Raw genomic sequence first — 122277 nt, 5'->3', positions numbered from 1 at the left:
GGGACTCGAACCCCAGGCCCACCGGAGAGCAGGACCCGGTCAAACCCGCTGCGCCACCGCATCCCCCTAATAGAAACATACATTTAAAAATAAAATAAATCAACTGGCTGTCTCTACTGGCATCTGCACTTTAACACAGGTGTACGAAGTTGGACGACAAGCCACAGAATGCCGTTTTGGCGTTGATCGTGTTACTTTGCTTGTGCAAATTTCCTTTTCCGAAACCTTCGCCTCTGTCGGCGTTCTCTGGATCTCCGTTAGGCAGACGTTCTTTCAGAGAAATGAGGGCCACCTTGAAAACGGCAAAGTACTCATACAGCAACAGATGTGACTGAACAGTTGGATAAAACTAAGTAAAAAAACCAAAAAAGGGAGAAATAATTAAAAAAAAAAAAATCAGCTACGTGACGAACAAAAGAGCAGCATTCTAGAATTATCTCACTGTCTTGTAGGCAGTAATGGCTCAGGAATGTATAAGGAAGTGTGTCTTACAGCAACAACAGTCCGTCTTTATCGCGCCCTGGACCGGAGAGCCTCGCCCTGGTTTGTCACAACCGGAACACCTGGGTAAAAGAAGCGAGGAACGGGGCCAGCTGTGCCTCAGAGCACTAGACAACGCAGAACCTACTGGCTGTATAAATAGTTTTCTCAATCCATGATAATGTCATCACACACACACTTTCTGAACCGCTTGTCCCATACGGGGTCGCGGGGAACCGGAGCCAACCCGGTAACACAGGGCGTAAGGCCGGAGGGGGAGGGGACACACCCAGGACGGGACGCCAGTCCGTCGCAAGGTACCCCAAGCGGGACTCGAACCCCAGACCCACCGGAGAGCAGGAACCAGTCCAACCCACTGTGCCACCACACCCCCCTATAATGTCATCATCTTTACCAGAAAAAAACAAACACCGTCATGGTGACGCTATTACCATGTGTAGTCACACCTTTACCTTGTATCACACAGTAAAACACATCTCTGATTGTAAACCTGCTCTAATAAGTAGGACACACGGGCCTAGACCTGGATGAGAGGTGTTGCACGGCAAAGGGTCCAGCTCCATCAGCCTTCCGGGGCAGCGGCCTACAGGAGGAACCAGGAGAGAGCTTCTGTGGGGGTCATGTTGGCCGGAAGAGCCTGGCGTACAAACCTGCGCTTTAAGGACCGACATATATCTACATTTATTTATTTAGCGGACACTTTTCTCCAAAGTGACTTCCGATGAACTCTATGCAGTGTCATGAGCCCACACACCTTATTCACCAAGGTGACTTGGGTATAATACTTGGAAATAGAGTATGTATGCATATTTCCAGAAACGCTCCCGTTCGCTTTTATTGTAATTTATGAAAAAACCTGATCATTCAAGCAGTTTGGGAAGATATCTGCGCTAATGTTTTTGAAGTGCAGCAGGTGTACCAGCTGCGTGCCAGGGTTAGGCAAAAAGAACACGCCGCAAGTCTCGATCCGTAGGACAGATCTATTTCTGTCATTACGGAACAAAAAGAACATTTTCCACAGATTAACGGACTGATTGGGATGTCAGAGCAACTTCCCCCCCCCCAAGTAAAATTAAAGATTTATACGAGCAAACTCAGCATTACTGCTGAACATGGTGCGTACACTCTTATTTTAAACATTTGTCTGTCTCTTTGTGCTTGAGCACTTTGTTCCTGTAGTCCTGCAGCTGGTTTGAGCAAAAGAACGGGCTGCCGGAGGGACCAACGCTGACACGCTGGCCAGGGAAACAACCTGTCATTTCCATAACGGAACATATAGTGTATATGCAATGTTAAAAAGTGTATTACGTACATAGATAGATACCTAAAGAACTTCATTGATCCCAAAGGAAAATTACGAACACAAGTTCTGCAGTTGAATTTTATCTAAGTATTTGTAAAATAAAAGGTAAAAATCACACATTTGCTAACTGTGTTGGCCTTCAAAATACAGACACAGTTGCAATTAAAATTAAATTTCTACTATACGCTGGTTTCTCAACTTGCAAACAACCGAGACATCCGTTCATTACTAAATTTGTTCATAACTCCAAATCAGTTTTTGCCAAAAAGTCACTAGCTTCTGTAAAAGCTACATAATACAGAGGTACCTTCATTTAATCAAAGGCTGGGTACTGTAAAAACTTCAGCTAAAGCTACAGTAAATAAATAAACGTTTCTTAATACGCCCTCCATCAGTGCAGGGTCAGCAGTCCTAGTTCTGTTCTGAATTCGCTTTACTGTGAACCATGGCCTGGATCCAGAAACACAGGTTGTGTCCAATCAGAAATACACTAAACACATACAGGGGAAAATGTTTGTCTCCGTTGAGTCAGCATACTACAGGGTTCAAAATTGCCCGAGTGTTTAAAGTATGTTAAAGATCAATTAATCTTAGTTTGCGAAGGTATGGAACTGCAATTAATCAACCAAACACGTTACTTTTTAATGACGCAAGAATCTGTGATTGTCTGAGTTACAGGCCTTGGTGCAGAAGCATTTTTTAGGAAAATGGGTTCTAGAGGAGCCAAAGTCTGCATGTCTGACGTGCTTGAGAATGAAAAGTACTCTATGGGGTAAATTAAAGCGTAATCTTAAAACACAGGGACCCGGGGTTGGACACACCTTAAAACAACAACGTTTTCCCACCTCAGCCCATCGAACGCCACACCACACATGGGGTCAGAGACATTATAATTAAAAAAAAATAAATAAATGGAACCAGCAGGCTAGGGTCAAAGAGGATCTTATCAATAATGTAAGGGACTGTTACTGTGAGTTCGGGCGGGAAAATGGGTTTATTGTAAAAAGTTGAATTGTGGGTAAAAATGGAATTGTGTTCAACCGCTGTGGGGACTCACAGGGACCATAAGTGGGTTGGCCAGTGAAAGATATGGAAAGGCTGAGAGGTGCTAAGCAGATTTTTCCTCAGGTGTACGAACTTGAGAAAAAGTAGTCCTTAGACAGAAAGCAGTATTTCCTTGTGATCCAATAGATGTTTGTAAATAAACGTTGTTTCTACGTCCTTTTTCGCTCCATCCGAACCCAGAGCGCTACACGCTGAATATCGTCATAATTTTGTTTTTTTTTTTTTTTAAAAAAAAAAAAAAAAAAAGTTTATTTTTTAAGGCTGTCGCCGCTACCTCGCCCAGTTGTATGGTACATAAATTCCGGAAGTAGTATACACACACACATACACCCAGAGGCTGAAACCACTTGTCCTGAGCAGGGTCGCGGCGAACTGGCGCCTAACCCGGCAACACAGGGCATAAGGCCAGAGGGGGAGGGGACACACCCAGGACGGGACGCCAGTCCATCGCAAGGCACCCCAAGCGGGGCTCGAACCCCAGACCCACCAGAGAGCGGGACCCGGCCAAGCCCGCTGCGCCATCGCGGAAGAAGCATCTTAACTTAGTGTGTTAAATGAGGCGGCAGCAGCCCAGCTGTTCCTCCCAGGAGCCCATCTGGCCCTAAACATATATAGAAGTTGGCGCACAAGAGCAGTAACGAGCGTGTAACGACAGCGCAGAGCAGTCGAGTCTCAAACTTCCGTTCCTATCCGAGCCAAGGTTTTTCGTTCACCGCCCGACGATGACGACCTCCGCAATCGCGCGACCTGACCGCGCGCTCGTACGCGCGCGTGGGTGGGCGAGCGGGCGTCACGCTCTCGGAAGACGCAGTGTGTGCGCGCGTGGTCCCCGCGGCCGAGCTGCCGGAAGGAAAAAAAAGGCGGCGGCGGCGGCGGCGGCGTCGTCGTCGTCGTCCCGGTCACGTAACGCACGTCCTCGGGCGAGGAGGCGGGAAGTGTGAGTAACGAACGGAACGCCGCACGGACCGCCGCACGGACCGCGAGTACAAGTCGTGACAGCAGCTGTGTGGGGCGCCGAGCCGCCTCGTTGTTCTCCTCGCACCTCGCGGCTCTCAGTTCTCTGCTGCAGTTTTCAGTCTCGTTTTTCTTTCTTTCTTTGTCTGTTGGCGGCGGCGAACACACACGACGCGGTGAGCCCGCTCGCCCGCTCCCACCCAGCAGCTCCTCCAGCTGTGTACTGACTGACTGACTGACTGACACTGACACTGACAGCCATGCCTTCCGCTCTGAAAGCGCTACTCCTGCTCGCCGTTTCCCCGCTCCTGGCGTCCCAGGTCCCGGGTTCGAGCTCTGCGGCGCACAGGTGCTTCTGTCAGGTAAGCGGAACACGGCGATCATCCGACATCCCCGCTACGGGGCGCGAACGACGTGGACGGGAAAACTGCGTCCTGTAGCGAAATGACGTAAATCGGGGTCGTGTCTCGCGTGGGAAATAATCATTATAATCATGGACCTCGCTCAACGGCGTTATCGATCGGTCCACACACGTGTTTGAAATAAAATCCTAGGCTACAGCTGTTTTTATACAGTCTCGGAGTCGCGCAGGGTGCAGATCCCATGTCCCTGTGGTGCCTTGAACAAGCCGGTACTTCCCCTGAACTTCTCTAGTAAAAAAAAAAAAAAAAAAAAAAAAAAAAAGAAAATTGTGCAGCTATATATAAATTTGTGAATAACTGTAAGGAGATTAAAGTGTCAGTTCAAAGAATTGGTACGTGTCAAAGTACCGCAGGCGTCACGGAAGGGAGGGGGGGGGGGCGTGTCTCCGGTGTTGAGGCAGCCCACGTGCGTCTCCATGAGTACTAGTCATATATATTTTTTACTCCAAATATTTGAAAACTTGACACCCGTGATTTTACGGTGGGAAAAGCACATCTAGGGTGCTCTATGTACATTTCCACAGCAGGACAAATGGAATTGAAATTTTTTGATTTTGTAGATGCTTTTTCTCCACAGCAACTTCCAATGAACTCTATGTAGTGTTATGAGCCCAGACACCTTATTGACCAAGGTGACTTACACTGCTAGATACACTACTTACGCTGGGTCACTCATCCATGCATCAGTGGAACACACACTGCGGAGGAACCTGAACAGCATGTCTTTGGACTGTGAGAGGAAACCAGAGCACCCATAGGAAACCCACAGGAAGAACATGCAAACTCCACACAGACTCGAACTCGCAGACTCAAACCCACATCCTCTCGCACCACCCAGGCGCTGTGAGACAGCAGCGCTACTCGCTGTGCTGCCCAGTAATAGCAGGAGGCGGAACTAGACAGGCAACATGTACAGTGGTGCTTGACAGTATGTGGACCCCTTTTGTGCTTTAGTTTTACTACTCAAATCATTATTTAATGAGAAGCAGTCTTTCTCATCTGACGTAAGTGTGTAATGACCAGTTCCACATGTTGCTCTAGAGGAACTCGTGTGTGTGTAGTAGAAAAATGGAAGTAGTGCAGATGCAGAAGTAAGTGAACCACAAGTTGCACTGGTTAAACCAAGTAGGTAAGTAGAATCAGGTGTGTAAATCATAATCATGCATTCATTTCACAAGTTTATTGTAAGAGTTAAGATTTCTGGTTTGATGAATCTTAATATTTTCTGGAAGAACGATGAAATTGTCTATAGGGTTCACGTACTTTAAAGCAGCAATGTACGGTATTGTTGAGCCTAAAATACAGAAAATTTTAAACAGAAATACAGAAAATTTTTGTAATGTTTGATTTGAAGTTAAAGTGCACCCCATGTAAGACCTTGTGCAGTGTGTGTGTGTGTGTGTGTGTGTGTGTGTGTGTGTGTGTGTGTGTGTGTTCGTTCTCCGACACTGATCTAAAACCGTTTCATTTTGAAGGTAACGGGGCACATAGACGACTGCACGTGTGACGTCGAGACCATCGATGCTTTTAACAACCAGAAACTGTTCCCCAAACTGCAGAAGTTACTGCAGTCGGATTACTTCAGGTTTTATAAGGTAAAACCGCAAACGCTGCAGCTGTTGTAACGTGCATCATATTGAGGTTACCACGTCTCAAACTGCTGTTCAGGGAAGCAATAGTTTGTCTTTGACAGGTCAATCTGAATAAACCGTGCCCATTTTGGACAGACCAGAGCCACTGCGGCCTGAGGGACTGTGCTGTAAAACCGTGCGAGCCGGTGAGCGTTGTTCTTGTAACCCTCATGCATCTTAACGTACGTGCTGTATCGGGTGTATTGATCAGTTATATCTTTTTGCAGGATGACGTACCAGAAGGAATCCGAGCGGACGGCCTTAGGGTATGACGCGTGTTGCGAATTGCTGTGCTACCCTCCAGGGCGTTAACGCACCCGCGGCTCTACTGACCCGGTTCTCCCTCCGCAGCACTCGGAAGCACCGGGTACCGACCTGCAGGAGTGCGACGAAGCCGAGAAACTGGGAGCTGTGGACAGTTCGCTCAGGTACCCTTAACTAGCATTAGTTACATTCAGCGATGTAACTTATTAAATAAAATGATGTTAGTGTAAGTGCAACATTTCTTGGCTGCTTTTGATATTTAGTTATGGAGAAATCCTCTGGAGCCCGTTCTCCATATTCTGCATGAACTTTAATTGGGCTCAATTAATCCAGCAAGTGGCATCGTTCCTGAGCATGAGCAATCCGGTGCCGAAATACACATACACACATTGACTGAACCTGCTTGTGCCATACGGGGTCACGGCGAGCCGGAGCCTAACTCGGCAACGCAGGGTGCGAGGCTGGAGGGGGAGGGGACGCACCCAGGACGGGGACGCCAGTCCGCCGCAAGCAACCCAAGCGGGACTCGAACCCCAGACCCACCGGAGAGCAGGCACAGGCCAAACCCGCTGCGCCACCGCCCCCCCAGTGCCAAAATAATTTTTTGATATTTTTTTAAACCATTAAATTTATGAAAAAGAGCTACGCAAGGCCATACGCCTATGTCCCTTTGCACTGTGCTTGCCTTGATTTTTAGTCATACTAAATCTATAGTTTTATCAGGTTTTGCTTTCTTCATTAAAAACCTTTGTCTCACAATTTGATCTTCTTCATCCTCAACGTAGGTTTCCGTTGTCTGGCTTAAGTACTTTGACGGCTAACGTTTCATTTTACTTATTTTTGTTGGCATATTGGCGCTCTTTTTAAAAAAAAAAAAAAAAAAACTTTTATGGGTTGGGTTGTCCAATTGAAGTTGATTGTATTGTATACGAAGTAATTTTTGCAGTCGGTTTATTTTGCTGAGTCGCAGAGGTGTACGATGGCGTTGCCTGACGTCTTCACGTGGACTAGGACTTTATAAATGAGTGGTCTGCGTGTCAGTGCCACGTAGAGCACAGCATGTATATGATCCATAATGCACGGATTGCTCTCTGAATGGGGTCGGGCTGATTTCCGTTGCTTTGTCCCTGCGAATAATGGCACAGAGCTGTGCCCCAGAGCGCTGCGGGGAAAACTCCGTGCACGTAATGAAGAGCTCTGTACCTTTGCAGCGAAGACACTCGCCGAGCTATACTGGAGTGGAGCAGACACGACGACGAGGAGGAACGCTTCTGTGTGGCTGATGGTGAGAAGACCCGATGGTCCGGCTTGTTACGGAGGCAGCCGTTACCCGTTTTGCTTTATTGCGCAGGTCGAATATGATATTTTCCATATTCGTCGATAGACGAGGACACGCGTCACAGATTACAGGTTGGATAATTTGCGTGAAGTCCTTCTGACCTTACCGAGCCTGTGTTCTTATTCCCAGATGAGGAGTCTCCTGATTCCCAGCATGTGGATCTCCTGCTGAACCCAGAGAGGTTCACTGGATATAAGGGGCCTGAGGCCTGGAAGATTTGGAACAGCATCTATGAGGAGAACTGCTTCAAGTAGGGCTGTTTTCCATGGCTTTTCCATGGCTTTTCCGTGGCTGTGTACCCGAGCTAGATGGCGTGTGGGTTCTTCCCACGCGTCCACGTTGCAGTCCTGTTTGCCGCCTTCTGCAAAAGTGTCGAACGAGAATTGCGTTTGTTTCTTTCAGACCTTATACTGTGAAACGGCCATTAAATCCAATGGTTTCATACACAAGTAAGTGGACTAAAACATTTTCCGACCGCTTCCTTCTCGTGTTTTGAATGCGTACTTCTTCTGAAGTCGCGTTAATCGATCTATGTTTATGTAGGTTGATTTTAAAACAGTAATTAAAAACATCTCTCATTTTAGGGGAACATGAAGGTAAGCATTTTCTTTTCGTTATCTTTTATTATTAATATTTTTGGAGTGATTCAGTTTTTCACATCTTAAGATGTGTATTTTTTTTTTTTTCCCTTTCAGAAAAAGCATTTTACAGATGGCTGGAAGGTAAAGGAATATTCACCTAGTACTGGAACCCCAGTCCCCAATGTCCCCTGGCATTCCCCCCCCCCCGCTTTTCCCTGAATGACAGCATGTGGACAGCTGGTAGCATAGTGGTTAGAGCTGCTGCCTTTGGACCAAAGGTCACAGTTTTGAATTCCACCTCCAAGTGTAGTACCCTTGACTAATGTATTTACTCTGAATTGCTCCAGTAAAATTACCCAGCTGCATAAATGGGTGAAATAGCTGTAAGTAACCTACCATTGTAAGCTGCTTTTGGAGAAAAGTTAGCTAAATGAATATATGTATGCAAGAAAATGTGTAGCCAGCTCACAGGACAACAAAATTGTAGTAGAACTGCTCCCGGTGGCATGAAAGACGAAAGACTATTGAGGCTACGCTGTATGGAAACGGTAGATTGTAGCATTCATTTCGAAATTAGCGTTTGCAAAGGAGCACCAGAGCACTTAAACTCGCACACGCAGCCTGAAACCACTTGTCCCAAGCGGGGTCGCGGGGAGCCGGAGCCGAACCCGGCGATACAGGGCGCGAGGGGACGCACCCGGGACGGGACGCCGGTCCATCGCAAGGCGCCCCAAGCGAGGCTCGAACCCCAGACCCCCGGAGAGCAGGCCCTGGCCAAACCCGCTGCGCCACCGCACCCCCGGCGCTTAAACTAGCTTGTTTAAAAGTGTAAAAAACATGGAACTTTAGGAAATGTTTGCTAACCAACTAGGACATATGATTGAACAGGACAGCAGAGGGCCTAGCGGTTAAGGATGTGTACTTATCACCCGAAGGTGTCTGTCTGAGCTTTCCCTCTGGTATTGTACATCACTCTGGTGAAAAGCATCAGCTACTAAGCAGTAACAGCGACAACAATGCTCCTTTTACAGGGCTGTGTGTGGAGAAGAGAGCTTTCTACAGGCTTGTGTCGGGCCTTCACACCAGCATTAATGTCCACCTAAGTGCCAGATACTTGTTGGCAGGTTAGTGGAAGTTGCAGTTGAGCGCGGAAACCTGCAAAAGTACCTGCAAACCTTTACTTATGACTTATCGCTCTGCTCGTGTCCTTTTGCCCTTCTTGTGCTCTCTCAGATAACTGGTATGAGAAAAAGTGGGGCCGCAACGTCTCCGAGTTCCAGCAGCGCTTCGACGCGAATTTAACCGAAGGCGAAGGGCCAAAGCGACTGCGCAATCTCTACTTCCTGTACCTCATTGAGCTCCGCGCGCTTGCCAAGGTTCTCCCTTTCTTCGAGCAGCCCGCTTTCCAGCTATACACAGGCCAGCCTGAGTACGACAAAGACGTTAAAAGTGCACTCCTAGAGGTCCTCCGCCTGGCCAGGTAAGTACGTGGGTGGAAAGATGCACATGTGAAACGAACTTGAATTTGTCTCACCTTCTCAAAGCTTTCTAGGTACTCCTGCACAGTAGTACTGTCGCTTGCTGCCCTGTATTTGCTGTACTTGATTTCCGTAATTATGCATTGCAAAGAAGAGGTATTGTTCTAGAAGAACTTCGCAAAATGGACCTTTTTACTACAAATAAGATCCAGGCAGTATTTTGTCCTGGACCGACAGGATCAGCAACCAGTGGCCTGGGTGCCTCTTACGTTCCGTGGACGATATCGCTTTTTGATAGATTTACCAACCTCTTGTTTTACATGATGATGTTCTAGGTTCCTAGTGAACACATTAGAATGCCCAGGAAGGATGGGCACATAGTGGTACTTGGAGCACCAGAGGTTTTTTCCTCCCTTTCTACACAATGGGTTTTTTTGTTTTTCTCTCCTCAGCTGCCGATTGGATTATTCCAGTAGTTGGCTATAACTGCTGCTGTATTTTGCTGTATTTTGAAGTGCATCTTGTCACTGGATAAAAACGAATTATGTTATTTAATGACTCAGCGGTGGGTAAATTAGGTCGATCTTATTCTTTACACTCGTGCAGGTCTTTCCCGCTGCACTTTGATGAGACGTCTCTCTTTGCTGGCGATAAAAGCGAAGCTGCTGAGCTGAAGGTGGGGACGCCACACAGGCTGCTGTCAGCTGCCGCTTACCCGTCTTTGTGCCGCAGTTCTGTGATGTAGCGCTCATGTCGACATGGGTCCGCACCCGTCTCTTGATGCAGGAGGACTTCAAGAAAACCTTCCGGAACATATCCAGGATCATGGACTGTGTGGGCTGCTTCAAGTGCAGGCTGTGGGGAAAGCTACAGGTCGGTAGCTAGAACCAGCTCATCATCATCTTGCCTTTGCTGTGATATTTTGAAACTTTATTGCTTTTTTTTTTTTCTTCAATAATCGAATTTGGAGCTGTTCTCGCTCCTTTTATATAAATATTTTTATGGTGGCGCTCATTAGGTAGGTTTTTCTTCCAGTTTTTAAAGTGAAAAGTATGATTCAGCTCTTCTCTTAGCTCTCGGGTCTTTCTTGTGCTTTGGGTGTGCGGTGGTGTTTTTCTGCCAGAGGAACTGGCCGGAAGGCGCGTTTATTACTCAGCCGTGCCGAGCGATATTGGCCTTGCAGCGATGTCCTCTTACTCTTGCAGACGCAAGGTCTGGGTACAGCGTTGAAGATCATGTTTTCTGAGCGTCAGATCGAGGCCCTGCCCAAGTCCACCGGCTCCAAGCCCGGCTTTCAGCTGACCCGTCAGGAAATTGTTGCACTCTTTAATGCTTTTGGCAGGTAAGCCAGCTAACATATGGCTATATTATTCTGCTAATTAATTTTTTGTTAGTTTTTATCGTTGTTGGGGGAAGGGGCAGCGGGTGGCTAAGTGTTTGGAAGTGCTGCCTTGCCTTTGAAGGACCCAGGTTTGAAACCCACCACCTGCTGTAGTAACCTCGATCAAGGTATTTACCCAGAATAGCTCCAGTAAGAATTATACAGTTGTCTATATAAAAGCATCAGCTGAATGAATAATGTCAATGTAATGAAAAAAATGAGCACTTATCAGACAGATTTATGGGTACCGTTTACATCCAGGAATATATAGACACTAGGGGTAATAAGTGTGTGTGTGTGTGTGTGTGTGTGTGTGTGTGTGGGTAGGTTGTATCATCACGAAGGGTTTTGTATATCAGTGTAGCCGAGGCACTGTTGTAACCTCAAAGAAGGTGCGCAACTTTTTATGAAAATGTATTTTGAGGTCTATATCATTAATATTATTTATTTGACAGAAGCGATGGTTAAGCAACTTATTAACATCAGCAATAACTATTTGGCAACATGTTTGAAATTTTATAGCAGTTTCATGTTGAAACTGCAGTCACTCTCTATGGAGACCTCCGTTCTTCTAGATAAAGATGTTTTGCTTGTTTGTTTTCTTGGCTGCTATTGACCACTTTCGAATAGCACACGGGTGCATTGATGCTACTGGACTGCGGGTCAGAAGGCGAAGTGATGTATGTTGTTTAATCATCCTCCTGTAGCAACCTCGCGTAATGTCTAGGATTTTTTACTGGGTCGATGACGACCCAGCAGGAACTTGGAGGTGTGGGGTTTCCTGGGATTCCGCGTGTCGGTGGCGGACTCATTAGACCATCTCTGTTTTCCACTGCTCCTATACTGTGCTTTTTCAATTCTCAACTATTTCCCCATTTATAAGTTGTGTAATTTTACTAGAGCACTTTAGGGTAAAAAGCAGGAAGTAGAGTTTTTTTTTTTCTTGTTTTTCCTGCCTTTTCCTCTGTGTACTACTTTTTACTTGTTGCATCCACTCTGTTTTTTTTCCCCACTGTTCACTGTGTGTTTATTTCTTTCTGGTCTAATCCAGTGTCTTTGGTCAGTAGTTGTCATACGTTTGCTGCTCTTGCCTTCTGAAACTTTCTTTGGGATCAATAAAATTTATATCTGTTGATCTATCTATCTTTTTCTATCAAAATACCCTATTCAAAGCACATTTTTTTACAGTAATTTTGGCAACTACAGGTAATGATGTTATTCTGTTAATAATGCCTGTTTTCGCTGACATTTGTCATGTATTCAGCATAGATAATGCAGCAAAACGGGATATGTCCACACAAAAACAGTTTTATTTTAGTAGGTATTGATTGTTAAAATTGAGTAGTTCTCATTTCTCTTAAGTGTTCTGCAATGAGAAAAGTAAAATGAGTCACAGCAAGAGGTGCACTTGCACAAATAAGAATGGAGTAGTGAAAAAGGAAAAGATTTGCATATTAGTATATCAAGAGGATTACTTGCACTGGTCAATGTGTCTACTAAATTATTTCTTATTTTGCATGCCAGGGAGTGAAGGTGTATCTGATTCCTGTTGTTTTTAATTTGGCAAAAATGAGTCTTGACAGTTTTGCAGGCATCTTTTATTAAACGTATTCAATGAGACAGTCACTGCTGTAATCGTTTTACATGGGACATGTAGTCTCAAGGGGGTGTGATGGTGCAGTGGGTCTGGGGTTCGAGTCCCACTTGGGGTGCCTTGTGATGGACTGGCATCCCATCCTGGGTGTGTCCCCTCCCCCTTCAGCCTCACGCCCTGTGTTGCCAGGTTAAGCTCCGGCTCGCCGCAACCCCCCCTCGGAACAAGCGGCTTCAGTCAGAGAGTGTGTGCGCGATATAATCCCAAATTGTTTAGTTACTGATGCACCAGGGCTGATTACGAAATTATTGCAGGCCATGAAATACACAGCTGCATTGTGGCATGAGTTTGATCACGACAGAATTGAAAAAATTCCCACGTTAAGGGCTTCTATACAGCAACATCCACCTTCTTCCTTTTTTTTCCCCTTCGTTGATATGTGATAAAAATCACCAAGGACCTCTTCATTATGTTGGTGATAATTTGTATCCATTCTGATGCTGACGATGCCTCTTTACACGATGACGTTTTCCACAGTCTTTGTTACTCAGATGTCAGCTGGGTGTACCCTATTAAACATCCCTGCGCTCCAGCAGGACTGTAGCAACATTTTACATGCCAGTCATGTATTGTGAGCCCACATGCTTTGCTTACAAGTGGTATGGCCCATTGTACTGTTTGAAGCTACCGATTAGCTATTCTCTTTCAGAATCTCAACAAGCGTCAGAGAACTTGAGAACTTCCGGTCGATGTTGCAGGAGGTTCCTTGAGAAGGGCTGTGACGCACTCTTCAGACGGCGAAAGATTCCGGTTGCAGTAAAGAACCTGGTGACGATGTGGGTTCAACAGCGGAATGAAAGTGGTGATTCACAATTAGTAAATAATATATCTTTCTCCTGATTGGATTTTTGTTTATAATCTTTGTAGTGTCTCCCTCCTATGAGCTTCATTTCTGACAGGACTTGTGGAAAGAAGCGTACTCTTAACTGGCAGCTCGGCGGGACCCGGCTTTGTTGCCTTTTTGCTCCGAACCGCATCCATTTCAATGTGCTGAGTGTTCTTTTTTCGGATTGTCTGGGCACCGAACCACTAAAAACACATCATAAATGGATGGCTTGAGGAAGAATTTGGCCATTCTGCATTTGACTTTACCTTCTGTAAATGCATTTCTTATTTTACAAGTGTTAAAGCACATGCTTTGAAATGGTACCTAAACCCAAAATCCATGATGTTTCTTTGCAGTTGTTCCCTTAAAGAAAACAATAACCTGAATCTGTACAGTAAATAGTCACGTTAAAATATGTAACATGCCAATTTGGGTATGAGCAATAATAAAAAGTTGCATTTTACAGACAATCCTGGTTAAAATCTTGCAAGGAGACCAAAGGGCATGTGGAACTGGAAAATATTTGCCCTTAAATGAAATGAACACTGATTTTTCGCATTGCATTTTGTCTGCGTTACATGTGAAATATTGTACTCCCCTTCCCATGTCGAATGTTGTTCGGCGACTCCCTGGCTCAGGTATGTACCATACTCTGCTGCAAAAATATTTTCTGCTAAAATAACTAATTGCTAAGGGTCCTATGATTTATTTTTTGTTTTTGCTGTTAGCTGCTACTGTAACTGTTACTTGGACAGTCAGCAGGTCCAGAACTGAATACACAGGTTATTTCCTGCTTTGATTTTGTGCAGTCAGCTCTGTAAAACATAATTGATTTCAGCTGCAACAAAAACCTGTGGCTTCTTTCTATTGGGAAAAATGTGCAAGATATTACTGAGTTGTGTGCGCTAGTTTCATCCATATTTATACTAAAGTGTTTATTTCTGGTGTTCAGGCATTACTGTATGTCTGTTTCAGATGATATTTCAGATTTTGTCAGTGCAGTTATAGAAGCACTTATTCTGGAAATAGTCTAAAGACAGGACCTGTCAGTGTTGGGAATGGAGTGTAAAATGCCCTGGCTGTGTGTGGTGGTAAACACCAGAACACCCTTCTCTGAATAAATTCATTGTTGAATGTCAAATGCAAAATGATTAAATGTGGCTGTAACAAGATTTTATGTGCTCCAAAATCAGCCCTGAACACTGCCTGTATCACAGGATACTGATGTCAAAGGAGGTCTATGGCTGCCATATGACCCCACCCTATAAAGTTCTTCTGATGTTCATGACTACTATGTGGTAAAATTCCAGAACTATCAAACTCAGGGTTGTCAAATAAAATTACTTGACATGTATGATGTTCATGCCCCTTTTGTATTTTATAGAGGACACTTTTCAAAAAGTGCAAATATTTTGCTTTGTTATAGTACCTTATGGTAAATGCATAAGTTTAAATTCAGATTTATCTCCCCAATGGAGATCTAATTTATTGCCTGTTAGGACATTGTATTCCATTAAAAACAATTTCTATAAATGTACCATCCTTAAATTTAAAAAAAAAAAAAAAAAAAAAAAAAAACAAAATTGCTACCACAAATTTTACATTTGTATAGTTCTCCTCCAAGAGAACTTGGAGAAAAGTGCATTTCACCAGCTGACCCTGTAGCTGCAGACACTTGAAGTAGAATCCTCCATTACTGTAAATAAGCATACATTACATGGGCAGCTGCATATAGAGTTGATAGGAAATACAAAATGACATGAGAATTTGAGTAGTAGAAGTCAGTCAAAGATGTTTTGAAACCCTTTTATAGCAGCAGTTAAGATCTCATGGAGGTGGCAGGAAGGCCAGAGTTGTAGTACTCGAGGTGGGATTATCACCATGGCGTATACCAGAACCTAAGTAAAGTTATTTGTGAGATAACAGCAGATCCTGTGGATGTTATGGCATCACTTTGAGAGAAGCAGAGACTATGAATAACCAGTGAAATAAGCAAATTTTCCAGTTTAATACTGAGTTCCAGTCAGGTAGATAGACCAGCTGGGAGGTGAATCTTTGCTTTGAGCTCTCAGTTGTGATCATTCAAGCAGAAATGTCTGAGAGGCAGGCAGTGATGAGGATGCATCTGTAGCTCCAGGAGGAAAAAGAATTGGGTATCAACAGCATAACCCTGATAGGAGCATCTTTTAGAGGCAATGACAGAACCAAAGGAGGAGGTGTAGAGGGAGAATAATAGGAGGCCCAGCACCAAGTCCTGCAGAACACCAGCTGAGAGAGGCTGTGGAAAAGACCTGGAGCCACACCAGACCAGCTGGTAAGATCTACAGCAGTAGAACTCAATTTGTTTGGTAACTTTGAGGTAAAGCTGTTCAAGAGGAGAGGAGAATTTGGTGGTCAGTGCTAAACTCTGCAGAGAAAGCATAGGAGGAAAAATACTTTGTAATGGAGTTGTTTGCAGTTTACCATAAAATACCATCCTTGATACCCTTACAGTACTACCTTTATCTAGTTTTACACAACCATCATGTGATAACCATTACCCATGTGTAAGATTTCCAACGTGTCAGTTTTCTGATGAAGAGACCACATGGAAATGAAATCTGCAGAAGAGTCTGTCCAAAGGACTGCAGAGATTTTGCTCAATCATATTAAACCACTACAAATTCAATTTATACAAGAGTTCAGCCAAGAAACAAAATGCAATTTAAGCACTTTGACCAATAACTTAGTCATGACAGACCCATGATGTACTGCTACCTAAATTCTGTGAGAATCCACCAAGCATGTTTATACTTCAAGTTTTATTGCAACCACTACTTTTGCGGGACCTTAAGTGAATTTTTTTTGTATTGCTGGTTCTATTCAGAGCCATTTGCACTTTTTGGGTAGTACAGTATTTTAGGTGTACCTGTATTACTGTAAGCTTTAGGCCAAGTAAAAATCAAGTATTTTGACATTTATAACTGCCACTACAATTAAAAAAGACAAATTTTTTTTAAAAGAGTGCAGTAAAACTTTATTTTAATATGGTAGTGCTTGCATATAGCTTTAGTGAACAAACAGGATCAGTTACTGTACATTCATTGGCCACAAGGAGCCCAAAAAATTAAAAACTGGCTGTTAGGGGAAGTAACATTTAACAAAATACTGTCAGCTTCATTTTGTTTCCCCTTAGACTACTGTAAGGAAGTGTATACTGCTGAAATGTTTGAACGGGAATCTTGCCCTCAGATATGTCTAGAAAGTGACAGTCAAAAAACCAACCAGTATTTCCAAGTGATAATAGCTGCCCATTGCTTCCCAAACATTTCATTCAATAGCACTCCCTTGCACCATCTCATTATTGAAGTAAGAAAGCTGTTATTTCTCAAGTGATGTAAAAAGTTACCTATTTAAGTTCATAACCAAACCCCACACAGTCTGATTTAGAAGTGGAAAGTTAGTTTAAAACTGCTTGTTTCCTCAGTGTGAGGAAATTGAACACCACACAAAGCCCAGTATCACTAGCTGCTTTGTGCTGGAATTTGAATGTTCATGTTGTGCAGTGGCAGGGAAAAGGAAACTGGGGCAAGCAACAACAGAACAAGGGAGGAATGTGATGTACAGAACTTAGGACTGCATTTGCTAAGTGATTGTCGGGGGGGGGGGGGCAAAGGATTAAAGTTGAAACATTTACAAACACACAGGTCTGCACTGTACCATATGTGCATGCTCCCATAACGATAACGGCACCACTTATATAAAGTCTGCAGCCAAACAGCTTTCCTACAAGAGAACACCAGGAATTAGTTCAGAAATCAGTTAAATAAAGCTTAATTTTTAAATATATACAACATATTGTGCAAAAGGTTTCACTTAAATGGCACGATGTCATGTTTTTATAAGACTGCGCTGTAAACTACGATAAACTATTGTACAGATACTGTATAATATTGACTATTACAAGAGATATATACTGGAAGATGGGGTTCTTAAGCTAATCCAGCATTGCTCCTCAAGGTCAGAGCCCTCCAGGAGAAAACCAAAACTAGAACTCAGTAACATTTGCTCCTGATCAGATTGCTTCTACAAAGCTGATCCCTCCTCATACATTCGAGTTACTGAATCCAGAACATTCATCGTACTGTATGTGCATCTTTACACTGGATTGCCCTCAGCCCCCAAAGAGCCTCCTCTTCCCGCAGGGGGCAGAAAGCAACACCTGAGTAGGACAGTTCCCGCCAAGAAAAGGCGTTAGGCTTCAGCCCATTCACAGTTGCAGCCAGCTCTTTGGCAGAAGTGGCTTTCCTTATCTCCCTCGCAGCAAAAGGATTCACACCACCGTCAACGCTTCCCTCCTTTCATAAAGATTCTTCCTGCAGAGACATTCAAACCAAAGATGGGCTATACTGTCCACAAGGGGTGTGTGCTTGCTGTCAGTACTGTGGAATGCTGCTCCCCATCCTCCTTCCTCTTGTCAGAGGGGGAAGAGGTGCGTCCCCCCCCACAGTAGGAATCCAGAGAGGACATGTTTACATTCAGGTCGGAAGTCATTTGATCAGGCCCTCGATATACAGGTTGTGAAGTGCAAATATTACCTCCCAGGTAAAGAGGGAGGGCAAATGTGTGCAGAAATTGCCATCATACAGATGCTGTCTGCTCTAATGATGCAACAAGGCTCAAAAGAAAACACCTGCGGGGAATGAACGTAAACTAAAAAGGTCCGAGTATGATTCAACAGCAAGGAGAGTTCCAGAACTGTCAATGTTAATTTGAAAGGAAAAAAAAAGAAAAAACCACACGTTACTTAAAAAAAAAGCAAGTCTTCAAGTGTTTCAATTAAGAAAAACATTCCATTCTTTTACTTAGGAATACTTAAGATACTATGGGAAAGTAATAAAAAGCTTGGAAAATAAATACCTTAGTAACCTAAATAACTGAAGTCTGATTAATGAGCCCACATGTACCCCCAGTTTGGCTCCAATAGTTTTGTCACAGGTCATGACCATGCCAACAGCTGTAAGAGAAGCAAAGCCCACCGTGAGTGATGGATTAAAAGGCTTTGGCCAAGCTGAGCCAGACATGTGCTTTTTGGGTTGGCACCGAGGCAAGGCCACAAAGCCAACCGACAGACTACCTCACAGGGCTCAACGCTGGCTTGCCGTTTCATTCTGGGGGGTTGAGTAGAAGTTCTGTGGCGTAGCGTAGTAGTTTTGGGGAGTTGAGTAGTAGTTGTGGTGCTGGTTGGTCTGGATGTTGCTGTACGCCAGCAGGAGGGGCGCAGTGGCAGCGGGGGGACCGCTCAGTAAATGCGGTACTGCCGTTAGGCTGCTATTTCTCTGGATGGAGCCATACCAGCTGGGCCCAGGCTGTGATGTAGATGACAGTATACTGCTAGGGGAAAGAGGAAAGTCATACTTCAGCACTGCAATTTCAATTAGGTATGAATGAGATTTATCAAGGAACCCAACCCTGCAAAATACTTAGTTTGTACACTAAGTTTGCAATAAAAATATATTTTCTTCATCTTGCAAATGACAAGTAGAATACAGATTGTAGTTTTACACCATGCAGTACTTTAATATGAATGATTTTCTACTTAAGTATAGTAGAGTTGAGAGAGCTTTAGACATCAGTAAATGGTAAGTTTAAGATAACAGAACAAACAGCTGCTCTCATAACTTTCCCTGTGAGAACATCAGGCCCACCGCCCAAGAAAAACTGACATTACTGACCCGTGTACTACAAAATACTGCACATGTATGAGAACTGATTCAGTACCGAGTGACCATTACTATTAATAAAAATGCTCTTTTATAAAATGTGTCACAAAAAGACTGAAATTTAGACCGTCACAAAAACGAAAAGCTAATTTTAATAGCAATTAAATGGAAAAGTACATTAAAATTTACTTGTGCTGGTCTGCAAAGGCTCCACAATATCAGCACTGAACCCAAAAAAAATTCATGGGTAGCAAGACTACTAACTCCGGTATTTCTATATTATATATGGAGAGATACGAGATTGGGGAAATCACCTTCAGAAGAATGGGATTAGTATTTGAAGAGTTCCAAATACCACATTTTCCTGCTGTAATGTGGTATTTAGTGATAACAGGGAAAATGAGCTTTTTAGAAGGCAAAACTAGATGTCACAAGAAATGGAAAGAGGTGCTTTTGCCCACCTGCCCCGTTCCCCTCTGGAGCTGACACTTCTGGAAAGGTCATCGTCACTGTCATAACGCCGTGGATTGTCAAAGAAATATGCCCGGGAGCTAAAGCTGTGGCTGTTGATCATTCCCCCCGGTGTCTAAAGCAGACACACACACACACACACACACACACACACACACACACACACAGTTAACAATGGAAGAGCAGAATTAAAAATAGGACAAATCCCTGCAGTGAATGCTGTGCCACTGGTAGTCTGCAGCTTCAGTCTGGATACAGACCATTAAAATTTTGGCCTAGAACTATGCCAAAACAATCAAAGCAGTGCACTAAAATCTCACCAGGTTCTGATTGGGCCGCTGCACCCTGAAGAAGATCACCACCAGGCTAGTGGGAAGAAGTTCCCAAAAAAACAGGATGATGCCGAAAACCACATAAGCCGCGCCGTTGATCTTCTCCACGTCCGCCTGGCAAGCAAGCACACTGATCAGTGACGCACATGGACATACAGGCACATATGCAGGGGGGGTTCAGAGACATGCAGAATATTGTTGTAATTTAGTCAATACTATACGTTGCTTTGGAGAAGAGTAAGTGCAGCCTGGAATAACCCCACACACACACACACACACACACACACACACACACACACACACACACACACACACCCCAAGTGCTGTTAAAAGCACCCTAGTCTGCTCCAGGTTTGCATTTGTCCCCTCTTTCAGCTTATTTCTCAGCAGAAAAGTCTAGGGAGGAATAAACAAATTACAGGATATTGCTCATAAATAGGAGACCCATGAATATTCCATTTATTCATTTAGCTGATTATACAAGAGAACTTGGAATTTTCAGCTAAACAATTATTTATGCAGCCTGATAATTTACAGGAGTAATTTAGAATACAGGAGTTAACGCAGCAGCAGGGTGGAATTCAAACCCAGGCCCCTCCATTGGAAGGCAACTGGTTCAAACTACTATGCTATAGGCAGCCCTGAAAGGTAAGCAAAAACAGATGTGTCCCTCAGTCACAAGTGGCTGAGAAAATATCTTGCATCAATGAGATCCTCACAATATGGCCTCAAAGATATAACAGAAGCTATACCACTGTGCGGAGGAGGGGGGGGGGAAGCCAGAGAAGAGCCTGGAGCCCAGAGGCAGGTCCGCAAACAAATGTAGGTCAGTGCTGCTGTGGCCCTGGCTCTGCTAAACAGCCTCATCTATTTATAGTGAGACAAAGACCTTTCGCCCCCCACAGAGAAAATCCTTCCAAATCCTCCAAAACTGGTTTGTTCGTTCAAAAGAGCCCCCCCACCCACACACACACACACACACACACACACACACACACACAGGCTTGGAATACAAAATCCAAACCCAAGAGTAAGCATATTTATTTTTTTTTAAAAAAAAGCCAACACATATGGTCCAATGATCAACCAAAATTTTAGTTTTTGCTTAAAGTAAAATCAGCCACAGTTTACAGGAAACAAGGAGACCAGTGAAAAGGAGTAAATCAGTATGATGACCATGATCTTCAATTACAGCTTTGAGAAATGCAAGACATGCGTTAAACATTTGTCTAAATTTATAACTGAAATACTTTATATAAAAAAAAAAAAAAAAAAAAAAAAAAAAAAAAAGTAGGAAAGCCTGGACAGTGGCAAGTTCCGTCTTAATTTGGGGCAACGTAACTTTACATACAGTATACTCATACAGAAGAATGTATGTAGTAACACAAGCAGCAACACCTACAATTTTTTTAAACAAAGTTTCTACTGGTTAATTGCCCCCCCCCCCCCCCCGAGAAACACTACAATAGATACATGAACAATTTTTCCCTGCTGCACAACATGAAAGGCAGCAGAAATTTTCTAGCTCCGCATAGCTATCTGTTGCATTTGCTCAGTTGCTACTACTGTATGTAGTTATGAAAAGGGTTTGTTCTGCTGCAGATTTCAGTTGCTGCTGCTCCCCCCCCCCCCCTTCAATTTTAAATTGAGGCATATTGTTGCCTAAAACCAGGTATACCATACTTGGCAAATATTAAAAAAATAGAACAGCATACTGGTGTACGAGTGTTAGTGTACAGTTGTGGGTTCCAATCTGTGTGGCGGTTGCATGCGCTCCTTGTGCTTGTACTGGCAAACTGGAGACGAAATTGCCCAGGCTTTCTGGGCAGGGTTACGACACCTTTTATTTTGCAATTCTGCCAACTGGCTCCACAACCCTGATCATACAAGTGGCTTGTGAAAATGTTTTCAGTACCTGAAAAATAAACTTTGCCTAATTTTGTAATGTTTGTCCACCGTCCCGCAGGCAAACTGTCAGCCTTGGACCCCGAGAAGTTTTTCCCTCCTCTTGCACCAACAAAAGGAATTTACCTTCCTCTTCCTATACTGCTATGTGGTCATCCTCCCCCTCCCCCCCCCCCCACTGTTATTCCTCTCATCCAAAAGAGAAGATATGTAATTTTTCAGTGAAAGACTTTGAGGCATCCTCTAATGCAAGAATAAAGTTTTAGGAGCATTTAAGACCATGATGGTTAAGATATGACATGAGTAAAGGAGAAAAGCAGGCAGGAATGTGTCTTGTGAATTAAGTTTATGTAAGTGGGAAAAGCTTTGAAGACAAAGCTTCCAGCCAAGTTAAACTGAATACATCACATGAGGACAGCCTACACTTGAAGGGACGTGTCAGTGTTTCAGTATATACCCATATACAGTTTTTTTTTAACACCATGTCATATACTGAAAGTGTAGCATTTGCTGTACAGATTAACCAGTCCTGAGTTGCAAGGCATGCAAGTTTTAATTATGCCCAAGCACATTTTGAATGGCATCCAGTTTCCAGCAGAAATCCAAATTTGTTCAGCTCAAAATTTACTCAGTCAAGAGCCTATGTGCCTAGGTAGAAGGCAAGGGGAAGAAAAAGCAGACATATCCATCTTGTCCACCATTACACCAGAGGCCAGAAAATTTGCCAAGCTGACTGTGTATTTTTCCATTCTAGCCACTCTTGTTACTAGTCTGACTAATAGTTAATCATATTTCCAGTTTATACCAGAGCATTAGGTAGCAGTTAAGGTTGCCTCCATGCATTTGAAGGAGGAGCATTCAGATCCCATTGCCTGCTGTAGTACCCTTGACTCATGTTGAATTCATACATTAAAAATTACCTGGCTGTGTTAATGGGTAAATAAGTTGCTTTAGAGAAGAGCTTCGGCAAAAAAAACTTCTGCAAAAGCACTGAATACTGTACTAGGTTTGGAATAAATTAATTGGTATACAGTTATACAGAAAATTTTTTGAACTGGAGGAAAAATCCTTACCAGGAGACCCCTGGATCAGCCTTTAAAGTTTCATACTAGTGACAATAATGAAAAGAACCCTTATACAGAGTTCACACTGGGATGTTAATTTGTTAACCAACAACCATGGTTCAACAGCCTCTACATTTAGACGTAGTCTGCCAATCAAAGCAACAAGAGCTGCATTCCTCCTGAAAGCTGCTGGCTGGGTTCCCTGCTTGTGGACTGGCATGATGATATGGCAGCGACCACAAAGTTGTTTTAATGCTATCAACTGTGTTTGTTTCCAAACCCCAGTGCAGTTTTGCTCAGATTGTTGCTACATTCCACCATTCCTCTGTAGCAACGATGTTCATACAGATTCATAAACTGAAATCTCTCCACAGAGAGATTTCTAACATGCCAACACACCCAAGTCAACACCAGGTTGCAAAGCAGAAATAAGAGTAGCATCACTGACAAGCTCATACTACAAACTGAATATACACAAGAAAATTCTAGTGCTAGTTTAAAGAGCCAAGCTGACACATTTTACACTTAATTACTACAAGTTTAGTCAGTCCTGGTATCTCATAGGCTTTTGTTTGAATGTGGGTCTGAATCCAACATCTTTTGAGGAGCTTGCATGTTTGCACGGCTTTAACTTACAATTACTCCAGTTTCTCTATAATCCAAATTTGTTTCAGGTGAGATGGTGACTAAAATGTCTGTGTATATGCAAGTGTGTATGCCATAAACTGGCATCCTGTCCAGGGGGTTACCCATCTCACACCCTATGCTTCTTGGATAGGCTTTGGGTTATTGCAACCCTGCACTGGACAAGTGGTTGACAGCTGGATGGATGCAACTTTAATGTAATTTAACTTATCCTCAGAAGTCATTTAAGGTATATCAATAGGAATTACAATCACCTGATTAAGCAATTATACAGGTATTTACTCTGAATTATTTTTGAAACCAAAACATATGCTGCCACAAACATCTGTACAGTTTCAAGGATTCTGATGTATGGTTGACATTTCCTCCTGAAGGAGGCAGCAGGAGCATACAACTGCCAGAAAAGCACTGTTTCAAAGCCATCTTTCACTCTCCACTCAACCACATTGCAGGCAGCTATATGCTTTAGGAAAAGGGGCCAGTATCAGCAACAACAAAACATTCACGTCTCACACACACACACACACACACACACACACACACACACACACGAGTAATTAGTTTGCTTTAACAAGTAACATGCATATGAAGTATAATATAAAAAGACAACTGAGGACAAGGTTATATGGTTGCAGAAACTAAATACTGCACTATAGAAGTTATATGCATTTTGTGTAAATACAAGTTATATTCTACTGTACAGGATAGGTCAAATACTCACACAGCTTGGTCATAGGACCATTAACATATATAAGTGACACTTTGCTACTTGTGGAAGAGAACTGGCAAATTCACAACAGCAGAAAAATAATTTAATAACGAGTCTTTTACACACTCAGCCCCACATGGGATTTTCACGCCACTGAAAACTTATCCACAGCCTCACTAAGAAAATCTTTGCTTCCATCTCAGACACAACCTGGCCATTAGCAGGAACTATGTGCAGAGCTCACCTGGTCAGATACGTTGTACCATCCATAGTTGAAGGGGTTGGGGCGATCTTCCGGGGAGAGGGACACCACAACAAGGTTGTAACATGCCCTGGACATGTATAGCAGGATGACCATTGCTCCAATAGCTGTTGCCTGACAAACAGATGTACCCTGTTGGGAGAACACATGCATGAGCAAAGATCCATTTGCATTTTTAATTCCAACTGAAATTAACTTCACTGAAATAAACTGATTATGTACAATACTAAATCTTAAGAATTAACTCTGGGAAAGCAGAGGTCATAGCAGAAGTGATCACTAGGTCTTTATAAAACTCATAACTTAACATGCACCCCACACCTTAGAACAGCAATGCATTCCTGAAAAACCCTTTAAAAGGTGAATACTGGTACTTGCAGCTTTGCGTCTTCCCCATTTAAAAATCTGAAAACATGTGTTCCTCACACCCAAAACTGACATTATGCTAAAGAATCACCACAACCCCACAAAATTGTGGGCTTTTAAAAACGCCGTTTCCCTTATTGTGCAAAGTTGTATGGCACTACCTATGCAAATTCAGCTCTTACGTAGATATTGTATACTATACATGTAACAAAGCATGGGCTTCCTTTGGGTGCTCTGGTTTCTTCCTATAGTACCAGACATGTTTAAGGTGAACTGGTAACTAAATTGCCTGTATTGCCTGACTACTACACTGCTGTACTGTCTAAATGGGTAATGGATGGAGGGCATCAAGTATATACCCAGCACTGTAAGTCACCTTGGGCAAAAATCAGTTGTTAATCACTGATTTGTTTCAGAGAAAAGCATCTAAATGAATGCAAGTCTTGCACCTCAGCTGTCAGGTGCTGAAAATCTGAATGCGCTCCTCTTAGAGCGATTGAGTGAAACTTGGAGTCAAGCCCTCCCAACTCAAATGGGAATATTTCTAGATTTTATACAGCAGGATTATGATTCAGCACAGTGGCTTTTTTTTTGCCAGATATCCGTCTCCAATGTTTCACTCTAAAGCATCCAGATGCTATGCTTCTACCATATATACTTCCTACTTGCAATACTGAATCTCAAATCAGTCAATTTTTGCTTTTTTCATGCTTACAACTCAAAACATATGTAAACTCAATGAAAATGTAAAATTCTATGAACAGCCTTGAAAACCCTTACACTAATGCAAATTAATTCTACAATCAAATGGAGATCAGGTAATAAACATTGTACAGCATTTTTGTCATCCATGTAGTGGATGACAGTGATCATTCCATTAAAAGAAAAAAAGAAAAAAAAAAATCCATGAATGGGATTATAAAAGTCACCTAAAAAGGTTGCAAAGCAAGGAGAAAGTTCAAAAATATTAGCTACTGTTCCAAAAGTTCACTTAATTCTTGATAAGAGTCATTTGGTTAGTAACTGCTAGAATTCAGAAATTTGTTAGAAAACATTACATTTGTCCTGCACAAAAATAGCATTATAAATGTCTTCCTGCTTAAGAACTGCTTGATCATATAGTAACAGGAATTCACCTGTTATTAGTAGGTGATTTAATGGAACAACTTATGCGAGCCATGGGTTATTTGCGTACACAAAGACAGCCCCCCCCCCCAAACTGCAAATAGACCCAATCTACCTCTGCAGGACTTTGCAGATGTACAACTTCCATGTTTACATTGCGCACTGCACACTATATACATATATAACCTAATTTCTTAGATTTTTGCAATTTGTGACTTTGCACTAATAGGAATTTTTGTAAATTTGAGATTTACGCCTTGTGTTTTCCTTTCCTTATGTCCTTATTTATGTCATAGGCTGCTGAGAGGATTCACAGAGTAAGAATTCCACTGTATGGTGTAAACTGTTTATTGTACACATGACAAACTTGAATCTTATAAGCAGTATCATCTTTCATGCAAGAGGCTCATGATTCAGTGCTTGTTTACATTTCTCACCTTGAGAACATCAGCCAATCGTAGTCCTCAATTAGTGTGTGAGGACTTTTGATCTAGAATGCCCAGGAGGGGTGGGCAGCCACAGGCACTTGGACAACCAGAGTCCCTTGACTTTCAGTTGGGAGTTTTTTCTTTTTTTTTTTTTTTTTTTTAAAATTCCTTCCTCTGTGGCCAGTAGGCTTACTTATCGCTTTAATAACTGAATCAATGTAGTACTCTAGTATATAGTCAACTAGCCGTCTTATCCTTTTGTTCAGTGCTCTGTCACTGAGAGGAGCATTATAAAATGAATTGAATATGTACAAATTAAAACAGCAATCAGTAATATTAGTGACTTAAAATGTTAAGCCTCTTACAGTTTACCCATTACAGAGCTAGGTCATTTTTACTAGAGCAACTCCAATTAAGTACCTTGCTCAAGGATACTACTACAGCAAGAGCAGGGATCAATTATTGTCTGTGGACCAATGTTCCTTCTCATTTAAGGCTATGCACTAGACTACTTTTGTGCAAGATTTTTGAAAAACGCATTGGTGTCATTGTCATGTATAAGAACCTTTTGTGAATTTTAGGTGAAATGGCAGTCCAACCCCTTTACAACAGGAATTTTTTCCTGCTAGTGCAATTTAATGGAACTAATTGACCATTATGAGGAATGGGTGCATGACATAAATTACTGTTAGTATTTAACTTCTTTTCCATTCTTTAAAATATTTTGTTTCAACATTTCAGTAATTATGAAGACCATGTATACAAATTCCTTTAAGCTATAGGCAGAACACTGTTTGGGGTCTTCAGAAGTTACATTTATTCATTTAGCTGATGCTTTTCCCCAAAGCAACTTACAATGTTAAGGTCACAATTATTACAGGCTTACAATCATTTACCCATTTATACAGCAGGGTAATTTTACTGGAACAATTTTTAGAGTAAGTACCTTGCTGAAGGGTACTACAGCCAGAGGCAGGGAATCAAACCTGTGACCTTCAGGTTCGAAGGCAGTAGCTCTAACCACTACGCTACCAGCTGTACACACCAACATCTCTTCAGGGATTACTTCATCCTCCCATGTTTAACCCCACACACACACACACACACACACACACACACACACACAGAGCTCTGTATCAAGCAGTGGCCTGAAAAGGCTTTGATAAAGGACAAGGTACCTTGGACTCGAGGTAGACATTAGCAGATGACATCTTGGCAACCTTGAAGATGCAAAAGGCAAGCGAGATGGCACAGAGCACAAAAAGGCTGTCGTTGATAAGGACTCGCACCAGCACACTGTGCTTCACCTCTCCTTCGCCCACATGGCCCTGCACCAGCATGGCACACGTCATGTTCACCACGAGGAAGAAAAGGCTGGCAAACAGAAAGGCCAGATGCAAAGGAATCCTAAGGAAAAGGAACATTGCAAACATTAAGTTTTTCCTTTAGCTCATTTCCAGCAGGAAAAAACTCAATTTTCACAGGCAAAAACACCATAAATATTTACATTCAGATTCAATCAAGTGCTCTACAGAAGCTCTCAGCTCTTTAAGATATACTTCTTGCTTAGTCAAAATAACCCAAAATTTTCAAATAAAATCTAACAACGTACTTGACACTAAACTGACAGTGTCATCTTCCAAACCTATTTACTCCCACAGTGTTCGCATTGATAAAATTAACATTTAAGAAATTGTGAGAAACCCTGGACTGAAAAAAAGAGGTTGAGCATTTCACTCAAATGACTTTGCCTTGAACCACTCAAGTCAAGGCAGGTCTTAAGGACATATGGGGACACACTTACTTGTATTTGTTGAGTTCTGGAGAATATTTAGCTTTGGCTTTAAACATGACCTACACAAGAAACAGAAAAGGAAACATTGTTTACAAGTGGAACCAGGACCATTATTAATGTAAGAGCCAAGGTGAGCATCTCCAGCCCCAAAAATCTACACCTACTGTGTTGTAGATTCTTAACAGGGCATATTTTATACTAGTGCCAATAACAGCTGTGAAAAATTGACAGATCATCCCTTCTCATTACCAGAGAGATTCTGGGGTTATGGAGACAACCTGTTTGTGGAGCAAAGCCATTCCTTTTATATAAACATGCCTGTAAAGCAAACAAACAGTAAAGGTACTGACAAATTGCCACAAACACCAAAACTCCAGCTTTTGATCACAAAGAACTTAGATATGTGCGCTGGCAAGCCGCATCAAGCAACACTGTGCCAAATCTGAGGAGTGGACAAACTTAAATCCCTTGCTGTTCCAATTGGCACATGGATCTGTGATGACTTGGAAAGAAGAGATAGGTGAGGAGAGGGCCATGCACAAAGAGGGCCCAGGAGTGACTGACGCACAGAAAGTGACGCACAGGAATGATCATGTAGACTGCTGAGAATGAATTACTTAACTGTGGAAAAGGTTAGGTAATACACAGTAAATAACCTCAAATGCATATTCATTAAATAATATCAATTCTGTCTCTTCACTGATGTACAAATTTCTATATTTAAAATGCACAAATTTTTTTACACTAAATTTTTCATGGGTAATTTTAGGTATTAAATTTTAATTCCCAACTCTGAGCATGATTAGAGAAATATTTAAAAGTACCAAAACAGCAAAGCTATTTAACACCGGTCCAGTTAAAACTTGCATGCTTAATGTTTAAAAAAAAAAAAAAAAAAAAAAAAGCTGAAATCCAGCTCATCTGATTGTTACTAATGACAGCATTACCCTAAAGCTGACCTGCTTTTGTGCATGAAGGGATATGGAGCAGTATAGAACCAAGAATGGTGGGGGTGGCTGTGGATTCCCCAGACTTTTTATTCACGCATCATGGTTCACCCTAATCTCTCTGCAGGCAGCCTGGCTGCCTTGGCAGCTGAGCGATCAGGGAGGGGTGGGTGGTGACAGTGTGAAGACTGCACTGTACCAACTGAGTTATTTATGACAGCTACAATTCCTACCACTTAACTGAGAGAACTGGGCTGCAAATGGCACAGCAGCAGCAGCACTGAGTGACTGAGGTAAGCATGAAAAACAGCAGAGACCGGTCTGACAAATCTGGGCCAATGCATGCATCTTCACAATAAATTGTGTTACAGAAATCGGGAGTAAGTTTTCAGACTGACACATGTTTTATGCAATTTGTGTGGACTTTTCCCATCTAGCAACATCCACCATCATTAATTGCTTGTATAACACAGGGTGATACAGGTCTGGAGCCTATAGGTTTCTAGATCAGTTAGATGTGTGTATCTATGGCACTGCTTCATAGGAGGGACAGGCCAATTGAGCCTGAAAGCCAGCAATTAATGCAGTTTTTTTTTTTTTTTGGGGGGGGTCCATTAACTTACCACTATTTGGCCCTTGTTTATATGAAAACAACCAATTCCATTTCTCACTGTGAAAACCTGTCTCTGCTACCCCATCTCTGCATTACAGTGATTTTAAAAATGCAAATACAGATTTGGAGGGGGGAGGGGAAGAAATCATTCAGCTAGCCAGGGCAAATGAGTCATTGCAAATGCAATTCAACTTGGGGCCAGAATGCACATACAATGGGAAGATGTCTAAGCGTATTAGACTGAACAAGCCCTGCAAGTGGAAGGAACCATTCTGCCAATGAAGAGACCAAAAGAACTGAGCTTTCTCTAGATGTGATAACGCAGTACAGCAAAACAAAAGATTGTACCTGTGGATTTTGGTTTTTTTAATGCCTTTCTTGAAAGCACCTATCAAATATTAATGGGTAAAAAGCAACTGACATGCAGTCAAAAGGCTCAACTGTGAGCTGTACCAACAAGAGGAGGTTTGGAGAATGAGAACTTGGAAGGATGCAGGGTACTGTCATTACTTGACATCTGACCAATGAGAGGCACATGAAAGATGTTTAATAAATTTGGGGGTTTAAAAAAAAAAAAAAAAAAAAAAGCAGTTGAGAAAGATCCTCAGGAAAGTGAAGACCTCACTCAAATTCAGACAATTTGACAATGACTCTTCTGTAACCCAGAAGGATCCTTTTAACCAAAGAGCATGCATTTTGGGCCACTCAGTTTACACTTGTGGCCACTTACAGTTAAAAGAAGCGCCCAGATTCCAAAACAGCAGAAAAATAACCTGTTGGGAAAGATTAAGCTTGTAGCAGACTTGAATTTTGGAGCAAGAAAGGAATGTTTCAGTGAGTTTAAACAAACTCATGATTCACATAAGCAGGTCACTTATCCTGAGTGCAAGTGTCATATACACAAGAGGATTATGGATGATGCCTGACAAGGTTCAGCAGAAGGGTAGTCAAGTGTTTTTTTTTTTTTTTTTTGTGCTGAGCACTCTGCTCATCTGAAAGGGCAATTGAATGAAGGCATAGAAGACCCAAAAAAGCAACAATAATCCTGCAGCCAAATTAAAATAGACAAAGGTGGGGGTAGGAGGCAAACATGCCATTCAGACAGATACGGAATTTCTATTCCTTTTGGATGAAAATGCAAAAACACTTATGCCACATTTGTATACTTATTTTTTACCCATTGATACAGCAGAGATGATGATTAAGACCTTCTCCTCCTGTGTACTTTTCCTTTACCCTTCTCAAATACAGCACACCTTGATACGACAGACAGATGGGGCTGAACGTCACATCCCTACCTCAGACAGGGAAACAAACAGGTGATTGAGAAACTAATACCACCAGACACATTTTAACGAATGAACAAACTATTCAGTGAAAACGCCCTTTGTTGCCCGCAGCGGTAGCGGCTGCTGCAAACGTAACGGGGAACGAGAAGACTCGTTCATGCAAGCTGGCAACGGCGTTATGCCCGTTGAACAGAACGTTGAACTAATTTGCTGAGAGAAGACACATCTTTACTTGCTCCAGCATATTCTGAGAAAGCAACTCAGGCACAATTGCTTCCGCTCTTAGTTTTGTGGCCTTTTCAAACATCTTAATCATTACACAACTTACAGTATTAACTTTGAGGAAAAGACATTTACTACTGTGGAAGTGCTCCCAGCTGGCACTAGATGACAATGTCCACATCTTCAAAGACATGTGAAAATGTTCCAGATCACAGCTGGCCAAAATAAACATTTTTATACTTCAGCAGGGCTACAGGGGCTCTCTAGAAACAAAGCTTGTGTGTCAGTTTCTTCAGCTGCCCCCAAAAGTGCTGGGTCTTAGCCTTCTTGAATTGTGTCCAATAGAAAAACCTAAATACAAAGACCCTTACAATGTAGGGAATGTGTTACCGCAACAACTTTTGCAGCAACACTGCATAAAGTACTACAACTACGCCAAATTCGGCAGTAAGTTGCACGAGCATGAAAAACAAATATTTGGCAACCTTTTGGAAGTAAGTCCATTCCACTCCAACCCTACCAAACCAGCACCATTCACCACTCTACAGTGTCACATGTAGAAAGTGCCAAGTTTGCTACCCAGACATTAGCACCACGTGCGGAAAAAGTTCGGCTACGACGCTTTTGTGGAGGGAGTTTATGCCTGCTTCTCCGAGTCCGTACACAGAGTAGAGCGCGCACGGCTCAGCGCCCACGTGCGCTGATGAGGAGAGCACGAGTAAACTTCTGACGCACAGGAAACCCGTGACAGGAGCAGAGCGGGTGCGATTGTCCACACAGCGTGTGAATCATACGCAGGGATGCTAACTGTTGCGCAACTCCAGCCGTATACGGCGGATCAGCAGGAAAAGGGGATCTGGAAGCAAATGTCAGACTCGACAGCAGTGACCTCCACTGAACCTGAAAGCTCCGATTAAAGGAGTCTCCTTTCGCCACATCTTGTTTTATTCCCACAAAGCAAAGGAGAAGGGAAGCTAGTCCAGCTCTGACTTGGGATAAATACAAATATTAATGTGTCTTTATTGAAGAAGCCAACGGTAACACTGCCTAGTTTGAAACTTAATTTCATTTTTTGATATGCTTGCGTGGGCCTGAGGTTGGTAGGCCTGAGGGCTAACAGCTCCTGGGTTGTGCCAATGAATATGGGTTCCAATCCAGCTCAGTATGTGTGAAGTTTGCATGATCTCTTGTGCTTGTCTGGGTTTCCTCCAGACGCTGCAATTTCCTCCCACAGCCTGAAGATATGCATTGTAGGTGGGTTAGTGACTGCAAATTGTCACTAGTGTGTGGGTATGCATTCTGTTCAGGGTGTATCCTGCCCCACACAGTATGCTACCAGGACAGGCTCCACCTTAACCCCACATTTGAGAAGCAGTTACTGATAGCAAAGGGATGGATTTCATTTTGGGACCAAGTTTTACCTTACACATTAAATAGACCTGTAGTTCATTGCCATCTGTAGACAATTTAGGTCAATCAATATCTGCCCACTCAAACCTGACTGAGGAAGTGGCTGAATGGACTAAACCTGGGCTTAAAGTCACTAGTACTAGCACCCTTGAGAACCAATTTACATACATCTTACATGTTTCCGAACACATTGCATTCGAGCATGCAGTTAGCACCCAAAACATGGGTTCACTCATTTCAGTGAATAAATAAAAAAAAAAAAAAAAACCCAAAGAACAGCACATTCTGTGGCTCTGACACTGAGGCCCCTTGACTAGTACATACCTGGTAGACCCAAAAACCCTATACCTATAATGAATGTAGGAGCCTAAAACAAATAGCTTTTCTCCTTCCCCACTAGTGCCCGGGATCATTACCAACTTCTTTATTAAACAAATGGGTCTGTGTTACAGTCCATTCCGTGGAGCTTGTCTTAAACCCGATTTTGTTGGCCTCCGCTGTGTGCACGTTTTCCAGCAGTCTTCATTAAAATGCTAACAGCTTCAATACTAAGAGCAAAGTTACTTCAGCTTCAGTCATAATTACTTGAGCATAGCTCAGCACTTGCGCAATTGACTGAAAACCTGAATGCACAGCAAGCAGCCAACAGGACCAAAGCTGAGAATTCCCACTGTACACAGGAGACTAAGGGCCTTAAACATGTCAATGACATTAACAGTAATCATTACAAAAATCCCAAAAACCAGCATGAACCTGCTCATCAAAAAAAAAAAGGCACCAATCCACCTTACGAGACAACTTTTTTGGTCACGAGCTCCTCCCTCCTCCACAACACTAATTTAGGGATGGCCAATCCTAGCATTGGAAGACCATTGTGCGTGCCATTTATTTTACCTCAGCTCTTAACTGCTTTATTAAATGTTTATCTAGTACCTAAGCTTACATGACATTCATGGTATAATAAATCAAACACTGAAGTCTCTTCTAGGAGTGTGACCTTCTAAGCCAAGAAATGGCCATCACTACTGTATAGTAAAGCAAGGTAGTAGTGTGAACCTAAAGAAAAGTTTTGTCTAAAAAATCCCTAGCTACTGATAGTCTGCCTAACATGGTCTTAAAACACTGGGGCTTGCAGATGAATATAAATTGCAATTTAGCAAATGTAAATTTTGCTGTCTTTAGAAAAACAGCACTCCCATCTACAATGTCAGGACAAAGTGGAAGTGTAAGAAAAAAAATTACATCAAATACTGCATGCAGATGTCAGACAAAACACACTGAAGGTATGTTTGTGGGTCAAGATGACACCACCAGTGATAATCCCTTATCACAGCTGTTTCATAACATTTTCACCAAGTACTAGAAGGGTTAAACTTCACACTGGTTAGCTGAGTCATTTCAAAGACATGTGAATGCATGTTTTAAAAGAGTTTAAGACTATAACAGATCTAAAGAGGAGTGGAAAAAAAATCCAACTTTCGAAACCTCAGCATCAGGTGAAGAAAAGTTTTTGTGTTGAAGGTTAGTCATTTAGAGATTACTAAAAAGGAAGTCAAAAGACCAATTAAATTTTTCATTCAGGCAATGGCAAAGCATTGCATTGGTCGTGTGTCAATCAGCTGTGGAAATACATTCACAAACATACTGCTGAGCAACAGAACCATGCTATTGCCACACATTACCCTCTCAGCTGTTGTACAATAGTGAAACCCATACCAAGACAATTTTACATAACCCTAAAGATGAAGACAAAAGCAATCTAGTTACATTTTGAGTTTATACACTGGACATCAGGTGATCAAATATTACCATTGTGTGCATGTCCTATATTTAACCTTAAAGGAATGCTTCTAGGAATAAGGTTCATTATGGAATTCTGCATGTACTAAATCATTCATATAGTCACATGAGAGTTATGGAGATTGTGAGTGTAAAAAGAACTAAGGAAGTGGGAGATGTTTCTATCAAATTTTGTCACATGTAGAAAGACAAGCCCATGACCTTCATGTGCACACCATGGCACTGATTTAGTCAGCTCACAGAAACCATGATTTTAAACCACCAAGCTTACATCATGTACCTTTACTCACCTACTGGTCACTGCTTGATGACCTTGTCTTGCAGCGTGACTGCTACAAGATCAAACCATGACGAAATCCCACCAAAATAGGCAACTGTACTGCGATTTTACACCCTGAGGTGCTACGCTCCCCAGTTCTGTTTTCATTAAGAAACAATGTTGAGCTCCTTGTTACAAAATGGCAAGGGCAAGTTTCAGAACAGGCTGCGCATCTTTCTAAACATGCAAAATTTCAGAAAAAGTAACAATTCTAAAACTTCATGGAGAAAATATGTTCTATTATACCTTATTTCAAGCATTTCCATGGAGATTAGAACTGATACCATTTTGGTAATCAGTAACACGTGAAAAACAGCAGTTTCACAGTCTGAATGTAGAAATGACACTGCTATCCATGCAGCCAGAGATGTTGCCGCACAGCCGCTTTTGTGCTCCTAGAATGGAACCGGACAGAAAAGGGTGATGTAATCTTTCTGCAGGTGATTCTGATTGGCTAACACCCTTAAATGCCAACTCCGACATCCATCTGTATACAAGTCCTGCTATTTACTCCTGACAAGAGCCAAAAAAGGCGTTTAAAAACAATCCACCCACTTTATATGTGGGCTCTCCTGCTAAAGATTGTCGGCATGACTAGCAAAACCCTGGGCAGAATCTGATGTTAGGCCCGAGAATATGCTGAAGATGCCAGCTATTGCACAGGACTCATCATACAGCTTTTATGCTGCAGTACTGGCCAAGATGCACAAAAAAGTAGTCATCTAGATGTCATTTCACATAGTAGGGGGTTATATTTATAAAAAAAATTCATGAGTATAATTAACATTCAAACTTCCCATTCACCATGTTTACAATTAATGCTAATTGTGTCCCACAAATCAGTAGACTCCGACAATTTTAAGGCAACACAAAAGTGGATAATCTAATTTGTAAACTTCTCGTGAAGAAGTGGAAAAATACAATGATTCACCTCCACTCATCTCAACTAGAGTCACAAAGCGTGGCTGTGCAAATACGAAATTCCAGTTTGCGGAGTTTTCGATGTAAGAGATTACAAAAACTTGACTCCGACAGCACGGCGAGAGTGAGGTCTCTGCAAATGGACAAAAATCAGTCTAGGCAACAGGTTAGAACAATGTTGGAATCTTGATATTATGAATAATTATTCAGTTCCCACACAGATCACTTTCTGAAACGAGAACTTTTTTTGGACAAGTAGTATGATGCGCACACGAAGCTGGGTCTACAGCTGACCCCTGGGGGCACCTGCCATCCATGCCACGCGCCGAGCCACCTGCAGGGGTCAGCGTGGCGAAGGGGCCGGCAGCGCGCGCTCACGCAGCGCACACATGACACACATGTGGAAGCAAGGTCGCTCTCGGATAGAAAGGCGACCCACATACACCGACTGAGCACGCGACGACCCCCCACCCGCAATGAGAAGCGCTGTTGACTGAAGAAGGTGGTGCGAACGGAGCACCGCGCGTCCAACTTCCAGGAACAGCGATGCGAACTGCGAGTCATGTTCAGGTAATGTTTCCCCTCCAACTCCAAGTTACGGCTCCCAGCTCGTAACTGCGAGTTACAGGGGCTTTTCACACCGGCGATTTCAGATAACGCACAACAAAGCGCCACGGCAAGCGGCGCAGCCTTCCAGCAAAATTACTGACAATCACTTCAGAGCTCAAAAAAAAAAAAAAAAGAAAAGAAAACGAGGCTCGATACAATATGATATCCTCACTTCATAGACTTCACAGACCCAGACCCCAGAAGAGAGAGAGACGGTTTTTTTTTAACCGCATGCCGAAAAACAAGCACGCGGGAACTTGGGGGACGGACGGACGGACGCCGTCGTGTTCACGACTCGGATGAGAAAAGACGAGAAAATCCAAGAAAATGCGAAGCGGCTTAACGCAACGACACAGGAGGAGGGCGACTTACCTGTGCAAAGTAAAGGTTTAATAGACACAGTGTGAAGAACTGCAGGCAGACGGGGAAACAGTACAAGAGCCAGTAAGGCAGCGGCTGCAGCTCGTTCGCCTGCACCACGTTCCTGAAGTAGAAGGAAAAGAGCGTGGTCCTCAGCGCCGACCACAGCAGGCAGAAGAAGAGAAACACACTCTGGTAGCTGAAGCGCTTGTGTCCGTAGTGCAGGATGAGCCACAGCTGCAGGTAGACGAACACGAAGAGCAGCGAGTAGAGCACCGTGTAGACCACGGTGAGCCCGAGCTCCACAGAGGGGGGCACCGCGGCGCGGATCGGCTCCACCGTCGTGTCCGTTACCTGGCTCTCCATTAACATAGCGGCTGCGTAAAAAAAAAAAAAAAAGGGCTAAAGTTGGCGAGATGTCAGCGTATAGCCACCGATTAAAATAATAAAAGGCCTAAAGTTCTTAATTTTATTTCTCATCAGAGAGCTAAAAAAATCGTCAAACGAACTGAAGCATTACTTAAAAGCAACTACGTAACAAGTTTGCTGTTAAATAAATGGTAAGACGGCTAAAAGGGGGCAAAATAAGACATAAGCCCTCCACACAACCCCCCAGTCTCTGCAAACCAGCTTCTAAGCAAAAAAAACAACTCCGGGGGAAAAAAAAAAAAAAAAAAAGAGGCGATATTATGAGGAGGGGGGGGGGGGGGACTGATCAGCTGAGCGACACTGCAGTTTGGGATCCGCCTCCTAGGCAATAAGAGGAAACCACCCACTAAGCTACTACATGCACCATGTTGGCTCTAAAGATGCGGGGGTTTTATATAAGCGAGCTGCGTCTCATGAACCAAAATGGCATCCAATTCCAGCACATAAACGCTGTACACCTTTGCGTCCGCCTATCGCGGTTAAGCCCGTGTTCATTGGTCAAAAAGAAACCGAGCCTCAATTTTGTGATGTTGTTATTGGACGGTGATGATGTCAGCTTTCAGCGTTTCAGCTCCGCACTTTAGTATTGGTACTCAGCACCATGTGAAAAATCTTTAAAAAAAACGAATATATATTTCATTGGTGTGCTTGCCTTTACGACATGGATGTTGCAGGAAGTTAAAATTAAAGTGTTGCTTCGCTGGAAGAAAACTGAATGATTGGGTCTTATAACAAATGCGTCCCCCTCCCCCCCACCACGGAATCTTCCTTGGTGATGAGTGCATCATGGATCGTAAAAAAGCTACATAAATATCCGGAGCTGTGCTTCTCTGCCAGTCCGATACTAACACAGAAGCCTTACTGTCTAGTGTACTACTAACACACTGCTCTGTGAAAATTTTAAGTATAGCATGCATTTAACTATTACTCTAATTTGCGTGATCGACTTTTGCAAGAGACTGACTCGAAGGAGCTGCGTTCGAAGGTTAAGCTAAAACCGCTGCAGATGCTGAAGTGAATGCAGTTCAGTTCTTCGGTAGCGGAACAGCGTTAGCCCACTATGTCGCGATACGTAGTATCTTTGTCTCTGTGTTTGTGTATAAAATGGATTCTGTGCGGCACGGTGAGCGTTCCGAAGCTGACAGAGCTTACGGAGGACAGTTTTGCCCGCACACTACGGTCTGGGAAAACGTCCTTCCTCTACTTCGGCAACCAAGGTAAGCGTCTCTCGTCTGTAAACCGCGGGTCATTTCTCTCCGCTCTAATTACCTCACGCGGTCAAAACCGCACAGACAAGTTAAAAAGAGGTCTACGTAATTTTTATGTAGTAACTTTTTTTTTTCTTTAGTCTTGCACTAATTTTCCTCAAAAAAAAAAAAAAAAAAACACTAAAAGCACAGTGACATATATGTCACAGCTCCCGCCACACGAACGAGGTCGCGTGTAGCGCTGCATCTGGCGCGTGAGGTGCTGGCTGCCTTCCCAGCATGCCGTGTGGCGGGACATCGTAGTCTATTATTGTGTTGTTGGTGCTGCGCTTTCGCTACGTCGTTCAATTAATCGTGAGTAGTGGGTGTGTCGCCACAACGTGTTTGCATCACCTTTCCTTTTTTTGTGATGTTTCTCCTGCATTTCCATTTGGGTCTTCCTTTTGCGAACGTCCGAGTTCAGAAATTTCGAAGATACATGATCTAAGCCCCATCTTTAATTGTCGGCCCTCCAAATTCGCGAGTTGGTCTCAAGTAATTAAAATCGTGCCAGTTTTTTTTGGACGTTTTTTTGCGACCTTTTGCACCGGAGGAGACGCTCGCAGGCTAGTAGTAAATGTAAAGAAACGTTGAGCAATTCATGGAAGCTTTTAATAAGTGGATTATTATTCTATTCATGTAACACTCAGTACAAAGATCGCGTAAAAAGATTTTCTCAGCTTTGCTGCCTAATGCGAAAAAACTGCAAACGACACGCACATACTTAAGCAGCAAAATGTAAACAAAACTTAAAATGTTCAGTAAATCATAAAAGCCTAATACAGTATTACATGTTGTTTTACTGATTATACACAAATTCATTATGCCTACAAAGATATATTTTTAAAAGCTCGTCGAGTACGGTAAAGAAGAATTGTTTCAATCAGTTTTGTCTTGAACTTTGTGCAAGAAACTTTGAATCGTAGCGATGGCTCCAAAAGCGCAGTGCTTCTAAAGCTTAAGAAAGTGATGCCAAGAAGAAGCAGAAAAAAGTCGAGAGCCTAGACGGGTCGAATATTATTCGCGAATTTTCGGATTCGCCAGGGGGCGGAGCCCCAACAGCGGGAGTGTGTGGGTCGAGTGGACTGCTGATCAGTAACAGGATACATTAGTCAGCCATCAGGATTTAGTAGGCTATTTTGGTGAGCAGTAATAAATTAAAATCGAATTTTATTGTATTTCAGTTAAATAAAATGTCAAAGAAGGAGGCACGCAGTGTATTTTTGTTTGTTATATGTGCATCTGAGAGTTACAGAAACTGCTAAGCAATAGAAATTTCCCTCTTATTATATAAAGCAAACTGAAAGTAACCAGATGATGACAAACGATATGCACTCATTTCAAGTTGATAATAAAAATGTCATCTTGTCCAGTTTACCTTAACCTCACACCCTATGTTTCCAGGATTGGATCCGGAACAGTGTTCCTGCAGGTGAAACAGTGGTTTTTCAAATAGTCATAGAACATTAAAAGAAATATATATAAAATAGCTTTGTGTGAGGTTGCAGCAAAACCTAACCTGTGAATATTTCAAGGAACATCTTTATTGTGAAGCTTTGACTGATTATGATATAGGTTGTTAACTGTATGATGAAAGCCTTGGTAGAAACATCGGGCTGAGGTGAGGGGGGGAAAAAGACTCCTGGAGTCTCCTTTTGTTCTGAACTATATGGATTTCTTTGCATACTTCATGTCACTGCATGGATGGGTTTTATTGCTGTCACTGTTCGATGATTGTATTTGTTAAAATTACTGATATATCCTTCAGAAGTACACACACACACACACACACACACACACACACACACACACACACACACATTTTCAGAACCGCTTGTCCCATACGGGGTCACGGGGAACCGGAGCCTACCCGGTAACACAGGGCGTAAGGCCGGAGGGGGAGGGGACACACCCAGGACGGGACGCCAGTCCGCCACAAGGCACCCCAAGCAGGACTCGAACCCCAGACCCACCAGAGAGCAGGACTGTGGTCCAACCCACTGCGCCACCGCACCCCCCTCCTTCAGAAGTAAGCATGGAATAAATTTTAATGTTGTATCTGTTTGGTGTTTTGCAGTCAGTCCAACTATTGGTCTCTTCCTGGAGCAGCTGGAAAAGTCAGCAGATGCCCTGCAAGATTATGGCATTTTGGTGGCCAAGGTAATCAAGATGACAGAATGTTTTGTAAATGTTTTCAGGCCACTCCTAGCATGTCATGTTTTGTCAGATTACAAAATAATCCACAAGGGGGTATGTGTTTCCCAATGTTCTTGCAAACGTGCGTATAACTGCATTGACCAATATTTTGTATCTGGCAAATTCTGAGATTGAAGTGATGTACACATCTGAAAATTTTCTTTTTTTTTTTTTAAACACAATTCTACAAATTGAAAATACCACAGATGAACCTAAAACTAAAATAAATCTGAAACCAGATGCATTTGAACTTAGTCCTGCATATTAACTGCAAATAGACATCACCTTTGTACTGTTCTCATTCACTACAGGTAGATTTGGTCAAGCTTCCAAGATGAGTGTGGTTCCCTTATGGACTATGGTTTTCCACAGTCTCTGTAGAAATTCTTAAGCGTTTAATTCAGAACTTGGACTGGATACCTTTGACCTTCCACTCAGCACATGACTGATGTGCTGAAGAATGAATTTTGGTCCCAGTTCACATTATGCGGGAGACGAAAGAACTTCCTTACTGTTTCAGTAGTATTGTTTGAACTTTTTGCTCTCCATTTTTTTTCTTCATGTGTAACAAGTTCTGCAGTCCCTGCTTACAAGGACTAACCCAGAGCAGGATGTGCTCACCTGCCAGTATGGTGAACCTCAGGGGTGGAGTCTCACTGGTGCATTTGTCTGATGCATTTTATTGGGTCTGTGCTAAATGCATCTCACAGCATTTGCTCTGCATTAATTTCTAATTTGGTTTCATCTGATTAAAGTTTTCAGTATTTGTACTTTCTTTCAAACCCCTTACTTACAATAGAGCTGACATTTTAGTATTGCATGCTTAATGGACAGTCAGGTGAAAAAGAAAGTACACCCCCTTTGAATTCCATGGTTTTACATATCAGGACATAAATCATTTGGTCCTTAGCAGGTCTTAAAAGTAGGTAAATACATCCTCAGATGAACAACACATGACATATTACAGTGTCATGCTTTAACAAAAATAAAGCCAAAATGGAGAAGCCCTGTGTGAAAAGCTAAGTACACCTTATGATTCAGTAGTTTGTAGAACCACCTTTAGCAGCAGTAACTTGAAGTAATTGTTTTCTGTATGACTGTCTCTCACATTGTTGTGGAGGAATTTTGGCTAACTCTTCTTTACAGTGTTGCTTCAGTTCATTGAGGTTTGGAGGCATTTGTTTATGCACAGCTCTCTTAAGGTCCCGCCACAGGATTTCAATCGGGTTGAGGTCTGGACTTTGACTGGGCCATTGCAACACCTTGATTCTTTTTTTCCCCAGCCCTTCTATTGTAGAGTTTCTGGTGTGCTTGGGATCATTGTCCTGTTGCATGACCCAATTTCGGCCAAGCTTTAGCTGTCAGACAGATGGCCTCACGTTTGACTCTAGAATACTTTAGTATACAGAGGAGTTCATGGTTGACTCAATGACTCCAAGGTGCCCAGGTCCTGTGGCTGCAAAACAAGCCCAAATCATCACCCCCCCATGCTTGACAGTTGGTATGAGCTGTTTGTGCTGATATACTGTGTTTGGTTTTTGCAAAACATTGCACTCTGCATCATGGCCAGACTTCTCCACTTTGGTCTCATCTGTCCAAAGGACCTTGTTCCAGAAGTCTTCCGATCTTTCAGATGCAACTTTGCAAACCTAAGCCATGCTGCCATGTTCTTTTGAGAGAGGAGAGGCTTTCTCCTGGCAACCCTTCCACACAAACCATACTTGATCAGTCTTTTTCTAATTGTACTGTCATGAACTTTAACATGACAGTTGAAGCCTGTGGAGTCTGAGATGTAACTCTTGAGTTTTTTGCAATTTTTCTGAGCATTGCACGGTCTGACCTTGGGGTGAATTTGCTGGGACATCCACTCCTGGGAAGGTTGGCAACTGTCTTGAATGTTTACCACTTGTGAATAATCTTCCTCACTGTAGAATGATGGATTTTAAATTGTTTGGAAATAGCTTTATAACCTCTCCAGATTGATGGGCAGCAACAATTACTTCTCTAAGATCATTGCTGCTGTCTTTCGTCCTTGGCATTGTGTTATCACACATCTGAATGCTCCAGACCAGCAAACTGCCAAAACTTCTGCTTTCATAGAGGTGGTTACACTTGCTGATGATCAATTGAGGGCATTTGATTAGCAGCACCTGGCTGCTACTTAACCTCTTAATTCCTATGGAAGCAGTAAGGGCGTACTTAGTTGTTCACACATGGCTTCTCCATTTTGGCTTTATTTTTGTTAAATAAATCATGACACGGTGTAATATGTCATGTGTTGTTGTTCATCTGAGGTTGTATTTACCTAATTTTAAGACCTGATAAGGACCAGATGATTTTTTTTATTTTATTTTATTATGTCCTGATATATGAAACCATAGAATTCAAAGAGGGTGTACGTTCTTTTTCACATGACTGTACTGGCACACAGTATATTTCTGAGTGCATTTTTTTTCTCCCAACTGAGCCATTAAATTCTGTAGCTTTTTTGGTGTTGGCTTCACATTGGCATCACGCTCTCCTTCCTTTGTTAAGCAGCTCAATTTGGAGGGAGATCCTGCAGATGTCTACATGATACAACATGCCTTACATTTCTGTGTGAAATATGCAGCAGACTGATGTTTACAGGCTCTTTTTATATATGAAAGGAATGTGTACAAATGGACAGATAAAGAGACCAACGAATTAAGAGGCACGCTTTTGTATCTCTTAAGAGGAGAAGGGTGATCCTTCAGTGTCTTCCCCTATTGTTTGCTTTTTAATAAATCTGTCCGACTTGCTTGGAAAGCTCCTTGGTTTATGTGAATTTGTCTTTGCTTGAAATTGACTGCCTGAGCAAGAAACCTCGCTAATACCTGCTTTGTAAAATTTGAAGTTGCAAGGAACACTTATTTTTGTAGACAGAGGCCTTAAAACTGTGTTTTCGATAAAGAAAATTTTGTGCATAAAATGTGTGCTCCAGTAAACAGTTTGAAGACTGATGCACTTGGAACATTCCACCCCATCCCCCTTCCCCACAGTAACAATATACTTTTTATTTGTGGATTATGTATGGGTATGAGCTGCTTGATAGACAATGTGTTCTTTTTCTGGTCACAAACCATGAATAATATTATTGTAACTATTTACATAGAGATTATTCCTATACTGTTCACTAATATTGAAATTATTTCTTTTGATTTTGATAAATGGCTGTGATAGTTTAAATCTTTGAATATTTTTTTAATGTTTCTTTTTTCTAGGTAAATTGCAGCAAAATACCAGTTTTGAAGTACTGCACCAATGAAAAGGTTATGAAAAAAGCTTACTTGTTCCGGTACATATTTTCTTTTACAAATGTCCTGGTATTATGGTAATTTCTTCCATAAATTGAAATTGTGAAAGGTGGCGATGGGGTGTATCATAATGGCTAAATACCTGAAGCCAAGTGGTTGTTAGTTCAAGTACCCGGAAAGAGTATTTTTCTGTATATTTGAGGAGCTTCTTACATTAAGTTGCATCATAGGAACAGTTGAGGGGGAAATGGGTGAGAAAGGTGCTAGTAAGACCTGAACAAAGCTGTTGTGTGTGGTTTTGGAAAATATGCAGCTACTGTGACATTATGTAGTGATAACTGTCATCACAATGAAATCACGATGGTTGCCTTTCTCTCTGTCTTGCCAGTGGCTCAGATCTACTGAAGACCTTTGGGACTGACACCGTATTTGATGTCAATGCCATTGTTGCACATGTTCTTTTGTAAGTATGGCACCCAACGCTAATTTCTAAATCACATTTTTTCAGTGATGGTTGGATTTTATGACACTCACCTCATTTCTGAAATCACCAGTGTGTGTGTTTTTTGTTTTTCTTTCATGTGTGAAAATCTTACCTGTTTTGGTAAGATGTTTACAAGCAGAACTTTATTTATTCTTTCAGATGTGTAGTCCTGTTATAGAAATGCACCCCTTTTGGCTCATAAAGGGAGTGGCTGCTTTTTGGCTCCAAAGGCTTCCAGTTCGATTCCCTGCAATTGCTCCAGTGCCTTCGCCTAGTTGTGTGCCTGGGTAACTAGTTGTGGCCCTGCGATGGAATGGCGTCCCGTCCAGGGTGTGCCCCGCCACCTCAGCCTTGCGCCCAATGCCTCTGTGATTGGCTTCGCAACCCTACTCGGGACAAGCAGTTATTGCAATTGGTTGGTTACTTCTTAAAACAAAACCAGCTGTACAATAGGAGAGGATCACACAGGAATAGAATATACATAAATAAGAATATGATCTTGCTTGCAGCTATTGCACAGCCTTACGTTTGAGTATATGGTGCTCAGTCTTTGCTCTGAAATACATAGGTGTAAATGTAAAGATGAAAGGAAGTTTACTATGTCCTCTGGTACTCACAAGCCCTGATTCATTCTTAGCATTTTACCAAAATAAAAAATGAAGTGTTAATATGGAGGGGGAGTGCAGTGGCGCAACAGGTTTGGCCAGGTCCCTCTCTCTGGTGGGTCTGGGGTTCGAGTCCCGCTTGGGGTGTCTTGTGACGGACCGGCGTCCCATCCTGGGTGTCCCCCTCACCCTAGCCTTGCGCCCTCTGTTGCCAGGTTAGGCTCCGGTTTGCTGTGACCCCTCTTGGGTTGAGCAGTTTCTGACTGTGTGTGTGTATTAATATGGGTTAAACGAGTTGCTTAATTTTAGGAAGAATCAAATTAATAATAAACAGAAACCTTGGTTTTCTCAGTCTGTGTACCATGACTTTCTTCATTGTCTTACACATGTGAAGCTATATGAGAGAAAGTGTACTTGACATGTGCGGCTCTCTCGACAGCACCGTGCTTTTTGATGAAGTGAAGAGCGTGGAGACCCAAGAGGAGCTGCGCAACATTGAAAGGGCAGTGAAGGGCAGAGCTGACATTGTGCTTGCCCAGCTGCCAATGCTAGGCCTGCCAGGTAGGTCCAATCTTTTTCACATCAGCTCTCTTCGGTTGTTTTCTGTGTCTTTGAAGCAGCTCCTACAGCCTAACGTTGTTGGATCCCTCCAGAGCACCGGGCAGTGATGGAGGCTGCCTTTGTGTACGGGGCCAAACATCAGTTTGTGCTGACGAAAGGAGGCTCTCTGGAACGCTTGGGGTCAGTTTTCCCATACTTCTCCACTTGCTGCCGGTACCCTCTAAGAGAGTACATTAACTGCCGTGCTCAGTCTTTCAGCAATTTGCGCTGGGCTGCAGTAGTGACTTGACGGTCTCATTCCCTCTGCAGCATAGAAGATCCAGACTCTCCTGGGTCACACTTGTGGTTCCTGCATTGTAGGGAGGTCCTGCGCCAGTCTGATCCATGCCAGCACACCACGCTAAAGAAACCCCTCACCACACTGAATGTCTACACCTTCCTGCAGCTGATGGAAACTCCACTGGTGGTGAGAGGTGAACCCGAAGAAGCTGTCAGTTACTACAGCTACTAAGAGGATTTCAGTAAGGTCACTACAAAGGTGACCTCACCGCTAAGCTGCACTTTAAGATTGACATGTGAAGATTGAATAAATCCCAAACTGTTGTTCAGATTAATGGTTACACTTGCATATTTCACCCTAAATGTAAGTACTGTCTTCTGTTTGTTAGACAGAGGCGTCGGTGGACCCCTCAGACGTAAAAACAGTCGGGAGCCACCTGCACGCTCCCCTGCTGTTTCTTTTCTCCCAGAGAGAGACCCTGGCGCTTGACCGGGTCACTGCAGAGACACTGGGGTGGAGACTGCGGGGGGAGGTGGCTGTGGTCCTCATCCACAGGTGTGTGCCAGCAAGAGCATTCTCAAGGGAAGGGAAGGGATGCACCGCCACGCTTACCTCTCCTTTCAGATTTACCTTCCGTTTACCATTCTGCTCAGCATGATGGAGCAAATCGAATCAGCTGCACTGGAACTTGGTGAAATTGTATTAAATCAAAGGTTTTAGGCGAATTGAAATAACTGAGTTTAGGCTTAAACGGCCTGCAATTTGAGTCGAAATGCAAAATGCAGTGGAGAATAATAAAGGCCGTATTAATTTAATGTTATTTAAGTAAGAATATTTTAGACAGCTTTTATTTAAATGGGACATCAGACGTGCAGATGGTTGTATTTTATAATGTTTACATTGCGTATGAGCAATAAACTATGTACTTTGTAAAATTACAGTAAATAATAAGTGTCCACAAATCTGCAGATCTTTTGTATTTTAAATAACAATTATTTCAAGCCTGTGACATTCCGAAATTGACAATTCAATAAGCGTTATAAAAAAAAAAAAACAAAAGACAGTGGCTTCTATGTGAAGTGCGGCTCATTAAGTCTTAAGTTGAGTCGGCTGCTCTGATGGTTTTAATTCCCTGGAATCAAGGCCAGAGTGTCATTGATTAACTGGGGTACTTCAACTCAGTATGCTAATTATCTCCCTTGTGGGCAGATTTTGCTGCTTTGTCTTGCAGAGCATGTGGGTTTTGTGTCTTGCTGGGCCAAACTTGTTTTATAAATGTGATATGGCTGTCGAGCACGTGGCGCTACGTCTGTGCGTTTCTGTGCCAGGGACAGCGCCGATGTGAGAACTCCAGTGGAATACAATGCAGCTTACAGGCTACCAGCAGAGGTAGGAGATGAAAGGGCACACATTTTACTCACCTTCATGGTGTTAGTTTTGAAAGTTAACTTTGTTATATACATATATATATGTATATATTCTTTAGGGTTCAGTAATAAAGTACTTCAACTTAAAAAGCATTGAAGAGGTGGTGAACCTCTTCAGAGAAGACACAGTCCAGGAAGAGGAGGAAGACATTGATGAAGACTGGGCTGTCCTTGGTAAATACATTTAAGCGAGTAGCAATGGAAATTCATTCTCTCATGAGTGAATGAATGAATGAATGAATATTGACTTAGAATAAATTCCAGGGTTTTAACTTTCAGTTCTAAATGTGACATGTGACCAAGTGTGCCAAAGGTACATCTATAGCCTCAGATGTCAAATTTTAAAATACAAAGCAATATTTTTTTCTATAACTTTTTTTAATAAGTGCTAACAAAGAATGCGGAGCTTAGCTTGATCAACATCTCTTCAGTGTATTTCTCACAGCGAGATGAAATGGTATGTATGTATTACTACTGTTATGTTTTGTTCCTCTGCATTGTTTTTAATTATCGCGTTCTGCAAGAACTGTATTTTGAGCACAACACATGTATTGTTCAGTGGTATTATGTTTTTAAGAAACCATCTGTTGAGAGTATTGTAGCACAGTATTATAAGGAGCCCTTAATGTGACATTCTCTCTGTTCTTTTCTTTTGGCACCCTTCCTGATCACTAAATGTGCAGCAGTATTGGAACAGATGAAATGTACAGTGATGATGCATTTTTTTAAATGTCTCAGAACATAGTGTGTTTCATCTTTGCTTTGGAGACTGTGAATACTCTTAGTAGGTTTTACTGGCTTTATCTTTTGTATCCTTTGAATGATAGCTGTTCACATCACTTTGTCACCTTTTGTAAGCTGTACAAAAGATATTATTTCCTCCATAATTAAGCAGTGGTTGTGAGAATAGGGCTTTCTGTCAGTTTGTAAGAATTCTCAAGATTGGCACCTCTTTGGTAATAGCAGCAGTACTGAATAATAATTATGACAACAGTGTTCTTTCCACCCAGACTGTGGTGCCTTTTAGTAATGACTAAAGATCAGTACATAAATTAAAATTTCTGCTATGAAGAGGGAAAATGAAGTAAGCTTGGTAAACTCATAATAATGTGATATAACCTGGATATATGTTGATTTCCATCTCAACACTTGTATGCTGTCAGATGTCCTGGATGATGAAGTGGTGGAGTCTGTGTATCGGGACAGAGATGTGGAGCTGGACGTTGGACTGGTGACAGAGCTGACGTCAGACACTTTCAGCAAAGCCGTCCAAGAAAGCAACACTGCTGTGGTGCTCTTCTTTGTCAGATGTAAGTGTCTTTATCTTTGAATTGTATATAGTACATAAAACGTTGACTGATGCTCTAATGAATGTCATTGCGTTTGGTGCTTTAGGGGATGCCGCGTCCTTGGCTGTCATGCAGTCTTTTAAAGAAGTTGCTGATGCATTGGAAGGTAAGAACGTATATTTGCAACAAAGCTTGTCAACTATGGAATGATAAGAATAATGTATTAAGTTGTCACTGATGACAAGACACTTTGTGGTGAAAGCGCGCGCACACACACCACACATACACACACGCTGTCTGAACCGCTTGTCCCATACGGGGTCACAGGGAGCCGGAGCCTAACCCGGCAACACAGGGCGTAAGGCTGGAGTGGGGAGGGGACGCACCCAGGACAGGACGCCGGTCCGTCACAAGGCATCCCAAGCGGAACTCGAACCCCAAGCCCGCCAAAGAGCAGGACCTGACCAAACCCGCTGTGCCACTGCACCCCCTGTCATGTGGATTATTGCCCGTTGTGTTTGCCTGTGTTTCAGTGACATTTACTATGTGTCCAGACACCTGCAATGATCAGGACTCTCTCTGTCTCTGTGTGTGTGTGTGTGTGTGTGTGTGTGTGTGTGTGTGTGTGTGTGTGTGTGTGTGTGTAACCCTCCTTCGCATCTCTAGGCAGACTTTGGATTACCGCAACCCCGACTGCTTAAGTGCTTACTGGAAATGGATGCAGTTTCAAAGCAGTTTCATTATGTCTCAGCAATAAGTGTCTGCAGACAGTTTTGAATGATATGTTTGCTGAATATTAAGTAGCGCATTGGAACTGGTATGAATTGTAAGTAAATGACTGCTGCGTTGTGTCTGCAGACATTGCGGATGTGCAGCTCGCATGTGTGGACTGTGGGGAATGGACAGATGTGTGCAGCAGCCAGCTGATCGCTGCCTTCCCCACCGTGAGGATGTACTGGTCCGGGGGGTTGCCGCACACCTACACGGGCATGCTGGGAACTGAGAGTCTCCTCAAGTATATTATGCTGTAAGTGTTTTCTGCCATTTAGCAGACTTCAATCTGTCAAGTACATGGCCTCTTGTCAACTAGCTCTGAAAAAAATTGTTTGCAAAATTTTAAACAAATACATTTATTAACATTTCTGTAAGTTCAAATGTCAGTTTAAATCTGCAGTATCATGTCTAATTCGTTGAGACATATAAGGATTAGGGTGCTTTCTATAGATAAACATAATAGTCGTGTAATATGTCACTGTGATTCTGCCATTTCACACAATTGTTTAGTCATTATAGCTGTGCTATGGATGATGTGATGCATTAATACGCAGTCAGTTTCAGTTGAAATATAAGAGTCAAAGCAACAGAGTCTCATTCTGGTTAGAATTTCTGCCCTTCTAATTGCCCCCTGACATGCAAGGTTGTATTTGCTGCCGTCTCTCTTAGCTTTCCAAAGAGCGCTCATTCAGCGCGTGACTCATTTCTCTTCCCTCTCTGCTAGGAGCCTTGCAGCTGCCCCTGTGCTCCTCTCCTCCTCCCAGGAGGTGCAGTCCTTCCTTCAGGGCGACCTGTTCCATACACAGGCAACACTCTCCCCCACCAGAGTTGTAGGTCTGCTAAGCTCCAGTCAGGACTCAGGTACCCAAAATGCCCCACACTGCTCTTTTTTTAATGTTGCCAGGAACGTAATGCATGATTTATTGTGAGAACTTACACATTTTGTCTATTTCACAGGATGGCCCATGTTTGAGGGTGCTGCACAGGCATTGAGGGGTGAGACGTTACTGGGGCTATTTGCAGACCAGCAGGCTGAGCAATGGTACAGAGTCCTCAGTGCTCCTTTTTTTTGGGGTTCTGCTTTTCTCTGAATTGCAGTGGGGATGCTCTTTGGTATGTTTATATTGTGAAGTTGTTTGCAATTTGGCAGTTGCTTGTGAATGGGAACTATGTGTAAACTCTACTGAACTTGACAGCTAATACAGTAGTGAAGAACTGTGTTTATTATTCAATTTTTTTTTATTATTATTTTAAACAGTCTGACTTTTTTCTTAGGGCTAAAGATCACAACGTGAAGCTACCAGCTATTCTGGTGTTCAGGGCTCCTGATTCCACCATTAAGGCCCATTCTCTTCAGCTTTCCAGCACTGAACAGCTGGTCTCAGACATCCAGAAGTTGCTGCTGGACACATTTGTGAGTGGTTTTGCAACACCTCTCCTGGCTTAACACTTAACGTATTACTTTTCTCCATCAGTATTTCTTAATTTCTACTTTGAGAATGAATAAAAGCTCTTTTAATCCACTTAATAGATTGTATTTGGCTTGGTGTTGCTGCCTTGGAAATGGCAGTGGCCAACAGGGGGAGACAACATCCACATTTATTCCCTAAATTTGTTTTCATGGGGAAGTTAAACTATGCATTTCTTTTTTTTTTTTTGGACTTTATCTCTTTTTATTTCAGGCCTTGCTTTCTGTAGCCTCATTGCAGCATTCAGCTTGATAAATTTTTTTAGAAGTATTTTTTTGCTTCCTAGAGACTCTTCTAATAGTTTGTAAAGGAGATGCATAATACAAGCTTTAACCTGCAAGAGGTACAATATTAGTGAGAAAGCTGCACGATGCCTGTGGGGTTACTTTCACACCTCCATATGAGTGCTCTCTCTCCCCTTTGTCACAGCCTGAGCTCACTGTGGAGAACCTGCCCCTGTACCTGGAGCTCAGGAAACCTCTACTTCTGCTCTTCCTGGGTCCTGAAGGAGATGAAGAGCAGGGTCAGGGCCTGGACCGTCGGGATGCCAGGGAGGAGCTGCACCGTCTGGCCGACACCAGTTTGCTGGACACCTATGTGCCTTGCTGGGTACATCTGTGAGTACTCCAAGGTGTATGTTTAGCTGTACTGTCTGTTCATTTGTGTCAAATCACTGTTTGTCCTGGATCGGAATCCCATGGGCTTATTGTTTTACTTAGTCTTTTTTGTGTCATTTAAATAATATGATTCACCTATAATAATATTAATGAAGGTCATCATATCAGCAGCGGCACACATTGTGGTTTCGGGTCCAGACGTGTAACCCAAAGGTTTTAAGTTCATTTCAAGGGTGAGACCCTGCTGTATTATTTTTGAGCAAAATAATTAACCTGAATTTCTCCGTAAATATATAGTATGTATAAAATACACAGTATAGGGTGTATGTGTGTGTGTGTGTGTGTGTGTGTGTGTGTGTGTGTGTGTGTGTGTGTGTATATAGCGACTGTATTAGTGGGCTCCAAATGGCAATTAAAAAATAAGTGATAATATAAAGTTAGGGTGGGCTGAATTTGTTTTGTTTCTATGGTTGTATTAATCCACACAGTAAAATAAATGGTTAATATATAAAGTATGTTTGTGCATTATCCTTAAGATTCCATTCCTATGCATTATTTTTCTACTTTTTGCCTGTCTCACTGAATAGACATACACAAGGTACATGCGAATGATGCTTAAAATGTATTAATGCTTGTGAAAAAAGTCTAATTAAAATCCATTGGTCAATAATTTTACAGAATATCAATGCTGAATTTGTTCCAGTGGTTTTCCAGACAGGATATCACAATTGTATCAGGAAAGCCTCATTGTGTTTGCCTGTAATTTGGTTAAACTGTATAGTCAAACAGGAAGTCAGACACAAAGTGAGCAACTTATTTCCAGACTGTCATTTTAAAAGTGGAATTAGAGCTTTTGAGTAGTTAATTTGATTACAGATGTGAACTCGGACACATTTATCCATTATCAGTGAACAAAGTAGACTATGTAAAGCAACAAAACAAATTAAAAATTGCCTGACTCTCCAGTCTTCTTTTCCAGATTGAGACTGGTAGTGTTTAAATGTAAAGATGTATAAAGAAATACATTATGATACTGGGAGGGAGAGGAAAAACAAACTGAATGTTGTCCATGTGATTGCAGGCTTTAAATTTCAAACTCTTCTAAAGGACAAAACTGTTGTGGTGTCAAAATAGTATACTTACTGTATACTCTGTTGCACAATTTTTCATGAATTCGGTGTGCGATAAGTAATTAATACAATTGGTCCCGATTTTAATATATCTGGTCTGCCACATTGGGTCTGGGCTGCAACATTCCACCTGGTATGGTAAATTCAGAGTACGTTTGAAAATTGTCGGGCTGCTGCGTGAGAGAGACTGTGAAAAGCAGACGAAGGGGGGCGTGGTGGTGCAGTGGCTTTGGGCAGGTCTCGCTCTCTGGCGGGTCTGGGTTTCCAATCCTGCTCGGGGCGCTTTGCGATGGACTGGCGTCCCGTCCTCGGTGCGTTCCCTCCCCCCTCCAGCCTTGCGCCCTGTGTTGCCGGGTTAGGCTCCGGTTCGCCGTGACCCCGCTTGTGCGTGCGCGTGTTTAGTAGACACTTTTCTCCAAAGTGACTTCCAGTGAACTGTGTGTAGTGTTATCAGCCCACACACCTTATTCGCCAAGGTAACTTACACTGCTAGTACTGTAACCTGTTTACAATGGGTCAATCAGCCTTTTTTCAGGAATGAATTGGGATCGGTTAACGGTGGGTAACTACATTGTAATGCGATGGTGCCTCTAGAAAAATAGTTCTTGCTTAATTGGTTCATTATGAGGTGAATTTATCATAAAATTTTAGCTGCTTGTACAGGTAGGTATTTTGTTCCAGTAGTATAAAGGGTTAAGAACTGATATTCTTGCCCAAGCTTTCAGTGACATGATGTCTTTAATCCTATATACAACCAGATTTTTGTTCGTATTTCTCAAAGTTATGTCTGTTTCTGCTGTGTGTTCCAGAGGTCGGACCCCGGCAGGGAGAGCCGTGTTGGAGTCATACCTGGGCTCTATTCCCCAACTGCCTGCCCTGGTGCTTTCCCAGCTGGCCTCGGGGGGAGAGGTATTCCATTTTCCTTCAGAGAGCCCTCTAAATTCCGACACTGTTCTGCAGTGGCTGCATAGAGTTGAACGGAAGGAGGAGCAGCCGGCAGGTAAGATCTGAGTAGTTAACCCTCAGCGGCCTATTAGTAACCCTGTGTTTCCTCCTCTGCCCAGCACTCGGCAGAGTGACCCACCCTTCCTTCGACTGGGCTCATAGCTGTCACTATGTTAGGATGCAGCTGGCAGTTAGAGCCAAAACTTTGATATCTGCAGACCCAGGTCTAAATCCAGTCTTCTCCTGTGGTACCCTCGATCAAAGTACTTACATTAAGTTAATGTAGTAAAAATTACCAAGCTGTTTAGAACGGTAAACAATTAGAAGAAAAACTTGGTGTATAACAACCTAGAATTTTAACGTTTAAGGAAAGCATCCTCTAAATTAATAATGTAAATAACACCCAAGATAGTTGAAAATCTTTTTAAAAACAAAAAAAACAAAATGTGTGTGCATAGTGCATGCCTCTTATGTACATACAAGTTTTGACATTTACGGCTATTGCATTTCATGTCACATTTTTACTCAAACGAATGTGCTGTGTATATACTTTGTTCATCATCAAGTTAAATTTTTATTTGAGTGAAATAATTTATAAATCTTCAAAAATTTAATTTAATTGACTATGCTGTTGCAACAAGAGAAGTACAGTTGCAGATATTCCTAGAAAAAGTAGAATTTTAACAAGAAGAAAGACAAACTGAAAACACCAATGGGGGCCTTGTTTCTTTAAAAAAGTAATTGAATTGCAATGCAGAGTCATGCTTGCATATATTTTAATAGTCTTTTTCATGGAACAGAAACAGCCCTTCAGTCTTTGCCCAGCTGCTTCTTATAATGTCCTTAATAATTGTCCCTTCATTGAAGGTTACTAATCTTCATTAAGGAGCACACACACCAGCTCAGTGCGTGCGTGCAAAAAATATATACGTATATATGTATAATATATATAAAATACAGCCTTGCATCGGGTAATACAGGGTTTACTTTGTGCACCTTAGGTGTTATTTCCTAGAAGTTTGACATTGAAAAATATTAATTAATTTGGAAAGTCGAAATGTGTATTTGATAGCAGTGTTTCACATGAATGTTGGAATGAGTTTACTGGCTAACAGACTGCAGTATTTTTTTTTTTTTTTTTTCTTCTTAAATCTATTTCAGAAATCTCACATTTCTTGTATGTATGCCAAGGTTCCATCAGTCTGTAATTTTGTGTTAGCTTGTTGAATAGCACCCTGAATGTCTGCTAATGTGTATGAGGTCATACTTTTCCATTCATTACTTTTCACCTCAAGCAAATGCTACTGTTGCTTCCGTGTTGGTGCACAATAAAAGTCCATTACCATTTGAAAATACAGTTGTCAGCACATTCCTGGCTATTGTTTCAGAGCACTCTTGTGTTTGGTTTTTTTTTTTCCCCCCTATCAGTTCTTTACCTTAGTTTACTTATTGCTTGATTGAAACGGGTGCTTTTACATTGTTGAATGGTGATTCGGCTCTCCTTGCTCCATCAAGCATCTCTCATCTGCTTGTTTTTGAAGCCGTACACCCTTACCCTTTAAGTGTAACCAGATTTTCAGATTTGTTCTGTTGTGTTCCTTTTACTTTATCCCTTTTTTCTTGGCAATTTTCTTTTCTTTGGGAGATTTCCTTTTTTTTTTTTTTTTTTCCTACCACATTCACAGATTAAAATTGGATCATGTTAAAAGTGGAGGGGGCATCTGCGGTCCATGTTATGTGATCCCTGAGGTCATAAAAACACTATCAGACACAATAAGTGGAATGTTAAGTGCAGCCTGGCTCTGCCAAGTTTCAGTAAAGCAAAATGTTTCAGTTGGCAAAGTGCATGTGTGTTTGTAGCATCATGTGAGCAGTTACTTTTCCATCAGGCAATCTTTAAAGTATTGTTAGAGATATGGTAGGAAAAATACAGGTAGTTGTCCACTGTCAGTATTCATATGTCATTGAAATCACGGATATGGACCTAAAGATCACTTCATATTCCTTACAGCGCAAGCGTTTAGAAATGTTCAAGCAGTCGCTGATCTTTGATGATAGTTGGAAGTCAAACAGTTCTTACAGATCCACACATTTGGGAATGGACATTAGTGCTTTTACATTTACATGTATTCATTTAGCAGATGCTTTTCTCCAAAGCAACCTACATCTTATAGAAAATACAATGTGTGCATTACATTTGGAGAGAGACACAGTTGCTGACGTGAGATTCTTAAGTGAAGTTAGTTTCTTTCCCCCATATGAACCAATGTTAATCACATAAGTAGCTGCACAAAACTTTTATCAGAATATCAACGATTCCTGATCACCTTCCTAGTAATTTTTTTCTTTTTTTTTTTACATTTTGAGATTCATGTAAACATTTGTTACATTACAGGAGTAGTTGAGTAAAGCATTGGTTCTCAACAGGGAGGCACGGAGAGATCGGAGGGGGGGCACAAAATGTTTCCAAGAAAAAAACACAGAGACGGGTCATCATTTGGGTACTTAATGTATTTTATTGCTTTTCAGTTATAGTGTGCATAAAAATGAAAAACCTAGAAAAATCTATGTAAAAAATCTCTTCATTATTTAAAAAATATAATTAAAAAAATATTTAAAAATGATTAAAAATATTTTAAAAATGCATTCCTTCTCCAGGGAGGATGCGGTGGTGCAGTGGGTTGGACCGGGTCCTGCTCTCCGGTAGGTCTGGGGTTCGAGTCCCACTTGGGGTGCCTTGTGATGGACTGGCGTCCCATCCTAGGTGTGTCCTCTGACCTTATGCCCTGAGTTGCCGGGTTAGGCCTTTGGTTCCCTGCGTCCCCGTATGGGACAAGCAGCTTAGAAAGTGTGTGCATTCCTTCTCCCTCTGCATTTTCTTTCTGAGTTGGAGAGGCGTAGCTTAAGCCCGCCTTTCATGTATAGCTGGCAGTGTAGACATGAGTCAGAACGTCGGAGATACCAGTCGAACTAATCCGTGGTGATAAGTTGGTATGGATAAGTTCATCACACGTGCTAAAAGGAGGTGTGGCGACAGTCCGTCATCAGCATCTCCAGCTAAAAAGTCTATAGCTCTTGCTCTCTGCCTTCGTTTTGGTTGACTATGATGACTGAATATCCTCAGTTGTCTGACGGTGCCGTTAAATTGCTGCTTCCATTCGCCTCAACTTATTTGTGCGAGGCCGGGTTTTCAAAATTGACTGCGTTGAAATACCGAAATCGCCTGCAGGTGGAGGATGACCTCAGGCTTGCGCTGTCCAACATTGAACCGTGCAATGTGCTTCTTTGTAAAAAGAAGCAAGCGCACGTTTCCCACTAATTTATAATGGCATGGCATGGCTAGCGAAACGCACCCTACGTCCCAGTTTGCATATCACATTACATTACATGTAATGTTACAAATTAGTTCTATATTGTTCAAAAACATTTTTGATAAATTAAGGGCGTGTTCCACTATTGTCCTTCATATAGTTTTAAAAGAAAAAAAAAACAAAAAATCTAAAAAAAATTATCTATTTATCTATCTTTTCATGGGAGGGGCGTGCCACATAATAGGAGAGGTTTGGGGTGGGTTTTAGTTCCAAAAGGTTGAGAACCACTGGCGTAAAGGATTGACTGGGGCATGATCTTAAAGTTATGGTGCATTTACATGTACATTATGCTACATGAACTTGAGAGATCATGGGCAAAGTGAGTCCGGAAGAGATGAGTTTTCAGACCATTTTTAAATGTGGACAGAGATTCAGCAGTTCTGAGCGAGAGGGGGAGGTCATTCCACCACAACGCGGCCAGAACCGAGAACCGCCGTGCTTTACCTTTCGTGTGTGGGACCACCAAGCGGGCAGATATGGAAGAGCGTAGCAGTCTGGTTGAGGTGTAGCTGTTGATCAAGTGTTGTAAATAGCTGGGAGTGCTACTGATGCATTTGTACTTTGACCTTGATAAGTGCGGAGTCTGTTGTGAGGTAAGACCGGATCCTGCGGATGTTATGCAGGATGTATCTGCAGGATGTATCTGCAGGTCCAGGTTGTGGCTTTGACGTGCCGAGAGAAAGACTTGAGTCAATCATCACTCCCAGACTCTTAGCCAAGGAGGTAGGCAAAGTGAGTGAGTTATCCAGTTTGATCGAGAGATCATGACAGGAAGACAGGCCAACTGGGAGGTGTAGGATCTCTTGTTTTGGAGAGGTTGAGTTGGAGGTGGTGATCAGACATCCATGCAGAGATGTCTGACAGGCAGGCAGCGATGTGCACGGAAATACTGGGGGAGAGATTTGTATTAATGTATAAATTACGAAGTTCATGTACGAAGTTAATAGGGAATTTCAAAGTCTTGAAATGTGTAGGCCAAGTTTCTTCTTACTTTCATTAAGTGAAATTCACTAAACTGGTTATTGTAAAGACTTTGTTAATCTGCTTGTCACTTTACTTAAGGAATTATTGCAGCTGTGGCTTCTTTTGGATATAGTGACTTTTCCTACAGTAAATATCTGTAAATAATTACTTATTCAAATTCTAGACATTGAGCTTTTAAATTTTTTTTTTTTTTTTTGCACGATCTTTAGTTTAATTTGAGCTGATGTATTAAAGATGTTTTTAGGAGGATGTAGAGATCACAAAATAACTATTTTTCAGTAAACAAGAATAACCTTTTGCTTGTTGTTCCCATTCACTTTTATCTGTCTGTTTGATTAATGAGACTGCAGTGAACCTATTCCAGCTTTTTTTTTTTTTTTTTTTTTTTTTTAATGTTTTTCCAGTAAGGAGAATTTTAATCATATAAACTCAAGTAGCTGAACAAGAATATTCAGTTTCACACTGAATAGCCATGCTGAACACAGTATGAGTTCCTTGGTTTTAAAATTCTGTGAGAGTTAAACTACGCTTGTCTTGTCATATTCTAAGACATATGATGCTACCACATCATCACATTTCTGGAGATTTCTCCTATATAACCTTCTCCATGAATTCCATGGCTACACGAGTGATATGCCAAAAGTGACCATGCCATTGTTTCTGCCTTCCAGGGTTGGTTTTGGATGAAAAATGGGGGCCCTCAGTGCCTTTCTATGACTTCTTGTCCATCATGGACCAGGAGGTGCCAGGGTATGCTGCTCAGAAGACACCCAAGATGACTAAAAACATGGTGGGGGAAAAAGGATCAGATGAAGAGCCAGGTCATAGCAACAGAACTCCTAGCACCAAGAAGCACATGCCACAACAAGAGGTGCCAACATCCCATCAGCACTCTGAATTCTGAACCATGGAGGATGCCAGGCTATTTGAAGTCCAAAGAGAAGAGTCCCAACACCACTTTACGCTGGCAAAGTTTTGATCCAGAAAACTTTCATTGTGGTCTACCACTTCATTTTGTTTTTGTTCTACATTCCTCCTATGTATGGAATATAGGGCAAGTAGAAGTTTTGCAGAAGTGTTAAGGATGCTCAGTTCATCCTTCTGTTCAGTAAAAAAAGAAACTCAAATTTTAATTTCTACTATTTTTGTGTCTCTATGTGCATTGACATGTATCATTTTATTATACATACTGTAAAGATTTTATAGAGAAAGCTTTTAATTTCTTTATGCAGCTGGTATTTGTGCTGGTTCCTCACAGTGTACAGGAGTTACTTTTGTAGTGGGGGGAAAAAGATTAAATCCTGAGTTTAAACCATATTTTACATCTTGTGCATTTGACCTTTTCGATATTTTACTGAAAGGTCTTCCCAAATTGTTTTTGTTCTCGAATGTTTTTGTTTTGTGCTCAAATTATGGAATATGTATGTTCCAATTGTAAGTTTAGACCCTTACATCACCGTTAGTCCCTGTTTTACATCTGAGCATTTATTATTGTTCCATTATTGCATTGCTTCCGTAATCATCTCTGTCATTGCCTCTTTAATTTAACACTGGCTTTCTCTCATGGTCCAGGCTTCAGTGCATTAGTATTAAGTAATAACAGGATATCTTGACCTACAACAGGAAGAAGTCTTTAACACAATTATTTGCTCGCAACTTACCAAGTGCGCACACACACATTTTCCGAACCACTTGTCCCATACGGGGTCGCGGGGAACCGGAGCCTACTCGGTAACACAGGGCATAAGGCCGGAGGGGGAGGGGACACACACCCAGGACAGCACCCCAAGTGGGACTTGAACCCCAGACCCACCGGAGAACAGGACCTGGTCCAACCCACTGCGCCACCGTGCCCCCCAAACTTACCAACTAGTTGGTGAAATTATCATTTTAAAGTGCCCTTTTATTATCGTCTGTGTGTGTGGCAGTAGCCTGTAATGGACTGGTGCCCCATTCACTCGGATCTCTGCCTTGAGTCCCACACTTCTGGAGGGCTGTGAACCTTCAACACGGGACACCCACCTCCTCTTCGAAGGGGTGAATCCAGATACAGCCGCCTGCTCCTTTCCACATTGTGGCCTCACTCTCAAGCTGCAGGACTCTCGCTTTCAGGAAGTGATTTCATATCCATGTTACCCGGACTACATGAGAAGTCATTGAAAATGTATGGATGGACTTCTTATTCTTTTTCGTGTAACATGCACAAAATGTCAAGGGGAAAGGCTACACTTCTGCACATTGTTTTGAGCAAACACTGGATACAAATCTACTCGCCACAAACATTTTTCATATGCTGTTGTCCTGATGTTTAAAGATCAAGAGATTATTTTCAATTCCTCAGTTCGAGGACTGTTGCAAAATGATGTTTAAACAATGGAATTTAGTCATGTCAGAATCACTGAAGAGATATATATATATATATATATATTTATATTTCCCTTCAGATGAAATTTATGTCAGCAGAACCATAACAAATATATTTCACAATGGTTACAAGTGCATAAAATGTTTAATGCTGCAAATCATAGTAGGTTCATTCTCCTTAGGGATGTTACTGAAGTGCTGCTCCACTGCTGTGCAACCTATACTACTTTTGATTAAATATATTATCCATGAATGTTATCGTATAGTTTAAAGAAAAAAATATGTGCTAAAAGGCTCCGAAAAAAAGACCTCGGGTTTTACCCACACAAAGTATTTATTTACGTTTCAGTTTGGATCCTTGTTAAAATATGCACATATTTAATTTGCCGGGCGGAAAGCTCGTTGTACTTACTGTTAGCATGATTTCATACATTATATGGAGACAGAGAGTCATTTTCACTGACCTAAAATGTAATTATGGGTCATTATGCACATTCCCGATTTCTTCACATTAGTCTCGTAGCACCAGTGAAATTAGTCAGTGGAGGCTGGAGCTAAATTAAAAGTGACCAAGCATCTACCATAGTAATAGTTGCTGTTTTATGCAGAGAAACCATTTGAAAGCAGTCATTAATTTGTCATTCCTGAAAGCATCTGTGTTTTTCTCTAATTAAGATTTACTGCAATGATACAGAACTGATCAGAAAGAGATTTCCGCTTACATCGCTGTCACACACTTGATAAACGTTTGAGATTTGGCAACCGGTCTTGCTCAGCGAAAACCACTCAAACCCTCAGTAAGAGCTCCATAAATTATTAGGACGTTTGTTTGATACAAAATGAGACAAATGCTCCATTTATTGGCCATTTCCTACCACTGGTTCTGTCAGCGACACTTATTCAATAAGCTCACCAGCCAGATCTGGGCCTCTTCCATTTCTTTAAGACATTTGCTGTTTATTATACAGTTTGCCTTCCTAAAGCTGAAAAATAATTATCTTTACAATTTCAGCCAGCATTCATATTGGTTGAAATTCATATGTATGAAATAACTTCGGAAATATTTTAGATTTAGAAAATAATACTACTCAAACTGCAGGTGGCGCAGTGGCGCAGTGGGTTGGACTACGGTCCTGCTCTCCGGTGGGTCTGGTCTGGGGTTCGAGTCCCGCTTGGGGTGCCTTGCGACGGACTGGCGTCCCGTCCTGGGTGTGTCCCCTCCCCCTCTGGCCTTCCGCCCTGTGTTGCCGGGTAGGCTCCGGTTCCCCATAACCCTGTATGGGACAAGCGGTTCTGAAAATGTGTGTGTGTACGTACTACTCAAACTGATTGTGTATTTTATTACGACCAAAAAAACCCTGTTTTATATGGTGAATTCAGTGCATTGCAGTAGAGGTGACTATGGGACAATGACTGCGTGTGCCAGACAGGCACCAGACAGGCACCAGACTACCTAGCAAAATTTAGCATCTGTCTCACCAGCCAAAAATGTGTTTCTTACATTATAATTCAAGAAAACAATGGTTGGATATGAGCCTTAGCATTTACTTTAACACAGAGAACTGCCTTAATAGACTGCTTTATGAAAACCAATACTGTCCTTATGATTAGGTGATAATTTAGCACATTTGGAAAATAAATAGGAAAAATCCTTGGTTCTCATGACGTTTTATTTTCATGTAAAAGAAAAGTAATTTATGCCCATATTTGGTAGAATTTGATTTTTAAGTACTTCACAGGAACCCCTATGTTATGTAACAGAATAAGGGTGTATTTTGAGACTGGTCAGGTGACGGAATACCTCGGTGAGAGCACAGTATCTCTATCTGTGAGTGCCACGGGGACAAGGAGATTCTCATAGTTGGGTTTTCTGTTCCCATCACTGACACAAGTCAGTCATCCCTGGATTTCATTATCTTCGATTCAGTGGAAAGTGCTGCAGGATCAGTCTCAAGTTCCTCTTTATCTCACTGAGTCACGCCTGACTGATTTTAGGGTTCTTCTGCTGTAAAACCCAGTGCGCCCTACTGTTTTCTAAGAAAGACAGGGAACTTCGCATGGGGATGTGCTCAGATGAATAGTGAGGGAAGTGATTGCTGGGAGACACGACTGCTAAGTGGCTCGCTAATTTGGACATTCTTCCTGAGTGCAGGCTGCTCACCGCTTAAATGGAACGTGGTTGGAATACGAGCTCCATCTTTCGCCGATTTGACCCAAAGTCTAGCGGCTCCAAATTAAACGGCCACACCGTCAGTGCTAGTAATTCATCTGCCTGTTGCACGAATATCGGCAGGCCTGGTTGCTAGATGCGTGGCTGCCCCAACTTGTGAAGCTGCCTACTGGCTGTATTGTACAGCCTGACAGCATGTGATTTACAGGGTGGATCCGAGCAGAGTTTGACAGCATGAACGGGAGGGACATGTCTCAAGGACGGCCTAGTATTTGTGGACATATTTCAAGTTACAGGATAGATGTCTAATTGCCAATGGAAGATTAAATGCCTATGCACAATAATGCGTTGACTGAACTCTCTGCTGTTGAAACCATTTGTTTTTGATTGCTTTGCAGCAAGGTTGCAAGCTGCGTCCGCTTTAGGTGGTCACCGTCCGAAGAAAGCAGCGAAGGAAGGCTTCTTCTTAAATCTTAAAGACCTTTCACGGTGAGCCCGAGTACGGAGGAGTTCCGTCTCTGGAAGCCTATGTTAGACTGGTTTTATAACGTTGGAACTCAGGTTATATCCACTGTGTGCATTAACATTTTTTGGCATGGTGTGAAGTTGGGGTCAGGGGAAAAGTAAGTCAATTCTGTAGTTGGACTTTTAAAGCCTCTGTGTTGCGAGAGAAGGAAGAGGGATGGATCTGGCATAGTTATGAGCCCAGTCTTGTAACCTGATAATCTTGATTACTGCCAGTTTCTGGTGTTTTGGGGTGTGTGGATGCTCTCAGGCTGGAAGAGCAGGACATTAGAGCTTTGGAAGAATTTTTTATTGCCGCTCTGCAAAGCTGGAGTTGTACATTAGCTCCTGGAAACAATTAAATAGTTTGCTTTCAGTTAAATGCCTACATATACACGGCAACAGGAAAGGGGCTAAGGTTAAATTCATCCTAAAGTGTATCTTAAGTGACCAAAACTGTTGTTGGATTTTTTTCCTCGGATAAATGAAGATGAGTTTAAAAGAAGAAAATCTCTTCAAATAACTTTGTTTAAAACTGAAAAAATGTACAACACATACAAACTAACACGTATTCTATCTTAATGCTGTAAGCTGCCGTGTAGAAAGATTCACTTATATAATGGTTTAATTTGTTCACTGAAATCACCCCATTAGATGAATTCCTGTAGTGAAGGAAACCAATTACCATTATTTCTTAAGAAAAAAAATGTATTGTGATTGCTGGAAAAAAGATTTGTCACCAAAAATTAAAGTACCAAAATAAAGTTATGTGCAACAGTGGGAATACTAACATTTTATAATATTTGTATCAAAAATTAATTTCTTACTTTTCCAGTGGTGATGCCCTCGTAAAACGCCTGTTTTGGAAATGAAATGATTTTGAAACGGGAAAAAGTGCCGTTTTGCTCAAGAATAAGCCTGTTGGAAAATAATTTTTGTAAGCCGTTTCAGCGGTTCTTCGTTGTGTGGAACCCCGTTGTATGAAGGCTGAGTGTGCAGGCACAGTAGGACAAAACAACTGTCTGAGAAAACAAATAAACTGTGTTGGTAACCAGGGCAACGCAGTGGCCACATGGGTAGTGATGTTGCATCAAAGCTTCAGGGTGATGAGTTCAGATCAGCCCCAACGCTGTTTGTCTGTCTGTCTGTCTGTCTGTCTGATGCTTAATGTGTTTTTGGGTAAATTTTCTCCAAGTGCTCCTGTTTCCTTCCACATTCCAAAAACAACTTCTTCAGATGAATTGACATCTCCGACGATCCCTCAGCGGGACTGTGTGTCCGTGCGTGTCAGTGCTCCGTAGCCAGCCGTCTTTTCTCCGTAACTCGCTTGTTGTACGCAGCGGCACTTATTGTGAACGCTCTTAACGTGACCGTGAGGAACGCTTTGTGCGGTGTGACCCCAGCCTTCCCCAGGTTGCTTAGCCTCATTTGCTGCAGATGCAGAAGTGAAAACTTGCAAAAGGGAAATAACTTGCCACAGATGGTCAGCTCTGTTCTCGGAATGAGTCACCTCGTGAAGACGAAGAAGAAGAGTATCCGTCCATGAGGACGGTTCGCTCTTACTATATCTTCACTTTGTAATTTCTATGTAATGGCTTAGAAATTGTGGGAAAAACACTGTTCCGCACTGAAAACAGACCTTGACAGCGTGACATTGACGAGTAAATTGACTTCGGTCCTCACAACACCCTATTGACCACTTGGCATTTTTTAGCGCGGAGGTCATTTACTGTTTTGACCTAACAATTATGAATAACCTCAACGCACTGGAATGCGTTTCTGCGTCTGACCTAGAATGAGACAATATAGATACGGTACGAAACGCATCTCGAGCGGGAATGTTTGTAAACGTTTTGAAACGAAAAACAAACGCGGCGACCTCTGACTCACAGGATTCAGGTGAGAGGTTTTTCCGGTCACGCATGCACAGTAATTTCCAAAAATACTGCTAAACAACAGATGGATCACTGGGTGAAGAGTGACATCCTCATAAAGAGAGACGCTCCAGTGGGAGGAGGTGTTCCTGAGCCACTATACCACCCCACCCCCGACTCCAAACCATGCAAGCAAAAAACATGTGCTGAGCCTCCTTTTCTAAGAACAAACCGACTGTTATTAGATCTACTTATAATAATAAGTATTAATAAATCAAATTCCAAAGGTCTTCGGGAACGCACTCTGAATTACCTGAGCGTGACGGCTTCATAAATCGGCCTTCTTCAACGCAAGGTGACCCATAAAGTAAATAAGAAAGCATGAAAAGAAACGCGTAGAAAAGGTCTGCAACAACGCTGTTGAATTGACACCAGTGAGGACCGGTACACATACCTCCCCTCCAGCAATCAGTGCCAGAACAGCAGCATCTGCCAGGCCTTTCAGAGCTGTTTCCTAACTCTCTGTCCAGTTCCAGTTTGTGTAGAAAGGTCACTTTTTGTCGAAACAAAATAAAACAAGACCTTGGTGTTATAACCAGACATCTTTATACTTTCAGGCTGGGTTTCCAGGCATAGATCATATTTCATTGTAGACTGATCATAATTTTCAATGGAGAATCAGTAACCATGGGTTAATTTGGTCCAGGAATAGTCTTAATGTGTGTCTGGAGAACTACATTTGAGATGACAAAACTCATAAACAAACTTACATACCAACTTTTATCGATTAAAATTTTCACTATGAGGGATGTTATATTTGCTGTCTTGAATTATACATTATTTTAGCAAATGCTCATGCGTTTCAATTTTTGTTTTTAAAAACATTATTTTCCTGATTTATTGTGTACTGTATCTAAAACAGTACATCTTGCCATGACTTATGTTTTTTTTGCAAATAAAAAAACAAGCAACATGTTATCGGTTTGCATATATACTCCTGCCTTATATAACGGAGGGCCGTACAGTGAAAAAGCACTAAAATTGCTTAGGAAATTATAAATCCTTTATTCTGTACAATGAACCAGTTTTTCTCTATAAGGAGTAATGGTAATTCAATTCTCGTACAACAGCAATTTGTGAATTCCCTTTGTTACGTGAAGGACGTGTACTGTACGCTCAGTTTTATATGTGTGTACGTTTTATAAATTCCAAAGCAGAACAGATTAAAATGGGTTTTAGTCACTTTTTCAGATATTTTTCCATCTTTCATTCATAAAAATTAAAACAAAAAAAAATAGACTATAAATAAACTGCGGTATAACAATTCTTCCTTGTGACTTTTTTTCACATATTGACACGCAATGTTTTCCCTGAATCGTTGTCTCAAAATGTGTATGAGTAAATTATTTCTTATAAATAGTTGGGAAAAACCAAGGATGTTCTGTTTCTTGATAAAATTTTTGAACAGTGTCCAAATAAATGTTTAGAATGTATAAACTTTTCCCAGACAAAAAAAAAAAAAAAAAACGATAAATAGAACCTTAGTTATAGTTTGTAATAGTCGCAAAGACAACTCTTAAGATAAGCTGCTCCTCAGGGAACAATCAGTTTGCGCTCTGCATGTGAGCTACTGTATTTCCAAAGGATATTTATTATCATTTGCTGCAGTAAAATTCACGCAGTTAAAGAAATGAGATAAAAAAAATGAGCATCCACTATAAATTTCATCCATTATAAAAATGATAGTGACAGAACAGCTGTCAGTTTGTCTGTAAAATTGACCCAGGCATGGGGTTGATGTGGCATTCCTCTTCCCTAAAGTCCTCAGAACTGTAGACCAGTGTAGGAAGTGTGCCAAAGTCCTTCGATATTAATGGCTCTCAATGACGTTCAAACTTCGCCAGACACGGTTCCCACCGTCCATAGCCCGCTGGACACTTGACTCATGACCACAGTGACGCTCCAGTCTGCATGGCGGTCGTTGTGAACCATCACCGTGGTCTTGTCCAAAACTGTCCTTCTGCCCTCCTGAAGGTATCAGCTGCTATTAATTAAACATCTATTTCTACTGTAATTTTTACAATGTGAAAATATAAGCTGGAAGCAAATCATGTTGTACATCACAGCCACAGAGATGTCATTAAGGGCATAGAAGGGCATCTTCAGTGTTAATTTGTATTTAATTGCAAAAATGGAATGTCATCTAATGAGACTGATTGGAACAAAAGACCGCATACCCCGTTTTACTGTCTGGAAGAGGTTTGGCACTGTATGTTGTAAACACTGTATCAATACAGTCTGTTCACGTTTCTTCACTTAGAACACACCGCTCTCCAAAGTGCCATACAAAACAGACTAAATAAACGTGCATTTCGCCAGCTTTAGAGATTTACACGCAAGCACAAAAAATATCAACGAGCCGTGTTATTCTTCCCAAGGAAGGGACGGAAACGATTCACAGCTGCCTTCTTCCTCTTGCATCTTTGGACCGCAAGCTCCACACACGGGGTCTAAGAACCAACCCTACACCTGAGTGCACGGCTCAGGAACTGTGAGCAGCCTACGTTGCCGCTGTGCCGCCATGCAGCACAGCGTATGGAAGCCTTTGCCTTTATGCATGAGCAATGTTAATTTTGTTATCTTTTGCTCTGATCTGCACAAAGCATAGATACACAAACACACATGCATATAATTTATATATGTATACATATGTGTATGTATTTGTAATAAGACGCTCTCACACAATCACAGCGTGGGTTGCTGGGGGGGGGTTTATTCAATGGTGGGAGGATCAGCAGACAAAAGGATAGGGGGAAAGGGAGGCACAGGGAACTGGTGTTTCGTGGGGGTGCTCGGGATGAGGGGCTGTGATCGGGTTCGTGCTCTCTCTCTCTGACGTCTCGGGGTCGTCTCCGGCGTCAGCTCCTCACTCGCTCGCTCTCCCTCACTGGTTGAACCCGGGGGAAGAAATAGAGGCCTTGATTAGGTTCGGCTGCTGTTGTTCCGTCCCGGACTCCGCCCCCCGCTCCAGACCGCCCCGGCGTGCTACAATATTATATATATTTACATTTATTAGTTTACATCTATATACACACATATATAATGTGCAGAATGTATGTATGTATGTATACATACGTACATATATATCTAAAATAAATAATCTCCCTCTCATCAAGCTCAGGTCCTCTACCAGAGGCCTTGGAGTCTGAGGGTTCTGCGCAGTATCATAGCTGTTCCTAGGGCTGCACTCTTCTGGACAGAGACTTCAGATGTTGTTCCTGGAATCTGCTGGAGCCACTCTCCCAGTTCGGGGGTCACAGCCCCGAGTGCTCCTATTACCACTGGGACCACTCTGGACTTCACCTTCCACAACCGTTCCAATTCTTCCTTCAGTCCTTGGTACTTCTCGACCTTCTCATGCTCCTTCTTTCTGATGTTGCTGTCACTTGGGATTGCTACATCTATCACAATTGCCCTCTTCTCCTCCTTGTCGACCACCACTATGTCTGGTTGGTTGGCCATCAACTGCTTGTCGGTCTGGAGCTTGAAGTCCCACAGGACTTTAGTTCTGCTGTTTTCAGCCACCTTTGGTGGTGTCTCCCACTTGAACTTGAGGACTTTCAGTCTGAATTCTGCACAGTTCCTGTACACTATCCCAGCCACTTGGTTATGCCTCTCAGTTTACACTGTCCAAGCTTGCATCTTAAACACTGCTACTATGTGCTGGCCTGTTTCAGGGGCGTCTTTGCACAGCCTGCACCTTGGGTCATGTCTGCTATGGTGGACCCCGGCCTCTATGGATATGGTGCTTAAAGCCTGTTCTTGTGCTGCCATGATCAGAGCCTCTGTGCTGTCCTTCAGACCAGCCTTTTCCAGTCACTGGTAGAATATCTTGATGTAAGCCACTTCCTCTATCTGTCGATGGTAGAGCCCATGGAGGGGCTTGGTCTTCCATGGTGTCTCCTCTTCTTCCTCATCACCCTGTCTTCTGCCACCTGAGGTACTCAGCGGTTTGTCCTGGGAGAGCATGTTCATGATGTACTCTTGGATGCTCCTTGTTTCATCCTGGGAGTGGCTCCAACACTCATTATCCTCAGCCTCCCTCTTTTCGCTTATCATTGTACAGCCTCAGGGTGCTGGACTTTGTGTGGAGCCATCCGTGTATTGATATACATATATATATACACACACACACACACACACACACACACCAATCAGCCACAACATTAAAACCACTGACAGGTGAAGTGAATAACGTTGATTATCTCATTACAATGGCACCTGTCAATGGGTGGGATATACTAGACAGCAAGCGAACACTCAGTTCTTGAATTTCTTCTTTTGGAAGCAGGAAAAATGGGCAAGCGTAAGGGTCTGAGCAACTTTGACAAGGGCCAAATTGTGATGGCCTGACGACTGGGTCAGAGCATCTCCAAAACGGCAGGTCTTGCGGGGTGTTCCCGGTATGCAGTGGTTAGTACCTACCAAAAGTGCTCCCAAGAAGGACAACCGGTGAACAGGCGACAGGGTCGTGGGTCCCCAAGGCTCATTGATGCGTGTGGGGAGCAAAGGCTAGCCGGTCTGGTGCAATCCTACAGAAGAGTTACTGCAGCACAAATTGCTGAAAACATTAATTCTTGCCATGATAGAAAGGTGTCAGAACACACAGTCCATCGCAGTGTGCTGCGTATGAGGTTGCGTAGCCGCAAACTGGTCAGAATGCCCATGCTGACCTCTGTCCACCGCCGAAAGCGCCTACAGTGGGTCCGTGAGCATCAGAACTGGAATATGGAGCGATGGAAGAAGATAGCTTGGTCTGATGAATCACGTTTTTTTTTCAGATCATGTGGACAGCTAGGTGTGGCCGTCATTTACCTGGGAAAAAGGTGGCAGCAGCATGTACTATGGGAAGAAGGCAGTGGATGCTCTGGCCAATGTTCTGCTGGGAAACCTTGGGGCCTGGCATTCATGTGGATGTTACTTTGACACGTACCACCTACCTAAAGATTGTTGCAGACTACATACACCCTTCATGGCACCGGTATTCCCTGATGCTAGTGGCCCTGCCACACTGCAAAACTTGTTCAGGAAGAGTTTGAGGAACATGACAAAGAGCTCAACGTGTTGACTTGGCCTCTAAATTCCCCAGATTTCAACCCGGTCGATGTGCTGCAAAAACAAGTCCAATCCATGAAGTCCCTACCTCGCAACTTACAGGACTTAAAGGTTCTGCTGCTAACATGTTGGTGCCAGATCCCACAGGACACCTTCAGAGGTTTTGTGGAGTCCATGCCTCGACAGGTCAGAGCTGTTGTGGCAGCATAAGGGGGACCTACACAATATTAGGCAGGTGGTTTTAGTGTTGTGGCTGATTGGTGTGTGTACACACATTTTCAGAACCGCTTGTCCCAGACGGGGTCACGGGGAACCGGAGCCCAACCCGGTAACACAGGGCGTAAGGCCAGAGGGGGAGGGGACACACCCAGGACAGGACGCCAGTCTGTCGCAAGGCACCCCAAGCGGGACTTGAACCCCAGACCCACCGGAGAGCAGGACCGTGGTCCAACCCACTGCACCACCACACCCTCCCTATATATAGCCTCTATATATACTACATTTTTAGTGTCTCCGTATATTCCTTAGATTACACAAATAAATATGAGAACAGTTTTTTTTGAAAATGGCTTTGCAGACTGCCAGAATGAAGCATGCTGAAGCTTTCTTTTAAACATTTCAATAAAAGAATGAAAAACACTTTAAGGTAAAGTCAGACAGAGTGGCTTTCCTACGTTCTATTCTGTTCTTCCTGTTTCTCTCCTCTCCACGCCAGTGAGATTATGGACTCATGGTGCAGCAGAGCAGGGCTCCCATGTGGATTTTCTGTTTCCAGCGAGGGCTTTACCCAAGATCTCTGTGGCTGACCATGGCGAATGTTCCCTAGAAGAGGCTCCTCTAACTCAGACTACAGTTAGGCTCCATGCTATGGAGAGGAATTTATTCACCATCTGCTGTCTGTGAGTGAGAGTAGTGCAGTTACACATTCTAACAGGCACTCTTCATTTATCCAAGATATCTGAGTTTTATGACCCTGCAGTTTAAATTTGTAAATAACTGCGAACTGTTGTATAAACCCAACACCCGTTGAAAAAACTCTAAACCTCCCTGAATTATTTAATTCCAATCAACAGAAACTAAAATGCGATCCCAAAACCTTCAGCTTCCTTAGTAAGAATCCCCCAAATTTTACCATCTTAAGTCCTTGGAATCACTGTCATCATGTACTATGTCAAGCGTCATGGACTGCCTGCCATGTCAAAATTAAGACACTTGTCTGAATATACTGAAAAACAATTTAATTGCAATTGTTTGTCCGCATATTCTTAATAAATTAATAAGTTTAAGGACAGGATTCTCAAATCAAGCATGTCAACATAATAATAAGGTCTCTGCTGACCAGGCCTGTTGAGTACCTGCAGTTTGTCTGAAGCTCTCAATGAAACAATGAGCAAATCATTTGGTCAGCCTTTGCTCTCTTCATTATGTGACCCTTAAAGTTTATAGACAGTAAGGAACTGCCATACACAGCTTCCCTTTTCCTATGTCATGAAAACAATTGTAGTCAATTACAAAAGATATTACTGATGATTAATTTAACTGATGCTTTTTTCCAAAGTGACTTACACGTAAACTTGGAATTATTTACCCATTTATATAGCTGGGTAATTTTCACTGGAGCAATTCAGGGTAAGTACTTTGCTCACGGGCACTACAGAAAGAAGTGGAAATCAAACCCAGGACCTTTCCCTTGTATAGCAAGAGCTTTTAGTATTATCAGTTCTACTTTTTTTCTGGGTAACTGAAGTCTGAATTCAAGTGGCACAAGTTGTGTAAGAAAACCTATTTGAAATGAATGTTCTACTGCAGGATGGCCCACCCTGCCCATCCAGGTTGCGATAAGTCATGTTTAAGAAAAATACATCTGGATGCTTCCTTTTTGTTTGATATGTATAAGAAAATATTTGAGGCATGCTTGTAGTATATAACTAGTTTTATTATTTATTCAGGCTTTTGACAATCCATTTACTCATCTAAAACAGAGTACAAGTCTAAAGAGTACACTTGCAGGAAAACAGTATTTCCAAGACATTAAGTTCAAAATTTTGAGCAGGAAATCAGCCACATATCTTCCCAACTCTTCTGCTGAAGATGTAGGACACTTGTGGTTTGCTTTGGTTTCGCTCTTCCGTTCTTCTGTGCGGCTTTTCTTTTCCCACAGTATTGGGAAAAAAGGGCGGAGGTGCATTACAGTTGCATAATGTGAAATCGTGACTCAATTCTAAAGAAATCGGAGCGGCACAGAACATAATTTGAAGACAAGAAAAAGCAATTTTAACACCGTGCTCTAGAGCACATTATGGGGCAATCCAATGAACCAGTCAAACACTCTTTTTAAGCAACATCCTACTGAACGCCGTGACCATATTTCATGCATTCCCCACATATCTGTCTGTATTCTTTCCTTTGGTGGGCTCCTTAGTAAGTGTTTATGTGACTGTGTGGTAGGTCTGCTCTGCAATATTTATCCTAGTTTAGTGCAAAGTGCCTCCTGTCTCTCTTCAGCCATCCTTGAGAGATCAGGCCAGCCAGTGTGGTGGGAATGCTGTCTGAGCCATTTTTCCTTCGTGTGTAAACTGATGCTCAGCCTGCAGCCTTACATTAACATTTCCTTTCATCAGATCCACCAAACTGACTCGTCAATGGACGCAGTATTTCTTTAAACACACACACTTTTCTTTCTTGGATATTTAAAATAATGAAACGGTCAAAGGCAATTGAAATGTAGTGTTTATTAATACTATCAATCTAATACAGTGCAACATGTAACCTGTTTTTACTCATCTATATTTTATCGGAGCAAATGCAAATAAAGTCCCATGTTCAACTGTGCAACACACCCCCAGGGAATGAATGTATTTACATATTGGTAAACAAGAGCAGCCAGTTTCCATTTCCACAATGAGGATGATTGCTGACTGTGTCAGGATACTTTTCGATTTATGAGTAATAATTCCAAAATCAAAGTTCTGACCATATTTACCAGCCAAACCAGTCTTTGAAACATTGGATTTCTTGTTTGTGGTGATCAGTTGTTGTTTCTGTTATTACCTATAGAGGGCAGATGTGTTCGGTAGGTACAGGAAGGATACCTAGGTAGCAAGGAAGCGGATTTAGGAGGAATACGTAAAAGGCACATGGTTGTGAAAACTCAGCGTGAACATTAAACGAGGCTACGTGCCAGTTAACAATATCATTCTCAGTGTGTTTATTGAGTAAACGCAACATTGTTTGAACTCTGCTTTGAGGCCATAGTATCGAGTTTTATTTATTTAGCTTTGAGAAGAAGAACAGTTGGGCCGCAGTACGCTGAGACTCCCAGTGAAGCCGTAATAATGTGGAACTTAACTTCCTAGGTAACAGGGTAGCTTGTCAAAATATCTGCTAAATCTCTTTTTTTATACCTTGTGAAAACATACCTCTTATTTTAATAAATGGCAGTTCAGTCATCTTTAGTAAACATTTCACTAAGTATGGTATATAAACCCTTACACAGTACACATGAGCATGAGAAGATATTCTTACGTTTGTGATTGTTATAAATTTGTTTATGTGCCAGCATATTTTAAAGGGCTGCTACTCTGTTCATATATATATATATATATATAATATATATCTGTATGTGTGTGTGTGTATATATATATGTGTGTGTATACGTGTGTGTGTGTATATATATATATATATATATATATATATATATATATATATACACACACACATATGAACTGAGTAGCAGCCCTTTAAAATATGCTGACACTTTATGTATATACTGTATATATATGAAAATGCATATGTGATATGTGTGGTTCTGTAATTAAAAAACAATACTGATACATCTGCTTTCAGCTCCATTTCAGGATTTTATGCTTGACTGTAAAAGGGCATCACTCCTGTGCATTACTCCAGTCCACACTTGCATCGCTCTCTCTTCAGGATATTTACATGATTGTTCCCAAGCCAAGTGCACTGAGAATGGAGATCTTACACATCACTTAATGGCTATGACATTCAAATACTTACATTCAAGATACAGCTGTGCCTACCATTCGCCATTTGTTTTCAGTGCAGTCCCGTTAATGCACATTTGTTCACAAAGTCAGTCTGTATAATAAACCGATAGTTTTTGTACGCTCAATTTTGACTAAATTAAGAAATGTTTCGTAATCATCTGTAGAAATAACTAATGCTGCCCAGTATTTGTCAGCTGTAGTATTTCGCAACATTAAGTGTGCTAAGACTGCAAATTATTGTGAAGTTATCTAGAAAAGGCAACACTGTGCAACTTCTAAGGACAAGGTGGTCTTTGGTGAGAGCTTCACTTTTTCAAAACAAACGCAAAGGAACCGTTTTATACCTTAATCTACAAGCTTTTTCTTGTACTGTCTGTGGCTGGGAATTTGAAATAATGACAGCGAGTTGACAACCCATATTGTTAAGATGACCTGAGACAGTGGCAACTCTGTTTGATGATTGTCATCATATGTTTTTTTTGCAGTTATTTTACAGTTATTATATCAAAGCCCCTTGCAATATAAACTGATGTTCAATTATTTCCTTTCAGTGTGAAAGACTTGGGATCAAAAATGCCAGAAGGTATTCAAGTACAGTTTTCAAATGCTATGGATTAAGTAATTTGTCTTAAAAATCAATTTTAAGTTATTATCCTTGACTAATTCCTTGACTTTAAGATTTTTTGCCTATTTTTATTAACGTCCGGCTGCAAAATCAGATTTCCCTCTTATGTCACTGCATTGCTCTACTAAGTACATAAACAAGCAAAACATCCCTTTATAATTATATTCTGCATTGTTTGCATCCATGATGACTTTGTAATTCAAAACAAAAGCATTTTACACCCACATTGACAGTTCAGCTTCCATTTTTTGTGTTCCACTGTGAAATCATTCTGTTTGGCTCTGAATGTTGGTAATGTTTACTGGGACTTTGTTGGCACAGCGCTCGAGCTGACCTTGCTTATCTTTCCCAACGGAGGACTTGAACATTACCCCTGCAGATCGGAAGGATGGGCTCCTGCACATTGTCCCCCAGAGGAAGCGCAGTACTGAAGGGCTGAGGATGATAAAGATCCAGGGGTCAATGATGGAGTTGATGGAGAGAAAGCGCAGGGCAGTAAGATCCATCTGGTGGCTCTCTTGTCTCTGGCCCATGGAGTTGATGTACACGCGCATCTGCAAAACAATTGCATTAATTTCCAGTAGAACAAAAAGTATTTCTCCGCTCCTGCTGAAAACCAACTTTGTGGCACCCAGTGCTACTCCCTGAGAACCACAGAGCATAAATCTCAGCTCCCCTGCTCATCCACGAAATATCTTGAATAAACCGCTACTGCAAACCAGCAAACACTAATAATGCGATGCATAAAAATTTGATATTTAAAAGTATGTTTAATGTAAATTGATGCATATGGACATGTACGTTTAATGTGTCATTTTAGGTTCAGTTTCTGCAATGTGTATATATAAATTTAAGGAGAGCATTTGATTCCAGTTTATTCAAAAAGACATTACAACCTATTTTTAGCAATTTAATTCACACACACACACATTTTCTGAACCGCTCGTCCCATACGGGGTCACGGGGAACCGGAGCCTACCCGGCAACACAGGGCGTAAGGCCGGAGGGGGAGGGGACACACCCAGGACGGGATGCCAGTCTGTCGCAAGGCACCCCAAGCGGGACTTGAACCCAAGACCCACCAGAGAGCAGGACTGTGGCCCAACCCACTGCGCCACTGCGCCACCGCACCCCCTGCAATTTAATTCAATTCAATTTATTTTTATAGAGCACTCTCACAGAGTGAGACAGAGTGCTTAACAAAGGATAATACAAATAAAAGACTGGCTATACATTCAACTACTAGAACGCATATATTAATTATTGAAGCTGTATTGAAGCTGAAGCAGTCAACTGGAACCAAAGGAGATAAATGAAAAACTCCCAACCGAAAGGCAAAAGAGAAAAAAAAACTTCTGGGGGACCAAGTGCCAGTGACTGCCCACCCTCCTGGACATTCTAGATAGAAAAAAAACATTTAAGTCAACTTAAACAGCTATTCATAATATCATTGCTAGACACCAATATTAATATTATACAGCAGTCTTGATTTAAATGGTCAGTGTTTTGAATGGAGGGGGGAATTGTTTATGTACTAAAGAACTTAATTAAAATGTCTTGTAATCATATCCTCATCCTCAAGGCACCGTAATATCTGTTTAATATTATTTTAAATCTATATCATATCTTATATCCCAAGAATTATTACTGTCTGCAAGGGTAAGGGTAGTGTCCTATTGCTCAGCTGGTCCACAGCGATGACTATTCACAGAAGTGGCACACATCTTCTCTTTCCCACAGCCTCACTAGTACAGAAGATGTTCCGAGTCAAATCTTTTCAGATTTCCTTCACAACATAACAGGCGTTACAGTGCTGTTGAACTCAGGGTTGACTATGTGGTGTAGCTAGGAAAAATAATCACTTGTATAAATTTCATTTGTAAGGGTTAGGGTTATGGTCCGGTGGTAATGCAGACACGGGTATGTGTTACTGTCCATGAAAATACCAATGAAAAGGTTGATATTCTCAAGTGTAGAGTGAATATATACATAAAAGTGCACCGTGCAAAGTAAGGAATGAAATGCACTGTGATACGAGGAACTTGGAGCAAAGAGATGCACTGAGCATTCTCGTAAGGGAGACTAAATTAGCCCACAGAAACGTGACTTGGACATGGCTGAGACAAGAGCATGGAGGATAGATACATTTATTCACTTAGCAGACACTTTTCTCCAAAGCAACTTACAACGAACACTATGTAGTGCTACCAGTCCACACACCTTACTCACCAAGGTGACTTACACTGCTCAATACACTACTTACACTGGGTCACTCATCCATACATCAGTGGAACACACTATGGGTGAACCTGAACAGCATGTTGTTGGAGCATGGGAGGAAACCAGAGCACCCAGAGGAAACCCACACAGACACAGGGAGAACATACAAACTCCACATGCACTGAGCAGGGATTGAACCCACATTCTCTCACATTACCCAAGCACTGTAAAACAGCAGCGCTACTCACTGTGCCACCCGATACAGACAGGAATGAATTTCTGGACTGGAAGACAAACGCACTGTGAATGGGACTTTGGAAGTAGGTGAGTAAACACGGAACGAGAATTGCTGTGAGGTTGCTGGGAAATGTGATAAATTCTTATCAAGAATCCGCAACTAGATGTTTGTATTATTAGGATGTGTGCAAGTAAGGCTGTTTCTTCTTCCTCTAATACCAGACATACCTCAAAAGATAAATCTTACAATGAATTTTATTAATACATACAGTATATTGGTTATTTGGTCCTCCTGTGCTGCTGGACACATCGGGCCACGGTTTGTTGGCTCGTGGTCTTTGGGTGCTGCTGATGCAACAAGTGTAAACTATGGTCTTTGTTCTGTCACTACATCTTGTAGACTCCATGAACCATCTCTTTGTAGGATCTCCTCATTGGTGAGATGGCTCTAATAGGTTTTCTTTTTTCTAGCTTTCGCTTTTATTTTGCCATCCCAGTTGAACACACTACCAAGGTAGGTCTGAGTCATCTGCTAGTTGTTGGCCAACGGCGATGGAGGTTATCGCTTGATCGTGCTGATCTCCATGGTTTTTGTCTTTTTGCCGCTTACTCTTAGTCTGGCTTTTCTGGCAGTTGCTTCTTCCAGGATGGTCATCAGCTCTTGTATCGCTTGTATTTTATTTTTTTCACTAGCCGGGCAACGTCATCGACAAAGTCTAGGTCTGTCAGGATTTTTTTGTTTATTCTGCTGTATGCCCAGGTATGGGCCTCTCGTTGCCTTTTGCATGACAAAGTCGATCACCAGGAGGCGTACGCCAGCGATGCCAGTGTCACACAGTAATTAAAGCAAATGCTTTTGAAAACACTCAAATATTGCTGGGTGATGCAATGAAACCTGCAGATGTTCCACAGCGTTTCCCAGCGTATGCTAGAAAACGCATTCTTAATATCAAAGTAAACTGAAGCTGATGGCTGAAACTGGATTTACGGTTCAACGATGTTGAATAACATGAATATTTGTTTAGTACATGATCACGCGCTGCGAAACCCTGCTTGATCTTCTCAGAGCGTTCGTCCACCGCATCGTTAAGTAATATGGTGCAAAACACCTCTCCTGGGACAGACAAAAGTGTGACACCACACCAGTTACTGCAGTCGCGGATGTCCCCCTTTAATTGACACACCTCCACTCTTCTGGAACTTTCTCTCCCTCCCAGAACGTGGTGTGCAGTCTAGTCAGAGACATTATTGTACTTGTGCCATCGTGTTTCTGCAGTTCTGCTTGGCTCTCATCGAGACCTGCAATGTTTATGAGGGATGCAGGAAACTGCCTTCATCGTCTCTTCTGCGATCGCGCCCATCTTCACATTCAGCTAGTATGTCATCCAATGAGCGTTTTACTCTTTTGTTGTCTGCAACATTTTCCCCTCGTTTCCCTCGCTTTTTGATAGGGACTCTGGAGTTGCTAGTCACGTCAGTCAGTTTCCGGACTACTCAGCATAGGGATTTACGCGTCATCGCATGCAGCCTCGTCTACCTTTGCTCCTGTCGGTGTCGGTTATTCTCTCTTATCGGCGCAACATCGGCTTTCACTCTGTGGTCATGTACTCGATTTTTGATCGAGTACAAAATATTGTTTCCTCTTTCTCAGCTAATGCTTCTACCCGTTCTTGTCAATATATTGCCGCCTTCTGCTTGTCAGGCATTACCCATATTCGTTTTTGTATCCAACCTTCTTCCTGCATCCCTCATATTCATCCAGTTGTTTCCTCCACACTCTAGGTTACTGCCTGTTTGAATAATAGAGTGTTCTTCAACTTTGGGGTCATGGTGTAACTGCTGGAACTGACTGTTGAGTTCTAGTTGCTGTTTTGGCACCGGTGGCATCCTTCAACTTCTCTATTGCTTACGGTCTGGCTGGTCTTTCTTCTTGTCCTCTTTTTAACCGTAGTATCAATGTTGCCCTCGCTAGGTGATAGTCTGACCTCATGTCAGCTCCTGTATAAGTTCTGACATCCTGCAGCACCAGTCTCGCCTGGTTTCTCATGCAAATGTAGTTGATTTCATTGTTGGTGTTTCCATATGGTATCCACCACATCTTCTAATGAATAACGTTCTAGTGTGCATGATAGGTGTTGCCAACACATAGGCTGTTGATACTGCACAGCACGAGTAATTGTTTGCCATTGTCATCGGTCTCCTACACTCTTCCATGCAGGCCAGTCACATGTTTCAACCTTTGCCTTTTATTGCTTAGACATTATTTTCCATAATGAGAAACTTAACGTCATAGCTGGTGATATCATTAATTGTGTCTTGTAACTGATCACAGAATGTGTGCTTCCCTGCCTCATTTGCATCTTTCATGGACGTGTAGACCCGTACGACCATTGTCTTCTCATGTTGGGAATAGAATTGCTCTGTAAAAACACAATTTAATGATATCATCCATCCATCCATCCATCCATCCATCCAATTTCAACAACCGTTCATCCTTAGCAGGGTCGCAATGAACTGAAACACTGGGCGCAACGCTGAGGGGGGTGCACCTTGGATGGGATGCCAGAGTAGCCACACATGCACACACTCACACACCCATTCACACGCTACAGGCAATTTAGTGTCACCAATCCTCCTGAACTTCATATTCGTATTTATACTTCTATCTCTTGACGGGCTTGTGCCTTGAGTCTGGATTTTTCCAAGACTACAGGTCACAGCAATGACATAGTTCCCTATAGTGAGCAGTCCTGCTCCATTTTCTTCCAAATGCTTTGCTAAGCAGGTCTTCCCATCTCGGGCCAGCCTTCCAAGTCTTCTTCTGATGTTGCTCAGACACAAGTCAGTGACACTGATTGTCCAACGGTTCTCTTTCAGTCCAGCTATGTGACCTGTCCACCTCTTTCTTTGCTGTCATATTCAAATAGTACAATGATGAGCATTTTTAGTAACCAGTTTTCCTTCAAAGCTTCATTTATGTGTTTTCATGAAGTGTCCATAGAATCACTGGAAGCGTCCATACTGAGTAGCATTGTGCCACACATATGATTCTCACAGCAGCTGTTTCTTTAAGAGATCTTCTGGGAGTGGAGTATCAGGTAATTGAATTGTTCACGCAGCCATCGAGTACTACAGACAAAACAAACATTTGCTCAGCTAGTGCTCTCAGTCCTTGTCTTATGATGCTATTAACCATTATACACCTCTCATATTTCAAAGCATATATCTTAACTTCAGCTTACTTTGCCATATAAGAAAACAAGGAATGGGCAAGCCGGGTATCTGCACTGTACGTATTAATCCAACGTGGATTGGAGTTGCATGTTGGATGAACAGTTCTTTGAAAATGTTTCTTTTTTTCTTTTTCTATAGAACTCTCAAAAGTACAATGCATTCTTCATCTGGTTGGCATTTTGTTTCCTCCCAAGAGATGCCAGGTGATACTAAGAGAGACTTGGGTTGGCACTGCTCTGCCAGTTACATTGTTCTGTCAGCTTCCTTCCTTTTCAAGTAAGCATTTAAAATTAAAACAAATGCACTTGAGTTTCCAACACTGTCATGGCAAAGTGCCGATTTTTAGCCTTCAGCTACCAATATGGTCCTGTTACACGCCATATTTCTACCTAAAATAAAAGGTAGAATTTAACAGAATATTCTCTTCTTACCTAAATTATTTGTAGGAAGAGAGCATAATTTTCCTTGTTTTAGACTCATTAAAAGTCACACAACACAATTACTGTGTCCTTCAAGGAGACTTGGTCACCGGCGTTTTTCTACTTACATAAATACTGTACATTTGCACAATAGTGGCACGGAGGTAGATTCTTTGACAAAATATTCCGTATAGAAGGGATTTTCGAATTTCGTCAAAATTCTGGAACTGCTTTACGAGCTTTCCTCATTAAATTAAGTTGAAATAATTCTTTGTAATTAACTAATATAAATTAATATATATATTTAATATTTATAATATAATAATAAATTACAAACTGTTTTGATATGACACTACATTTTCAGACTGAATTGTTACTGCGGGCAAAAGAGGCAAATGCGCGTCATTACATTTACATTCAATTATTTTAGCGGACGCTCTTCTCCAAAGCGACTTACAATCAAGGATACTACGTTACATTGTAATTTAACTCATAGTGTATGTGACCCGGCGCTGTGTACACTATACACGTGGTACAGCTCACAGACACACACACACACACACACACACACACACTTTCTGAACCGCTTGTCCCATACAGGGTTATGGGGAACCGGAGCCGAACCCGGCAACTCAGGGAGTAAGGCTGGAGGCAGGGGGGACACCCAGGACGGGACGCCAGTCCGTCGCAAGGCACCCCAAGCGGGACTCGAACCCCAGACCCACCAGAGAGCAGGACCCGGTCCAACCCACCACACACGCACGCACACACACACACACATACACAGAGGCTCTTATTCCTTCTCACTGCCCTACTCAGTACTGTGTTGGGTCAACTCTGGGTCGCTCAGTCTCTCTTGAATCAATGAGCCCCCATCGATTGAGCTCTTTTCCTTCCTTCCCTTCAGCGCTGAGCGAACAGGGCGCACTCGACTCTGCTGCTCGGGTGCCTCCGTCCTCAAGCGTCACACACCGTAAGTCAGTGTGTATCACACGGCGGCGTACCAGCCGCATCTTTTACTATGAAATACCCGGGGGGGGGAAGCCAGGCTTACCACGAGCGGAAGCGAACAGATCATAAACGCCACGGTTATGAAGACCATGAAGACGAGATGCTCCACTTCCTCGGCCATGGAGAAGTGGCCCCGGTGGTGCGCGCCGCTCGCGCTCCCGCTGCGGCTCGCGCTCCCGCTGCGGCTCGCGCTCCCGCTGCGGCTCGCGCTCGGCACGGAGCCGCGGTTCGCCTGGCGCCGGCGGTACATGAGCAGCAGGTTGTACACGACGAAGGCGTTGCACGCGGCCACGGCGAGCACGCAGAGCAGCACCATGGAGGCGTAGAGTGCCGCGTAGAGCTTGTGCTCGGCGCGCGACGGCTTCATGTCGATGAAGCACCACGTGCCCGGGCAGTACTGCACGTAGCTGCCGAAGCCCCCGAAGGGCAAGAGGCAGAAGAGCATGCAGATGATGTAGATGACGGGGATGGAGATGAAGCCGCAGCGCCGGGACACGCGGCGCCAGTAGAAGTAGGGACACCCGATGGAGACGCAGCGCTCCAGGGCCATGGCGAACAGGATGGACAGGGTGGCCAGGCTGAAGAAAGTCATGCTGAAGCCGAAGTAGTCGCACACGGCGCTGCCGCCCGTCATCATGCCCATCATCGTCAGGTTGCGCGCGTAGGAGGTGAGCACGAGCGGGCTCACCAGACAGGTGCCCATCAGGTCGGTGAGCACGAGCGCCGTCACGAGCACGTGGAAGAGGGAGAGGCGCTCGCGGCGCTCGCGGCGCTGCTCCTTCCGCCGGTGCACCTCCAGCAGGACAAGCGCGATCACGTTGCCCACGACGCCGGCCGAAAACATGAGCGCGCTGATGGTCGGGCTGCCCGGCTCCACGGACTCGCGGCAGTGGCACGTGTCATTGTCTGTGTCCGATGGCGATGCCATGGTGGCCGCGGAATCTGAATATATAAATAATATATAATGTATACTATGTATGTATATTACACGGTCCAAACGGCACCCTTTTTCTTTCTGAACAACCGAAACCAGTTCAATATTCAACCTGCAGATGAGAATAAATTACGTGTCCTGCCTGTCCTGCCTGCTCTGCCTGCGCAGGTCAGAAGTCGACTCTTACAAGTTGAAGTTCACAGCGGCGCCGTTTCCATGCTTCAAAGCGTGCCCGGCAGTGCAGAAGGTTCCGTGGCTCGTGCCAACCCGGGCCGGTGTCTCGGTGCGTGCGCGGGAGCTTCCCATTGTTTTGTGTCAGCGCTGTCACATCCGCGCGGACCCACGGCTCCAAGTAGCCCTGTCCGCGCGCGCTGATGAAGTGACGTCAACCTCACGTCTGCTCTCCACGTGTAAGCAGTGCCCTGACTGGGACCGTCGTCTTACAACCGGAAGGTTCCCGGTCCGAATCCCCGTTCTGCTCTTTGTTCCATTGAGAAAAAAAGCGGGCTGGAGTGTCGCTTTACGCGAGGATCTGGGAACTGGCTCCGCGCGTAAACACACGGTACCGGTGGTGTAAACATTATGGGATGTTTTACCACACCACGTTGCTCAAGCTAAATAACACTTACTTACTGTCCTTGCGGGACGCGTGGGGGCTTGGCCGGGTCCTGCTCTCTGGTGGGTCTTGAGTTCGAGTTCCGCTTGGGATGCCTTGTTGATGGACTGGCGTCCCGTCCTGGGTGTGTCCCCTCCCTCTCTGGCGTTACGCCCTGTGTTGCCGGGTTAGGCTCCAGCTCACCACAACCCCGCTTGGGATAAGCGGTTGTAGACATTTTGTGTGTGTGTGTGTGTGTGTGTGTGTGTGTGTGTGTGTGTGTGTGTGTGTGTGCGCGCGCGCGCGCACTGTCCCTGCAGCTTGCTTGCTCAATTCGGGGTGGCGGAGGTCCGGAGCCTACCCTGGACATACAAGGCGCTAGACGACGTATGAGTGGACACCAGTCCGTCGCGGGGTAACACAAAACAACAATATTACATACAATAAAATAATAAACATGTTTATGAAAGACACTGTACTTGTACTTAGAAAAAGATTGAGAAAAAGCCCTGGCGCGCGCTGCCTTCAGAAGCGCTTATTGGCTCGCGGAAATCTGCATTGTCGCATTTTCCCCACAAACAAATGAACAAATGAACAGAACCTGGCATCTTAAAAAGTAAAATTCAATTGCATCTCAAAGGTGCATCCTCTATACTTTTCTTTTAATGTTCCTGCACCGTGCTGTATATCTCTGTAACATGGTAAATCGTGGTAAGTTGTTACTTAGCTTTAGTTTTTGGTTCCTCACTCATGTCATATGTGTAAGTTTTCTAGTGTAATGATGACATACATGGTACCTTACACCAGAGTGTCTCTACTGTACTTACCTTCCCCAGGAGTGCTCCTCAGATGTCTCCAGTGTGCAGAACACGCGCACTTGTCTAATTAGGACATTAGGGGCATTAAACATTCATAATCATAGCCATAAAGTAGTAGCCTTTAATGGCCCAGCTCATATGGCAAAGGAAACTCCCCGCAGACCATTAGTGACGACTGTGAATGGCACAACACAGCTTCATTTCCCTTGTCCTTGTCAGTGATCATTTGATTTTGGAGATTTATGGTAATAATTGCAAGGGCTCAACTGAAAACATGCTTAATATATTGACCGTAATTGTGTTTTACTTATAAAAACTAAATGATTCTTCTTGCGCTATTAAAAGAATAGAATCTATCTATTCTGTATATTACTCCTGTAATGTCATCCCCCAGAACAGGATCGTGGAAGAAAGTACAGAATTTGTGTTTCACTAGAAAATATGCAAAATATAAAATGTGACAAACTGAGATTTGGAAAATAACTTGTTCTTTGAAATTGTGATTGCTAGGTTGAGATTGATAAAAGATGGTTGTACAGTAACACTTTTGTATTATTTGGTTGGATTTTAATAATTTATGGATCCTCTGCGGTTTGTGTCTTCTTTGGGTTTATGATGAGAACTGATGGTGAAGATGATCTATAAAAGCAGACACTCCAGTTATAATTTTACCAAATACAACATTTCTTTTTATTTGGGAATAAACTTATTTTCGTTTAATCATACAGCTGAACTGAAAATTCTTTAGATGAAGCCCAGGTCATTGTGTGACTGATTTTTTTCTTTTACCATGATTCCATCTGGTGGCCACTCTTGGCAACAGCATCTCAGTCTTCTACAATTCTTTACTTTCTGGCAGTTTTCTGAGATTACTGAAGATCTTAAATGCTGCCAGTTACATTCCTGTAATGAACATTTATTCTCTACCACGGCTTGTTCTGTACGCAGTAGCTCACAGGACGCTGCTGACATGGAGTCACGAGCTGTATGAAAATACAGTACAGTACAGTACAATTGTTACCCTAACACACAGTTAAAGTTTTACACGTCTACAGCTGTACATCTCACCTAGTCACATAGTTTGGCGTTGTGCTGCGACAACTGATAACTTTAATGCTGTATTTCACTCATAAGCATATATTTATAATATTTATTCCAGGAAAAAACCTTGCACTGGAGACAATCGGAAAGGTGTCACTCAAAAGGGCGGCACGTGGCACAGCGAGTAGCGCCTAGGTGGCGCGAGAGGTCGTGGGTTCGATCCCCGCTCAGTCTGTGTGGAGTCTGCATGTTCTCCCCGTGTCTGCATGGGTTTCCTCCGGGTGCTCCGGTTTCCTCCCACAGTCCAAAGACATTCTGTTCAGGTTCCCCCGTAGTGTGTGAGTGACAGAGAGAGAGTGTGATTCCGTGATCTATGGATGAGTGACCCAGTGTCAGTAGTATATCTAGCAGTGAAAGTCACCTTGGTGAATAAGGTAAAACAGAAGGTACGTCTGGGACAGTGATTTACTCACACACACACTGCTACTACTACTTAAATCCAGGAACTGATTTCATTAGGTGGGTTGGCCTGGGTCCTGCTCTCCGGTGGGTCTGGGGTTCGAGTTCCGCTTGGAGTGCCTTGCGACGGACTGGCGTCCCGTCCTGGGTGTGTCCCCTCCCCTTCCAGCCCTATGCCCTGTGTTGCCGGGTTAGGCTCTGGCTCCCCGTAACCCCGTATGGGACAAGCGGTTTCAAATGGTGTGTGTGATTTCATTCATAATAAAACTCGACCGCAAGGCGGCGCTGTGTGAAAAAAAACTTAAGTTAGTAGTGGCTGTAACCTTTGTCATACAGTGGAGTATAATAAACCTTCAGTACAAGAAATGATGGTTAGGCTGATAAGTATTTTATTGGTAATATTTGTATCACTTCGGAGATTTGTATGAAGGAGCTAGTATTAAACCTGAAACCGCTCAAAATAATGTGGCATATATATGCAGATGCTTATAATATATGTGTGACGATCCCCTGTTGCAGCTAAAGACAAATTGATCCAACATTTCGGATTAGTTTCACAGTTTTTAATGCCATCAGTTGCTACTTTGGCAGAAGTACTGTCATATTTTCAGATGTACCCTATGCGGTTGTATGTCTCCTACAAATAAGAATTAATAGTGATCACGACACACTTCTCACAACTGTTTGGATCACTGTGACTTCAGGGATCCCAATGTATGGATTTTATATATATATTTGCATACTCTTTAGATGTTTTCCTCAGTGGACACATTTAGATACACTTAAAAGATACAGGAATGGTACTAAGGTGGATTAGTGTAAGAATGGTGAAGTCACACTGCAGCACACACAGCTTTTGCTACAACACCCACCATCTATAACTCACTAAGAAATGCAGTATTACTTATAAATTATGAATGTACATTGTAGACGTTCGGGAGGAGAATCGGAAACCAATGAATGTGATAAAGACTCGACTTGCAGGGTAACTTGAATAACATTTTACATCGGCTCACCTAAGGCTTCTGGGCTTTGTTAGACCGGGCTTTCTTAAGCGCGTGTGCGTGTGCGTGTGCGTGTGCGTGTGCTGGCACTTGAGAGGTGTGTTCTTCTTCCCCTCTGGATGTCGATGTGACCCATCTCTGTTCCGCTCTGGTGTTGAGGACATAGGAAAGGAAAAAAAAAAAAGGAAAAGCCTTTCCGAAAGGCTGCTGCTGTAGTGTGTAGGAGCAGCACTGGCAGCTAAAAATGTCTCCTTTTCCTTTACACGAGCTGCGGGAAGCCGAACCGAAACAGCCACAAAGTTTGGAAACGGAGAGGTTCGGGCTGCGCGCGCGGTGTCCGGTGACAGCGAGAGTCGCGAGGACGCGCCGCGCGCGGCCAGCGCAGCAGCCAATGGAGCCGCTCTACTAACGTCGTAGACACCCTCCCCGGCGGAGCATCGGCACCCCACACGGAGCGCGCACATCGCACACACACTTCTACGCAGACACAGCGCACGCTCTGCGCGGGTGACACACACACACACACACACACACACACACACAAACACGCGCGCGCGCGAGGGCTTCTGTTTCTGTCCTTCCTTTAAACTCACTTGACCGGTCTCACTGCAGTTTAAGTGTGATCGCGCCATGAAGGCTCGGGGCTCACTGCCGGCGGTGTGTGTTTTCCTCTGCTGGGCTGTGTGCTCGGTGTCGGCCGTCCGCAGGGAGCACCTGTTCCCGTACGGGACACGGCACGGGGACTCGACCCTCCAGGAGGGCGACGACGAGACCTCGGAGGTGCTGGAGCTCCGGAGACCCCTGTACTTCTACGAAACGCAGTTCAGCGCTTTGTATGTGAGTAAAAACCGGCATAACAGGACAAAACACTGCTGTCTTCGAGGAAAAAGTTTCTCGCAGTCTTGAAGTTGACGGGCTCAAGAGTGAAAATACTCCTGAAAACAGAAAAGTCTTTGTGAAATCATATATTTTTTCCAAACGGCTCGGCCGCGACGCCTCCAGTCTCTCTTCACTGTCTGAAGGAAACGTTTTCCTGTTCCGTAGCCCAGAGTGTAGGAAAATCCTGTCCTCTCCCAGTGACTTGCTGAGATTTGAGCTCTTCCCTCGTCCGCGCGCACACCAGCGCTCCGCGTTCCTTCGCAAACCCGCCGACTTCTGTTCTGTTCGCAGCCCTTCTTCTCTCGAAGCCGCAACAAATTCAAAGGCACAATCAACAATGAGGCACAGATCTGCCAGTTATTGTTGCTCCAGCTGGCAACTGGAAATTGGCATCACTAATTCAAGATCAGACCATATGCATATAACCCCACCTCGTAATGCAGATGCAAAGCAGCTTTTCTTTGGACAACCGAATCACTTCGCTCTGTAGCTACACATTCAGTTAGAATGGAGCTGTGGAGAACATTGATGCATCAGATTCTCTTCCAGTATATCACACTGCTCTCATATGTTGCTGGGAATTTTCTGCAGAATTAAGGAGCAGCGTGCTATACCTAAACAAACAAAGCGAAAGTGGATAAGCATCTGCTAATCTGTTTTGAAAACAAATATTTCAGTATTTGTTCTCTTCCCCTCATCCTGGATTGACTCCCTTCATCTTTCTGTTGTTCTTCCGCAGGTGGATGTCACTATTTCACGTTAACCACATTTTTATGTCTCCCAAAACACTAAGGTGCATTGAAAAGTTGACTTAATTCTTCCTTTTTTGATATTTTTATCCTATGTCTTTCGTCTTCAGGTGGCCACCAATGGGATCATCTCCACACAGGATCTGCCCATGGAGAAGCAGTATGTGGACGATGGTTTCCCCACCGACTTTCCCGTCATTGCACCCTTCCTCGCTGACATAGACACCAGCAGGGGCAGGGGGGCAATTTACTACCGGATGGAGGAGTCGCCAGGAGTGCTCACTCGGGTTGCCCAGGAGGTGCAACGCAGTTTCCCAGGCACCTACTTCACACCCACACATGCTGTCATTGCTACATGGGAGAATGTCGCTGCGTACGAAGAGGTGTCCCGCAACTCAGCGCCATCCAGTAGGGTGAGTCCATGCGTCTGTTCCTCTCCCTCTTTCATGAGCCCCTGCGGGCTGAAACACTTTAGGATTGACCCCTCTTTTGGGTCAGGCGGGACCAGCCCAGGTCATCCACTCCACCTTTGTTCTTGGGGGATCACAGATTAGGGCTCTAGTGATCTGGTAGTTATATTTGGTTTAAAAGATCTCCGGTAAAATAAAAAATGGTGAGCACTAATAGTCACCATACAGGCAAGCATATCTTTAAAAAGCACTGAAAAAATCTTAACTGAGACCGAGGGGATGGGTTATTACTGACTGTAGCCTAAGGATAAACAGTTGTGGTTTCTGAGTGTTGTTTTAACAAAATATGTCAGAGCAGAATGGAAGTGTTTTATTAGCTTCTAGTGACTGTACTGATGTTGTAAATTACTGTATAAGTTAATAAAAATAACTTAACTGTATACATTCGGGGGGGGGGGGGGGGCGTGGTGGTGCAGTGGGTTTGGCTGTGTCCTGCTCTCTGGTGCCTCTGGGGTTTGAGTCCTGCTTGGAGTGCCTTGCGATGGACTGGCATCCTGTCCTGGGTGTGTCCCCTCCCACTCCAGCCTTGTGCCCTGTGTTGCCAAGTTAAGCTCCAACTTGCTGTGACCCCACTTGGGACAAATGGTTTCTGTGTGTGTGTGTGTGTGTGTGTGTGTGTGTGTGTGTGTGTGTGTGTGTGTGTGTGTGTGTGTATACGTTTGCTTAGAAGTCCCTTTTTTTATCTAGAGTGCCCTTTCTGGAGGGGGGGGAGGGGTAGTCACTGCCACTTGGACCCGCAGAGGTTTATTTTTCTCCCTTGCCGTTCGATTGCAAGTTTTTAGTTTTCTGTTCCTCCGAGGCCAGCTGGCTTAGTTAAAGCTTTAACTTAAAACTTTAATAACAAATATAGGTATTGCAGTGATTTATTATACAGCCAACTTTTTATTTGTAGTATGTTTCTGAACCTTTGTTCAGCGCTCTGTGTCACTGTGTGAGAAGAGCACGCTATTAAAAAAAGAATGAAATTCTCGATTTAGGTGCAACATATTCAGCCCCAGCGGCCTTCCTTTGATGTGTGGCAACAGTATAAAATTGCATTATATTTGCACTAAGATATTTCTTTGGGGAAAGCTATGTATAGGCCCATTCAGTACTAAGGCTTGCGTTCGTAACCGAGACTCTGCGTAAGGTTGCTACTTCCATTTATTGCAATAATGGAGGCCTGTGCTCCTTAATGTGCTAAATGAAATGTGGCTTATACACTTAAGCATACAAGCAGACTATTGTGAGTCACTGAGACATGCTCGCATACGCAGGCGCTTGTGCGAAAGGGACCGGCGTACAGTGACACATGGAAGTGTTTACACGCGGTCTGCTGCAGGCACTATTAAGCGGGCCTGACATGTACATGTTGTTTGTGCATTGATAGTTTCCGCGGAGAGACCACAGATCCAGATGGCCATGCTTCAGATGATTTGCTGGACCGTTTTATGCGATCCCGGTGCGCGCGCTGATTTTATCTTTCGGAAGATGGAGAAATGTATGTGCGCTTCGAAACAGTATATGCGTTATGCTTTTTCAGATTTCAATTGCTAGCAGGCAAAGAAATCATGCCAGGCAACTTCTTAATATGAAAAGCTCAGTGTTCAGAAAATTTAAATCATGCCTCAAGTATTTTTTTTTGCGGGATGGCTTGTGTAAAATTACTTGGTTTCAGCCATGAGACGCACCAGCAAGGAGGGCAGGATGTGCATAATTGTTGCATTATTGAAAGGTACTGGAATGAATAGGCTTTTCTGTTTTTCATGTTGACTTTCTAGTCTGTTCTGGGGAGAGTTAAAAGACATCTGCACTGGAGAGAAAATATTATTTTTAGTTATTTATTTGTCCTAGAGATGCCTTTGCACTGCTTACACAGTTCTTTAAAAACACAGCCCATGTTTAATCTAGTGTCCCTGATATTCTAAGTCCCTCTTGCCTGAGATAAATAAGATGGGTTCAACTTAAGGAGTTTATCAAAGGGTTTGTTGTGGTGTAGGTTTTTATAACTGGCTGGATCTGAAGTCTTTAATAGCCCAAAAAACACCCTTTGTTGTAAAAAAGAGAGCGTGTCATAGTAAATAGCGAACTGGCCGAGCCGTTTAGTAAACCCGTCGTTTCTTTCGGCTTTTGCGAGTGCTTAATGGGATGAGAGAGCAGTTCGGGGGTCAGGCCGTCCACAGATCCAGATGCTTGAGGCCAGCGATAAAACAAACAAAAGTATCTGCGTGTCTGAGTTCTGCCGCTTGTCTTTCACAGATAGATCCTCATCTGAAGGCCTCTCGTCTGCAACTCCAGACCCAATTATTGCTGATTCTGCAGCAGTGATAAATGACACTCCTACACGTCTTTTCTGTCATTACAGCAAACATATCGGAATTCATAGTTGAAAAACAATAACTATAGCGTTTCTCTGTCGTTTAGGGGAAAATGTGCAAAATACGTAACCTAGGTGGCCAGTAAAAATTTGCCTGCTTAGGTGAACTTCTCTCTGAAGAGGCCTAAGAAGGAGCAGTGGAATCAAAAAGGGTGTTCCGTAGTGAATGGGTTTGGTTAAAACAAAAAATCCTGTAGCCTAGTTTTAAGTCCTCATTCTTTCTTCTCCAGTCTGTAGAAGACAGTGGGGAATATTTTTGGAAAATATTATGCAAGTCAAATTTTTTTCCTCTAGTGCGTTTGCTGTCGCAGCTCAGCTGCTACGACCCTCCCGAGTCTGTGCCGAATTCTTTGATTCCCGTCTGAGACGTCTGCTTGAGCTTAGGGCATCTCGGAAGTTACGCTAATCTAATTCCCTTTACTAGATTCGTCGCCGTTCTTCTACGGAGCTGCACCCCCCCACCCCCACAAACACACATCCGAACTGTCAGAGAAACACGGAGAGCCGAGGTGCCGTCCCCGAACGTCACCTGTGGAAGGAGCCCTGAGGACATATTGTTGCTTAATCAAACGAGCAGTTAAGGTCTGAGCCCCCCGGTCACAGCGTTCCCTCCGATACCCCTGGCTAAAGCAGCCTTGGCCCATAAAAGCCCCGTCACACGTGGGAGACGATACTACTGCAGCCTCCGTCTTTAAACAGCCTTGTTTATGGGCGTGTTCCTGCGTCTCTCAGCGACGCTCAGGTCTTGTAATTAACGTTCGGGGCTCTGGGCTGCCGGAGCCGAGGGGGTGGCGCCGGGGAGGACGCTGGAATCTGGGCGGAGAGATCGCGCAGCACTTAGAACCAGATGCAGCAAAGTCCCCTGAGGGGTGTGTGTGTGTGTGTGTGTGTTTGGTGGGGGAGGGTGTTGTTTAGTGACATTGTGCAAGAGATAAGTCCTTCGGCGCAGCTGGAAGGAAGAGGAAACGTCACGCAGCCCAAGGGATGCATGAGGGAGCGGGGCGGGGTGAGGGTCCGACGGTGCTCGCCTCTAATTCATTGTAAAAACACAGCAAATATGCGCAGTTCCTGCTCACGGATTAAATATCTCCAGAGCGGAGCGTGTTGGCTGAGCCTTCTGCTCAGTTTATAGAGCCCCGAATGAGCCCCGACGTGCTTTTTCACGAGTTCAGTTAAATGGTGCCGAAAGCAGAGCGGTCACTATTGCAGCGCGCTGCAGAGGCCAGGAGTGCCGCTCACGCTGCTTTTTACTGGCCTTTAAATGAAGTGCGAAAGGAAACTATGTCGTCGAGGAGGCCGGCCTTTGCGCGCTCATTTTGAAACCCATAAACGTGCGAGAATCGTCCGCAGCGAGGCGGGACGCTTAGGCTTGTAAAACCAGCGACAGCGCCGTAAACTTGGTGGGAAGCTTTCTTTTGCTCCGGCCTAGAGGGCCGTGTGGCACTTACCGTGGGTGACTTGGGAAACGGTACATTTAGGAGGGCTCCTAATGGGGCTCAGAGGTAACGAGCTGCTCCGTGTCCTGCGGTGACTGTTCCTGGGGCTCTTAAAAATAAAGTGCAATGAGCATCGTTCTGCCGAGGGTCAAGAATCTCAAGGGAAGGGCTGGAGTCAGTCGTTGTACCTTTGCCGCAAATAAGCGCCTCGCGCCGGCCTGTCAGGGGCGGCCAGTTTCTTGCACTTTGGGACTGGTCATTCGCGCAGTGGTGTGAAGAAGAATGCCACTGGCCTGCTAAGGAGGCTGTCAGAGGACTGCACAGCGTTGCACGCCAAGCCCGTGAAAGAGACTACGGGAAGGCGGGGTAGAGTAGAATGGAAGAATGGTAGAGTGGACCAGCAGTCAACGCCTACTAAAAACAGAATGAAGCAGCAACCTGGTGTTTCAGATCTTGCAAATGTGCAAACTGGATAATGGTGTGTGTCAGTTTTTTTATCATATTAGCTGACATGTTTCTCAAAAGCACTGATTATCTACCAGCGGTGATTTACCCATTTATGCGGCTGGCTAGTTTTCATTGGAGCAGCCCGGGGTGAGTACCTTGCTCATGGGTACTGCACTGAGAGCAGGGATTCGAACCCGGGTCTTTTGAGTGGAGGGTGGTTCCTTGAACCAATACGCCTCCCGCTGTTATTCACTTAAGTCAGTCAAACAAACTTTAGCAGTATATAAATGAGAAAGAAAGCCGTTACTGTTAAATACACTACACCGTTACTTAAACAAACGTTCAAATTCTCCAGCAGTTTGGGGGTGTATTTTATGAATATCAACAATAAAATGTAACTGGCCGATGTAACTTTGCTCTGCTCCTTCTGTCTTACCTGCACACAGGTGAACACCTTCCAGGCGGTGGTTGCATATGATGACACGGACTCCTATGCCCTCTTCCTGTACCCCGAGGACGGGCTGCAGTTCTTTGGGACAAGACCAAAGGAGTCGTACAACGTCCAGCTGGAGCTGCCAGCACGGGTGGGATTCTGCAGGGGAGAGGTGTCTTTCCTCGTGTTCTCCCGTACGGAGGGACCCTACTACAGCGTCACCAGCAATGAGCAGACCGTCAAGAATCTCTATCAGTGAGTTCCAGCTCCACTCCCTGTGCGGGCTCACACTGATTCACTTCCTTTGCTGCACTAACTGAAATCTGTGAAAAAAAAAAAAATATTTGCCAAAAAAATGAAAGCATTTAATAGGCTTTATACAAGGAACAGGTATGGAAGTAAGATATAATGAATATTTGAATGCCAGTAGAGGCTTTTACAAAGTGCAGGTTATAAGGTTTCATAAGTTCTTTAAGGATCAAGCAGAAGTATCCGTCAAGGATATGAACCCTAAACATATCATCTGTGTCTTTAGTGCACGTACTTGTAAAAAGTAAGATTTTTCGCCCGTTTTTGTTCATGTGTCTTTTTCCTGTTTCCCCTTGTCAGGGTGGGCAACACTGGGGTGCCAGGGCTGTGGCTGTTCCGTATTGGGAACCGCTTCTCTTTCCAGAATGTGGTCCCTGCAGCTGCAGCTCGGGCGGTTCCCACAGCGGGGCTTGTGGCTCAGGACCGGGAGGCCACTACAACACCTGACTACGCAGAGGTGGAGTACCCAGATGATCCCTTCTCCGATCCAACGAACGACTACTATCCCACAGTCCTCACAGATTCGGAGTTCCCGCCTCCAGCCTTCCCAGAATACCTGGAGCCGGGTCATTCGCCCACACTGCTCCGACCATCCGTCACCAGGGGCGAGGAGCCTGAATCCCCAGCTAGTCAGTCACATCTGCAGCCTTATGGTGGGGATGTCCTGCTTTCCTCTGGCCCTGAGCTCCTTCCGACACAACCCCTTGAACCCCCTCCTTCGGGTCCTGGAGCGTTCCCCTTGCCGGAGCCTAGACAGCTCCCACATGAAGATGCGAACCAGCCCTCATCTCCAGCAGCCCACCTTGATCCAGCTGTCCAAACGGTATATCGGGGCAGGGACGATGTCTTGGAAGGCAACCCTCCGCATGGACCTGATCACTATGTAGTCAGCGTGGATGAGGATGTGGACTTTGAAACTGGAGGTGAGATGTTCTCCGTCTGCCTACTTTCCCTAATAAATGACACAACTTCCTTCATCCGGATTCTTCTGGAAAAAGTCACCGTTTCTTCTCGATCTTTTTAAACGAAACAATCTGTCAACTTACTCAGCGCGAGGGTATTTCAAATGAAGAACCGCACAAATGCCGATACGTGGTTGGTCAGGCCAGTCGTTGTTCATGCCATGTCAGCACGCCAAAATATGGCAACGCACACGCAGGAGCCACAGTCGTGAAGCCAAGCTTCTTCAAGCAGACGGGAACAGCATTTGTTTCTCATTTGGTGGCAAACTGTTGTTGGTTTCCAGCATGCTTAGAATTGGTGAGGAGATTCTTTCTGTGTGCTGCAGGGTCAGAGCTCATCTACTCTTTTCTTCATCACTCAATTGCTCCTTTCTGACAGCGGTGAATGTAGAGTCAAACTGATAGTGAGACCACTGTTGCGCTTTGCTTTTTTCCCGCTTATCGCCTGCAAAGGAGGAAGTCGGATGAAGCGCCACAGGGATGCGACAGCTGCACTGCGTTCTGAAAAAGCTTTACGTCTACTAGATCTGCCGCAATTGACCACGTCCTATCTCTTTTGTTACATCACCAATTTTGTTTCACAATGGCTACAGGTGGTCCCCGATTTGCGATGGTCTGACTTACGATTTTTTCGACTTTACGTTGGTGAGTCGGCGATAGACATTCGGCAGAAACCGCACTTCGAATTTTGAATTTCGATTTTGTTCCCAGCCAAGTGACATGTGGTACGATACTCTCTCGCGTTGCTGGGCGGCGGCAGCGATCTGCATCTCCCAGCCTGTCACGCAGAGGTGTGTATTAAATGCATTTTCGATTTACGATATTTTTGACTTCCGATGGGTTTTGCGGAACGTAACCCCATCGTAAATCGGGGACCACCTGTCTTTTGGCATTCTTTAAAACACGTTTGGCATCTCGGGAAATGATCATTAGATAACTCATTCAAGTACCTGAAAGCGGTGCTATTTGTGGGATTTCTAACTCATAACATTCTGGTTGTCATTTTGGCTCTGTATGCAGAACTTTATTTCCCTTCAAGAGTCCGAACCTTGCATCGTTTTCGCAAACACTGCTGCAGCCAATATTTAAAGACGAGCCAGGTTTTCACTTCCTATGTGGTATCACAGTACTGGAACCGGTGTTGATCCTAAAGCCTAGTGCATGCTCCTTCTCCTACTTTCTACTTGCAGTGATCCAGTACAGCACGGAGAACAAGGAGACGTGCGCCAGATTTCAGCAGACATGTTCCCAAAATGGTTACTGCACTGATTACTCCTCTGGCTTCTGCTGTCACTGCCACACTGGTTACTACGGCAACGGGCGGCACTGCCTACCGGAGGGTGAGTATCTGGTGATGACTCCTTAACCAAGCCTCTATGTGCAAGAGGATGGACCACACTTAAAGCGTGGATCGCTGGACTCTCTGTGCTAGAATGCCAGGCGTGGGTCAGTGTGTCTGTGTGTAAGATTGTATGACAGTAAATATATGTTGCATACATTCCTCTTTTTCTTTGTTGTTATTCTGCATTACTTGGTAATAAATTCACAGATAGAATAGACATTGTACAAACTGACAATGGCATGATTATGCAAAATACCGTGTGAAGTTTTTTTAAGTGAGGTAGGATGTGTTTGAGCACCGTTTCCTGCGGCGGGGCGAACGGGCAAGAACATTTTGCGTTGCATCCGTTTCAGGTTTTCCACACCGGTGCCAGCTTGTTTCTAGCTGTACTTCCTACCACATTCGCATGCCTGATGTGGTCAAAGCTTCTGTGAAAACAACCCTTCCTGTTGGACTGCAGGGTGGTTACTGGTTGCCCAGATATTGCAAAAAAATTTACACTGAACTTTGATACTATTAATGATAATATCTTGAATTTTTAAGAATACCATGAATTCAGTTAAGGGGGACGCATTGGCTCAGCAGGTTTGGGTGGGTGCTGCTCTCTGGCAGGCCTGGTGTTCGACTCCCACTTGGGGTGCCTTGCGACGGACTGGCGTCCCGTTCTGGATGTGTCCCCTCCCCCTCCGGTCCTACGCCCTCTGTTGCCAGGTTCGGCTCCGGCTCCCGTGACCCCCTATGGGCCAAGAGGTTTCAGCCAGTGTGCGTCTGATGAATTCAGTTAGTGAAACGATATTTTTTAGCAATCTGTGCATGAGCTTGGATTCAGGTTTCGGATGAGAAGCAGCATTGTGCTAGATTGTCAAAAATGTGTGCTCCTTCAGTAGAGTTTACTACCTAGTTTCTAAAAATCGCACCTTTCTTGTGGTGCCGCCTATTGTTGAGTCTTCCCGTGTGAGGATATGTATCCTCAAAGAAGCCAAAGACAGCATGGATGAGGATGTGGACTTTGAAACCATTAAGACACTGGGATCTTTATGTAGTCTGAAGCCAACGAGAATGTCTGTCACTACCATTGTGCTTCGGCCAGTGCCCAGGCTGGAAGCCTGCCATACCAGCAGCGAGGTACCAGAATGAACTCTTTTCATGGCACAAATACAATTGTGTGCTCATGGGCTCAACATGTTCCATCATTGCTGAAGTTTTTTTCTTTTTTTTTGCATGGAAACTTTGAATATCCAGAACAGCTCAGTGCTTGACTCCTGGGTGTTTGAAAAACTTTGTTCATTAATCATTCACAATGAATAATGTGTTGTAACTGGATGGTGTGGGTGAACATGTGGGCCTTCGAATAATGAAATGAATTCACCCCAGGAGTGTATAGTGAAGAACATCTGTCCCGTGGTTCTCAGGTGCACCTCAGCGTGTGAATGGGAAGGTGAACGGCCTTGTGTCCGTTGGGGCGACGCCAGTGGAGTTGGACAACGTTGACCTGCATGCCTACATCGTAATGGGGGATGGAAGAGCCTACACTGCCATCAGCCAGGTGCCAGAGCCCATTGGCTGGGCCCTGATGCCCATGGCCCCGATAGGAGGTCTCTATGGCTGGCTGTTTGCTTTGGAGCTTCCGCATCACCAAAATGGCTTCAGGATCACCGGTAAGGTGCTAAATTTTCATTTGACCTGACGCCATACTCACTCGATTAACAGTCACGTGGGATTTCACTCAGTTACAGAGTGGAAGTACAGACAGCTTAACTGTGACTGTGATTCCTGACAAGTATTCTGTGTATCATGCAGTTAAGGATTCTAACCTCATCTGATCTCTTAGGTGCTGAATTCACACATTATACGGAAGCCATTTTTTACCCTGGGAATCAGCGACTCACCATTGTCCAAACGGCTCAGAGTCTGAGCCCAGAGAACTACCTCAGCATGAATATTCACATCCGTGGCAGTGTCCCTTTCGTAGTCCCTGGAGCCACAGTCCAGATGGAGCCATACAAGGAGATTTATCAGTATTACCCTTCAGGTACAACCCATTGCTGTACCCACAGCGAGCAAGAACTTTTGATAAGGAAACGTCTTTAGAGGCGTTGCCTGCAGACTAGCAGTCTAAGATCACCATGTCTCTGAAGTAATTGCTCCCGTAAGTCTTAGCTGTCAAACGTTTAAACATTGTAAGTCATTTTGGACAAATGCGCTGGCCTACAACAAGACCATGATAAACTGAAGGACAGTTTTACGTGAGTTCACTATAAAATATACAAATTTACAGTTTACATGACTGCCAGGTTCATTATAGTTATGTGCTCTACATAAATTTACTTGCGATGTTGCATGCCTTGTTTCTACCACCCAGTGATAACATCCTCGTCAGTGCGTGATTATACAGTGGTGTCACTGGAGAAAGGCTCAGAGACCTATTCCTACCAACTGCGTCAGAACATAACGTACCGGGACTGCCGGCACGGGCCTCGGACCAGCCCCGAGAGCCAGCAGCTGAGCATGGAACGCATCTTCATCATGTACGACAAAGAGGAACGAATCCTAAGATATGCCATCACCAACAAGATCGGACCACTCAGAGGTGAGCAGTCTCTCCAGCACGGCTAGCGCTTGTAGGGGCGGGAAAACGGCGTGCGGAAACCGTCTCCTGTGCCCCTAGCGTGTCCACGTTCAAGGAAGGCTGCGTGTGTCTGCCTGCCGCGAAGCACCAAGGCCTTGCGCGCTCGTATCGGTGAGACAAATCCGCCACGGTGTCTTTCCCGATCGATAATGGCTCAGACTATCTAGTCCAAAAACGTAATGCCATTTTCAGCATCTCGTAAGACTCGCACGTGCAGGTTGCAAGTTTACAGATGATCCTCATAATCTCTCCCGAAGTAATCTGTTACCGTTTAAGTGCTATTATCGTCAAAATTTGTTTATTGCCGTACTGCTGTCGAGAATAATTGTGCAACCGTAGTATATTAGTCACTGAAAAACTATGCCAAGGTTGCTGAGCCCCAGCGCTTCGGTTGGAGGGCCGGGCCTCTGTCTCCCCCTCAGCCAGCCCTTCATTTTTTGGATACTTTCTTTATTAACGTGCTGAAAGGCAGAACGCTTAGCAGTTTTGTCTCACTTATGCGAGACAAGAGCTGGCGCAGGGTCGGCGTGGTCTCGTATTAACAAGAGAGAGACTTATGTCCGGTCCTCTTTCAGCCTGTCTGCTTCGCAGTCGCTCGCTAATGCGGCGGGAACTAAGGTTCGGCGCAAACCGAGATGGGACTTGATCTCATGCAGGCTAACGGCTAAAACCCAGTCCCCGGTTACGTAACAGATAAACAAATGCTTATTTCCCCTGTTAGATAATTCTGCACCCCATCCACCCAGACTGCATCGGCACTGATTCGGATGCTAGATGTCAGTTCACCAGCTAGCAGTACTGCAGCGCTCGTTGCGTGACCTGTCGCGCAAAAGGTTAATAAGCTGGCCCGATGCATCTGAAGCTGTTTTTTTATGTTCCAGTCCTAATGGAGCTGATTTAACTCGTTGTGTGGGTAAAAAAAGCCCTTACTTAGCTAGCTGAACTGAGAGTTGAAACGCTGTGATACATCAAAAATGCGCAGTCCCTCGGGTCTCCACTCTGGAATGTAGAAATGGTGCATTAAAATACTGAGCATGGATAAACACAGCTCTAAACGATTAAACATGTCGAAGATACTGGTGGGAATTCAGGGATCTTAAACCTATATCTGTGCCCTGTTTGCAAAAACAACAAAGTTGAGTCAAAGTGGCTTTATTGTCGTTTCAACCATGTACAGCTGGTACGGGACACAATGGGAACGAAACAACGTTCCTCCAGGACCGTGGCGCTACATAAAACAGCACAGTTACCCACATAAAGTGCACACACGCATCATCAGAAACCACTTGTCCCGTGCAGGGTCACGGGGACCCAGAGCCTAACCCAGCAACACAGGAGGGGACACACCCAGGACGGGACGCCACTCCATCGCAAGGCACCCCAAGCGGGACTCGAACCCTAGACCCACCGGAGAGCAGACCCAGTTAAACCCACTGTGCCACCGCACTTCCTCAAGGCAGTACCCTAACTAACAAAACAATAAACACACTATAAAAAAAACTGAAGATGTTACAATATACTGTAATAAGGTATTTCTTACATTCAGCATTCTTACAACATGCGTAAGCTGGACCCAAGTCGTGTTTCCTCAGATCCGCCTTGTGAAATTCGGTCTCACAGTCAGAGGTGACCGACCTTCTTCTACGTCCAGGGGCGGTACGGGAATACGCTTACACCTCATCTCACAAGACAACTGAGACTGGAAGTCTGTTCGTAACTCGAATTCTTTGAAATTCCACCCACTATGTTACAATCTATAAAAGTTTAATAATACTAGCAGGAAATACACGCATTCGCTTTCGCTATGTGCTTCCCTTGATTTATCTGCAAAAAAAATCATATAAAACTATAATGAATTAAAAAGTCATGACATTTCTATTCTATTCTATTCTATTCTATTCTGCTCTGTTTCCTTAAAAACTCGTACAATGCAGGTCTCTGTTCTTCTCTGTACTGAAAACACTGAGTGTGAGACAGGGAACAATGGACAGGATACCAACTTATTTCATCACCTTTTGTTAACATTGAAGTCTGCTTTTAAAAATACTGAGGGTGAAAACTATATCAGCAGAATTTTGCAAAAAAAAGAACGGGGAAGAAAATGCATTTAAAATATAAACTGGGAAACGTGTTGTTTGTCCCTTTTGAAAATGTGTTACTTTGTAGAAACTGACTGTTCTTTAAAGGCTGTGGAGCTATGCAAAGCGATGATATTGTAATATTTCATGTACATTAGGAGTCCGGTGTAGTGTTGGTCACAGAAGAGTGAGGGTGTGTGAATGAATAAATGTAACGGTGTTTCACAGGAAGGTTTTGCTTAAAGAGGGAGTGCGATGGTGCGGTGGATTTGGCCAGGTCCTGCTCTCTGGGGGGTCTGGGGTTCGAGTCCCGCTTCAAGTGCCTTGCGATGGACTGCTATCCCGTCCGGGGTGTGTCCCCCCGATGCCCTGTGTTGCTAGGTTAGGCTCCGGTTTGCCGTGACCCCACTTGGGACGACTGGTTTCTTTGTGTGTGTGTGTGTGTCTGGGAGGGAGGGATATGTTTAACGTGGGAGTCTCCTTCAAGCTGGAAGCAGACTGCTGGTTTGAGCCCGAGGCCTGTATGCTTTAGCACAGGGCCTAGGAACAGGGTTATTGTTCTGATTTCTCTGAAACAATAACAGCCCAAGGACAGATTTACTGAGCCCTCGGAGACATACTTGTTTAGTGAGGTTATGGGAACAGAGTGTTAGCCAGAAGCTGCCCGTTTACAAGATCAGTTATTGTAACAGATAAAGGTAAGGCAAATTGCGGCACGCTTTGAGCGCTTAGGACTCGTGTTGTAGAGCTTCTTGCTCGCCGCCGGAAGGGTACCGAGCTCCCGTTTGCGTCGTTCTTTTAAGCGCCATTCTACAGGTAGTCCGTCGCACTTTGGGAATACATCCCTTTGTAGGAGATGCCAGCTTCTGCTGTGGCACCGTCACTCGCATCCTACGGTACCGGAATCCGTCATGCATTTCTGGTAGAAAGTGGCTTGAATGCAGGGGTATTTAATCGTTTTTATTACTTAGTTATACTAAGTTTCTGATCTGGAAAAAAAAATAAAACATCTTAGGGAGGTGTGTAGTGTTGCTGTCACATACGAAGGTAAAAAGGACACGGAGGCGCGTTGCTGTACGTCCAAATGCGGACGGAAAGGGTGTCGTTCCCAAAAGCAGAGCGAATATATCTACGTGCACCGTGCAAAGAAAGAAAGGAAGTGCCAAAGTGAGACGAGATGCGCTGTGTCTCGTAAGGGAAATCGCGCACAGAAACGTGACTTAGACCGGGCAGAGACACGGGACCGGGACAAGGTCACGGAGGACAGACGCAGGCGGGACTGGGGCGCGGGGCTAGAGAAGAAGAGCACCTGGAGGAAAACCGTATGAACACGCGGAGAGTATGCAAAAAGGACCAGAGGGGGATCGAACCTGGGTCCGGTCTCAGAGCCCAGGCATCAGGGGGCACCTGCACTACCCACTGGGCCAACATGCCGCTCTGTTGTTTCCCTTATGGTTATTAAGTGCACAACTTTATATAAAGTACCTTAAGAGGAAATGCACAGTTCATTGTACCCGTGAAAGGTAAGTTGTAACCGGCCTGAAACGGAGGAAGGTGTGCGTCTGTCACGCTGATGCTCCTGTCAGTTGCTGGAATATGGTGTAAAATTAAACGAGCTAAATTAAATACAGTTAAATATAATAACTCCTGGAGTTGCCTGGATTGGATTGGAAAGGCCTAAGCTGAGATGGAAAATCGGTGTTTGTTTCTGTGAAACGGGATCGGGTCTCAGCTGGGAAAGTGGCTTGTGGCGATGTGCACATGCGCTGCGTGTGAACTGGCGCCAGAGGTCCGAGGAGGGAAGGAATGCCAGGCAAAGGGAGCCTTCTGCTTCCTCCTAAGCCATTCCCGGACAGGTGCGCTCCTCCGGCCCATCTGTTCGAAAGTCTCCCGTTACATATAACCAGCCGCAACTGTTTGCAAGCGATGGTACCTCTCGTGGCGACGTAGGATTGTCCCATCTGGGCATTTAGGGGCTCACCAGAGACTAACCGCCGCTCCGCCCTGCTGCTCTGCCCCCTCCACGTCTCTGTAATCATCATCAAGTTGAAAGGAGCAAGTGGTCTCGTCTCCGCCCCGCAGCCTTCTTTATTTTTCTCTCACGTCCCCCTCCTCTGCAGACTCGCTTTAAAGGGACTTGAAGGGGGCGTGCTTCTCACTTCAAACAGAACTCCTCCTGATTTTCATAATTGGGAAAATGGGTTTGTGGCCTGGGGTGGTGCGGGGCTTCTTAGGGGGTCTTCACGAGGCTTCGTTTGCTTATGGACAACAGGAGCCTCGGGGGATTTTCGGAGAAGGACGACACGGCCCTCTTTTCATTAAGATGTCTCCTCCCCACCCCCCAGCCATACTAGTGGCTCTACAGGTACGAACTTTGTCAAGCACTGCTGTTTTAAAGCTGTTCTAGAAGCTTTATGCTCTGAGGTCAAGCTCTTCGACCCCTTGGACGGCTGTTGGCAAACCACGTAGTGTAGACGAGAACCAAGAACTTCTCGAGACCATAGATTCTTCTGCAAAGTCTGACGCATTTGTGCGTAGGATGGAATGCTCTCATTTCATCCCACGGTCAAGTGATGAGTGTTTCAGGTGAACTGGTGGCTCCAAATTGCACACAATGTGTGTGTTACATTGCTCTACTCTATAGGGAGGTGCATTATTGAAGATGCTTTAGCAGGGTGAATAAAGGTTTCGGCTTTGATAATAATACCTGCATGTTGCTTTGCAGGAAAGTGTCTGCTAAACAAATAAGTGCATTATTATTATCACAAACACACACTGACTGATACCACTTGTCCCAAGTGGGGTCGCGGCAAACTGGAACGTAACCTGGCAACACAGGGCCCGAGGCTGGAGAGGGAGGGAACACACAGGACGGGACACCAGTCCATCACAAGGCACCCCAAGCAGGACTTGAACCCCAGACCCACCGGAGAGCAGGACCCAGCCAAACCCGCTGTGCCACCACACCCCCATTATATAATAATAATAATAATAATAATAATAATAATAATAGTAATAATAATAATAATATGTTGCTCAGCTGTTGCTTTAGTCCACCATGAGCAGATAATGGCACTGTTCTTCAGAATGTGAGTCCATGTCCTTAATCTTAACCCTTCAATGAACTGTACTGTTTGTTTTAGAACTGTAAAAAACATTCTTGCATTTTCAGAGTGCAGTCTGTCATTTGAAAATTGCTATTGTCTGTCTTTGTGACTGGCACTCGCTAACCAGCAGTTCGGTTAATGTCCCTCAACGGTGCCCGTGTCTGTGAGGGTGATCATTAACCCGGAAGTGCTTCAATGTTGTCTAAGCAATAAAAAATGCTTTAAAGCAGATAGGTTTGTAAGAGGGGGAGTGTTAACACTCGAGTGGCTTGACTCCCCCGTTCCATCTCCTGTATCCGTCTGTTTCTCATCCTGTTCCCCCACAGGGCTGGTTTTCGTGGTCATGTCATGATGGGCTTTGAGCAGTGTGTGTGTGCATGGATGGCGGGGGGGGGATGTTGCTTGAGGGACTAGATCTGTTGTATATTAACACATATCTCTGTAAAGTCATGCCAGTCAAGACAATGAATTAAAGCTGTGGTGCCGTGTCTGAGAATTTATTTATGGGAATACTAGAAGAGGCAACTAATTGTTCCACGGCATTATCTCTCCTCGTATAATGTTAATGAAGTTACATTTTTTTTACCACTCTTCATCAAAGGCATTCTTTACTTAGCAGCAAGACGAACAAATCTGTGGTAACATTTGTGGTTTTTCCTGTCTGCAGAGGACCCCCATCCTGAGGTCGTGAACCCATGCTATGCTGGAACCCACGACTGTGACACCACAGCACAGTGTCTGCCTGGAGAAGGGGAACAGTTTCGTTGCCAATGTGCCACAGGGTACAGGGGCGACGGACGCAGCTGCCACGGTGAGTCGCAGGTCTCGTTACGGTCTTTGCGGGGTCTTTGCCCTGCAATCCTGGCTTGGCTGCCCCTGCTTCGTTAATCCAGGCCAGCTGAGGCACGCCAGAGCCCGGACACGCCGTTTAAACTCTGGAGCGGTGTCGGGTGCAACCTCTTCGCGAGGCTGCGTCAACGTTGGCCGCTCAAGCTTGCCTCGTCTCTACTGCATCAACATTCAGTAAGTGATGCAAAGCTCTGGTGTCGCTTCCACCTTCACTGAACCTCTTCTGAATCCACCAGCTGCTGCGCTGGACCTCAGGATTGTGGGAAAGAGGGGCAGCTTGTTGCTCGGCTCCCAGACTCTTTAAGGGTTTACGTGCTGGAGCGTGCTGGCTTTAAGTATCCCACCAGAGTCGGGAGCGGTTTGCTCATAAAGTTCATGCAAGTCACGCTACGGTGCTGCAGTTCCGTAGCCCCATCCCAACGCACCCTTTCCTCTTCCTCACCCTTTGTGGTCACACCTTAACCCATTTGATCGTTCCTTTTCGAGATGACAGCAGGAATCCGGCCCCTGCGAATGGCTCTCCGTCTGTGTGTATTTTCGTCGCTTGCTGAAGCCCGGGGGCATGTCGGGGGGAATCTTGATCCTTGGTGCTCCCCCGACAAACCCTGGGCAACGCTGGCACGCTCAGAGCCCTGGGACTCCCCGCTATGGTGGGTTACACCTGTCCTAAACTGCTGCCGCCTCTCTCGTCAAAGATCCAATGACCACACGCTACAACTTCCACGTCCAGCTGCCAGATATGGTGTTCACGGTGCTGCCATTTGTTCCAAACTCATCTACCGTTCAGATTAACTGAAGACATCTGTTCTCTCGTGAGCGCCGTCTGGGAAGTGTCTAATGAACCCCCCGCCGCTCCGCTTCTCTCTGTTTCTGTCCGTCACCCAGATGTGGATGAGTGTGCCGAGGGTCTCGCTTCTTGCGGCTCCCACTCGAGCTGCGTGAACCTGCCAGGGAGCCACCGCTGTCAGTGTCAAAGTGGCTTTGGGCTCAGCCACGGCACGTGTGTAGGTGAGCCCCGCCTCCGTCTCTGGTAGATTTGGTAGATCTGCTGGATTTTGCACAGGTGCTTCGGTAATGTTGAGAAATATCTAGCAGGGCAGCACGTAGCGCAGTGGTTCGAGCCTCCTTGCGCTGAAAGGACCTAGGTTCAAATCCCTACTCCCGCTGCACTACCTTTACTCCACCAAAAACAAAAAATACCCATAACCCAGCTGTATAGATGGGCAAAGAATAATTAGTAAGTTAACATTCTAAGTTGCTTTGGAGAAAAGTGTTTGATAAATAAAACAATAAAAACAACTGTGGGCAAGATTCTTGCCTGCCTGGTTTGTGTTCAGCTGGCCTGCTTTGGAGATGCTGGCGAAATGCAAGTGATATGTTGAAGTTCTAAACACCCAAAGGGTCCATCTCTCGTCCCAAAACGTCAGCCGCCTGTGAAGTTAGTAAAGCGGTGTGAGAACATGGGAGAAGCACGTGGCACATGGGAGCATAGTAGAGGAAGCGAAGAAAGAGTAACGGGACTCCGTGTTTCGTGTTTGTCGTCCCCAGTCTAAGCCCAGCTCGTTCGGCCGGTTCAAAGCCGAACAGAAGGCTGTCCCCGCACACCGCTGGCGAGAGTGGGCTAATGTAAGGGGCAGGAAAGAGGCCCCGATGGTGGGGGGAGGGACGTGTCCCAAAGAGTGTTAGCCGATGAAACAATGGCCCAATGTATCCACCAAGAGAATGTGCGTGGGAGACACACAGCTGAGAAGCAGGGAGGTCAGGGATGGTTAACTCTTCCCAGGTTCTTTTTCCATTCCAAAGGGCATGAAAATATTCTGCCTGCTTAACCCCGTTTGCTCTCCCTCACAGAGACTCATTACTGGAGCACCATCCCTGGATGTTCAGGCTGTTTTCTGTGGGAGCCGTCTGCAAATATAAACTTAACGCATTCCACTTAAATCGTAGTAGAGCGTTGCTGTTATTTCATTCTTTGTCCTGTACATAGTTGCTGTGCACAAAGTTCTTTGAAAGGTCTCCTCCAGGAGGCAAACCATCAGTCTTTAAGTTATAAGCCTCACGTTTTGCTCTGCTATCTGCAGCTCTTGTCCGGTTTATGGTAAATGATTTTGAGAATAAAGACGTTGTCTGTTCTCCTTGTGAACTCAGACATAGATGAGTGTACGTCCAAGCCGTGTCACGCCCAGGCCTTCTGCTTAAACTCGCTGGGCTCCTTCGAGTGCCGCTGCAGGTCCGGATTCCGGGGAGATGGGTTCAACTGCCTTCCGCAAAGCTGTGAGTCTCCGTCGAGCGGTGTGTGTGATGCTGTGGTTTTGGAATCAGCTCGACTCGGAGGACTCGCTTTCGTAATCAAGATTCGGAAACAAAGTTCGAATACTGTGGTTTCTGCCTGTCTATCATTCCAGTGGATGCTTACACAAATAAACCCTGTTTGGTCATGGCTCTCCACCTCTACTTGTGTGTCAGATGGTAGTTATTGTCTGACAAAAAATGGTTAAGAAAGGCAGTATTGATTTAACCACTAAAGGGTGGGCAGGTCTGAGCTTTAAGAGAAAGAATGACCTCTAAAGACTCTTCCCCAGTGCAGACTGAGATATGATGCTCGTCAGGCCATTCTTTCTACCACATAACGCTATCTGCACCGTATTATTCGGCAACTGAACAAAGTAATAGATTTGTCAGGTTGGAATAGCTGGAAAAGGGATTCAAGAACAACTTAAGAAATAAATGGGCGTGAGATGGTCTCATTTCCCCCGTTCCTCAGTGCGACCAGAGCGACCGAAGACTCGGTGTGAGCAGCACAGAGACAGCCTCCAGGGGGGTCTGGGGCCCCGGGGACCTCGTCCTGCCATAGGGGCCTTTGTGCCCCAGTGTGATGAGGAGGGCCAGTACAGGCCCCTGCAGTGCCACGGCTCCACGGGTTACTGCTGGTGCGTGGACAGCGGGGGACAGGAGCGAGAGGGTACCAGGACTCCGCCCGGAGCACCGCCAACTGACTGCGACAAGCCAGGTGAGACGACCAGGGATAATGACCAGAAATCAGTTCCTCTTGTATGAAATCTGAAGCAGCATTTTGGGGCATTTTCCTCAACAACAGCTGTGGAGAAATAATTTTATAGCTGGGATTTTTTCAAGATGATCAACTAGCCAGGTAAGATCACCAGGACCTGCAGTACTCATTCTGCTGACACACAGATGTAGTGAAGAACCTATTAAGAATAGCCTATGAAGCAGCTATTGTATCGATGCAAGTAGAATAACATATTGCAGCATACTGGAATCAGATGGGGTAAAGAAGGATGCATGGACATCTTATATTATGAGCATTTATTGGAACACCAACACACAGCTAGAGGCATAGAAGAAAAAAAAAAACAGAAAGAGACATTTCTCTTGGTCTAAGGACCCCTTTTCTTTAAGGACCTGCACCACTCTACTTAGCACTCCTCTGAGTTTACACCCTCCACCCCCTTCACTGGGCAACACACTCACCCCCTCATAGTCCCTGTGAGTTCCCACAGCGGTTGAACACAATTCCATTTTACCCACAATTCAACTATTTACAATAAACCCCTTTTCCCGCTCAAACATAACACTCTCCAGAGTAACGCAGGTTGTTGCAATATGAGGTTATATGATGCAAATACAAGGCAGATTATCTGTTATTACAAGCTATGACATGATCCCCCCCAAATGAACTCTGTGACCAATATCTTTGTCCTTGACAAAATCCAGTGTTACCCTTTTTAGCACTTTAACTTCATAATTTTATAAATGCAACCTAACCTTCCTTTTCTTAATGGAAGCAGTTAACTTATTCCCTGGATTTCAGGTAATGGTTTCCAATGAAACCGGTAATATCTACATTAAACTGAATATTCAAATTGTGCAAGTTCCACATACCTTTGGAATTATATTGGACTTACCCTGTACAACTCCATGCATCAAGGTCATAAAATGCAGAGAAGACTACAACACACGGGAGCAGAGTGAGAATATGAGAATTCCTGAACTTCCAAAACCACTGTGCTTTTCAAGCTGTTACAGTAACATAAGTATCAGTTCTGTGTTTACAGCTTGGTTTTGTTTTTGTGCTTTGCTTTTTATGTTATTTCTGTTTATTTGGGAATCTAAGATTTCGTCAAGATTGTGACTCACGTACGAAAATCCTGGGATACTTCTGATGTGGCACATGACAAATGCCAAAACAGGCGGAGAACTGGTGCCGACAGCTTTGCTGACCACCTCTCCGCCTTCGTCCGAGATGAGCTGCCGGTGCAAACCCGCAGAAACATGGAAGCTCAGCTCTCTTCAGCGGTTCACATTCTCAACCTCGCTGTGTGTTAACAGTGCAGCCTGAGCGCCCGAAGACTCGGTGCGAGCAGCACAGAGACAGCCTCCAGGCAGGCTACGGGGGTCGCCCTCTTGTTGGGGCCTTTGTGCCCCAGTGTGATGAGGAGGGCCAGTACAGGCCCCTGCAGTGCCACGGCTCCACGGGTTACTGCTGGTGCGTGGACAGCGGGGGACAGGAGCGAGAGGGTACCAGGACTCCGCCCGGAGCACCGCCAACTGACTGCGACAAGCCAGGTGAGACGACCAGGGCCAGTAACCAGAAATCAGTTCCTCTTGTGTTTTGCAAATGCGAAGAAGTGTTTTGGGAGCTTTGCTACTATATAGAGAACCATGAGTCAACAGAAGATCATCTCAGATGGTTGACTGACTGTAAAGCTGAGCACTCGGGATGGAAGCTGCAGACAGGTCATTGATGTAGAGTTATGAAATCAAGAACCAAAAGTACTACACTAAACACGCTCGTAAAGACCGGGGGACTTTTGGACACACGGGATTGGACGTTTGATTGGTCTGACTTGATTCGACGTGGTAAAATTCGCCCACCGCATTCCTCTCAAGCGACATCCGAAAATGATGCTATTTTAAGCAGTTTTCAAAGCGCGAGGCCCTGAAACGCGGCACAGCTGACATTCGCCTGCAGCGTTTTCTTCCGACCGAGCCGCGTGTCCCAATTTGCACAACACGGCCTTCCTTTGGGGATAATCACACAGCAGAAGGAAGCGCGTCTCTGATCCGACCCTGTGTTTTCCCTCCGAGTCGCTGTGTGCCAGCACACCAGGAATGTGTACTCTTCTCACTGGTGTCAGAAATACCGCAGTGGCCCTTACTGGCCCTTACTGCCCCTCTGCTGCACAGAACCGTAACATATACTGTGTATATATTGCTGTGTGTGTGTGTGTGTGTGTTTATAAACACACACACAGCAATCTGTGACAAATCCCAGAGTGGAATCTGCTAAGTCTCATAAAGTGGTTCCGTGAAGCTGGTTTCGGTGTGTGTGTGACAGGAGCAGGGGAGGAAGAGGGAGGAAGGCAGTGGCCTACACTCGTACGCGGAGCTGTGTGTCTCGGAGAGGAGAACACACCGTGGAGACAGAGGGTTAGTGTGTGCTGATGTGAAGCTCCCACAAGGCCCTGCTTTACCCCGTATTTACCACGAATGACACAGGCTTGTAAAGCTGACGGGAGCGACTTGTAGCAGCCGAGATGCTGGCGTACCCATAATCCACATGGTGCTGGAAGGTTCTCCGGAAAAGACCCTCGTGGCCCTATGAAGGCAGTGAAGACGTGAGGAGCATATTTACCGTAGAGTTCTAATAGGGGAAAAAAGGAACCGGATATAAAAAATTCTGAATGTTCTCTAAATAAGTTCATGCCAAAACTGACTTGTGTGTTTTTGGCCTGTTTTGTGTCGGAACCTGATAAAACAGGGTCCGATCTAACAGCCATTCTCATCCTCTTCTATTTTCTGTTGCTGTGGAGCCAAGCGGTGTTTATCGTTGAAGCAGTCGCTCCTTCGACAAATGGTGCCTGGAAACCAGGTTGATGTCTGATTCAGACGACCGTGATGATGATGATGATGATGATGTGATGGCATGGGTACTGCCCCCCTCCCCAGAACCTCCACCACTCACCCCACGCCCGGAGACCGTGTGCGAACGCTGGCGCGCCAGCTTGGTGGAGTACTACAGGGGCCAACCGACCTCCCGCCATTACCTGCCCCAGTGCGACTCCGCCGGCCAGTTCGTCCCTCTGCAGTGTTACAGCGACACCACCTACTGCTGGTGTGTGGACAAGGACGGGACAGAGGTGCCCGGGACACGCTCGCACGATGCGGTCAAGCCACCTTGTGAGTAAATGAGACCCTTTTCCATTACAGTTATGACTCAGGTGATGGCTGTAGTATCTTTGACTAAGTTACCGCTCTTGAACTATCAAGCTGTATAAATGGATAAAGCCGCCTTTGACAAAAGTGTCAGTTAAGCAATAAACCACAGACATCACTAGTAGGGAGCATACTTCTAACTATGTCAGCGACTCAGGTGTCCTGCCTGCTGATTTGCAGGCGTTCCAACCGTGCCGCCACCCACCGTGAGACCGCTTCCCCGTCCTGACGTGACCCCGCCTCCGTCTGGCACCAGCCTCCTTTATGCCCAAGGCCAACAGATCGGGGCGTTGCCCCTTAATGGAACCCGCATGGAGAAAGCAAAGGCCTCTGTACTGCTGGCGCTTCACGTAATTACTTTTCACCATTTCTTAATGCTCTGTACCTAGATGACACTCCACGTTTGATCCATTTGCTGTTGCGCCGTCAACACAGCGCTTGCTCTAAATTAGGCTCAGATTCATCCTAAGAATTTCTTCACTTCCATCTGGGTGCGCGTGCAGGCAGATGTAGATATCTCACAAAAATGCTGCGGCTGTCGTGATCGTGCAGGGCTCCATTGTGGTTGGGATTGACTACAACTGTCAAGACCGGAAGGTCTACTGGACTGATCTTTCTGGGCGGACCATCAATAGAGCCAGCCTGGAGTCTGGCGCAGAGCCAGAAACCATCATTAGCACAGGTGGGACACACTGAACAACCTAGCCAGTAGAGCAGCGTTATTCCCAATAGACAAGCCCTAGAATAACAACACGGTGTTAATGAAACGTTATATCGCTCCATGGCTGCAGGGCTGACCAGTCCAGAAGGCCTGGCCGTGGATGCGCGGAGGAGTATGATGTTCTGGGTGGACAGTGGACCAGACAAGATTGAATCTTGCAGACTTGATGGCAGAGACAGAAAGGTCCTTTTTGACACAGATCTGGTGAACCCACGAGCCATCATTGTCGATTCTGCCAGCGGGTATAACATTTTTATTATCATTATCTCTTTGCTTACCTGATGACTTAATCAAAAACAATGTATAAGTTTGTATTGTTTATGATATTTTATTGAAGCGGTTCAGGTTAAGGATCTTCCTTCAGGTGGTTGTTCCACTGCAGAGCCAATACTGGGACTTGCTCGTTGCCCATTGTCCTCAGCCACCATACTGTCACTTTACTGTACCTTACGATACTCTGTTTTCCACCATCTTTATGCTTTGCATTCAGATTTCCGAATTTTCTTCCAAGATTTAAAATTTAAATCTTCTTTGGAAAGGCCAGGATGAGACAGCCAGCAGAGCGACTGCTCACTGAGGATATTGTGACTAGGTCCTTGCACATCCTCCTCCAGGCCTCATGGAACTCGCATGGAATTGCGCACACACACACACACACACTGTCTGAAGCCGCTTGTCCCAAGCGGGGTCGCGGCGAGGCGGAGCCTAACCCGGCAACACAGGGCTCAGGGCTGGAGGGGGAGGGGACACACCCAGGAGGAGACACCAGTCCGTCGCAAGGCACCCCAAGCGGGACTCGAACCCCAGACCCACCAGAGAGCAGGCAAAGGCCAAACCCGTTGCGTCACCGTGCCCCCCACCATGGAATTGCAGGAATCATTAAAATCCCTTTGGTCAAAGAAATGTAGGGCAACGATTCCAAATCCTTGAGCTGTTGGATTTGATGGGCTGGAGGCACCTGCCTTTATTTCGCACCCTACTACGGTGCTAGGCAGAAGGTGCTGGTCTCTCTTTGGTTTGCCATGGTCTGAGACTGCTATGTCACCCATACCATTATTAATATCCATTTAAATGAACTGCCCTTTCAGTTTCCACTCTCCCGGTGCTCTTTGTAGATAGAACTTCGTTAGCCGGGACATACTAATTGCTACATGGCTTCAGGCGTGGACAACTGACGCTTTTCCGTAATAAGGCACGGAGGGGGACTCTGAGAACGTGAGCTGGCGAAGACTTTAAAATGATCCGTATGTCGGACAGCGGGCTAAGAGGCCGTGGCGTTCCCGTTGTTATGCATATAGAAAAAGCTAAAAGCAGTATCTGAAAGAAGGAAAATCAAAAAGACACATATCCCTTAAATAATACATCACGTCAATGACGAAACGAACCAGGAGCAACTGAAAAAAATAATTCCGCTTCTGGTTTCTACCAAGGGGGTGCGGTGGCGCAGTGGGTTGGACCAGGTCCTGCTCTTCGGTGGGTCTGGGGTTCGAGTCCCGCTTGGGGTGCCTTGCGACGGACTGGCGTCCTGTCCTGGGTGTGTCCTCTCCCCCTCCGGCCTTACGCCCTGTGTTGCTGGGTAGGCTCCGGTTCCCCGTGACCCCGTATGGGACAAGCGGTTCTGGAAATGTGTGTGTGTGTGTGTGTGTGTGGTTTCTACCAAAGTGCACCGTAGCGGCAACTCTGGAAGCGGACCTTGTTCACAAATTAAATAAGGAACTCTGTCACTAGTAACGGCTATTATAATTCATCACACTCACGTACTACTCGTCATTATACGTTTCCGCCTCTTGCGGCTTGTGGTTTGAGCTCCTGCCAAATTGGTTTAGACTTCCTGCCATCCCAGGCAGCCGGCGTCCGGGGTTACGTGGGATTAAATCTTATCGCAAAGCCAGCAACCCTCTACAAAGTGGTTGTTCATCCTGTCAATTTCCGCCAAGAGGAGAAATGGCGCAGACGGGTTAATCCCAGAGCTTCGGCGCGAGCCGTAGCCTTGGACGCCGGGAAGGCAAGAGGGCGATGCAGAGGGGGGGGCGGAGAGCTGCGCTGCGCCGTCAAGTGAACTGGACCGATATGAAGGTGTAGGAGTCAAGAGCAAAGGTCCCGAGTGAAGAAGATGACGCCACTCTCAGGAGCAGGACTGCTGGATGAATGTCGAGAGGCAGGACAGCGGAGTTCGCCGCGGCGCTTTCCGACCGGGAGGGACACATCTGCTCCGGAGGGAAGAGCCCACGCCCGTGTTCCGTGTGCCGTGCCGTAATGGGACAACTGGCTGACCTCACTCGTTCATCACCAGGGAGATTCAGGCAACACGTGGGCCTGGAGCCACACGTACAGGGGAGGTCACACATCTGGACGAGGGATCCGCGGCGCAGAAGAGAGGGGATGTCCAGATCCCGTGGGAAATCACGGGTGCGGCAACGGTCGCCGTTTTGCGCGTTCCGGATTTTCAGTCAGATTTTGTTTGATGTCGGGGTTAGGCTCACGGTCGATGAGGAATCACACGGTTATGCAGAGAGCGGTCGGTGCCGACTCGAGTACGGAAAAGCAAAATTACCCACAAAGGCTTGCGATGGTGTTTAATGACTTCCAGAACAAGCTTACAAAGGCTAACTATGTAAGCGTACCTTCATACGCTCCATATGCTCCACCACTTGTGTGCTGTTCCACAGAACCCTGTACTGGACTGACTGGAACAGGGACGCTCCAAAAATTGAGAGCTCCACCGTGGAAGGTCACGGCAGGAGGGTGGTGGTGCGCGATGGCATTGGGCTGCCCAACGCCTTGACCTTCGACCCTTCCGCCAGACAGATTTGTTGGGCAGATGCAGGTATGATGTATCTTGTACCGCTGATTTGTGTTTGCCTCTTATGGTTGCCGCTTTGAATGGACGGCGCTCTTTATTTGGAGGTTTCACATTTTCCCTACATCTGTGTCCGTTTTTTCCTCCGCGTTCCTTGCACTTCGAGTGAATTGCGGTGAGATAAAACAGCAGCAGTGATCTGTAAATGACACAATGAGTCACTTTGCTGACCTTTCATCCAGCACACATCTCGCCATATGGCCATAATTCGAACTTTGTCACTGTGTCCCCACGCCGAGAAGTGATCGCTGATCGCCGAAGCCGGATGGAGCTCTTTGTGCTTTATGAGTGTACGGTACTTGTTCAACACAAACGCACAGACCGAATCCAAATTTATGAGCAACAAACGTGTTATATTTACTCTCTCTTCCCTCCCTGATGGGTCCTATGACTCAGGTTAGAGTTGCCGAAGTCCACAAAGACTGATCGCTCACCCGTCTTTGACAGGAACCAAACGGTTGGAGTGCATTGCGCCAGATGGCACCGGAAGACGAGTGATAAACAGCAACCTGAACTACCCGTTCAGCTTAGTGTCCTACGCCAACCACTTCTACTACACAGACTGGAGGAGGTCAGTGAACACCGCTGGGCGATCGCGGTTTCCTCTCCTTTCTGGAACTTTCCATGTGGCACTGAACAGTCCTGGAGCACATCTCCTTGCGAGGAGTCATCAACCAGCTGGATGTGCTTATGCTCATTTTCATGTCTCTATTTGTCTACGGTAAAGTTGCTCAGATGAATCACAAGTTATTTGCCCACTGCAGACTCAAGACTCCAGGGCTGTGCACACAGAGTCCTCTGCTGTAAATGATGTGTGAGGAGCTCTGTCGATGACATTTCCTTTCAGTGGCATCCATCTGTGCTGAGCATTTTCCCTGCCTCTGTTTATAATAGAGATGGAGTTATAGCCTTGAACCGAGACTCCGGCCAGTTTACGGACGAGTATCTGCCAGACCAGAGGTCCCACCTGTATGGGATCACTGTTGCCTCTCCCAGCTGCCTATGAGGTAATTTAAAGTGCACGTTCACAGAGGTCAACGGACAGAAGACACCTGTCACCTGCTTTCTAACACACTGCTCTTACAGGAAGAGAACTGTCAAATAAAACAGTGTATTGTTTTTTAAGGGATTTCGAAAGAGTTAGCTCCACTATGAACAGTCAAGAGTAACGCAATATGAACACATCTGTCCCATACACGGAAACCTAGCACAGTTGGAACAGCTGCAGAGCAAATGGTACCAGTCAGTCCAGGCCTCTCATAATGTCTAATGGTCTGAAATGTGTGTCAGAGGAAAATGTGCTGCCAAATCACAGTCCTTCAGACTTGCCTGATGAAATGCAACTGCTCCATGCAGACTTAAAAGCACTTCAAAGACAGGGGAAGTGTCTAGTAAGTTGTCTGTGTGCATGTGTACAGTCTCCCAAATTTAAAAGATACAATTAGGCTGGAGGAGAGCAGTTGACATGTAACAGGCCAAGAAAGATCAAACACGTCAAGAGCGTTCTCATCTCTGAGGGATTTCAGAAACGTTTTGGGACGTAACGTGGCCATTATCTATTTCAGAGCACCCGTAATGACGGACCCTACACCATATGGTGCTATTTTGTCAAGTCTGCAAAGCCTGTGAAGAAGTGGGCCACCAGGTGGAGACCTTTACCAGGGAGCAAAGAGGAGGCACTCAAGAGCCCCCTCAGAATACCACACCTGAGACTTCAAAGGCAAACTTGACAGCTCAAGTATTTTAATAGTTTTATAAACTTTTTATACCTCATTTTTCTACTGTATTTTCATGTGTTTGTTATAGAGTGGGGGGGGGGGGAAAAAAAGTCCAGTTTTGACCACACAGCGATGCAGTATTTACCTGTGCACTAATCGAAGTTTGTATTTCACACATCAGATTTGCATTGGTTTGTCCAAATCTTGTTGCCAGTTTTTTTTAATCATTTGCTTTTGTAAGATGTAATATTTATAACAATAAATGTGATTCAAAACAAAGAGACTGGTTTATTGCATCTAAGGATGACAGAAAAAGAACACATTAAGGGTGCCTAAACTCTTGATTTTAGCATTACACACTTGTACATAGTGTGTTCCTCATGAATGAAAAATTTACTGTGGTGTTTAAGACATACTGTAGTGGGGGGGGGTGGGAACTCTCCTGTACTGAGGACCAGGCCAGAATTCTTCCAATGGGAGATCAATGAACTCCTATTGAAAATTATTATTTTTAGGTATTACTGCTAAAGGGGAATCTATATCAACAAAATGAACCGTGGGGTGCACTTTCTCCTGCACATGGCTTTGGTGTATCAATATTTTCTGCCCCACACAAAAAAACTGATTCTTTGAATGGATGTTTAATTAGTAGCAACATTCAATATATTTAACAGAAACATAATTGATGGACCAAAATATGTTGACTTCTCTTGGCAACTCAGAAAATAACTACCCAAAAGAAAAAGGCTACAGCCACCGATAAGCCATGGTGGGAGGGCTGAGCCAGGGGCACAGTACATTTGTTCGTATAATTTCCTCTTCTCAGCATCGTAAGAGCAAATAAAGATGTTTGGAGGAGAGTGGGCAGGTAAGCAGATCATCTGCCAACCTTCCCGAGACGGTAGTCCGTCTTGGGGTCTGCGATGATAGCCTGCACGGCTACGATGGCTTCGTTGATCCGTGTCTGCAGGTCGCGAAGCTCCTCAATGTGCAACAACCGGAGAATCTTTGCAGCTTCGTTCAGAGTTGCATCTTAATTCAGAAAAAAGGAAGCAAGAAAATGAGCTGAGTGATGGGACCTGGTCCTTTCACTGCCTACAGCCTATCTGAAAGCTGGATTTTCAAAGTGAAGCTCATAGATGGATTACTGCTTACCAGATAGTGTATGTAAAGCAATTTATATCACCTAGTTTTAATCTTTTACTGTAGGAAAAGATATTGAAAATAAAGTGCATTGTCTTCTAATCACTCAAACATACATTATAATTTTAGTTCAGATTGTGGATAATGTAGTTTCCACAGTTGTGCAGAAACATTTGCTGCTTTTCAACATGAGACGATAGTACATTTCTGTACATCAAGTGGCAAAAATAGATAACACTGCCAAAAAGGCAGAAAAATGTGTCACTTACCTCCAGTATCAAAACCAAGGATGTGTTTATCCAAAGAGACCGGTAAACCCTTCAAAGAAATATTTAATAATGCACAATTAGCACATACAGGGGGGATCAGGCAAAATGTAGTTCCAGAAAGCTGTTCCCATATAACTCCAGCGTTTTTACCTCTTTTTTCTGACTGGCTTTGGCTATGGCATCAGGTGTTAACCTTTCTTGAATCAGAATCCGAATAGCCTAAAAGATTACATGAACACTTATGAGTTATTTCACAAAAAAATGTAACATGGCACATCAACACAATTTTAAAGTCTGATTCCCACGTTATAGAAATAGATTGATGTGTACCAGAATTACAGTCATGAAGTTTATAGCAGTGGAAAAATAATTATTCTATAAAAACAAGAAGCACCTTAAGCATCACTAGGTAGTCATCATGGCGCTGAATTTGTAACAGGTTGGCCAGGGCCAACACACCAGCCTTGAAATCGGGAGAATTACCTGCACAGAGACACACCACTCTCAATACAGCCATTTACAATATTTAAAAATACAAAAAATGGAAAACAATATACACAAACAGCATCAAAAGTTTCACATTTTTCCATCTTTTTGCGGAAAGACAAATATAACAGCTGGTAAAATGATAGATCTCTGACAGGTTGTCTTCAAGAAGTCCATTCATTTGAACCTCTGTAAAAGTGCAGCAAAGAGGGTGGATAATCAGTCTCACAGTCACAAGAAATGTGATTAGCTGACCACTTCAATGGACTTCTTTGATTAGGGCGGTGTCACAGAAAAGAAGTATTTTAAAACTGCTCTTCAGCTGTGTGGTCCAGTCCAGTCCCATCTCCATCTGTGTTTGTGTAGGTTTCAACCAAATATTCAGATTTCTGCCCACAGCCCAAAGACAGCTAAATGACATGTTTGTGTGTGTTTTGTGAATCCTGAGGAAAGCTGGACCTTGTGGAGACATTGAGTTTAAATGTAATTTCTGAAATATGTCAACATAAAAAAAAAAAGCTTCAACTGTTTTACTTTTGTTTTTAACACTTTAGATTTACTCATTTAGCAGACTTTTCTCCAAAGCCATGAACAATTCAATTTAAAAAAGTATATTTCACCAATAGACAAAGAGATGCTGACACACAATTCATAGTCAATTAGTCCAAAACCACCATTTTTGCCAGCATATATTACATAGGTAGCTGCTGAACTGATAATTTTTTTTGTTTTTATTGTAACAGATATTGAAGTGAATGTGTATGGGGCACATGAGAAACCAGGATAGAAGTGGGTCTAAAAAAGACTTGTGCTTTGAGAATTTTTGAATGTTGACAGGGATTCAGCAGTTCTAAGTTAGCCAATAAAGTCCCAAAAGTGGTATGTACATAAATTTTTGTCTATGTGATTTAGAGTGAATCAGTGGAAGAATATGAATGAATGAATGAATGAATATCTGCAAGGTACAACTTTCGATCATCACGACCATGGTGGAATAAACAAACTGACAAAATTACTAGAGGGACAAAAAAGAAACTCACAGTCTAGGTTTATGAGTGGATCACTCGGCTTGCCCTGATTTGACACGTCTGTGTCGGGTTTGCAATTCCTGTATTTTTCAACTATAAAGAAAAGAAAAAGTCATAGACAAAAGCTCTTTACCTTTGATTGAACAATTACATTCAAGTCATTTGGGGTCAATATACCTGAAAAGCTTGCATGACCTTATAAACTGACATACCATCCAAACAAGATCTAGGTATGTTTCATAGATGTTACAGATATATTTATTAAACACACACTTTTGACAAAAGAACAAATAACTCGGGGTACAAATACCAGAAGACTAACATTCTGTATTCACAAACCTCAAAGAGGAACTCTTTATTTATGGCCCAGCAGTTAAAAAGCAGAATCAAATTTGTAACTGAACATGTGAGGAGATGAATACAGTACCCTTGGCCAAGGTCCATACTTCAGAAGTACCAAGGTTTTCTTACATCTTTTCTATGTCATTAGCTTTTACTGCTCTAAAATGTAAACCACTTTCACTGAGAGCATATATGGTGCATATTTTTTATTACTTATGCAAGATAACGATATACATTGTGGCAATAAGCAGTGCGAAGCATGTTTGCCACCTAGTGGTCTTGCGCTGTAAAGCAGCAACAAACCAAATCAGGGACATTTAAAGAGTGCATTCATTACAAGTGAAAAATTACTACTCCTCATTAAAATAAGACTTACGTTAAATGCAAATCTTTAAAGATAACTATGTTAAAGAACTGATCAACGAACTGACTGCAGTACTAGAGAATGCGCTGAAAATCTGTGCGCACAGCAACCGAGCATGGGAAGCCAACTGCAATCTGGTTGCTAATAGTACCGGTTTTCCCTTCCATTTATATTTTACCATAAATATCATGCGCACACAATGTAGTATTCTAACTTTAAAGGTGGAATTCCTGCAAAATGACGGCTGGTGAAGGCCACGAGGACCACTGTCACACCGCGTGTCACATCACGGAGCGCTGCAGAGCGAAACTCTTACCGTTGTCTCCGTACTCAAAGCGAACCGCCAGGCCCAGCAGCCAGTCCACTGTCTCCTGTCTGTCTTGGGCTTTAAACGGACACTTAACATCTTGCAAATACTAAAGAGAAACAAGAATAACATCACTCAAAAACAAACAACGGCCACTGAGATGTACTGCTGTAACTGGACAAGTGAAACAAACAAAGCACACAGGCCCACAGCACAGGGACCCTGCTCACTGAGTCAGTGTTTGAGTCAACAGAAGCCAGAGCTGTACAGTATCAGTCAAAAGTTTGGGCACACAAGTAAACTAGTTCCTGGCATGTTAATAAGTTTGGTCAGGAGGTCAGCTGAGAAACCTGTTATTAATTAACACTTGTTGCTTGGACTCTCCCGTCCAGCCTGGTTCTCAGACCCCACGCTATATGAGAGACACACACACACACACACACACACAGACTGACTAAACCACACTTCACTACTTACCTTCTCAAAAAACTTGGGCCATTCCGAGCTGTGTATGTTCCTAAGGTTGCCCCGGTCTTCAATTTTATAATGTCTTATTTTCTGGTCCTCCAGCCACACTACAAAATTCCTGAATTCCGTGTCATCTGCGGGAGAAAAGCAATATAATTCGTGCGCACATATCACATATGTCGTGTGTGTGTGTGGCAGAGGAGCGGTGAGCCCCGGGGGCGGGTTTGCTTCACGCGGCTCTCACGTCACGCGCAGCACAGTGCTCATGCAGAGTCAGGGCGCGCGCGCGGAGGGCCGAAGGACCTCGCGAGACACTGAGCACGAGCTCGCGGTGAGGCACCGACCGGGAAAACCTATTAGCGACACAACGGGCAGAGCACGGATTCTCATTGTGTAACGCAAAACCATTCGATTCGGCTCGAGCGCGCACACACACACAGCTTACTTAGTCAGCAGTTCCCATTAAACTCTTACGATAGGTGCACATATAGACCCAGGAGCAGCTGACAATTTCAGAACACACTCTGTCTGGCCGCGGCACACACGTAGTGAAAGGCGAACAACACTCCCGGCCTCCTCCCCGGCGCCGGAGCTGCCACCCGACCCGGCCGCCGGCGGCGGCGGCCTCCACAGACACACCACGTCACTCACCTTTGCAGTTAAACCCGGACGGGTTGTGGTAATCCAACGCGGCCAGTTTCCTTCGAAACATCTTCAGAAGCCAAACAAGTCAAAGCCGCTGGATTCTAAACAAGAAAAATAAAAATACGTATAACAAAATTCGCACTCCAGAGTCCGCAGACGTACACCCTCCTCCAGCCCGCCTCTGAGTAACACTCTGGTGAGCCAATAAGATTGCGATAAACAGTCGCGCACCTATGGCGCATGCGCTCTAGCGCATCAAATCAGCGCGGACTTGTGACAGCTTCGTGTTTAATATATTTGTCCAAATAAATACAGCAATGTTAAAAAAAAAAAAAAAAAAAAAACAGAAATGTTGCTGGATAGAACGTGGTTTCATGTTCATACGCTACACCAGGTTTAATTGTTTTTAGGCAAACATTGGCATTATTCTTTTTTCTTTTCATTTTGAAAAGATTTTTAAACGTACGCCTAAAGAGTCTGAAATAAAAGTAGTGTGTTTTTCCATGAATAAGAATTTTGTAATTAATAATACCTTGAAGTTCGGTCAGTTACGCTTTGGCTGTTCAGTACCACGAGCAGCCGCCAGATGGCAGGCTGACTGAAGGCAATGTCGCACTGGGCCTATTATTAAGGAGCCCTTCCTGCAGCGGGCGGTCGCTGCAATGAGGTGCCCACTGTTCGGTTAAGACATCTTTACTTCACGTGGTATGGAGCATCACAGATCTGCCTGTGCCACTTCCAGTAACATAAAAGAGTATTTTATGTAAAGCGATTGCCGTTTATTCTTGTACATCCAGATGCATCTTTGTTGAGCATCAGCTCTGGCAAATGAACTAGGCTTGGGTTTATTTGTGGCGCCAGTTTTATGCAGAGTGGCTTTTAATCATCATTGATTCCTGGCCTCTTCCAAAAGTAGTCTCATAGGAAGCAGCACTTTCGGAAGGAAGCGTTCTATGGATTTTGTGTACGGTGCTCTCAGTGCGCTGCAATTTCACATGTACACACACACACATTTTCTGAATTGCTTCTCCCCTACAGGGTCGCGGGGAGCCAGAGCCTAACCCGGCAACACAGGGCGTAAGGCTGGAGGGGGAGGGGACGCACCCAGGGCGGGACGCCAGTCTGTCTCAAGGCACCCCAAGCAGGACTCGAACCCCAGACCCACCGGAGAGCAGGACTCGGTCCAACCCACTGCGCCACTGCGCCCCCCTCAATTTCACATGTACTCCATCT

At 44.1% G+C, this 122277-nt stretch overlaps 6 protein-coding genes across 13 annotated transcripts; 3 read left to right on the top strand and 3 right to left on the bottom strand.

The window, feature by feature from the left end:
- Positions 1 to 3394: 3394 nt before the first annotated feature.
- On the top strand, positions 3395 to 14745 carry ero1a (endoplasmic reticulum oxidoreductase 1 alpha). 3 transcript variants are annotated; one of them, XR_001964939.2, is made up of 17 exons: positions 3395 to 4185; positions 5721 to 5840; positions 5939 to 6022; positions 6104 to 6142; positions 6228 to 6304; positions 7352 to 7425; positions 7609 to 7729; positions 7882 to 7928; positions 8064 to 8075; positions 8175 to 8201; positions 9092 to 9184; positions 9294 to 9540; positions 10145 to 10214; positions 10325 to 10411; positions 10744 to 10880; positions 13223 to 13341; positions 13441 to 14745. XR_001964939.2 is itself a non-coding variant. In XM_018727798.2 (16 exons), exons 1-16 carry the CDS (start codon positions 4084 to 4086, stop codon positions 13281 to 13283), a joined length of 1398 nt encoding a protein of 465 aa, XP_018583314.2. In that variant the 5' UTR covers positions 3395 to 4083; the 3' UTR covers positions 13284 to 14745. The 3 variants fall into 3 exon arrangements, 2 of the variants coding, with proteins under 2 accessions (XP_018583314.2, XP_018583316.2); XM_018727798.2 differs by having other exon boundaries at positions 13223 to 14745; XM_018727800.2 differs by lacking the exon at positions 8064 to 8075 and having other exon boundaries at positions 7882 to 7955; positions 13223 to 14745.
- Positions 14746 to 16408: 1663 nt separating this feature from the next.
- Positions 16409 to 37342, bottom strand: gpr137c (G protein-coupled receptor 137c). Of its 4 annotated transcripts, none has more exons than XR_001964940.2 (8): positions 36706 to 37342; positions 28213 to 28262; positions 27587 to 27815; positions 24472 to 24621; positions 19893 to 20018; positions 19563 to 19687; positions 18299 to 18772; positions 16409 to 18136 (listed from the first exon to the last, which is right to left on the bottom strand). XR_001964940.2 is itself a non-coding variant. In XM_018727805.2 (8 exons), the coding sequence occupies exons 1-7, from the start codon at positions 37063 to 37065 to the stop codon at positions 18526 to 18528; spliced, it is 1287 nt and encodes a 428-aa protein (XP_018583321.1). In that variant the 5' UTR covers positions 37066 to 37342; the 3' UTR covers positions 16409 to 18395; positions 18516 to 18525. The 4 variants fall into 4 exon arrangements, 3 of the variants coding, with proteins under 3 accessions (XP_018583321.1, XP_018583320.1, XP_018583322.1); XM_018727805.2 differs by having other exon boundaries at positions 16409 to 18395; positions 18516 to 18772; XM_018727804.2 differs by having other exon boundaries at positions 16409 to 18772.
- Positions 37343 to 37692: 350 nt separating this feature from the next.
- txndc16 (thioredoxin domain containing 16) lies at positions 37693 to 59480 on the top strand. 2 transcript variants are annotated; one of them, XM_018727801.2, is made up of 19 exons: positions 37693 to 38339; positions 40447 to 40529; positions 43808 to 43881; positions 44229 to 44303; positions 45369 to 45490; positions 45583 to 45670; positions 45800 to 45956; positions 46159 to 46325; positions 47099 to 47159; positions 47257 to 47371; positions 48361 to 48507; positions 48593 to 48652; positions 49345 to 49513; positions 49985 to 50121; positions 50218 to 50302; positions 50536 to 50674; positions 51159 to 51346; positions 53286 to 53476; positions 58448 to 59480. In XM_018727801.2, exons 1-19 carry the CDS (start codon positions 38183 to 38185, stop codon positions 58678 to 58680), a joined length of 2448 nt encoding a protein of 815 aa, XP_018583317.2. In that variant the 5' UTR covers positions 37693 to 38182; the 3' UTR covers positions 58681 to 59480. The 2 variants fall into 2 exon arrangements, with proteins under 2 accessions (XP_018583317.2, XP_018583319.2); XM_018727803.2 differs by lacking the exons at positions 37693 to 38339; positions 40447 to 40529 and having other exon boundaries at positions 43829 to 43855.
- Positions 59481 to 73559: 14079 nt separating this feature from the next.
- On the bottom strand, positions 73560 to 82967 carry ptger2a (prostaglandin E receptor 2a (subtype EP2)). Its single transcript, XM_029258578.1, has 3 exons — positions 82681 to 82967; positions 81603 to 82501; positions 73560 to 74992 (listed from the first exon to the last, which is right to left on the bottom strand). Exons 2-3 carry the CDS (start codon positions 82485 to 82487, stop codon positions 74705 to 74707), a joined length of 1173 nt encoding a protein of 390 aa, XP_029114411.1. The 5' UTR covers positions 82488 to 82501; positions 82681 to 82967; the 3' UTR covers positions 73560 to 74704.
- A 3734-nt stretch (positions 82968 to 86701) lies between these two features.
- On the top strand, positions 86702 to 116185 carry nid2a (nidogen 2a (osteonidogen)). 2 transcript variants are annotated; one of them, XM_018727653.2, is made up of 21 exons: positions 86702 to 87247; positions 88149 to 88451; positions 93194 to 93435; positions 93790 to 94412; positions 95642 to 95791; positions 97206 to 97451; positions 97625 to 97825; positions 98156 to 98383; positions 104275 to 104418; positions 105342 to 105464; positions 106605 to 106730; positions 107221 to 107466; positions 108807 to 109043; positions 110427 to 110657; positions 110874 to 111043; positions 111246 to 111375; positions 111485 to 111656; positions 114084 to 114241; positions 114722 to 114845; positions 115169 to 115281; positions 115840 to 116185. In XM_018727653.2, exons 1-20 carry the CDS (start codon positions 87041 to 87043, stop codon positions 115278 to 115280), a joined length of 4173 nt encoding a protein of 1390 aa, XP_018583169.1. In that variant the 5' UTR covers positions 86702 to 87040; the 3' UTR covers position 115281; positions 115840 to 116185. The 2 variants fall into 2 exon arrangements, with proteins under 2 accessions (XP_018583169.1, XP_018583170.1); XM_018727654.2 differs by lacking the exon at positions 105342 to 105464.
- Positions 116186 to 116255: 70 nt separating this feature from the next.
- rtraf (RNA transcription, translation and transport factor) lies at positions 116256 to 121237 on the bottom strand. Its single transcript, XM_018727655.1, has 8 exons — positions 121051 to 121237; positions 120409 to 120533; positions 119941 to 120040; positions 118931 to 119011; positions 117799 to 117887; positions 117555 to 117623; positions 117405 to 117453; positions 116256 to 117024 (listed from the first exon to the last, which is right to left on the bottom strand). The coding sequence occupies exons 1-8, from the start codon at positions 121109 to 121111 to the stop codon at positions 116870 to 116872; spliced, it is 729 nt and encodes a 242-aa protein (XP_018583171.1). The 5' UTR covers positions 121112 to 121237; the 3' UTR covers positions 116256 to 116869.
- Between the last annotated feature and the right edge of the window lie 1040 nt (positions 121238 to 122277).

The sequence above is a fragment of the Scleropages formosus genome, chromosome 15 (assembly GCF_900964775.1).
Source record: "Scleropages formosus chromosome 15, fSclFor1.1, whole genome shotgun sequence".
In the NCBI taxonomy this organism is placed as follows: domain Eukaryota; kingdom Metazoa; phylum Chordata; class Actinopteri; order Osteoglossiformes; family Osteoglossidae; genus Scleropages; species Scleropages formosus.
The sequence above is the reverse complement of the archived record's forward strand: the minus strand, read 5'-3'. Positions and strand labels throughout refer to the sequence as shown.

Coding starts and splice junctions, on each gene's coding strand:
- gpr137c (XM_018727804.2), bottom strand. CDS start 37,065: ATGTTAATGGAGAGCCAGGTAACGGACACGACGGTGGAGCCGATCCGC. Junction 27,816..28,212: donor CCAGAACTCAACAAATACAA/GTAAGTGTGTCC, acceptor CCTTTTCCTTAG/GATTCCTTTGCATCTGGCCT. Junction 18,773..19,562: donor TCCAGAGGGGAACGGGGCAG/GTGGGCAAAAGC, acceptor TCTTTCCCCTAG/CAGTATACTGTCATCTACAT.
- ptger2a (XM_029258578.1), bottom strand. CDS start 82,487: ATGGCATCGCCATCGGACACAGACAATGACACGTGCCACTGCCGCGAG. Junction 74,993..81,602: donor TCTGTTCGCTTCCGCTCGTG/GTAAGCCTGGCT, acceptor ATTGTTTTGCAG/ATGCGCGTGTACATCAACTC.
- ero1a (XM_018727800.2), top strand. CDS start 4,084: ATGCCTTCCGCTCTGAAAGCGCTACTCCTGCTCGCCGTTTCCCCGCTC. Junction 4,186..5,720: donor CGCACAGGTGCTTCTGTCAG/GTAAGCGGAACA, acceptor TTCATTTTGAAG/GTAACGGGGCACATAGACGA. Junction 5,841..5,938: donor ATTACTTCAGGTTTTATAAG/GTAAAACCGCAA, acceptor TGTCTTTGACAG/GTCAATCTGAATAAACCGTG.
- rtraf (XM_018727655.1), bottom strand. CDS start 121,111: ATGTTTCGAAGGAAACTGGCCGCGTTGGATTACCACAACCCGTCCGGG. Junction 117,624..117,798: donor ACTACCTAGTGATGCTTAAG/GTGCTTCTTGTT, acceptor GTAATCTTTTAG/GCTATTCGGATTCTGATTCA. Junction 117,454..117,554: donor AAGCCAGTCAGAAAAAAGAG/GTAAAAACGCTG, acceptor ATTTCTTTGAAG/GGTTTACCGGTCTCTTTGGA.
- nid2a (XM_018727653.2), top strand. CDS start 87,041: ATGAAGGCTCGGGGCTCACTGCCGGCGGTGTGTGTTTTCCTCTGCTGG. Junction 94,413..95,641: donor TGTGGACTTTGAAACTGGAG/GTGAGATGTTCT, acceptor TTCTACTTGCAG/TGATCCAGTACAGCACGGAG. Junction 114,846..115,168: donor TACTACACAGACTGGAGGAG/GTCAGTGAACAC, acceptor TGTTTATAATAG/AGATGGAGTTATAGCCTTGA.
- txndc16 (XM_018727801.2), top strand. CDS start 38,183: ATGTCGCGATACGTAGTATCTTTGTCTCTGTGTTTGTGTATAAAATGG. Junction 45,671..45,799: donor GGCTCTCTGGAACGCTTGGG/GTCAGTTTTCCC, acceptor TTCCCTCTGCAG/CATAGAAGATCCAGACTCTC. Junction 45,957..46,158: donor TGATGGAAACTCCACTGGTG/GTGAGAGGTGAA, acceptor TCTGTTTGTTAG/ACAGAGGCGTCGGTGGACCC.